General features: G+C 40.8%; 9 protein-coding genes and 1 pseudogene across 11 annotated transcripts; 4 read left to right on the top strand and 6 right to left on the bottom strand.

The window, feature by feature from the left end:
• Positions 1-30,267: 30,267 nt before the first annotated feature.
• On the bottom strand, positions 30,268-31,779 carry LOC135699711 (uncharacterized; annotated as a pseudogene).
• A 25,854-nt stretch (positions 31,780-57,633) lies between these two features.
• On the top strand, positions 57,634-70,632 carry LOC135699710 (gustatory receptor for bitter taste 66a-like). Its single transcript, XM_065219999.1, has 5 exons — positions 57,634-57,927; positions 58,021-58,170; positions 58,233-58,301; positions 58,369-58,458; positions 70,551-70,632. Exons 1-5 carry the CDS (start codon positions 57,634-57,636, stop codon positions 70,611-70,613), a joined length of 666 nt encoding a protein of 221 aa, XP_065076071.1. The 3' UTR covers positions 70,614-70,632.
• A 150-nt stretch (positions 70,633-70,782) lies between these two features.
• Positions 70,783-102,817, bottom strand: ZAP3. Of its 2 annotated transcripts, XM_065220032.1 has the most exons (8): positions 102,621-102,816; positions 102,074-102,549; positions 93,696-95,564; positions 92,117-93,021; positions 91,785-92,048; positions 91,642-91,695; positions 71,792-71,843; positions 70,783-71,607 (listed from the first exon to the last, which is right to left on the bottom strand). In XM_065220032.1, exons 2-8 carry the CDS (start codon positions 102,525-102,527, stop codon positions 71,327-71,329), a joined length of 3,879 nt encoding a protein of 1,292 aa, XP_065076104.1. In that variant the 5' UTR covers positions 102,528-102,549; positions 102,621-102,816; the 3' UTR covers positions 70,783-71,326. The 2 variants fall into 2 exon arrangements, with proteins under 2 accessions (XP_065076104.1, XP_065076105.1); XM_065220033.1 differs by lacking the exon at positions 71,792-71,843 and having other exon boundaries at positions 71,418-71,607; positions 102,621-102,817.
• A 5,690-nt stretch (positions 102,818-108,507) lies between these two features.
• Positions 108,508-109,361, top strand: LOC135699680 (pre-rRNA-processing protein TSR2 homolog). Its single transcript, XM_065219973.1, has 3 exons — positions 108,508-108,733; positions 108,797-108,935; positions 108,998-109,361. The coding sequence occupies exons 1-3, from the start codon at positions 108,599-108,601 to the stop codon at positions 109,315-109,317; spliced, it is 594 nt and encodes a 197-aa protein (XP_065076045.1). The 5' UTR covers positions 108,508-108,598; the 3' UTR covers positions 109,318-109,361.
• A 53-nt stretch (positions 109,362-109,414) lies between these two features.
• Positions 109,415-112,236, bottom strand: DZIP1. Its single transcript, XM_065219971.1, has 3 exons — positions 112,099-112,236; positions 111,283-112,033; positions 109,415-111,154 (listed from the first exon to the last, which is right to left on the bottom strand). Exons 1-3 carry the CDS (start codon positions 112,199-112,201, stop codon positions 109,438-109,440), a joined length of 2,571 nt encoding a protein of 856 aa, XP_065076043.1. The 5' UTR covers positions 112,202-112,236; the 3' UTR covers positions 109,415-109,437.
• Positions 112,237-112,452: 216 nt separating this feature from the next.
• Sld5 (DNA replication complex GINS protein Sld5) lies at positions 112,453-113,381 on the bottom strand. Its single transcript, XM_065219972.1, has 2 exons — positions 113,167-113,381; positions 112,453-113,104 (listed from the first exon to the last, which is right to left on the bottom strand). Exons 1-2 carry the CDS (start codon positions 113,266-113,268, stop codon positions 112,529-112,531), a joined length of 678 nt encoding a protein of 225 aa, XP_065076044.1. The 5' UTR covers positions 113,269-113,381; the 3' UTR covers positions 112,453-112,528.
• A 12,997-nt stretch (positions 113,382-126,378) lies between these two features.
• Positions 126,379-127,678, bottom strand: LOC135699726 (opsin-1-like). The gene has a single exon (XM_065220017.1). It carries the CDS (start codon positions 127,581-127,583, stop codon positions 126,471-126,473), a length of 1,113 nt encoding a protein of 370 aa, XP_065076089.1. The 5' UTR covers positions 127,584-127,678; the 3' UTR covers positions 126,379-126,470.
• A 779-nt stretch (positions 127,679-128,457) lies between these two features.
• Positions 128,458-129,840, top strand: LOC135699724 (opsin-1-like). The gene has a single exon (XM_065220016.1). It carries the CDS (start codon positions 128,625-128,627, stop codon positions 129,735-129,737), a length of 1,113 nt encoding a protein of 370 aa, XP_065076088.1. The 5' UTR covers positions 128,458-128,624; the 3' UTR covers positions 129,738-129,840.
• Positions 129,841-130,069: 229 nt separating this feature from the next.
• Positions 130,070-131,547, top strand: LOC135699723 (opsin-1-like). Of its 2 annotated transcripts, none has more exons than XM_065220014.1 (2): positions 130,070-130,257; positions 130,326-131,547. In XM_065220014.1, the coding sequence occupies exon 2, from the start codon at positions 130,329-130,331 to the stop codon at positions 131,442-131,444; it is 1,116 nt and encodes a 371-aa protein (XP_065076086.1). In that variant the 5' UTR covers positions 130,070-130,257; positions 130,326-130,328; the 3' UTR covers positions 131,445-131,547. The 2 variants fall into 2 exon arrangements, with proteins under 2 accessions (XP_065076086.1, XP_065076087.1); XM_065220015.1 differs by having other exon boundaries at positions 130,070-130,261.
• Positions 131,548-131,562: 15 nt separating this feature from the next.
• On the bottom strand, positions 131,563-132,129 carry LOC135699727 (uncharacterized). The gene is made up of 2 exons (XM_065220018.1): positions 131,933-132,129; positions 131,563-131,864 (listed from the first exon to the last, which is right to left on the bottom strand). Exons 1-2 carry the CDS (start codon positions 132,093-132,095, stop codon positions 131,566-131,568), a joined length of 462 nt encoding a protein of 153 aa, XP_065076090.1. The 5' UTR covers positions 132,096-132,129; the 3' UTR covers positions 131,563-131,565.
• Between the last annotated feature and the right edge of the window lie 12,050 nt (positions 132,130-144,179).

The raw sequence follows: 144,179 nt of genomic DNA, 5'->3' as shown, positions 1-144,179 counted from the left end.
TGCTATTGAAAAGATTTAGTCGATCTGAATAACTTTGCTGTTGAAGAAGGGAAGCTTCTATCTAGTCAAGATGTTAAGTAGATGCGCCACCTGGTGAGTGAATTCTTAGCAGAACTGTTTACCTTAGAATAGGTCTTATTATTCTGAACAACTTTGCATATAACCTGGGTTCGTAGCGCAACTTGATTATTTTCGAATTAGTGCCATCGAGTGTGAAAATTATGTATTACACTATCCATAGGTTTGAACAGCTTGTATTCCTGAACATATTTGAGAAAAAAAGCAACATTCTATTTGGTTAGGATCTCGTGATATAAACAAACATCGAAAAATCCCACTTCATGGTTACACTATTACAATGACCTCTACACACAAAAGATTCGCAAAAAAACAAAGTTTAATAATAATTTTAGCATAAAGTCCACTAAATTAAAAAAATATATATACATAAATATCATATCATCTGCTACTCCGATGACTCAATTGCCCGGATGAATGCTGGATCGGAGTAGCAGCACCGCAGCTAACAGTTGTGCATCCAAAGGTATGCCCCACCCAACACTACAATTGATTGGATCCCTGGTCAATGTCGAGGCCGACCACCTGGCGGTCTCTGGTAGGCATGCCCCGGCATACAGCTGCAGATCTGAAAAAGTGGGTTCATCCTGAAGGTGACAGGAGAAATCGTCCGATGGGAGGATCGTAAGAACCATCGAATGCAAATGAAACTCTTAAGATTGAGAACGGGGCACACCAGCATATCGCACAATTTCTCTAGCACCGGCCCTTTTCAAAAGCTATGCGAGGTCTGCCAAGTACATCACTCCGTCGAACATGCCATCTGCCACTGCCCACAATAGGAGGGCCCACGCATGCTATACGGCATTGCTGGAAGCAACCGGGATGCCTTGCCGGATGACCCGGCCAAAAGTGCGGCCTTCGAAGGTTTTCTTCGAGAAACCGGCCTCTTCGAAGCAATTTAGTCGGACCGAACATGAGGTGATAATTTTTCATATGAATAATTGGAGGTGAAAATGTATCAAATCTTTTCCATTTTGCATAGTTGAAGGTCAACATTTTTCATAATAATTTTTCTCTTTGGTTTCTCCGTTGCATAATTGAAGGTGAAATTTTTCCCTTTGCATAATTGTAAGTGGAATTATGCCATTTGATTTGTTTTTCCTTGGTAAGCTTACTAGCTGAGTGTGCCCGGTCTTGCTCGCGATTCAATATTAGCTTGAGTTTATACGCCGATTAAAAAAACATACTATATTGTACGTAGCCCCTCCCCCCCTCTTATCTAAGCGACTACCCCCTATTACCAACTCCTTAAACCTCCACATGCCAAATTTGGTTCCATTGGCTTGATTTGTTCTCGAGTTATGCAGAAATTTCTGTTTCATTTGTATGGGAGCCCCCCCCCCCCCCCTCACAGAAGGGGGAATATATTTTTCCTGAAAAGCAATTATTTTTCCTACATCTTTATCTTAGACGTCATAACGATTGGAAGAGACGATTTCTAGTTATGATTTGTTGAAACGCACACTTCTTTACCTAGCTAACACTTGATGGGTGAGGGGAATCCACAGGCAAAAGAGTGCACGTTTGATTTGCTCATATTGTCTACCACTGTGCAATACTGAATAGATAGAATAGTAAAAATAGAAAATCGTAAACTTCACGTATGAAGTAACAAAACACTTGGATTGAATGAAATGTTTTTTTTTTCTCTTTGGTTTAGAAATGCTCATAAGCACGCTATCCAATAAGTATCTTCCATCGGAACGGAATTCACTTCAAGTGGTTTCACAATTCCGGAATGATTTGAGATTTGGGCGTAATTGCTTTTGTAAACCAACACGTCAATCGCCGATTTCTCGCGAACATCTGTGTAAATCAGTGAAATACGGTGAATTTTTAGATAGATATGCGCAAAAAAATGTGGTTTTACAGAAGGTAGCGGCATCACGAGCTGCAGTCTACGGATCCCAGCAAGGTCTGGTATCTACCTCTGGGTATTGTGCAGAACCCGAAGAAACCGGCCAAGTTACGGCTGATCTGGGATGCCAAGGCTCGAGCTGGAGGAGTGTCTTTCAACGATATGTTGATGAAGGGTCCGGATGGTTTGGTGGCGCTGGTAGCAGTACTGTTGCGTTTCAGGCAGAGTGTAACATTAGAGCATGCCCCATTAAATTAAAATATACCCATTATTGTAATAGTTTGAAAGATAGGAGCTAGAACTAGAAATTGTTATAATATTCAAAATAAACTCGCCTATTTGAGCGCCGTCCGCTACCAAAACTGCTCGAGTAGACAACTACCACCCCTTCTCAAGGGTTGGCAAAAGTGTGTGGGAAGGAAGTTCAGTCCTCCCATTGCGAGCGAGGGAGAAGATAAATAGGCGCTCGATCGCTTGATGGGTCTCTTTTGTGAAAAACCTTTTGGATAGTACGGACGCGCGGAATAAAGTCAAGTGTTAAAAAAAAGGAAAGACGGATTTTTGCCTTCCTTTGTGTGACGCCTAGTGTGGCGAGTGAAACGGGCTGTTAACTTGGCCAGAAGAAGCTAAACCCAGTCTCGGTAGTGCGTAATTCTGGTGTCCGGACGAAGTATCCCGAAACCTGCAAGTGCCGAGCTGGCCCCAATCCCCGCCATTAGATATATGCGTTCTCGACTGCATGGGATTGGTAGTTCGCGAGTGTCCGTCGGTTGTGTGGTAGCCGAAGGTGTGAAGAATTGCCTCCTTCGTGATCCTAGTGTTGGTCCGAGAAACCAGACCAGAATCTACCGTTAGAACGGTCCACAATAGTGCGCGTGTGGATGAAATTTTGAACCTACGTCCGAAAAGTGCGCCAACAAAAAATATTAACCACGTGTGCTCACAGGATTCCTACGAGAATCCCTGCAAAAAGTGCCCCGACACCTGCGACGACGCAGAGAGCAACGAGCGACGGCGCGGGCCCAACGTAACCTCTCAATCGACAGAGTAGGCAGTCCCTGAGGGAAAAGGTAAGTTGCATGCTACTTTCTTAATGCTATAAGAGGGACATTGCCCTTGTCGGTGATATAAAGGAGATGTTTCACCAGCTCCGCATCCGGGGCGAAGACAAACAATCACAGCTTTTCCTTTTCTGCCTCGAACCAGGATCGAGTCCACAGATCTACATAATGGATGTCGCCACTTTCGGTGCGACCTGCTCGCCTACTCTGGCGCAGTTCGTGAAGAACGTTAACGCGAAGGAATTTGCCGAGACATTTCCCAGGGCGGCGAATGCAATAATTGATAACCACTACGTTGATGATTTCTTGGGCAGTGTGGACACGGAAGAGGAAGCTGTGGCGTTGATCAACGAGGTGAAATGCATCCACTCTCAAGCAGGGTTTGAAATCCGTAACTTCTGCTCCAATTCGGCCGAAGTACTGGCAAGCATCGGGGAATGCAGAACACCACAGGAAGTATCCATGAACTTGGAGAAATCGACTGACTCGGTGCGTATGCTGGGTCTGGTCTGGAGGCCAAAAGAGGACGTCTTCACCTTCGATATGAGCAGTCTCAAGGAAGAGATCAAAACGTTGATCATCAGCTCAACGGTCCCAACCAAACGGCAGGTCCTGCGCACTGTCATGTCGTTATTTGTTCCGCTGGGGCTGGTTTCGCATTTCGTCGTGCACGGGAAAATCTTAATGCCGCAGATCTGGAGATCCGGTACCGATTGGGACGAACCTATTCCGGAGGAATTGCAGGATAAGTGGCGGTGTTGGTGTGAGTACATGCAGCGCTTGGAAGAGGTGGCAGTACCACGATGCTTCTTCAAAAGAGTGAACAGCTCGGCTCTCGAGAACGTCGAGGCACATCTATTCGTAGATGCGAACGTAGTGGCTTACGCAGCAGTTTTGTATCTTCGCTTCGTGGACAACGGTTCTCCTCGATTCGCGCTGGTGGCGGCTAAAGCAAAAGTCGCTCCGCTGAAACCCCTTTCCGTGCCACGTCTGGAGCTACAAGCGGCGATGATTGGAACAAGACTACTTGACTCAGTGTTGACTTCGCTGGACATCTAGGTTAACAAGCGCTTCATTTGGTCGGATTCCTCAACTGTCCTGTGTTGGTTACGATCCGATAGCCGACGGTATCACCAATTTGTGACCTTTCGAGTGGGAGAGATACTCACATCTTCTAGCGTGGATGAGTGGCACCACGTGCCTTCCAAACTAAACATTGCTGACGCGGCCACGAAATGGAAGGACGGACCCAGCTTCGATCCGAAGAACCCTTGGTATAGTGCGCCGGAGTTTCTGTATAAGCCAAAGGAGCAGTGACCAAAGGAACCGTCTCAGAAGCAGAAGGAAACGGACATCGATTTGCGAGCTGAATTTTTGTTCCATGGAACTACGCCTCAACCGTTGATCGCCGTATCCTGATTCTCGAACTGGAATCGACTCCTGAGGACAACAGCCTACGTTCTACGAGCAGTGTGCAGATTGGGAGTAGAAATAGAGTCCAAACCGGATCTTTTGACGCAGAAGGAGTTGCGTGATGCAGAAAACTTGCTTTGGCGGCAGGTACAAGCAGAAGTGTATCCTGACGAGTACGCAATTTTGCAACGTAACCAGACGAACCCCAGCAATCCAGTATCAATTCCGAACTCCAGTCAGCTATACCGGCTGTCACCGTTCGTAGATATTCGACAGATATGAAGTACCCGAACCGGTTACCGAAGAAGCATACTGTGGTCCATCTTCTCGTGGAGGACTATCATCGGCGATTCCTTCACGGTAACGGAGAGACCGTTCACAACGAGATGCGTCAACGGTTCTACATACCAGGATTGTGAAATGTGATACGCCAGGTATCGAATCAAAGTGTGACATGTCGTGTTAGAAAGGCTGTTCCACAACCACCCATGATGGCTCCCCTACCCGAGGTGCGAGTCAAGGGACTAGTTCGTCCCTTCACGCACACTGGAGTGGACTATTTCGGACCGATACAGGTTAAGCAAGGACGCAGTTTGGTGAAGAGGTGGGTGGCGCTATTCCCGTGCCTCACGGTTCGCGCCATATACGTAGAGTTGGTGCATAGTCTGTCAACTCAGTCCTGCATCATGGCGATTAGGCGATTCGTGGCTCGTCGAGGTTCCCCGGAGTCCTTCCACAGTGACAACGGAACAAACTTTCTGGGGGCCAGCAACCTGTTGACCAAGGAGATCCAGGATATCCATGAAGACTGCGCGGTGACGTTCACCAATTCGGTGACCAGCTGGGAGTTCAACCCACCATCGACGCCCCATATGGGCGGATCGTGGGAGCGCATGGTACGCTCAATGAAGGTAGCGATAGATACTAATTATAAACATAAGTAAGTTCCACCTACGATAAAATCAGGGTTAAAACTAATGAGTTTTTTAAATCTAGGACACTACGAATACTTTGTTTCTGATAAAAAAAAGGAAGAAGAAAACGAAAATGTAAGTTTAACCTATATTTTACTAATACTAAAATTATCATGACAATACATTATAGCTTTGAAGCTGCGTGTAAGCTGCTATCAGGACGTGTTTCCTTCCCAATCCGAACACATACTATGGCTTATATCATGTAAAATGGGCTGTCTTGTAATGAGCACTCATACATAGGATTTCCAGTGAAAACTAGAGTGCTCATTGCAAGACAGCCTATATTACATGATGTAAGTCATAGTCTGTACGGGATACTAGATGCTTTACTCAATATCTTTCCTCTTCATCAATGTATTCAACTGGATGCAGTGAAAAGTACTCTAAGGATCAAGCGGTCCCTGAATTTCCTCGATGGAGATCTTATTGGACATTTAAGCATTCTAAAAGTGATTCAGATAAGTCCAATATTGATGAACGAAGATAGTATGCTAAAGCACCATTGTTTCAACCATAATTTCCAAGTTCATGATGTGACTCGCGTTGACTGGAATGCAGGAAGACTGAATATAAGTCCTGGACAAGGAATCAAAAATATCTCCAAATCCAGAACAACATGTGAAAAGGGCATACAAGCTTTTTGTAAACAAGCCTTCTTATGCCCTTTTCTCGCCACCCATATGACACCAATGCAAACCATCAACATAAGCGGGTCGATGATATTGTTGGTTTGCTTGGGCGACCCTCGGTTGGCGAGAAAAGGGCCTATAAATGATTGTTTACAAAAAGCTTGTATGCCATTTTCACATGTGGCTCTTGAAATGACAAAATGACAAGCGATCAACGAACCGAACGATAACGCTTTGTCAGAAGTGGAATTCAATAATAATATAATCTTCTTCCTTCTTTTTCATGACAAGCAGCCCGTGCGACTAGGGGCGGTAGAAGGAAATGAGCAAATTGTTGGCAAGCTGCTTCACGAAGTAAAGCCGAAGATGATACACGTGTGTTTATGGGAATTTTTTGTTATGTCTTTTCTCGATTCAGATCAAGCTATGCCCTCATCCGTGTATATTGCAACAAAGCAGGCAAGCAATATATCATTATCCTTCTACCACTCCGATCGAGCTATGTAATAGAGCGAGTAACTCATGGTCGTAGCAACCGTTTTGTCTGTATCGTTGGTTGCTTTATTGAAGTACTTCCTCAGTTATATATTATGGGTTTTCTATGTCAACCAATCCATCAACTTGTTTATTGTGTGGTGGCAAATACAATGATACTGTTTGCCCAAGGAAATCGATAAACGATCGAGATTGTTGAGGTAATATCACGTCTAGGCTATCTGAGGCCTCGAACATGGCAGTAGTCTTTATTGAAACATAAATTAACAATTATACGACAGTTAATAAACATATCGAAATGATAGATCATAAATTATATGAGACATCCATTAGAGTACACTCTAATATTCAGTCATCTCAAATTGAATGGCAACAATCATGTAGTACGCCATAGAAGCAATCGACTGAAAACGAGAAATTTTGAACAAATGTACATTAACTTGCCATAATAGATTAATTATACTTACCATGTACAACAGCGAGAAATCAATGACGTAGAATCCACTATTGTCAATTTTACAACTCCGATGCAGTAGCTCCAAACTGAAAGATGCCATCTGAAAATTTAGTGCAGTATTTATTACATGGTTGAAGATTTTGATAAATAATCCTTTTTTTTTACTTTTTCATCAAATCGCTTGTAAACTTTTGTTCTTGCCACATCGTCCACAATTCGACCAGTCTTGTCACCCTTAAATAAAGAATAAACAACATTTCTGTAAGATTCTTCCCTACTTGAATCTCGAGAGTTACCCGTTTGGTAAAGATCTCTGCACTCGCTGTTAGATAGTAGAATTGAAAGAAGTTGAACATGGACAAAAAAAGCATGTAAAAAAACGTTTCGAAACGTGGAACTCGATTGTAGCGAAGTTCAGTAACTACATAAGCAAACGCGGTAAATACTCCCGTTATAACGAGCAGAAAATTCTTCATAACCATCATTAGCAACGAAGCGTCATGCAGCTGCATGAAGTTCACAATCGTCTGATTGACCCCCTCGTGCCAAAGCGTCAACTGCTTTAGCTCGTCCACCATCTCGTAGTAGACCCGGTGCTTCTTCAATGGGTTCAACCTCCAGTAGAGGTTGTTCTGTTCGAAATCCCTCATTCGCCTATTTAACAGAGATATTCTGTGATTGATCAGACGGAAATAGTGCCCACCTAAGAATGCGGCTGCTACGAACAGATTCGTCGTGACAGCATGCAAACTGAAGTTGAAGGCACTGTAGATTGCTTCTATTAAATGCGTCATTTGACGATGTTGAATCGATTGAATGACACGAAGACTCACAGATCCGACTATCATTGTCCCATCGATGACAATTATTTTGAAGAGGAAACGTGATAAAAGCTTCCGATCGAACTCATCTTCACACTTTGTTCGCAGAGAATACCACAATCGAAGCAAAGCATTTAGTAGGATTTGAAATTTTATTGCAAACCTGAGAACTGTCAAGAATGCCACAATCGCTCCAATATATGCAGCACCGAAAGATGCCACAAGACACAATTTGAATTGTGGAAGCTCTGTTACTAATTTCAAAAAGGTAGATAAGTAGTAGAATCCTATGACAAATACGTAGAGCAGTAGGCAAATCACCGAATAGCCGTACAAGAAGATGGACAAATTGAAGCGTCTGTCAGAATTGCTATACCAGTAGGGAAATAATCCGAGCCATCGGAGATTCAGAATGAAAAAGCGAAACGTGAACTTGAACAGAAGTACTAGGCATTTCTGCATGTTTAAGATTTCGTCAATGACTGACCGGCAATGCAAATAGAAACAAACAGTCGAATGGTTCTAACGATACTGAAGGTCGAAAGCCATGGTTTATGTTTATTTTTTTTGCCAAATTATAATTGATTCGATCACCCTTACAAGTCAGAGATAGCCATCATATGCCTTGTTCGCACTTCAGCCCTTGTAACATGTTATATCAATGTATGATTGACAAGTAGAATGTCATTAATGCCATGTTCAGACTACAGAGTAGCAACATGTCATCTTTGATCTGTGATAAAAACATCCCATGTTTTGTACAAACCTAAGAGGAAGAGGAGACAATAGGGGGACTTTTATGAACCAATTTTCTGTCAAACGCGGTCGAACGAACGTATAGAAACGCGAGAATTTTTACAACAGGGAATCTATTTTCTTGTATTTTGACAGTGGACTGCGTCGCCCATAGAGAATTAGTTTTTGCACGGTCGCTTCATCGACAGAAGAAGAACACGCCACAGACAAAAAGAAACCAGTTGCCTTCTCTTCCTCTTAGGTTCAAACCTGGTCGAAAAATTGGCAAATCAAAGTTGGCACTCGTGGAGAATAGAAGAACTATGAAAGTGATGATGGTTTCAAAATTTTCCACGGGGAAGTATACGAGTGCAATCTTAAAATGCTTTTATTTTGAAAATGGAGCATTTTATTTAAATCTGGTTACTGCTACAGTGGTAGAAAAGCGGAAGTCTATGTTTACACCTAAAAATCTGAAAAGAAATTATGTTTTCTGTATTATATGTCTATTGAGTAGTCCTGAAGTTTTCTACTAACGTAGCACTAAGCAGATTTAAATAAAATGCTCCATTCACAAAATAAAAGCATTTTAAGATTGCACTCGTATACTTCCCCGTGGAAAATTTTGAAACCATCATCACTTTCATAGTTCTTCTATTCTCCACGAGAGCCAACTTTGATTTGCCAATAGAAATGAAAAAAAAAACGAAGTAGGCTGTGCTTGAAAATAGACGTTTACATTTTTCCTGCATGGTCTAACTTTAATGGTGGAAAGCTCCAACCAATATTATCTTCGGATTAAATCCCAATCAAGAATGTCAGGCTGCCTTGATGTCAACATTACGACTCCAAGCAAACATTTTGCAAATCATCCAAACAGGGTCGGTATTAATATTGTCAGTTCACAGAAATCTTAGCATTCATTAATTTTTCAGAAACAAGAAGAAGACAGAACCGCAGCTGTCATACATTCCAAACACTGAAACAAAAACATATTATTAAATTAATTGTAGACTCGGAACTTGTACAAAACTAAAGGCCGGCGCACAATAAATACGTTTTCAGGTTTTTTGACAGTTAGCCCATGCATTATCTGTCAAAAAACCCGAAAACGTATGCATTGTGCGCCGGCCTTAACCCTTTGTCTGTACCTATAAAATAAAGCAGAGTTCATTGCAAAATTCCTTCAAAACGAATATTACATTCGAAATATGTCTCAACTAAGAGGCAGGCATATCAAAAAGATTTTATACCCCGTTCACATTACAGCGTATATCACGTGATATACGATGTCTTGTAATGAACACTCACACATCTAGTTTTCACTGGAAATCCTATGTATGAGTGCTCATTGCAAGACAGCCTATATTACGTGATATAGGCTGTAATGTGAACGGAGTATTAGCATGCAAATATGTTAGAGAAAACATCGTTTTGATTAATAATCAAGATTGTGAAAATTGCCTCGGGTCATATTGACCCCTAGATACAGACAAAGGGTTATACCCAAGGGGTTGTTCACTCTACACAGTGTGCCAAAATCAAACTTGGGCACCCCCGGGCGTCGTCATTGACGCTGTTTGGCACCCATGGTTACAATTTTTATGATATTTAAAGTTACTGGCAACACTGAACTTTTTCTGCGCTTCAGTGTGCATGTGTCAAAATGTGTTATTGATGTTGCCATAATATAATCAAATTATTTTCAAAACAACCGTGAATCTCCACCAAGTCTCGCCATGGATTCTCAAAATCGTTACACCGTGACGGCAGTCGCATCCACATTTCCTCCCAGACGAAGAACAGATGACAGCGGTATCTTGACCTCACCGAGGTTTCCGGCCATGGCTAAACGAACTAGCGATGCAGCTCTCACGGCTGCGGATGCTTCCAAATCTGCTGCTGGTCCGTCATTTTTTTTTTATGAATTTTAGAGGAGACGGACCAGCAGAAGGAACAGCAGCAGCAGCAACTAAAGTAGAAGCAGCATAGGAAGCAGCCGCAGCCGTGGGAGCTGAATCGCTTATTCGTATAGCCGTGGCCGACGCTGGAAATCTCGGGCCGGTCACGACAAGCGGTGCTTGAGTTTTAATCGGAAAGTCAACCAAACAAAAACTATACCATCCGACCATTCGAACTGCTCGAATACATCCATCGCCACCGCTACTACACCACCAGCACTTCATGATGGCGTTCACCGCCAGGGCTGTGCTCGGGAACTCCACCAATCCGGAGGAGGAAATTTCCGATATCAGTGGGAACATTCGCACTTGCGACAGGTGGCAGTCCTTGATGGTGAATGCAATCAGCAGCAGATCCTCGGACGGCATACGGATGGGGTATTGAAGAAGTGGAGAATGCGATTTTTGCTGGCCTGGGAAGTGATTGTTCTTGGAGGCGTTGTAGACCTTGAAGCTGATCGAATTGTGCGGCAGGGTGTACGTTCGACTGGTTCGACAGCGATGGCGTTTCCATCTAGACCATGGCGGCACCCTCTTTGGTCTTCAGGAACTTTATTCCGACAACATGTCCATACAGGAAGGACAGATTGAACTGCTTATCGGTGTTAGCTGTGTTGTTATCGAGTCCGTAGACCATCATCACTGCGCCCTATTGCTGTGCGGGTTGAATGAAGTTGACTGGTCCGTTTCGGGTCAGCGGTGCGTCCTTCATCAGTCGGACGTGTGTTCCGGCCGGTGTTGGTTTCCAGTTCTCCGACGGATGATACTCGGGCGGTAACAAATTCGGTGCAAATCCTCCGCTGGCTCCCAGAAGGACTGGTTGACTAGTGATTGACGTTCGTTGTGCGGGGTCGGCCTTCCGCCGAAGATGGATGTTTTTGAAAACATTGAAAATCAAAACAAAAACAAGAGCTGTTAAAATACCGGGTTGCCAAACAAGGCATTATTCACAAGCAAACAAAAGTCAGTGCAATTACTTCTTCTACTTCATTGCACTGCTGATACAGCTGCGGCGCACTGAGGTACACTGAGAAAAATGTTGGCGCAAAGTAAGTGTGTAGAGTGACCACCCCTTGGTTATACCCCGTTCACATTACAGCGTATATCACGTGATATACGCTGTCTTGCAATGAGCACTCATACATCTAGTTTTCACTGGAAATCCTATGTATGAGTGCTCATTGCAAGACAGCCTATATTACGTGATATAGGCTGTAATGTGAACGGGGTATTAGGATCTATCTAGTCTAAATCAATTCTTCTGAGACATGTGCTGGCACAGGTTCGGGCATATTTGACTCTACTACAAGGGGTAAGTCACTCAGCACATTGTGCCGGAATTATATTCTACACAGCTTGGGCACATCCATCGGCACATTTTTGGCATACCTTCGGCACAATCTCGTAGGCATTAGATTGGTGTAAATAAAATGGGAGCACTGCTGGACAACTGTCATTGAAGGTGTTCAGAACATTACGTGCTGTTTGACTGTATGTTCAGGAACATCTTCTAATTGAATATACCAGAGAAACTCAGACCAGCAGTTCACTTATAGATCTAAATACGAAATGTAGGTTCTAGAGTGGACTCAAGAGGAAGAGACAGTTAATCAGACCTCATTAGTACCCTTAATTCAAATACTGCTGCAACTCACACAAAACAAACTAAAGAAGTCTATAGTCGATCTTCAACAATACTCCCCACCGGTTCCAACTCTTTCCGACCAAAAGGCTAGGTTTCTGGTCTTCCTTTGAGGGCATTATAAAACATTAAAAAACAGGACTTTTATTACCCTATGGAACACAAAACACCAACATTTCGCACACCCGCCACTTCCCGCGTCATCCTCAATCCAATTTATCCTTGCGATTTCAAACCAAAACATTCAAGGTGTCAGAAATACCGGGTTGCCGGGATGGGTATTTTACAAACAATCGCAGCTTGCTCTAATACCGGCACAATCAGCATAATTGCGGCACACTGACAAAAAAGATGACCCAAAATTCGTGTGCGAAATGACCTACCCTTTGCTCTACTATGTAATTACAACCGTATCAACTATGTCTGATTCTTAAACCTCATTTCTTGACCTTTTCGTGAGGTCTTCCGGATATCAAAGGACCCTCAAGAATTTAACCATGACATAATTTGGATGTTTGAGAGTTTAAGGAAAAATTTAACTGTTTTTCGCTGACCCGCTTAGTTGACGTCTTCGAAAGTGTTGAGCATAGCTGGATCACTCAAGGAGCGCTATCAAAACTTATCCGGTTTACCTAATTTAACTAGATTGCAGACTAGAATGCATGATGAACTTCTGGTATGTTTATAGGCATGATTGCTGGGTTGAACGGCGGCTTGATTGTCAACTCGATTATCGACTGCATCACTTCGTACTTCAAATATTTTAAAGATTTAATTTTTTTCAATCTAGATCATGCAAATCAGGGATGACACAGCTGTAACGCTATATGTAAATCCGCACGCAAACTTCATTTTTCTTCGATTTTTACTCCGAACTTTCATTTGTTTTATTGATGTCTAGTGATGCTTTGCACGTTGTTATGAGGACAAAGCTGATATGATAAGATATGCTGATGAAGGAGGAGATAATGGTGTTACCGTCAGCACTACGTACAAGGGCTTTGCGCATAGCTCACCGATGTCATCCAGGCCTGTCTACAATGAAACACATTTTGAGGCAAGGTTTGTGGTGGCCTTGTATGGACCGTGAAGTGGAAAAGTTTGTGAAGAGTTGTCCTGAATGTCAGTTGGTCACGTTGTACAGCCATCCACCGCCTATCACGATGACAGAGCTGCCGACTAATCTATGAGATTATGTGTCAATAGATTTCTCATCGGCATCTAATTTACACAACTGAAAGGCATTGGTTCTAACGGATAATTACACAGAGGCTGTCAAGAGGGTTTTTAAAAGAGTATGTATTCCCAAAACGCTGAAGGCAGATAATGGCCCACCATTCAACAGTGTGGAGCTTAAAGTTTGGCTCAAAGAAAAATGGGGATTGAAGATGATACACAGCACTCCATTGAATCAAACTGAAAATCGACTGGTTGAAAGAAGCATGCAAAGGATAAACAAAATTACGGCAATACCAAAGCTTGGAAAGCAGCACTGGAAGGAAGCCCTTGCTGACTACGCAGCTGCATACATACAATGCATGGCCTTATAATGTGACGAAGGTTCCACCAGCTGAACTAATGTTTGGGAGAGTAGTCAGAGGTTTTCTACCAGATGTCCGTACAGATATCAGACATAAGGATGATGGAGAACTTCGCTACCGAGATCAAATTGCAAAGTTTGATCGCAACACACGAGAAGACAATCGTTACCGTGCCCAGGAATCTGAGATCTGTGTTGGTCGTGTGATGCTCCAGGCCATCTTGCGACAATGTTCAAAACTTTCAAATCTGCTGAACTGACTGTTTGTACATTCAGTGAAAACCAAGATTTTCGGTTTCGGTAGTTCTCAGCTTGATTACCACCAGGTGATTGTATCTTGATGTGAGTACAATCAATTGCACCAATAGTTCGAGGAAATTTTGCAATGGCGTAAAAATCACGACTTGCTGCATGTAGCTCATCTTGCGTTTTTGGCATCCTATAAAGCGTTGGCGTACTTGAGTTAATGCAAGCGAAACACGTCGAATAATGCGGCACACCGACGAAACACAAACGCCAGCAAAATCGGCAATGGCGATCTGCATCGATCCTAATGCATAAAATCGAAGAGTGACCAATAATTGTACAAGCGGACGAATGTGTCGTGATCTATATTAATCGAATGCAATGAAATGGGAGTGTTTTTACTTTATTTAATAGCATTTTTTTGGCTTCCGAAAATACTTGCTTTATTGAAAATTGCAAGTACCACAATAAATAAAATCGCCAAATAATGATTAATAAGATGCATATTGACGCAATATTATAATATGCAATTCCACTATGCGGACTACCTACCTTGTTTCATCGACTTCTATATCAGGACGAATAATTTCCAGGACCATCGCCATGGTGTTTTTCTGAAGCCGGAATCTCATGAAGAAATCCTGATCGTCCCAGGTGTCAATGCTGATGCGAGCACGCATTTTATATTGGCGACGTGCTAATTGTAAACCATCGATTCCCTCACCATTTTCCTCATCGCTTTCCAATAATCTCCAATGCACCTGGTCCCAAACGTGTTGGTGGTGTCCATACATTATTCTAGTAGGGGAAACGCTCCTATAGTTGCGGTACGTTAGTAGCGTTAGGCTCCTATAGACCTTTTTGACGTTTAATCATCTTTCTCTATCTAGCACACATGGATGAATGGACGGTTTGTTTTCCCACTAAACTGTTTCCCTCTTGCTCGCACTCGTCCACTTTAAATGGTTCAGTAGTGTGCGCCGATTAAACGTCAAAAAGCTCTATAGTTGTGTACGGAGTCTCCATACACAACTATAGGAACCTAACGCGTCTAACGTATCGCAACTATAGGAGCGTTTACCCTAGATTATTTTTCGAGATTTATTTCGAAATATGAAGTAACCACCAAAACGGAGTACAGTGAAGAAAATCAAAAGTTGAATATCGCCGCTTAGCGCTCGCTTAACGCTCCTAAACCACCTCAAACCACCGCTTAAATTAAGCGACACTTATCTTAAACCTGGTAAATTTTAAACTCGGCTTAGCCGTTAAGCGGTAGTGAAGAAATCAGAAAAAAGTTAAGCGAGGTTTAAATTGTTGTTAAACCTCGCTTAACTTTTAAGCGGAGGTGAAGAAATCGGCCCTAAGATTGGAGATATTGTGTTAGTTGTTCAGCAGAAAAGAGATAAAGCGGATACTGTTTATAAGAACGTGTTATATAAGGTTGTGGATTTGGCCGGGGCTGGACGAGCGATAGTTATGGATACGTCAACGAACAAAACTTTCGATCGTATTGTCAAATTTCTTAAATAGTTTGTTCAGCGCACGGTAGAGGATAGTAACAAATCTGTTTTACCAGAGGAGGAAGCGGCGGAAACTGAACGAAATTAAGGAAATAGCAGAAGTGGAATCAGCAAAACAACATCACAAGGAGAATTCCGAGGAAGAGCAGCGTAGGATTCCACGGCAGATTAGACCACCAAAGCGGTACATCGATTAAGTGATTCTCGGAGATGACGGTTTCAAATAAATCAGTAATCGAAGATATACTATTTCAATTCTTTTTGTGTAATTGGAGGATGGGGTATCCATAAGATTGAAAATTTGTTTTATTTCAGTGTATATTATGAGATGGATAATGACTAGGTAGGTCATGACTTTTCATACACATTTCCTGACAGTTGGTGAAAGGTCATTTGGATTCAAGCTGCTACACGGGTAAGTTGAACATTTATTAGCTGCGTCGTGGGTGATTTGCCCATAATTAGTATCGGCGGATTTTCACATATATACAAGAAATACCACGAATATTCCAGGATATCACAATGTCGAACAACTCTGGTCCCAGCAGTAGCAAGAGGCGACTTCTGGCCAGTGTGTCGTCGTCGATACAGAGGTATGCAGGTTAGACTGATGCAAAATTTGACTTTTTCGCTCCACAGTGCTTAAATGGTTTGAAATCGGGTCCTGATTAGCCTCCCAAAGTTTCAACTCATTTTATTAGAAACAGACTTCGCACAAGCCATTTAAGATCGTTTCTATGTAAAACGAGACAGGAAAAAGTTATTAATTATTTAAGAGATTGGTAAACTTATGACATGATCAAGCAGCTGTTCTGTAGGCAACATTGTATTTTGCAGTGTGACATAGTAGCCATGATTTTTATGTCCTATTCAACGCCCCAGAAACACCAATGTTGCCTGCCGTGCAGTTGATTGAGCATGTTCATAAGACATCAGCGCATTGAACCATTGATAACTTTCGATCCTTGCATTTAATCAAAAAGTGGTTTTCAGAAAAGTTGTAGCTGGGAAAATTTCCTACAAGTACAGTTGAAAGCTTTTGAAGCAGACAGATATAGTGAATTATTAGATAGACATGAACAAAAATCTTGGTTTTACCATAGTAATTCCCATACAAACTTCAAATGGTTTGTGCCATCTCAGTTTCTCACCAAATGGGTTCAAATTTTGAGAGGTTAATCAGGTTCCGATTTGGAATCGTTTAAGTATTGTGGAGCGAAAATTTCAAATTTTGCATCACTCTAATGCAGGTCCAGCCTGGGTTGCAGCGCTGGAAACTGAACAGTACGTTCCGACTCATTGCCATGCGAGTCGTGGGTGCGTACAGAACCATCGCGTCGGAAGCAGTATGCGTTATCGCCGGAATGATCCCTATCGGCATCACCATGGCGGAGGACAGCAAGTGCTTCAGGCGGAAAGAAACCGAACGAGTACGGAAAGTTGTGAGAGTGGAGTCGTTGGCTAAGTGGAACACGGCGGAGAACGGTAGACATAGACTAATGCCGATTCTTAGGTGAACAGGAAATGCCTGCATCGGTTCGGACACGCAGTCTCGCCTCTATCTCTCCGGAGTGTGGCAACGTGGACGAAACCAGGCTCGGGGCAGTACGAAACGAGATGCCCCTCCTTAACGTGTTGAAAGGAGGCCACGTGGAATGCCGTCAACAGAGCAGTCACGCAGATTATGACATTACGGCAGCGTAAATGGAGAGAGAAGCAGCGATCTAGCAACGCCATGAACACAGAGACCCCCCCACCTCTCTTTAACAGGATTGTTGATAAAAACAGCACTGCACATGCAGCTGGCATGCTACCAGTTCATCCATCATCAAATATATTATTCATTCTCCAGCTCTTGCCACATGTCAGGGTTTTTTTTTTAAGTTTCAGACCTCATTTAAAGTTCACGAGTAAAGTGCTCACCATCGCCATCGCCATCACCATGGAGCAGAATAAGCTGTTCCGGTTGCTTTTCTTCATAACGTATTTGTATCTGAAAATGTACGGATTTTTACCGCTGACGTTCGATTTCAAATCGAACCGATTCCAGCGAAGTTTTGGTTCGCTCTGCTATTCGGTTGTGCTGATGTTGGTTTATTGTTGCGGCATGGCGTTCGTATATCTGATTCTGGTTGACATAACCAATCATGACGTCTCTTCCTTGCATATCGTGTTGAGGCGATTTCAATTTATGTTGAACTATTGTTTCTTCATGATTACGATATTCGTTGCCATAGTGACAAGAGAAAACTTGAAAAATTTGCTGAACATTTTGATTCTGTTGTCGGAAGTGGCAACGCGAAAATGCAGGGTTCAAAAGGATTACAAACTCTTAAAGCGCTATGTGCGAAAAATGTTCCTGGTGGATCTTTTACTTAAAATTGTAGTTTGTTGGTGTTTCTATCTAACTGAAATGAACGGCCTAGTTAGACTCCTGATTATGCTGAACTTTATCTTCATATGGTCGATGGCAATATTTTCGTGCGGATTTACAGCGCTATGCTACTTTGCGGCTCATTTGTATCGATTGATCAACCTCAGGGTGGACGGGGCAATACAGCAGTTGTGTGACTTTGATGCGGACAAAACCTACTGGCAGTTGTTTCCCGTTAAGAAGGCATTCGTCTGCTTGCACGTGGTAAACGAGTTGAACAAGTTGGCACATTTGCATCGGGATGTTTCATATGTTGCGAGGAAAATTACTCGCATAGTTGACTGGTCGTTGTTGATTATTTTTATATGGTACTTTTTTGTTGTCACATTTGGGGTAGGTAGAATGTAATTTAAATCTAGCGTTCAGAATCATATGGGCCTTCATCGATTTTCTCTTCGCAGCATCGCATTTAAGTGTACAAATTTTCCGAAATTATTCCAATACAGTGTAGTGAAAGGTTGTGTTAGCTAGCAATAGCAATCTCAAACGCACCGAAAAATGTTAATCTAGTCGAGAATCTAGAAGAGAATCGATCGTCGCAGTTAGGCCCTAATGATTCTTAATGCTAGACATATTGTGTCCAGCAGACTAACGGTTGTTTCTAAACAGATTTTCTACATCTACACATCCTTGGTCCAAGACATTCAAAACGGAGTAAAGCCGGATGTCATATGGTACTGCCATTCGATAGGATTCGTCTTGTTTCAACTGTTTCAGTTCTATTACGTTGTGTCCAGTGCTGCCTTGTTAGCCAAACGAGCCGAAAAAACGGGTGTCCTGCTGAATCGGTTTTATAAGGCAGACGTCGATGAACGAGTGGAACGAACGGTGAGCAGCAAATTCAAAATAATGTTCAACAATCCTGTTTTATATTTTACAATTGCAGATCAAAATGTTCTCTATCGAGCTACTTCACGAATCGCATGCACTGGAAAATTTTGGAATGTTCAAAATTGATTTTACGCTACTGTACTCGGTAAGACCCGCTGCACATGAATAAGGTGCACCTAAAATGTTCCAGTTCTGCCTGTTTGATTTTGTGGATATATTATATATCATACGATAACTTGATTACTCATTGCAGGTGGTGGGCACAATTACGACGTATCTCATTATGATGATACAGTTTCAGCTGTCTCAATAAAATTATTCTTCTTACAAAAGACGACCAAAAACTGACGGTTTCATAGAAATAATAGATAACAGGATGCATCCAATAAAGGTATATAATAAATAACATATATATTATAAATATATCCCGTTAACCTTACAGCCTAAATAACGTGATATAACTTGTCATGATTACGAATCGATACATCAAGTTGTGACTGGAAATAATATTGACGTTTGATATCAAGCTATATTATTTCAGAGTCGATGTTAACCCAAGCAACCAAAAGTTCGGATAAAAGCCTTTTTTTTTTGGCTTAGTCAACTATTCGAAGGATTATGAAGAGAATTCCATTCAGTTCACATTCGATGTTTAAGCATCTAACAAAATCCTGTTTCACTTTTAAAAAGAACTTGAAAGTTCATAAAAAAGTTCGTTTAACCGTTGGAAGGAATGCTATTCAGCCCAATAAGAAAACTTGAATGAAATCAACAATCCAAAATAGAAAAAAAATATATCTATTATTTTGCTGCTTACCACGTTCTCTTCTAATTTATTATGAGCTACTGCGTCGTCGGAAGATAAATGTTTGAAATATGGTCAAATATTTAATTTAAATGACATGTTTTTAAATTACCTACCGCAGTCTCAAACTCGAGTCCTCCTCTTTGAAACCGAGATACATACCACTGCTCAATGTGAACGAAGTGAAATATCATATGATTTTACTAGATATGTTGATTTCATTCATAAAAATGGTTTTCAGAGTAGCCAAATCTGCTTTCAAGTTCCGTAAGAACTATTTTTGAACTTCAAAGTCTCTGATTAGTTCATGTAGAACCTTAGCTGAACTTGAAAGTTGCTAAAAAGTACATACGGAACTTATTGTGAACTTTCACCGTTTGACATTTGACAGCTTGTTTTGTTTTCCGCAGACGTTTTCAGTAACCTCGAAAAGTACGAAACAATTTGACTTAATTGTTGTAAATTTACCTGTTTTGAGACTTTTTTTATTCAGAAAATCATCAAGGTATGATTGTGCAATGCAAACCTCAACGAAATTTATTAAAATAAAATATATTTTTTACTTACAGAAATGCCATTTGCCGTAGTAGAAACATTGAAAGCTCGAGGCTGTAAGGAGCTTTCGGTCGTTCCAGATCAATGGCTGCGGAAATCAAAAAGTGGACACATTTTGTTTTGGCCAAACGCAAACAGTGTCGCAGAACATTATAAATTGATCCGTGTCGAAAAAAAGCTGCTAGAAATTGACATTTCTAACGTTGCTTACAAGTTCAAGTCAAGGCTCAAGTCGAACTTCCTTCGAACTTATCCAGAACTTTACGTGTACTTTAAAGTCTGAAAGAAGTTCAACATAGATTAATTGTGAACTTTCGCGCTGCTTAAAACTACGGTTAGTACTAAGATTGAACTTTGTGTTAGAGGTTCGAAACAACTTCTTTATTCACTTTTTGTGAACTTCGCAGTTCAAATGAACGGGAACAAGAAACTTTTGTTGAACTTTCAAGGTTCCAATAAATATTGGCGGTACTTTAAAGCGCATTAAGTTCTGTTTGTACGTGTAGTGTCTAACTAAATTTGAACCAGATTTGAACTTTTGAGTTCGTTTCTCAAGTAAAATCCGAACTTTAGGTTACTTGGGAACTCTGGAGCACCACACTGAAAATGAAAACGACAATTTTTTTTTTCAAAATTATGTATTGTGTGTGGCATGATAATTTCTCAAAATGGGATTATACCATCTGTTCTCTTTTTATGGCCGTACGACCAACAATCAATACGAAACTAACGATTTTAAATTGGCTCACCACTTTAGTAGCCTATTGGTCCCAAGCAAACGATTAACGTACCCTATTCTAGTTGAAATTCTATTACTACACTATGTTTGTTTTGATTCGCTATGAAAGTTTGACAGATAACATCAGGGGTGTGTGGATTCATGCAGAACATGCAGGGGTGAGTGAAATAGCTTGGGACTGCTTGGGACCGTTGTTCTGGTACTGAGTGAGCCAAAAATAACAATGATTTTCTTCGGGACCCAGTGGTCTTAGAGTTACCTCTATGGTACGACCAACAATCAATACGAAACTAACGATTTTAAATTGGCTCACCACTTTAGTAGCCTATTGGTCCCAAGCAAACGATTAACGTACCCTATTCTAGTTGAAATTCTATTACTACACTATGTTTGTTTTGATTCGCTATGAAAGTTTGACAGATAACATCAGGGGTGTGTGGATTCATGCAGAACATGCAGGGGTGAGTGAAATAGCTTGGGACTGCTTGGGACCGTTGTTCTGGTACTGAGTGAGCCAAAAATAATAATGATTTTCTTCGGGACCCAGTGGTCTTAGAGTTACCTCTATGGTACGACTGCGCCCATTGATTTAACATACGGCGGCTCTTTATCCAGGATTCGCTCCTGAAGCCGCTGCCATAAAATACTATCTCAGTTACACACCTGTGTAGAATCCTTATGAGCGGGGTTGCAGCGCGCTTATGAGCGGCGCGCTTCGACCGTCATAAAATGGGAATTTAACATAAGCGCGACAATATCATAGACGTAACTCTAAGACTAGTAGGTCCCGAAGAAACGTGCTCAATTTTTTGGCTCAGCTCTGGTACTATCTCCGGTCCCAAGCTAATCGATTCACCCCCCGAAACATAGGAAAATCCACTAACCCCTCATTTTATCTGTCAAACTTTCATTGCGAATCAAAACAAACATTATGTAGTACTAGAATTTTGACTAGAATATGATACGTTAATCGTTTGCTTGGGACCAATAGGCTAGTCAAGTAGTGAGCCAATTTAAAATCGTTAGTTTCGTATTGATTGTTGACAATATTGCGGATCTTAAGAAAAAAAATCCGACAGACCGCTACCGTAGAGTTCTACATCACAGCTGTCAAAGCTCTATCTCCACTCACCACTATAGATACTATAGATTCCATAGATAAGCGCAGGCACAAAAAGTTGTTTTGGCAACCATGAAAAATGAATGATCTTACTGGCATCCGTGAAAAATGTTCATGCTATAGCAGAAGTATACTTCTCTCACAAAAAACACCATGATGACGTCATGCTCGTTTGGCTACACTAACTGACAGTTCGTTTGGCTACATTTGGCCTCCGCTAATCTATGGAATATATAGTATCTATACTCACCACTCACCAGTGTTTCCATTTATTAACGTCCTTTTAAGCTCTGGCTCTGAATCGTTTGGCGATTTTTTTAACTTTTGGTTAAAATTTGACAGATGGAAAGTTATCGATGAAACCTGCTATCCGAGCATGGATATTTCTGACAGACAAGAAGTTAAATTTTGACAACCGTGGGTCGAAAAACGGTCGATCAACAACGCGGGGATTTTCGAACATAGAAAATAACCTTCGAAATGTCACTTTTAACCACGAGTTAAATGGTTCACAGCCTAAACAAACCACCTTGAAGAGATGGATACAGTTCATTCAGGACGGCCAAATCGTAACTAGCATCACAGGTAGCGATAATCAATGGGCTACTTAGAGTTGGCTATAACCTATTTGCTCTGTCATCGTCATCACTGATACTACCGACTTATAAACAATAGTGCATTAGTAACAACGATGATCCCCCGATCTTGTTCGCATTACTGACGGCAAATATCACCGCCAGCAACCCCACCGGGCACCGCGTGGAGGTAAGAATCGGAGTTCAGGTGCACAGAAGTCGCAAATCGCCGGTCAGGACAGAACCCATCAGATCATATCTCGATTACTTTTACTAAAACCACTATCAGGTAGGAGAAAAATGTCCCTACCTGTGGTAGTGATAGAATGCGTGGGCGATCTACCAGTTGCGTCAAATCGACGATCAAATGCATTGTTTACTAAAGCTGATACGGCCCTTCGAAAAAATAATCGAGATATACTACACCATGTACAGTGTTGAGAGTTGGATGTGGTACAATCTCAATTCCGTCCGTTAATTCCGTCATTTTTACAAGCTTTTCAACAATGTTCTTTGGAACTGGTGCGAAGAAGATTACGCGACCCACGCGGATGCCTTTATTGTTCTTGCTTCTTCCACTCCAATTTCTGACTCGATGGAGGTTCCAACTATGAAAGGATTTGGTAAAGGAGTATCCTGTTTCTTTTGACTGTTGCGATAGATGCCGTTTCGGTTGGTTTTCAACGCAGTACTAGCAACAATCAATATGAAACTATCGATTTGAAATTGGCGCACTACTTGACTAGCCTATTGGTCCCAAGCAAATCGATTAACGTACCCCATTCTAGTCAAAATTCTAGTACTACACAATGTTTGTTTTGATTTGCTATGAAAGTTTGACAGATAAAATGAGGGGTTAGTGAAATTTCCTATGTTTCGAGGGGTGAATCGATTAGCTTGGGACCGAAGATAGTACCAGAGGTGAGCCAAAAAGTAGAGCTCATTTCTTCGGGACCTACTAGTCTTAGAGTTACCTCTATGGTATTAGCACCATTACTTGACCCAAATCGTTTGGACCAAGCATCCAATCCGGTTTACTTCTTCGGCATTGTAGTCTTGCTGCGCCCCATGGGGGGCAGAGGAGCCACCGGACATTTGTCCGAAGCTGATGAATAATATATTAAATTAACTTTGAGTTGAGAACTCTTCTACACTGTAAGAAAAGACCTACCATATATCGAATGAATCGTCATACGGTGTGTTAACAAATGCCATTTTGTTTTTGTTTTCGAATGAAACCAGCGACAAGTGAAAAGGATGCCTAGCATAAAGTGAAAATCATTTTTTAAATTAGATGATAATGGACATGAAACTTGTATGAATTAAAGATTGTTTCCGGAATGTACCAAACCAAACTAACATAATCCCAAATCTGAGAGATAAATGTATCATCGAAGGCCCATAACAAGAATCATTCATTTTCATAATGAACTGTTGGTGTATGAAAAGTGTGATTGAATATGCAAAAAGTCGACGGCGACGTATCTGACAAACATGTTGAAAAGCACGTAACTTTAATTTTTCAAATTGAATTTTGAGTTTATGTAGGCTGTTATCTTTAACGATGGGTAAACTTTAGATTAGTTTATACACCACAGTGAAGGGCATAATTGTGACGCAAAATATTGGAGTCCGAGTAACGTTCCCAGAAGAAGATGCAGGAACGGTAGCAACGAAAGTTGCTCTACAACGAAAGTTGCTCTACAACGAAAGTTGCTCTACAACGGTGCCGTCCGGATGCGGGAAGGTGTCATGGACAGTTTCCTAGAGGTAGTGCAGACGGGATCAGTGTTCAGTAATCAGGGGCGGAGGGCACAACTGGATCGAAGTCGATTGCGAACATGAATCACATCCAATGCCTCCTCCAGTAGAAAGATGTTCTCGGAGCTGTTGGGACCTTTGTAAGAACTACTTAGCTCGATGTACATAGGTGTACGGACGTAAGATCGACTCTTCTTATAATTATATAAAAATAAAGAAATGTAATACTTAAAATTTTACCTATTTTCAACAGACAATATTGCTGCAACTATCACTCAATATAAATAAGAATAGTATTTATTTAACCTATTATTTTCATTTGATTTACGTCCACCTATGCTCTCAAAAATTGAACTAATATCATCCTAGATTAGGATGATAAGCATCCAAGTTGTTGTGGTTTTAACAGAAGATGAACTGAATGACAATCATCTCAAAATCATCTGATAATAGTGTATAGGGCTTGGGTGAGGCAATGATCATTCGATCAAAGGATGATGTTTTGGTTCAGTGTACACATAATCAGGTACAAATATCCGTTTTCATTATCACAATGACGTGTGTGTAGGTAATTACATGAACTACAGCGGCAACGTGTGATATTTGCACTATTAATTTATTGCTAATTACACGATTTATTCGTCGAATTTTACGAGAACTACACTTTGTGAACTGCTAGAAGAGTTAAGAGACAATCTTGCTAACAAGCAGCACATCCAGCGAATATGAGGCACTTTCTCATACGTTGCTGGATATATCCCAAGTCCGTTCGTTAAAAAAAAAACAGAAAACTAATACGCTGCACGGAAGAATCCAACCGGAATTCTTTGAATTTTAATTCTCTCCTTCCCATGGGACTAGCTCCTGGCCAAATGCTCAAAAATAATAGATTTTGAATCGACCTTCTCCGAATTGCATGTAATTGTGTACATTTTTGAAAAAAAAACAGGCATTTTAGAAATTGTAATTCAAAATGGCGCATTTGACATTTTTCAATAAATTGTAGCCAGGGCTGTCATCTGATCGCGCAATGTTCTGATTTTCTGAAATAAACACAAAGTTTGTTTGTCTTTCACCCTGCACAAGTTTAAAGCAGCAGAGAAGAGAAGATAGACACACACACCCAGAAATAACGAAAGCTCAATGTGCAGCCATCTCTCCGACAGCTCCGACGCAAAGAGCGCCACTCAGTGTAAGGTTGAAAATGGAAAACCCAGCAAAAAGACAAAAAAATTCTTCGTTATGCCCTTCTTCATCTCCTATGCAGGGCTGATAGCAGTGTTAAGCAATAAAAATAGTGAATTAGTGACTAAAATCATTATAAAAAGTGACTAAAAAATGACCAAAATCATTTTAAAAAGTTACCAAAAAGTGACTCACCTTATCAGAAAACTTTCAGAAATAGAATTATGCAAATTGATTTGTCAGTCACCCAAAAAAATGTAGGCATCAATTTTCTATCTGTACGAATTCGTCAAAAGTTTATATTGCAAGATCTTGCACAACTAGTTTAAAAACTAACAACACTGTGTAACACGACGTCCAATAACAGAGATATTTTACCATATTTGAAATGATTATGGTCTCCTGAATTAAAGTCTAGAGTAAATCTATTCTCGAACACGTCACGCGTTTTAGATATGAACTATGATAATCTTTATGCGATCTGCGAACTTGCATCAAGAAGGTGCTCCGCGTTTGCTTGGTTACCTAATAAGAAGACATTACCTAATTATTAAAACTATTTACGAAGTGAGGAATGAAACGTCGAGATAGCGTTTTAAAATATTAAATAACATAGTTACCCAGATCTAATTCTTGAATTACAAAAAAAAAAGCAGAATTATTCTACAACAGGAGTTGCTATTCATGTGCCGAACATCTACTGTGCCGAAGATCTACTGGACCGAACAAGGCTGAATAAGTCATTAGGTCGTCTTGGGACAGGTTTTTCCGAATGTTTCTACCATAAAGTACCGTAAAACGGGGTAACATTGATAGTTTTTTAAAGTATATTCTAAATATTTTTTACAGCAATGAATGTTTTTCAAATTTTATATTTTTAAAACAAGTGCTGACGATCCAAGACTTAATGCGTTAGTAATATGTTTAACGGAAATTAAAGCATTTGCACTATTTTTTTAAGTTCTGTGACCGAACTTCAGTATTTTGATTTGGGGTTACTTTGATAGTGCTCGATGAATGTAGAAAAAAATGAGTCAAACTCAAACAATTCAGTTCTCTAAATATGAAATTTTGAATGAGTACATAATCAGAAAACATCATAACAATAAGAATACAACATTGAATTTGTGATGGCTATATCGTAAATACATTTCATAAGTGATGGTTTGAGTGCTTTTTCAAACAAGCGAAAAACACGAAATTTGTTTTTCAATATGTTTGTAAAATATGTAGCACATACTATATAAGAACTATATACGATATCAACGGAAATACCCTAAGCTACAATATTAAAGCAATGTTACTAATTTAGAAAAAGCACAACGAGTAAATTTAAGCTTTAAATTATACTATCAAAGTTACCCGCATTATCAAAGATACCCCGTTTTACGGTACCATAGTTTCATTAACCTATGATCCTAATTTCACGCATTTTTCGAAAATACAATCCAAATGTAAAATGGAAACATTTTAAATTGAGATATTACAACATCTTAAGAAAACTATTTTAATTGACTCTGCAATGCTCATTACATTATTAAAAATTCTTGCTAGGAATTGCCAGAAGAATTCTCCTGAAAATTCACTTGGAGTTCTCCACAGCATTTACTTAATATTATCCTGAAATTTTCATAGAATTATCTTAGGAATAATCTTTTTAGTTCTGCTAGGAGATCCCAAAAATTCTTCGAAATACTGATATTGCTAATGATGATTAAGATAATTAAATATGACATTTTAACCAGGTTAGCAAACAAAATCGATTACATATCAAAACCAAACGCATTTTTTTATTCTGCAAGCGCTGTAATCTCGATATTTGTGTTGCATTGGCCAGAAATAAAATAGAAGGGCAAAAGTCTAGATGAGGAGAGATGATTGATTTTTATAACTGTATTTTACTGGCAATAGTTAAATCGTTTTTCAGTCGACATAGAATTCCATACTTCTTGGCAATTTTCTTGATGACATTGTCAATGTTAGAGTTGAACTTAAGTGTGTCATCAATAATCACGCCAAGATATTTAATCTCCCGAACGCGATCAAAAGTCTCATCATCAATTACAACAGAGACGTTCTCATTTACTCGATTCCGCGAAATTACCAGTTTTACTTGTATTCAATTTCAACTGCTTATACTTCAACCATCTACTTAGAGAACGCAAATCTTCATTCAACTGTAAAACGGCATCATCTAAATCCTTAGCTGCATTGAATAACACAGTATCATCTGCGAAAAGATTAATATCGCAAAATCGTAAAACAAGTAATTAATATACATAATAAATAACAGGGGCCCTAATACACTTCCCTGGGACACTCCAAGGTTATTCCCCACGGGACTGGAAGCAGAATCATTAAAAACAGTCCGCTGAGTTCTGTCAGACAATTAGCTTTCAAACCATTTACATGCAGTACTCGTAATTCCAAAGCGCTTGATTGATCTTAACAATAAGGGCCTAGAAAAAACAGTAACAATCGTATCTTTACACTCCAAGTTATTTTTCCACTTCGCTAATACCAAATTCAACGCGGTTTCATAAGAATGACCTTCCCGATATCCCGATTGTTCTGGTATCAACAAACTATTACTATTTAAATACTCCAACAGCTGGCCTTTAACAACAAGTTCTAAAACTTTCTCTAATGTATGCAACATGTTGATGGGACGAAACTCTTCGGTTTTAATCGTTCCAGCAATTTTTTTGAATAGGGACCACTAAGGATTCCTTCCAAATTTGTGGCACATGTCCAGTTTATAATGATTCATTAATAAGGTCCAGCAAGATATGGCCAATGACAATGCTGCTGGGATTCTCCTTTGAATTATCTGAAAAAAAAAAATAACACCGGAATATCCTTAGAATACTCCTCGAAATCCACTTGAAATTTAGCTCAGAATTTTCTAAGGATATTCCTAAGAAATCCGTTGGAGGTATTGTTTAAATTCTAATTGAATATACGTTGGAATTACCGTTGAATTTTGCTCCTATTCCTTGGTATTCAACTCACAACTATGAAATTTTCACATGAAAAATTACTGTCCGAAGTACCATGGTATTACATATCTCTAGAATCTATTCTAAAATCTGTTCAAAACTGCTTTGGAAAAAAGTTCTTTTAATAGTTCTTTAAAGTAACTGTATCCAAGGGTCTTGAGATTTTTTAAAGAGAGGAAGAAGCCCCTTTTTTCTATTGGCATCGAAGTTCACGAGTTTATCCCGGTGACATCGAATTTCCGGCATTTTCCAGTTATCCCGATTTTCCGGTCACACTGATTATTTAATTTTGCAGTTGAATCTGGACTCCTACAAGGTGCGAAATCTCAAATAAAAGTGTGCTTTGATGATGCATCGTCTTGGTTTCTTCTGCGTACTTTTTCGTAAGTTAGTTTAATGAACTTCCAACTAAGAACTAAGCATAGTGTAGCACTGTTACAATTTTTATTTATTTTTTAACAAATTTTAATTGCAATGCAAGCGGGAATGGCGAAAATAGTGACTTTAGTGACTTTTTGTCGAAAATAGGGACTTTTTAGTGACCACCTTCAAAAAAGTGACAAAGTCACTAAAAAGTGACCCGCTATCAGCCCTGCCTATGCATGCAGTCGTGGTAAGCAAAGTCTGCAAAGAATTCAAAGAAGACATTAGCACTTGTTGTATTATATTCGCTCTCTGCGCCGCACGGAGTGCACCGCTCATTGTGTGGATCGCTTCTCACAGATTAGTTGGAAAAGAGTTGGCGAAAGAAATGGGAGAACCATACACTCTTTGTCGAGTATTTTGAGATACATGCACAAAGTTGCTTTGCTAAGGCTCTGATGTGCTTTCATTTGGGGAAACAAACTTTGTTCAAAAAATAAACTAACATAAAAATTACTAAATTATTTTAAAACTCTTCCCACGACCACATTACAGAATCTGTTCATGCCGCGAAACATTGCAAATTCTGCATACAGAAAGACCACCTGTTTTCATACAATTTTGTCGTTGTGCTTTTTAATTAAAAGAGACGTTTTTGTGTTATGATTTTCTTTTCAATATAGGGGAAATGGATGTCGGCCTAAATGCCCCTAATTTGGACCCATACATAAATTCAGCACTCGACTAAATTTTCAATAGCGACCGAAAATATCCATTGGTATCGTCTCAATGACGCGTTTATCTAGATAAAATTGATAAATAGCAGATTTTTAGCGATGGGTCCAATCTTAGATCCAACATAGACCACACATTAGAGCCATTTCCGTTTGTATCGCACTCGACTGAGGTGAGCTACACACTTAGAAAAATTAATGTAAATTTAGAAGCTCTGAGACTGGCATATACGAGCGTCAATTTTGACATAAAATTGAGTCATATTAGACGCGAAATTCAGCTCAATCAAACGTACTTTCGAACTTTTCAGTCTCGGAGCACTTGATTTTACATGACATGTTTGTTTACGTCTCATCCTTTATGTCAAAGATGGATTCCGTCACGTGTAAGATTAGGTATTTCTAAGTGTGTATATACGCCATCTCATTTATGCCATGTCCACACTTTGCTTACACTGAGGAGAATAGCAACTCTGCATAATGGGACTGTTATGCAAATAGCGGCAGTGCTTAGTTCGGAAAAAAACCATAAATCTAATGCTACGATCACAGTGGAGTTTCTTTCCCATTAAAAAATGGACCATTTCAGTTGTTCTTGTTACATGACACCTTTCATAAGACCTTGGTGACCTTATATTGGTAATTGTATTAGATTTATATTGAACCATAAAACCCATTTGAAAGAAGAAAGCTGCTATAAAATTCTATTAATTTTATGAAGCTACATTCAATTCGCTAGCTGTATCTGCACCAATACTACCAATTTTAGTGTGATTGCTGTAACCATCTGGAAGGTAATATACAAAATAATATTTAATCGTTTGATTCATTAATTCACCGCTTGGGGCACTTGTGTTTTGTAAAGGAAAAGTTTCTCTTTGCGGATGTTATGAGTCATAGCAATGCTATGGTACAATCAACCCTTACCGAAAACAGTAAAGTGAAGTCGATTTTGTACAGCCCGTAGAACGAAATTTGCGGCCTCCCTATCGATAGCTTGAGACTAAACGATTCAATCTGCAAATAAAGTACATTCATTCAATAAACGTTTTTCACCATCAGCCGCAAGACCAACACTTTTAGTTACGGCAACATCCTCATCGGTTTCGAAGAACTCATTCAAATGTAGCAATGTTTTGTCTCCCTGTAAAACATACAAAGCAAACGATATAATATCATTTTAAAAAAACATCATCGTATTTTTAACTCGTCTTATAGCCAGCTCGGCAGCCGACACCAGATAGATGAAGTGCATGATTTCGAAGCACAAGTACAGAATCGAGTTGAAGTATCGGTTAATGGTGATTTGAAACTCATTTCTCAGCTCCAGTACAGCCGAGACATATACAAAGTAAATCTGTAGAAGACATTTTATCAATTACAGCAGTCGCCACACAATCGATGTAAAACATACCCGCGAAACGATCACCAGAAATTGATTTAAATTGATCAAAGCCAGCGGTATTCCATAGACGTAGCATATCCCCTGAACAAACTCAGTAACCCGGAAATGCAGCCTACTAAGCACAGCCAAATGTGTCACAGCGTCCGTAAAAACCCTACGCTTCAAGTAGTCATTTGTGACGTAATCTAGCGCAGAGAGCTCGCCGACTGTGATCCGTACTTGCCAATTGATAGCCCGATACAAGTGCGCTGCCATGTACAAGCTCAACAAACACACATTAGACACCTGAGCCATCAAGAACACCACGTAGACGTTCATGGCTCTATCGAACAACGGGACCGGATCGTGGTCCACGTTGAAGTGAAAATTAATGGCGAATAGCAGGCACATCAGAATGTCCACCAAAAGCAATTTTAATAGCCCATACGCAGCCAGCTTTCTGTCGATCCAAGTGGGGATGTTGAACAGCTTGAGTTCTGCCAGAATTTCACAAACCGAATTACCCAAAGCTATCAACCGCTTGTGATAGATCCATGTCGAAATGTAGCCCGTAACGATCACGCCAAACCGAATCACAAATTCACAGTAGATCAAGTGGCGAACTATATCCAAAAGAGGATACGATATTAATGTCACGATCCAGTAGGAGCTGTAGCCAATGGCACCGATGGAACACAGGCCTCCCAGGACAGACCACAGCAATCGGAATTCACACCATTCGAAGCGAGTGGCGGCGAGTCCATGGCAACGAAATGGAAGCATTCCACAGAAGGATGCACCGTAGTAGAGGTAGGCCAATGCCAAACGAAACAGCGTCTGGCGCGAAAGGTTCATCCTGTAATACTGACGATACGAAATGGCTTCGTTTGGCAAAGTGCTCTAAATTAATTGCAACTTTGAATAAGTAATGCTACTGTCGATGGAGATTGGCAGTTGAAAATGTTCATCACTTGTCCAGTTCCATTTGAAGAGTTTGCACGGAATTAAGAACTTCTGCTTCATGATGAAAACGACTAAAGGATTTCGAATCCGAATTGCTGCCGTTTGGATTTTCAACATATTCCGGTTATACGGACTTTTGCCATTGCAGTTCTGCTGTGATTCGAAACGATTCAAGCTAAGTGGACCGTTGTGTTGCTATTCAATCCTGTTGCTAGTAGTAGTCATAATTGGTATGCCGTTCGTATTTACCGATATAATACACACGGCTAGGCATCCAACGTCAGTCGTCAGCAACATTCTCCTTTATCACCAGCATACCATGAACTACATATTTCTAATTATGACGGGAATCACTGCCCTACGAAAAAGAACTGAAATCAAGGATATTCTCAATCGATGGATAACGCTATGGAGACTCTTGTGGCGCTACCATAGAACAAAGCAAGATAACATACTTCTGACTCGAGTTTTGTTGAAAATCATTCTATTAGACGTCATTTTACTAATCTTTGTATTCAAAAATTACTATGCTTACGGTCAGTCTGCCCATTCTGGATGGTTTGCATTATGCGGATATTTGTCTATACTGGCGTTCTCCGTTTTCATTAGTGGCTATTTCGTGTTTATTTCTGCCATGGCACATTTCTACCTAATGATCAATTTAACCGTTGAAGCAATCATGCACGAGCTAGCGATGTTCGATGATGACGAATTCGAATGGGTGCCATCGAAAAAGGCCCGAGTTTGTCACTTGATAACCTATAAACTGGCAAGGCTCGCCGAGTTCCATCGGGATATTGCGCACCTTAGCAGGCGCTTCATCGACGCAGTAGGCTTCTCCTTGATGTTGTCAATCATGTGGAATTGTAGCTTTTTTGTTCACAGCGTACGTCCATTACCTTGGTAACCTACCAAAAGCTGATTGTACAAATATCCTCGAGTAGTTCTTCTACTCGTATGTTTCGTTCGTTCTAGGTGCCCGGCGTGGTCTACCGTACTGTCTGGAGAAAAATCTGCATTCCTTCGGAATGCTTACGTACCAGACAATTCAGTTTTACTACACCATCTCGGGATCGGCACTACTGAGCAGACGCGCTGAAGAAACCGGAGTTTTGGTGAATCAATTTCTGCTCTCCGAATTGGATGAACGTTTGGAAAAAACTGTATGATTATGATTCATTAGCCATGGTATTTATCAATCACACTTCGTGTTGATTTCAGATAGAAAAATGGACGACCGAACTGCTATTGAACAACTACAAGATCGAAATATACGGAATGTTTCGAGTTGACTATACCTTAATGAGGTCGGTAGGTATGTTTTTCGAATTTTCATTTGTTTATCTTAAAAATCAACTTATTTTTAAACAGGCTGCAGCAACGATGACTACGTTTCTAATTATAGCAATTCAATTTCAACTAACTGAATAGATGCTGAGCAGCTCAACTTCTATTCAATTTGCATACTGCCGTACTCTAGCGGAACTATCAACCTACACTCTTCAGACCATTCTCTAGCTGATAAATTATCATACTAAAGCTTCATGTTAGATAGCATTTTTGCAACAGTGAAATATGTTTCCTAGATTCATATAATATGATGACACTGATGATTGATATACATCAATCATGCATAAACTCAACAGCATTAAATATTAATCAACGTACCTGATGATATAAGTTCCATCATCCGCAACAGCTTTGAATTCAGCACACAGCACACCATGAACTCCAACGAACGCCACCTTCAGGCCGTACGGAAGCTCGTTTTCCGCCCTCTTCAACTGATGGGCGTTTTCCCATTTTCGTTCGACACTCGGAAAGGGCAGATAAAAAAATCCAACGCGTGGCTTGCTTTGACGATCGTTAACATCATCTTGGTCCTGACCGTCATTCCCTGGGCCTACTACCATGTGATTGTCTTCAACAACTATTCCGGTTCACAGCTAAACTATCTGCTGGTGATTGTGCAAATAATGCTGGATTACGTTTTCGAACTTTCGATTTACATAAAAATATGTTGTAATATTAACTTGCTTGAAGCAACCGCCAACAACGTACTTCAGTTATTCTTCGTATTAGTGGAAAATGTCGATCAAATTGATAGGGCCATTTTTAAGCAGATCGTGTATAAAATTTGCTTCATAAACATAACTTTTTTTATAACAACAATAGCTTACATCCCACTTGTGATAATAGCGGATAGCTTCAATTATCAGCTAGTAGTATTTTGGATTCTATATTCAATTACGCCATACAGATTACTGACCATGATAAACTTCTTCATCTGTTCAATGGCGATCGAAGCCACATTGTACGACTCCATAAATCAACGGGTAACAAAAGCTGTCAAACGATTGTGCCAGCTTGATCAAAACGAGTCATACTGGATCACTCACATGACTCAGAAGAAAGCTCTTTGCAGGACAGTAGGCCGTGAAATTATACGACTCTGCCGGTTACATCGAGTCGTCACAAAAACCGTGCACCGAACGGTGAAAATATTCGACATACCGGTACTGCTGACGATTTTGATGGGATTTTTTATAACTATTTCAGAGGTGATGTATGAAAATGTTAGATGAACAATTTCCAATAACTATTTCAAATATGCCTTTTAGATGTGTTTCATGTACACTGGAATTATGTATAATCTTAGTCTGGGTTTGTATCCCAACTACGAGAAGTACTTGATCAGCTTTCTGATCGTGGTGATCTATACAATGTTGTTATACTGCACAGCCTCTAGCTGCTATCGTCTTACTAAAATGGTGCGAAGTTAGGATTACTTTTATATGAGTCCTAAGTTTTAATTTAGTCTATTTGATTTACTAGGCCGAAAAGACTGGAATTATACTGAACGAATTCTTCCGAGCTGAGGTCGACGAAAGAGTGGATATCAGTGTAATTAAGCTACTTATTTGAGACCGCTTGCCTTATAATGACAATATTTTCGAATCATACAGATAGAAGTCTTCACGCTTGAGTTGCTGCATCATAATTACAAAATTGATATCTTTGGATTGTTTACATTGGATTTGAGACTATTTTACCAGGTAGGTTAACGAATTTAATCCAAGACATCAAAATAATCGTCTCCATTCTATTTCAGATTGTTGCTTCAATAACTCATTATCTCATTATATTGGTGCAATTTCAACTTACTAGTGGTTAGTTTCTACGTTGCAGCTACCATGAATTGTAGATTAGTATTAAATAGGGTTTAATATAAGTTATAAATAGGGATTATAAACACACGTCTATACCTCTCCATGAATTGGTAACAATGTATTAAAATTAATCAAGATGTGAAGGTACAGTCCGGATCTTGCTGTCGAGTATTAGTACAAGACACTGAAGAAGATTGCACATTGTTGACTAAATACGCGTATCTGCCAAGGATAAGTAAATAAGGTAGTGGAATTAAATGGAAATTACTATTCATCCTTTCTTGCTTTCTATTTTAAGGTTCAAATAAAATTTTCGGTTATTTCCCGTATTTTTCCGGGTTGATTTTGGTACCAGGTTAATTCTCAGTTCTACCGCCTTTTCCGGTTTAGTTTCCACCCTGCATATATACACCTCTTATACCTGTGTACATGTCGAGACCCAGCTTCGCAGGAAATTTTCCATATTCTTCTCTGAAATCCGGTAAGTTGCTTCCATCTCAACATCATTTACTTCTATCTCATCCAGACTTGAACATGCTCATTACAGCTAAAATGCCACTTTTCAAAATTATGAAACTATGAGAAGTTAGAATAATAATTTTTATATGAAAGATGCAAGAAGAGGAGGTAAATTTGCGTATGACACATAAAACATGAATAATCGATAATTATTGCGACACTTTAATTGTTAAATAGGCTATATTTATCGAACTGAAACCAAATTGTTACAGTAGTTCAGTATATGTATTTATTTCAGCTTACAAACGTTGGTTAACACTCCACTGCGGCCTAGCCAGAAGTACGGTTAACTTGGTTTGCGCTCCGCTATTTTGGAAGTTTTCTCGCTAATCGCTTCATTTGAATTATCAGTTTTTTCTCGCTTAAGTTTATGTTTCTGTGTTTGTAGTTTTTTCTGTGTATTGTGTTCGACTGATTTCGATTATCGTTGCAGTGGTAGAGCGTTTTTCGCTCCCACTAGTACGGTATGATCATTTTGTCGGAATACGACACCACTTTTCAGAAGGATCGAAAACGTACGTCTTCTCAGAAAACAGATGATGCCATCCCTGGTCATCTCATCTCCCCGAGCGGCGCCGGTGGTGTAGTGGTAAGCGTGATTATTTCGCACCCCAGCAGGCCTGGGTTCAATCCCAGTCGGCGCCGCCGGGATGTTCTGAGGCATAACATCTCTGATGACGCCTTTTTTCGGAATGGAAGTAAAGCCGTTGGTCGCCGGTTCATGAGTTGATGATGGGTCGATTGGTGATAGGTAGGGTGTGTGGCAGCTGCCTTCCTGGCGTCGGTAGCATTGGTGCTCAGCACGGAAAACAAGACCGACGGAAAATAAATTTAGGGAAAAAAAAAGAAAAGCCCCCGATCGTAAGCCTACCCAGAAGACTCGACTGGCCCATGGGTTGTCTACTTTTAGCGCAAAAAGAAACCAGACGGTTCGCCGTTTCAAGAACCCCTTGCTTCCCACGGTTGAGATACTGGAAGTCCAGAAACTGGGCTCAGTATTTTCTGCGAGGGTAAAAAGAGCTTTACCCCCACAGACTCGTTTCGGGTGACCTTTTCTGGTTTGTTACCGTTTGGGTACTTTGCCCTATGGAAAAAGCTCGAGCAGAGCGATAGCAGTGCTATAAAGAGCGAGCACTCAACCGAACGAGACAGCAATCCACTAGGGGAAACGCTCCTATAGTTGCGGTACGTTAGAAGCGTTAGGTTCCTATAGTTGTGTATGGAGTCTCCATACACAACAATAGGAACCTAACGGTTCTAACGTACCGCAACTATAGGAGCGTTTACCCTAGTATACTGCTGTTCGGTGCGCTCATGGCTGAGAACCATGATAGTTTATAATCAGTAATGATTGATCTAATGTTTGCTTAGAATTAATGATATTAGTATTCATATTGTTACTAAAACTAAACAGTGAATGAATAGTAGAGCACTAATGGCTCATTCATATACATAAAACAGATAGGAATTAGGGAACTGAATAACACAAACTCCAGTATGAACGGTCGAATTAAATACAGAAACACACCAACTGTTATACACCTACACTTAGCATACTGTTACCGGTCAATCACCTCTAACAATGGCTTTTAAGCCGATTGGATTGTACAGCTTTTGCAATACACAAAATTTAATTTATAGGAAGCTAGATTTCTACTTAATTGTTTGCCATAGGAAGGCTCAACATTACTTAAATACCCATATTTGCATTATATACCTACATAGATACCTATATTCAAACCACTTTTGTTCATTTTTGTTTAACATAAAATCTATCACCTATTTAATTCGTTACCCATCCCCATATTAAGTTGATGCAAAGCTTTGCATATAGCTAGATGTTATCGAAAACCGACAAACGGAAAAAAACATCATTGGACCAATCTAAACCGCGCTTGCGTAATTTGTCCAATGATCATGGATGTAAATAAATAAAAGAAGACGGCAAAGTTCTGCACTAAAATTATTACAACAATATATATACTAATAAACCCACCGTGTGCAAATTACGTGCACCCTTCACATCTCCGAGGGAGCGAAATGGGATACGTTTTCCCATTTCCAAAAGCCAAACGGCGAAAGAGAGAGAGAAAGAGAGTTGAGAGGGAGAGTTCGAAAAGGAGAGGATGGGATGAAAGAAATGTTGAGGATCAGCGAAGGGGAGAGTGTACAGAACTATCACCGAAGACAGACGTACGTGGAGATCGTCGCAAAAAAGTGTTTTTGGATACCTTTCTCGAAGCCATCTTGGAAGAAAATTTTACCGTTCGTACACGCGGTGAATCGGAATAATCCCACTAAGGACCGATACGTTTCGTGGAGTGTGTGGTGATTTGCACGGTGCGCGAGTGAGACTCTGGTTACACCAGCGAAGACAAGTGTCACGGTTTGGCACGTTTCTCGGTGTCATCTACACGCCATATCACGGCCTCCTCGGTCGGGAGACGGGGATCTTCAGAGCCTTGGTGACCCCAGATTTCCCGTTCTAACCCGGTAACGCCGTCGCTCGAGATTCTGCCCGCTCGTTGAGGAAAGTCGGCTATTGAAGAGCTAGAAGTCGGAAGTCAACGTGGGACAATCTTCTGATTCTCTGTGAACCGCTCTTGTCGGTCAGTCATCGGAGCCAAGTGAGAAGAGTGAAGATCGTCGTTTGCCGAAGTGAGCTAGGAGGTACAGACTGTACCACGTGAGTCACGAAAGCCCGAACTAATCCCCATCCTGGGTGCAGGTAGTTGCCGAGACCCCCACGCCATTTCGGTCGGCTACACACGGTTGTGGAGCGGAGAAGCGGACGCTAGGGAGGTGTCAGCTTGGTGAGGTCCGGCGGGTCCGCCCCCGTTTGCCAGTGCATGATGCCGATGTGCTTCTCCCCCTTCCGTGAGCATCCCACCACCGAGTAACCAGCAATAGGTATGTCGTTAGAAGAACTCTCTCTCTCTACATTTGCATGACGTCAACGGGAGCTGAACGGCCGCATCGTTCCCCTTACCCTATGTCCCCTCCTTTCCCTTCCTTCATGTATGTTTAAATAAAACAAAAAAAGATAAAATGAATGTGAACGTCTCCTTATTTCTAAATTTCTGAGCCCTAGGTGCATGAAAATCGGTTTTCAGTTATTGTTCGTTTGGTGATTGATCCACCTTGTCCCCCGACGAGTCTGCCGAGAGTACGTGGATAGCCGGCCCGAGGTTAAGAGAGCGTTGAGCTAGCCGTTTCTTTCAATACAGAAAACAACACCCACCACCCGGATCATGGAGGAGAAGGGAAATTTGGAATGGGACTAATGGATCAAGAAGGAAAGGGACATTTTGGGAAAAGGGAAATATATGGTCTGTTATCGATCCGAAGAATAGCACTAGTTCTTTTCAACGCCAACCTTTGAGAGAACAAGTTCATCAAGTTGAAGGACAAAGTGTAATAAATAGTGAACAGTAGAATACGGGTGGAAAAACAAAGCTGCCTAATCCTTTGAAACCGTAGAATCAGGTAGGACAATATTAAACGGACTCCGTTAGCATAACCTTCATCAGAACCTTTTCCTATTTCCCACGTGCCCTCCGGACCCATTGAGTTTTATCTCAAAGCCGGGTGTAAAGCCTGAGTCAGGCCACGGTGAAAGATTAGGTGACCGTGTTTGCATTTGCTGATCAGTGTCCCCTATTTGTCCCCTAGTCGCCGCAAAAGAGGCTGGTGGATAGCCCACCCCGTCTGGTCCCCGTGGCTTTAGACCAGGGACCTGGGGCATTGTAGTCTAAGAGAGAGAGAGATAACACGCAGTGAGTAACAGGTTCATCCCTTCCTCACTACATCGAGTTGGGAAAACTTCGGCTACCTGTGAGCTTGTTTGTTCCTCGGGTCATGAACTGCCAAAACTGCAAACAGTTGGGACATACGGCCTCTCACTGTGGCAGCAAGGCACGCTGTTCCATATGCGGGGAGAAGCACGAAGATGGCGCCTGCACAGTCGCTGCACCAAAATGCGTGTACTGTAAGGGAACTCCTCATGGTCCCTCGTCGTGCCCGGTGTACAAACAACGCGGGGAGAAATTACAACGCTCACTCAACGAACGTTCCCTGCAGTCTTTTACAGAAATGCTTAAGACAGTCACACCATCGACCGACTTCAAAAATCCCTTTGCTCTTTTGTCAGATGACGAGTCTGACTCTGACTTGGCTGAGGAGGAAACTCCTTTCAATTCTTCACGGAAACGAAGTCGCATCCTTTCGCTGAAAGTTGCAGATAATGAACCCCAAATCAGCTTGCCCAAATCAAGGAATGGTGGAAAAAAGGAAGTTTCAACTCCTCCTGGTTTCCGCAGAACTGACTATAACCTGAATTTTCCATCTCTCCCGGTGCCATCAAAAACCCCTGATGGCCCATTTTAAAGAACAGAAGCCCCTTCTTCATCATCATCATCCACAAGTACCACAATATTTCTGTTCTGGCAATGCATCCTTCTGTGAAGACCCTCTTAAAAGCAATTGACATTGAAGTGGCCCCTCCTTACAGCAATCATTTCCTACGATGGATAGTTTTCCAAACGAGGTCGGGGGTTTTATCAACCGGTGGAAACTAACGATTTTATATTGGCTCACTACTTGACTAGCCTTTTGGTCCCAAGCAAATCGATTAACGTACCCCATTCTAGTCGAAATTCTAAAATTACACTATGTTTGTTTTGATTCGCTATGAAAGTTTGACAGATAAAATGAGGGGTTAGTGGATTTTGCTATGTTTCGAGGGGTGAATCGATTAGCTTGGGACCGAAGAGAATACCAGAACTGAGCCAAAAAGTTGAGTACGTTTCTTCGGGACCTTCTGGTCTTAGAGTTACCTCTATGATTTTATCACTGTTCTACAGTGGAATTGTCGAAGTTTTATTCCTAAATTAGACTCATTTAAGTTTTTAGTTCACAATACTGACTGTGAAACTTGGCTCTCTTCAGATAACGATCTTCCTTTTTTATGATTTTAACATTATTCCACTAGATCGTGAGAATTCGCGTGGTCCAGGTATTGAAATTGTCGCATGTCAGGCTATTATTAAAGGTAAGAGCCTTTGTATTGCTTCTGTTTATATTCCTCCTAGAGTCGTTGTTAATCGAAAACAACTTTCAGATATCTGTTCGGTACTTCCTGCTCCACGCTTGATTATGGGATATTTTAATTCCCACGGTACAGGCTGGGGGGGAACTGTATGATGACAACCGTTCTACCAACAATCAATACGAAACTAACGATTTCAAATTGGCTCACCACTTTAGTAGCCTATTGGTCCCAAGCAAACGATTAACGTACCCTATTCTAGTTGAAATTCTATTACTACACTATGTTTGTTTTGATTCGCTATGAAAGTTTGACAGATAACATCAGGGGTGTGTGGATTCATGCAGAACATGCAGGGGTGAGTGAAATAGCTTGGGACTGCTTGGGACCGTTGTTCTGGTACTGAGTGAGCCAAAAATAATAATGATTTTCTTCGGGACCCAGTGGTCTTAGAGTTACCTCTATGGAGTTCCCAACAAACAATGTGTGATGATTAAATGCTGAATAAGCTATTTTTTAGCTGAAGAAGCAAATTTTTGCTTGAATAAGCTCTTATTTTGCTTCCAATGTTTGTTGGGTTACCTCTATGGTTCTACCAACAATCAATACGAAACTAACGATTTTAAATTGGCTCACTACTTGACTAGCCTATTGGTCCCAAGCAAATCGATTAACGTATCCCATTCTACTATAAATTCCAGTACTACACTATGTTTGTTTTGATTTGCTATGAAAGTTTGACAGATAAAATGAGGGGTGATTTGATTTTCCTATGTTTCGAGGGGTGAATCGATTAGCTTGGGACCGAAGATAGTACCAGAGCTGAGCCAAAAAGTTGAGCACGTTTCTTCCAGACCTACTAGTCTGACTAACCTCTATGGTTCTACTTTGATATATGACATCTGCGACAGCTTCAAGATCCCTACGGTAGTGATCACTTGCCGATCAAAGTTTCAGTCATGGTTGGTATACACAGTTTTGGTCACGAACTACTCATTTGCTAATAACTTTGCAAACAGTTGACGGAACATAGTTCTTTTTGAAGCAGTAGATAGAATAGAGTGTAAGCTTGTTATAGATATGTTGAAAAAAGTAGATTGTAATGCTAGTAGTAAACTGTATTTGTTTTTGCGTTGCAAAAATGAGATGAGAAATGCTCATTAAAGCCCGATTCAAAGTAAATTTGGACGCATTCAAGTGATCATAACTCAAGAATTATACCCCGTTCACATTACAGCGTATATCACGTGATATACGCTGTCTTGCAATGAGCACTCATACATCTAGTTTTCACTGGAAATTCTATGCATGAGTACTCATTGCAAGACAGCCTATATTACGTGATATAGGCTGTTATGTAAACGGGGTATTAAACAACATACACGGTTGATCAAAACCTCAAACAAAAGGGAATTTATTCAGCTTTCAAACGATAGATAACAAGTTATTACATTTCACCGTTTCGAACGAACTGTTGCACTTTACTTATGATCGATGCCATCATGATCTGCACAGTTGCTGGTGACACTGTACCGGTGAACTTATTCCACTTTAAACGCATTTGTTATGCATTTGTGACTTCTTCACCGCATCCTCGAGGTTTTCGCTTGACAATTGCCCAATATTTTTCGATCGGTCTAAACTCAGGGCAATTCGGAGGATTAATCTCTTTGGTGACGAAATTAACATTGTTTGAAGCATACCATTCTAGTACCTCCTTAGAGTAGTGGCAGCTGGCTATATCCGGCCATACGAAATGTTGGTCTTGTGTTGCTTCGCTTTTTCACACACTCTTTAATGTAAACCTTCGACGTCATTGTGTGATATGTGATGAAAACCTTGGTTTTAAGGTCGCAACTGCAGATTCCTTGCCAAAACACTAATTTCCGAGCAAACTTATCAGCAAAAACAAATTTATAACTGGAAGGGACATCCCCACGATCAGTTGCCAGGTAAAATTTTCGTTCGGGGATTTGTTTATAATCCATTTTGACATATGTTTCGTCATCCATTAAAATACAGCCATCAAATTTCGTCAAAACTCGTTCGTATAGTAATCGTGCTCGCTTTTTGGTCACTAAATTTTCTTTTCGGATGTTTACTGCCACAAAAAGACTTAAATCCTTCTCTTGAAAAGATGTTACGCACTGTGGAAAAGTTGGAATCGTATTTCTTTGCCAAATCACGTATGGAGACACCTGGGTTGCTTTTCACGTACCTTAACACCTTTCTCCTCAGCTCTTTGTCCCTAGTGCCACTTTTATGATAGATGCGCTGTGGTCTATCCACAGTCAGAGTATCCTTGTAACGTTTGATTACAAGACTCACCGTTGACTTTGGGAATTTTAACACTTTTGTTATTTTTTAAGGCAGACAACGAAGGGTTCGCTAGATGTTTGTGCACAATTAATTTTCTTTTCTCAAGTTCCATGATGCGTAATTTCGGGATGCGTCGATCAATCGAGGAAAACTTTTCACCAATTTCTTCGTTAATGAAACATCAACAAATGCCTGTCAAACGTTTTTTGTTCCAACCACCAGGGGCGCGGTGGTGTATTAAACCGTGCGTCCAGATTTACTTTGAATCGAGCTTTACACATCTCGGACTTTCAGTGTTAAATTGATTAGTGTTGATTCAAATGTTAAGCTTTACCTAATCTTCGCATATCTATAGTAAACTATGAGCCTAATCTATCAATTACTTTAAAGAAAAATAAATGTCAACATCTGAGAGAAAAGTTATTACCAAATGAGCAGTTGGTGAGTACAACTGTGCATGTCAAGCATGGTTTCAGTTGCCAGTGGGTCCAATCAGTTGGAACCCGTTAACGTCACGTACGATCTTACCCGTAATATAGATTGGACAAAGTTCAAAAATGTGATGCTCTAACGTCGGTAGAAGGGCTTCCACCATTGGAGGAATATAACTTCTTCTCCAATCTGATCTTGGACAGCGCACTTCAAGCTCGAACTCGGTTGGTTCCAGGAACGTCTTTCCGTAGGAAACCTCCTTCCCCTTGGTGGGACCAGCAATGCCCTGAGGTTTATCGTAAAAAGTCCGACGCATTTAAGTTTTTCCGGAAACGTGGAACACCCGCACATTTCGAAGCGTACTCGGCTCTTGAACGCGAACTCAAGAGCCTCATTAAAGCCAAGAAACGCGCATACTGGCAGCAATTCGTGGACAGATTATCTCGCGAAACGTTATTAAGAACAGCTGTAGATTCATCTAAGTTACCGGCCGCGAATGGAAAATCCACGCTCCTCTCAACAAGATTCGAAACAGCTTGCTTCGAATATTTCCTCCAGCACTTAAATTTTACAAAATTATCGTTATCGTTAACATGGTCTAAGACATTAATCACTAAGGTCTCATGATCGGTTATTTTCAAATCAGGATCCATAGCTGAACAAATGGAATCAAAATTGGAATAAACGTTGTCAATTAAAGTTCTACTGTGCCTGGAAATACGCGTATAGTCATTTACCGTTTGCTTTACATTAACAAAAAACTCAGCTAAACGCTTCAAATGATTCGAATTATGGTTATCACGCCAATTAATATTAAAATCACCAGCCAATATATTTAATTTACTAGAATCAAGGAATGTCTATTGGGCTATTCAGTTAGGTATCGAATTCTCCACGGAGAAAACTGAGTGGTTTTTTTTTAGGAAGCATAGCCCAGCACAACCGAAGCTTCAACTTTTGGGTAAACTCATTCTATGTCTTTCAAATATCTGGGGGTCTGGTTCGATTCCAAATGCACCTGGAGATACCACATTGAGTATCTGAAGCGGGAATGCCAACAAAGGATAAATTTTCTCCGAACAATTACCGGAACGTGTGATGTCTCGCCTCATGTCCAATCACTATTCGCTAACCTCGAGATGACCACGAGTAATCGGTTCAAATCCTTTAATTTTAGTTTTAAGATAATAATCATGTATAACGAAAATGATAACTTGGGTCTGTTAAATTTATTCGATTGAGCCTGTACAAATAAAGTGATTTAAAAAAATATATTCACGGTACTCTTTCAATGTTTGTATATTTTTATACATGCAGTGTGCTCCATATTGTGGAAGAGAAAATTATGTCCAGCGTAATTTACGAAGGACGTACCTATAATAGAAATTGTTTTTGTACTGATTCTAATCTTTCTTCGTGCGTGATTAAAAAAGGAGGCCATACAATGCTACAATAATCCAAAATTTACCTCACAAAGGCTATATAGTAGAATGCTTTCGGCTACGTGGGACTATTCCACAGCAGCAGACAATTCTGTATAAGCAAGTCACTTTTTTGCCTGTAGATTTGAAGAAATTCTGATCCATTCGTGTATGAGTTAGGTAAAGAAGTGTGCGTTCAATTTTCATACTGCGGTACTCTAACGGAACTATCTACCTACCCTCTTCTAATACCATTCTCCAGCTAATAAATTATCACACTAAAGCTTCATTAGATAGCATTTTCAGTGTTCACTCGGCTGTCGACAAAAGCAGACCACTCTCGATGTGTGCTACGCGATCGTCTGTTTACTCGGCAGCAACCATTGTGTGGTCCTCCTCATTGTTCTTCATCAGCAGTTCTTTCGGTCGATGCGTCGTCGACTTTGAAAAGCAACCGTTTCGTGATGAGTGGTGCTGACCACATTTTGCGTCCATTGCTGCAATGGACGCGCTCTGACCCTCGTTGGCGTACAACAATTTGCCATACAATGAAACTACTGAAAGCGGCTCCAGTTCTGATGGAGGAGGCTTTTTGGATAGCGGAAGATAAAGTGTTTATTGTGTTGTACCTTTTGACTATAGCTTTAAGATGTATTGTATAGTGACCAAGAATCCTCGGCTCTGTTAAGTTAATTCGGTTGAGCCTTATCAAATAAATTAATAAAAAAAAAAAATAGATAGCATTTCCAACCTCGTTTCCAAGCAACTCTGAATCGTTAACTTCGCGTACAATGCAACATAAAAAACACTTGGATTTTTTTTTTAATTTATCATTTTTTTTACTCAAATTAACCAGATTTTTTTACCGTTTATTTGTCTCCTAAATAATTATTTTTTCCTACAACTTTGTTCCAGACTTCATTTTGATTTGAAGTTACGTTTTCGAGTTAGGTATATCTTTTTTTTTTGCAACTGTGAAATATGTCTCCAAGATTCATATAATATGATGATCTTTAGGCATGATTGATGTATATCAATCATCAGTGTCATCATATTATATGAATGTTGGAAACACAACAGCATTAAATATTAATCAACGTACCTGATGATATAAGCTCCATCATCCGCAACAGCTTCGAATTCAGCACACAGCACACCATGAACTCCAACGAACGCCACCTTCAGGCAGTACGGAAGCTCGTTTTCCGCCCTCTTCAGCTGATGGGCGTTTTCCCATTTTCTTTCGACACTCGGAAAGGGCAGATCAAAAAATCCAACGCGTGGCTTGCTTTGACGATCGTTAACATCATCTTGGTCCTGACCGTCTTTCCCTGGACCTACTACCAAGTGATTAACAGCTATCCCGGTTCACAGCTAAGCTATCTGCTGGTGATTATGCAAATGACGCTGAATTACATTTTCGAACTTTGGATTTACATAAAAATATGTTGTAATATTAAATTGCTTGAAGCAACCACCAACAACGTACTCCAATTATTCTTCGTATTAGTGAAAAACGTCGATCAAATTGATGGGGCCGTTTTTAAGGAGATCGTGTATAAAATTAGCTTCATAAACATAATTTTTTTGTTTGCACAATAGCTTACATCCCATTGGTGATAATAGCAGATAGCTTCAATTATCAGCAAGCAGTATTCTGGATTATATATTCATTTACGCCATACCGATTACTGACCATGATAAACTTCTTCATCTGTTCAATGGCGATCGAAGCCACATTGTACGACTCCATAAATCAACGGGCAACAAAAGCTGTCAAACGATTGTGCCAGCTCGATCAAAACGAGTCATACTGGATCACTCACATGACTCAGAAGAAAGCTCTTTGCAGGACAGTAGGCCGTGAAATTATACGACTCTGCCGGTTACATCGAGTCGTCACAAAAACCGTGCACCGAACGGTGAAATTATTCGACTTACCGGTACTGCTAACAATTTTGATGGGATTTTGTATAATTATTTCAGAGGTGATGTATGAAAATGTCAGATGAACAATTTCCAAAAACTAATAATATGCCTTTTAGATGTATTTCATGTACACTGGAATTATGTATAATCTTAGTCTGGGTTTGTATCCCAACTACGAGAAGTACTTGATCGGCTTTTTGGACGTGATGATCTTTACAACGTTGTTGTACTGCACAGCCTCTAGCTGCTATCGTCTTACTAAAAAGGTGTGAAGTTAGGATTACTTTTATATGAGTCCTAAGTTTTAATTTAGTCTATTTGATTTACTAGGCCGAAAAGACTGGAATTATACTGAACGAATTCTTCCGAGCTGAGGTCGACGAACGAGTGGATATCAGTGTAATTAAGCTACTTATTTCAGACCGCTTGCCTTATAATGACAATATTTTCGAATCATACAGATAGAAGTCTTCACGCTTGAGTTGCTGCATCATAATTACAAAATTGATATCTTTGGATTGTTTACATTGGATTTGAGACTATTTTACCAGGTAGGTTAACGAATTTAATCCAAGACATCAAAATAATCGTCTCCATTCATTTCAGATTGTTGCTTCGATAACTCATTATCTCATTATATTGGTGCAATTTCAACTTACTAATGGTTAGTTTCTACTATCATGAATTTTAGATTAGTTATAAATAGGGTTTAATAACACACGTCTATACCTCTCCATCCATTGGTAACAATGTATTAAAATTAATCAAGATTACCTTCACAGTCCGGATCTTGCTGTCGAGTATTAGTACAAGACACTGAAGAAGATTGCACATTGTAGATGAAATACGCGTATCTGCCAAGGATAAGCAAATAAGGTAGTGGAATTAAATGGAAATTACTAATCATCATTTCTTGCTTAGTTTTTTAAGGTTCAAATCAAATTTCCGATTATTTCCCGTATTTTTCCCGGTTGATTTCGGTTCCAGGTTAATTCTCAGTTCTCCCGCCTTTCCCGGTTCAGTGGCCACCCTGCATATATACAGCTCGTGTACCTGTGTGCATGTCGAGACCCAGCTTCGTAGGAAATTTCCCGTATTTCCCCAGCTTTCTTCTCTGAAATCGTGTAAGTTACTTCCATCTCAGCCAGGCTTGAACATGATGATGATGATGATGATGGTCCCACCTCTTACCCCTACAAAGGTTTGAGCTGGACGAGTTATCTTTAAGATTATTAAATATAAACATTTTAACCAGGTTTGCAAACAAAATCGAGCTGGTTACAATTACAGATATAAATGTCCTGTTAAATATGCTACAGGCATCAACCAAAAACATTCAACATGCTCATTACAGCTAAAATGCTACTTTTCGAAATTATGAAACTATGAGACATTATAATAATAATTTTCATATAATAAAACAGCAAAAAAGGTTATCTTCCATTTAATTCCACTTAATTAATTTGGTATCCATGACAGATACGTTTTTCGACTACAATAAGCAGTCTTCATCAGTTTCATTCCCACTAAAGAACTTATCAAAATATAACCCCCTTATAAGTTCTTTAGTGGGAATGACACTGATAAAGACTGCACATTGTAGTCGAAATACGTATCTGTCATGGATACCAAATTAATTAAGTGGAATTAAATGGAAGATAACCTTTTTTGCTGTTTTATTTGAGCATTCCGCTAACAACCCAATGTCATTACTTAATTTTTATATGAAAGATGCAAGAAGACCTTGTGACCTTCTGAAAGCAAAATTGACTGGTTCTATGTGTCAGTCATACACAAACTTTACCTCCTCTTCTAGTATCTTACATGTACACATTATTATTACAATATCCAATAATTTCATAATTTAGCAAAGTATTATTTTAGCTGTAATGAGCATGTTTAGGCCTGATCTCAACATCATTGGATATGGAAATTAAACAATTTAAACATTTTTTTTTTTTTCAAATTAGCTTTAGCCCATAATCTGTGCCGAACGATTTAGCTGTGCCAAAAGCTGTACCTCAGTTGCTATCCATCTCTCGAACCGATCAGTCGCTTTATCACCAGACACTATATTCATATAGGTAACTCTAAGACCACTGGGTCCCGAAGAAAATCATTATTATTTTTGGGTCACTCAGTACCAGAACAACGGTCCCAAGCAGTCCCAAGCTATTTCACTCACCCCTGCATGTTCTGCATGAATCCACACACCCCTGATGTTATCTGTCAAACTTTCATAGCGAATCAAAACAAACATAGTGTAGTAATAGAATTTCAACTAGAATAGGGTACGTTAATCGTTTGCTTGGGACCAATAGGCTACTAAAGTGGTGAGCCAATTTAAAATCGTTAGTTTCGTATTGATTGTTGCTATATTCGAGATTCTTTTGTGCGGCGTGCGAGCGTTTGCTTTTTACTTTACTATGAAAGTATTACGAGAAAACTGTGTCGTATTAGACACATCGATCCTTCCCAAGCGACCGTGTATTTCGGTCATAAAAACATTCTTGGACAATGAGCTGCAGCTAGATATGTCGCTTGTGATAAGTATCCAGCCTCACAACGTAAAGAACGTCGTGTACCTGGGTATGCGAGACAAGGACGCGGCCGACACCATTGCTTCAGCCCATCATTTGAAGCATTCCCCCCTATTCTGCGAGTCACGTGACTCTCTCAAACCGGTGAGGTGACAATAGTCACCTCGTGTGAGGTGACTCTCCATATGATTTGCATGGAGAGTCACCTCACACGAGGTGACAATTGTCACCTCACCGGTGAGAGAGAGTCACGTGACTCGCAGAATAGGGGGGATTGTATTGAAAGTGAGGGGAAAAAGTTTCCATTACCCATCTACGTCGAGAGCAGTGCTGTTGACGTACGGATTCACGATCTCCCGTCGGATATGGATAATGTGGTTATCGTTGACCATATGCGCCAGTATGGTGAGATAATTGCAATCAGAAGTTAAGTTTCGAGAAGCTACTTTCCAGGCTTCATTAATGGAGTTTGCGTCGTAAGGATGAAGCTTAATCATCCGATTCCCTCTTACATTACTGTGGACGACGAAGTGACTTTGGTGTCATACAAAAACCAAGTCAAAACTTGCCGTAACTGTGACCGAAAATCTCACCCGAAACAACGTTGCTCCGAAGTGGCAACAGAGGTAGCAGCAGCAAAAAACAGAATTCTCAATCGGAGATGGAAAAAAATAACACCAGCAGCGATAAAAATCACAGCAACAGTAACATCAACAACAACACGAAGACCAACGGCAATAGCAAGCTGCGGGCGCAGCTAAAGATAAGCAGTGGCCTTCTCTTCCTAAACCGGCAACTGATGCAGATCTACACATAAACAATAGAGCAGTGATGAACAAGCGACAAAGGTCCGTCGAATCGGAAACAACAATCAACCATACGAAAAAAGTTAACACGAACGAACCAACTTCCAGTGATAGTGATTGCAGCCTGACCACCGTGAGTTATATTTGTCCCTACACGCAGCGACCATACAAGATCCCATCGTTTGAGTGGATTGAAGATGAACAGCAGAAACGTGCTTTGATCGAGGATTACAAGCAGAAAGTGGATGCTTTGTACCTAGCGCAGCAAAATGAACGAGACAAAAATATTTGAATTGTTTTTTTTTATGATACTTGGCTCCGTTGAGTCTTTCTAGACATATGAGCCTTACAAATAAACAGATTGAAAAAAAAGCTGTACCTACGCTGTGCCTAATGAACCGAAATCTGTCAATCAAGGCGTCATTATCCCATGAGTTTGGCAACCCTGAATTCATAACGACTTTTGTGCTTGTTTACACGGCCAACTCCAATAACTCAGCGACTGAATTCAATTGACTCAGAGCTATGAGCTAATTGTGACCTTCTCGGTGGAAAAATACTCAGAAAAAAGCCTTCCTCAGGAGAAATTTAATTATGGTAGAATTAACATCCCCCGAGGAAGACGTTAGGCAGTTAAAAAAAAACTACGGTTTGAACTCGCCAGAGTTCATAGTTGAATCTCCAATTATTTTATTTTATTTAATGCTGATGCACCATATTTTCGACATGATTGTAGCATAGAGGTAACTCTAAGACCACTGGGTCCCGAAGAAAATCATTATTATTTTTGGCTCACTCAGTACCAGAACAACGGTCCCAAGCAGTCCCAAGCTATTTCACTCACCCCTGCATGTTCTGCATGAATCCACACACCCCTGATGTTATCTGTCAAACTTTCATAGCGAATCAAAACAAACATAGTGTAGTAATAGAATTTCAACTAGAATAGGGTACGTTAATCGTTTGCTTGGGACCAATAGGCTACTAAAGTGGTGAGCCAATTTAAAATCGTTAGTTTCGTCAACAATCAATACAATCCACAGGAAAAGTTCGCTAAAACTCACAATGACTCGCAAACTTTTTCTTTTGTGTGCTTCATAAAACCTCGCAAAATTTTCCAACGCTACGAACAGGTGAGAGCTAGATTTCAGTAGAGAGCAATAGAACGAAAATATATTATAAATTTAAAAACATATAGGGGAATTTACGTATTCTCGGCAACCTAAGCAGCGACCTTCTTTCTATAGCCTTTTTCTCTATGGAACGCACACATATGCAGTATTGGTTTGTTTACAATCTTTTGCTGCCAGCTGCTCTAACAATTTCAGTCGAAAGAATTGTCAAACACTGTTTTGAAACGCTTTTACGCTTTTACTCTTCTCTAGTGAGAGCGAGTATTGTCGGCAACCAGTTTTTCTTCGGCAACCGTTCCATTTGAACTGCATGTAAATCTGCTGTTCTATTATCGGCAACTCGAAATCAGCTACAATTTGTAGTGCGTGTCTTTCATTTCAAGAAAACCCTGCTAGATTGCTTTTTTTCAGTGGTAAAAATATAGTCAAATTGAAGCTGAAAGCATAAAGAATCGTTTGCATGCATTCAGCTAAGTATTTTCGTAAGAAAATCCAGTGAAAATAGTGTTTCAATTTGGGTTGCCGAAAATAGTCTGTCATGCCGAAGCCGTCATTTCCCCTAAATGAAAATACAGGGAAGATCTCAGCAAGTTTTATTAATGTTGTACTCTTACTGTCCTGCTGCCAGGCATGGAAAATCATTTGCATTCATTTGCTTCTAACTTTTTTTTTGTCAACAGCATTCCGCAAAATAATGTATAGAGCTTTTGTAGGTTTTGTTATTAGCTACAACTTTTGCTCATAACTCAAATCCCTTTCTCTTATGCATGACGAGTCAGAGCGAACAGAATCCACTACTGTTTTTCAGTGAAAGTATTTTACATTCAATGAAAAACAGTTACAAGTTCTGTCCGCTCTAGTTCGTGATGCATAAGAGATACAGATTTGAATTATGAGCAAAAGTTGTAGCTAATAACAAAACCTGAAGGGTGATACGGTCAAAATTTGGTCAATATCAACTTGACGTATTTCTTTCAATTTTGCATTTAAAAAACCTGAACACCCCTCATTTTGAAGGTGTGTGTGTGTATAATGTTGCTCCTATTTTGATTTTGGAATTCACTCTTCAGTTGTCAAAATGCCGTCCAAGCAAGAAGAGCAGCGTATCAAAATTTTGCTCGCGCATCGCGAAAATCCGAGCTACTCGCACGCAAAGTTGGCAAAATCGCTAAAAGTTGCCAAATCAACCGTTACAAATGTAATTAAAGTGTTTGGGGAACGTTTGTCGACAGCCAGGAAGTCTGGATCGGGGGGAAATCGAAAACCGGAAGCCGCTGAGACGACAAAGAGAGTTGCCGGTAGTTTCAAGCGAAACCCTAACCTCTCTCTCCGAGATGCCGCAAATAAGCTAGGTGTATCGTCTACAACCGTGCATCGAGCCAAAAAACGAGCCGGACTATCGACTTACAAGAAGGTAGTGACTCCAAATCGCGATGATAAACAAAATACGACGGCCAAAGCGCGATCCCGGAGGCTGTACACGACGATGCTGACGAAGTTTGACTGCGTGGTAATGGACGACGAAACCTACGTCAAAGCCGACTACAAGCAGCTTCCGGGACAGGAGTTTTATACGGCAAAAGGAAGGGGAAAGGTAGCAGATGTTTTCAAGCACATGAAACTGTCAAAGTTCGCAAAGAAATATCTGGTTTGGCAAGCCATCTGTACCTGTGGCTTGAAAAGCAGCATTTTCATAGCTTCCGGGACTGTCAACCAAGAAATTTACGTGAAAGAGTGTTTGAATAAACGTCTGCTGCCTTTCCTGAAGAAACACGGTTGTTCCGTACTGTTTTGGCCGGATTTGACATCTTGCCATTACGATTAAAAGGCCATGGAGTGGTACGCCGCCAACAACGTGCAGGTGGTTCCCAAGGACAAGAACCCTCCCAACACGCCAGAGCTCCGCCCAATTGAGAAATACTGGGCTATTGTCAAGCGGAACCTAAAGAAGACCAAAAAAACTGCTAAGGGCGAGCAGCAGTTCAAGGCAAACTGGCTTTCTGCGGCGAAGAAGGTGGACAAGGTGGCTGTACAAAATCTGATGGCAGGAGTCAAGCGTAAGGCCCGGCAATTCGGATTTGGAAAAGCGGAAGCCTAACTGAATATTTTTCCTGAATTTTATACTAATTGAACTTGAAAAAGAAATTTAATTTGATTTTTTAAATAAACGATTTCACCGATTTACACGCGTTTTCCCTTGACCAAATTTTGACCGTATCACCCTTTACAAAAGCTCTATACATTATTTTGCGGAATGCTGTTGATAAAAAAAAGTTAGAAGCAAATGAATGTAAATTAATGTATGAAATGAATGCAAATGATTTTCCATGCCTGCCTGCTGCACTACAGGCACTTCCAAGACTTTTCCGGGTTATTGCAAAACTAGTTCAAAAATTCTTCAGGCAAATCATGATCACAAAAATGGAACTTTAAGGTACCAAACATCAAACGTCTAAAACCAGAAAAAAAGCACTAGGACGACTCTCTTGCCGAATGAACCAATTGACAAATCTATGTTGGAACTTGGCCATACCCACTCGTGCCCAACCTTTGACAATAGCGCACTCGACATTTGATTTCTCACCAAAATACAGTACGAAAGCGGCTCTTCGAAATGATGTCTAAGACAAAGTTGTAGAAACCGAATCAGGTAAATATATAAACACTAAACAGGAACGATCTCACCAAATGAAAGATGGTTTGCCCGTGAAGCAAAAACTCGGAAGACTGTTTCATCTCTTAGTTCTAGCTCAACACTTCAAACCATTCCATTAGATCTTCAAAGAAACTCTTGCACAATCTGCCTCCAATCCAAGCAGAATCATCGGGCCATCGGGTTCGCGAGAAAATGGCCTTACAAGGTTTGTTTACAAAATGGAGTTAAGGCCATTTCAATTATTGGTCGACTTTCTAGAGATCATCGAGAGAAGCCATTGTTTACAAAAGCTTTTACTCCCTAATTCCAGCTCTATCTAGAATTTTTCGCGAAGAAACGAAGGGAAACGTTACTTATTTAGTGATGTCTTGCTGCATACTATGATGTCCTACTTGGAAGCATTTGTGATGCTAGACGAGAAGAGCCGGCGCGGAAGAAGCGGGAGAATACTATTCATGGCACAGTACAATCCATCCAGCGCGTAGCCATGTTGATCCAATCCGTGTCCGTCCGCCAAACGTCTTCAATATGATGCTGTATTTCCCCTGCAATAGAACCGGCAGCGTTAAAGGAAACGGTAGACGGTCACCTGCCGAAGACTCCGAGGTGATTCGGTCTGGACAATGGTTCGCCAGACGGGATCGGAAGTCAACTGTCCATAGATTTTTTTTTTCAATTTTGTTTTCAGTATCTGAAGTAAACAAAGCAGTAACCATAGTTATGAGTAGGATTGGCAAAACTCAGCAATGCTGCCGTTTTATATAATATTGTGTTTGTGTCATACTAGTCAACTAGTAGTAGGGCACAACGTGCCAAAAAAGTATGCGTGCTGTATTTCGGCACAGTGTGCGAAGTTGATTACCCCTTGCTTTAACCCCTGGTGCCAATTACTGGAGTACAATTACCAAAACTGGTACAGTTACCGTAAATGGATAAAATGTATGTATACGTGGAAACCTCGGTGAAAACTCATCCATGTTGCGTTACGTTGCGTTTGAAACAGAGTAATCCGTAGATTGCATACTGGCACTCGGTGAAAACTAATCCGTGTAGACGAAAAATGAGCATTGGGGATATTGACCTATGGAAAGTACGGAGCATCCGAAAGAACTAGACGAACGAAAATGATGACGAAGCTTATTAAAAAAAAACAAAGCAAATGAATGCCACCATTTCTGCGGGCAGAGAACACCCGGAAGAGTTTCTTTATTATTACTGTTCAAGTCGCTGAAGAAGAATTAATCAATGATAAGTAATGGTCATTATCAGTATGACCATGCCGTAGTAGCAACTTTACCTATCCCAAAACGAACAATACGTGTTATATTCAGTTTCTCGGCGCAACGTGTCTGTCCATCAACGTCACCAACAAAAACGTATTTTAAAATATTCCATTAGCGTACACAGACCGGAGATAAAGGGTGGGTCGATAATTATTGCGACACTTTAATTGGTTAGTTAAATAGTTATCGAAATGAAACCAAATTGTTACAGTAGTTCAGTAGATGTATTTATTTCAGCTTACATACGTCGGTTAAATTTTAGGATGAGTTTGAGTAAAATGCTCGACATTTGCGTTTGACGCCCTCCATCAGACAGTCGTTTCCGGTACGTTTTTCTCAGTTTTTCCCACTTCCTCATCATTTCCTTTTCGTCCTTCGCCTCTCTTTTAGTCTTCCGAAAAAGTTTCGATCGGACACTCCGATGGGTTCATTTTTTTGGTGGCTTCATGTCTTTCGGCAAAAAAATCCACAGAATTAGCCGCATACCACTCCTACACGGTTTTGGAGTAGTGACATGAAGCCAAATCGGGCCAAAACAAGCACTCACAAGTGCATATGGCCTGTCAAATCAGGTACTTCGAATCGAATTTCGATAGCTCTTCCGTTTGAAACGGTCATCCACAGTAAACTTGTTCTTTCCCGTGAAATTATTCATCAGTGTTCATCGTGTATATACATTCCTAAGGCGCAACGCGACAAGCCAGGATTTTGCATGTGGATGAGCAAAATTCTTTCGCGAACGGTTTGCTGATTTTCTTTCATCTCAACCGTAATCCGGTTAATTTCGGTCAAATATAAAAAAAATATACGCAAGTTTGAAAGTGCTCGACATTTGCGTTTGACGCCCTCCATCAGACAGTCGTTTCCGGTACGTTTTTCTCAGTTTTTCCCACTTCTTCATCATTTCCTTTTCGTCCTTCGCCTCTCTTTTAGTCTTCCGAAAAAGTTTCGATCGGACACTCCGATGGGTTCATTTTTTTCATGGGTTCATGTCTTTCGGCAACAAAAATCCACAGAATTAGCCGCATACCACTCCTACACGGTTTTGGAGTATTGACATGAAGCCAAATCGGGTCAAAACAAGCACTCTCAAGTGCATATGGCCTGCCAAATCAGGTACTTCGAATCGAATTTCGATAGCTCTTCCGTTTGAAACGGTCATCCACAGTAAACTTGTTCTTTCCCGTGAAATTATTCATCAGTGTTCATCGTGTATATACATTCCCAAGGCGCAACGCGACAAGCCAGGATTTTGCATGTGGGTGAACAAAATTCTTTCGCGAACGGTTTGCTCATTTTCTTTCATCTCAATCGTAATTCGGTTAATTTGGGTCAAGTAGGAAAAAATATACGCAAGTTTGAAAGTGTCGTAATAACTATCGACTCACCCTTTAATTGATGGGGTTAGAAGGAAAAGGGTGTAAGTGACTTTGATCGATTCCCTTCATCGACTTTCTCTTTCGTTAATAATTCAGCTGCAAACACATTCCTTAATTCGTGTGCCATTCTGGATGCTAGATGAGAACCTCCAGAAATAGCGCAAAATCTGTTTATAAAGCTGTGGCTATCAAAAGAGAAGGAAGAGAATCGATCAATCGATTGATATCCTGAGAAAAAAAACTTATATTAAAATGATAACAATCGATCTTCCGTTTAGTACAGTTGTGCTCATTCCCATTTTTCCAATGGCTGTATCTTTGTTCGATGGTCAATTTAGTGTATTTCCCAATCATGTCGGCCATACCTTCGTAATGCTAAAATAAATTCATGCTGAAGTTGTGCTGAGGTCACAGCTACTGCAGTTCCATGGGTTCAAAAATCTGTAAATCATTCCCTTTCAAGAAAGTTGCGAACGCCCCTGTCGACATTTATTATTCATCAAACGGAACGCTTCCTGAATTGATACGCACCTCAATGCGTACGTCCACGGTCTTCACAGTTCGTCGAAAATATCGAGATGCACACCAACCGTAAAACTACGCTCTACCTAAAAAACCTAGTGTTCCGACCCCTTCAGTTGCTGGGCTTGCTACCGCTATCCTTCGACACCAAGCGCAAGCGATTCTACCGATCCAGATGGAACCTACTGCTAACCATTCTGCAAGCTTCATTCGTCAACCTGATCATCCCCATCATATCCTACCTTCTGGTCAATATGGAAATCTTCATATTATCTAACCTATCGTTCATATTGATGGCGTTAGAGATGTTTTTAAACTATTTAATGCTAACTTTGTCGTATGCAATAATACTGGTTAACCGTAAAGACATAGAGAACATTTATAATAGCTTCGCTAAAATTTACTTCACCATATGTAGCACTTCCAGTGGGAATGATGGAAAATTTCTCAAAAGATACCTTCGTAAAGTCATTCTGGCTGATTACATACTTTTTCCCGTAGCATTCGGAATATTTTTACTGTCCATTGGGTCGGAACCAATTTTTTTGGCCTCTTGGATTGCAAACAGTTATTCCATTATGCTAATGATAATGATTAGCAATCTGTACCAGGCAACGGTTATCCTGTGTTCGACGCTCTATTTTAACATTAACCAACGGGTAATCGAAGCAGTGCAAACGCTGTGTAATTTTGACGATAATGAAAACTACTGGAATCGGAATGTTCAACGAAAGTCGAAAATTTGCACCAAAGTGTCTAGGGAGATTGACCAGCTGTGCTACCTGCATCGAATCACTACCCAAGCAGCTCAACGAATAACACGTATTCTAAGTGTGTCACTAATGTTGACTACATTATTTCATTTCGTTGTTGTGATAACAGAGGTAACTTTAGTCGTAAAATATATACCGATTGTCAACTATCCCTGACGAGAGGGTGATCTGTAGTTTCAAAACTAAATTTAATTTTTGTTCAAGGTTTACTACAACTACATCAGTTTGGTGAGCGGCCTGCGAGCGGGACACTATGACTTGTATGTGCAGAGCTTGGCTTCACTGGGCTTCATCATTATGTGCATTGTGCAGTTCTACCATTCTATATCGTTCAGTGGTCACATGACCAAGCGGGTATGTTTAACATTGTTCAATGCATTCTACGTGTGTAATACTATGGTCAATAAACTTTCCAGGCGGAAGCAACCGCGATATTCTTGAACGAATTTTTTCTCTCCGATGTCGATCAGTGTGTTGAAAGAAGTGTAAGTTACAAATGATCATTTAATTTACCAAGTAAACTATTCTAATGAAGCATTACTTAAATAACAGATTGAAATATTCACCCTCGAGATGTTGCACCATGACTACCGACTCCGGATGTTCGACTGTTTTACGATGGATGGCACGCTTGCCTACGCGGTAATAACCAGCGCCGTTACTGATCTATACATGGGTTGAATCAGTGCATTTTGTACATTGAAGATGGAAAACTAATGCCAAGCTCTATCTACGTGGTTCTCTGTGCAATATCAGTAGTTCTGATCCACTACGCAGCGTCAAGTACGAATTGAATGGTCTGTCAAATCTGAAAAGATGGCGGAGGTTGATTAAGGTGAAGATCTATTGAAACCTTATTTATGATGGATCTCATTATCACAAATATCAGCTCCCACAAAACACACTATTTTGAAACTGCTTCCCAACGTTTGCTGCAGTGTAGTAAACATGGAGATACAATTTCATGCATGAAGTCGCTGTAGTTTCCAAGATTTGTGCTATTATAGAAGTGATAGTGCTAGTCAGTCATAATGTCAGCCATTTGTGAACTCTGTCATATATGCATGCCCTTCAAAACAATCGTGCTAAATTAGCCATAAACTTTGAAATGTTGAATCAAGCGCACATTGCTGAAGCTACACCTTTGCTGACGCATTATATTGACAGTTAAAATAGCTATTTATGAAGATCGAATTTTGCAACGAGTTGCATACAAATAATGTTGCTCTCAAAAAAAAGGACTGGATGATGAAAAGTATTACTTTTAGACACTGTTATTTTAGTTATGAAAAGTACGCCATTCAAAACAGTGTCGAAAAGTGACACTTTTCAGTAGTGAGTGCTAAAACAAATATTATTCATCTCACTTCTAGAGGGATTACTAAAAAAAACAGATAGTGTCAGAAGACACATCTTTGAATTTCAAAAAGTTACGTCAAAGACACATATACCCAAAATCGATTGTACATCATTTCCCGGAATGGTGCGGTAAGTAAGGTGGGGCATCATGGCTTCATGTTATGATGTAAGAGTTATAATTGTTTTCTACTTCAAATATTTTAGCCTGTGCATAATCCATAATTCAATTTGTTGTGATAGGGTATATGTCTCTAACTTCGGTCTAATATCTTATTTAATGATTAGGCTGCAAACGATATATACTGTCAACATTCAAGTTCAGATATTCTTATTATTTGAATAATAATAACGCACGACGGAAAATTGTAAAACTCACCATTTTAACATGAAAATTTACCAGGTACGCGGATGCAATGTCGGTCTACTGTAGTCATATTGGATCTATAAATGGATGCAACGATGATGACCCTCGATCTACAAAGGTTCGGCATGTGAAATCGCGCTTCTTTTTCACTACTTATCTTTCATATGTAAACACATTGTATCGTGCAAGAACTGATGAGGAAGAAAGAGACAGTGTTTTCTCTCCGGTTGATCCAGATAACATGAACCACGATGCTTTTTGGTTTTTGATTTTGATTTTGCGAGACAGAAGGGGGTCTTATGAAGGTCAAATCTCAAGTCTCAAGGCCACATCCCAGAACGTGAGTGGATCATGGTGATCACGTCAAACTATAATGTCTCAAATGAACGACATGCAGATTTTGCACTATTTCTGTTACATAGTTTCATAAAGGAGGTTCTCATCTAGCATCCAGAATGGCACACGAATTAAGGAATGTGTTTGCAGCTGATCTATTAACGAAAGAGAAAGTCTATGAAAAGAATCGACCAAAGTCAATTACACCCGTTTCCCTCTAACCCCCTCTATTCTAAACTACACAATAATTTAATTTTGGCTAGTAGTTAAATTCCATCAAACTTTTGGTCCGCTACATCACAACTGGTATCACTAGTGTACATCTTTCAAAATTTAAAGATACAGACAAGCCCTGGAACCTGGTTGCAGTTAAGCAATCCTCAAGGTTATGCCAATGCCCAGGAATAACATAAACCACGATGCTTTTAGTATCAAAATAAAACCCAAGTAGATCATCTCACTACCAAGTCTGTCAAGATATAGTTCTAGAGCAACAATAGAAAAGGTCCCATCAGCATTTGTAAACTAACCGTTCTAAAGCCCTTTTATCGGAAATCGAAGGCCACCCACACGAACCAACAACTTTCCCCTACGCGATGGTGATGTTGGTTTACATCACGTTGCGAGGAAAGGGCATAGGAACATTTGGTTTAGAAATGCTGATGGGCCCTTTTCTATTGTTACTCTAGAGTTTTTCGAAGGGCCTAATCAGAATTGTAATGAACGGCCCATGAGATTCACTCAAAATTTAGTGGTTTTTAACTCAAAATCGCCAAAACGTAGGTAACTTATAGTCTGAGTAAAATTGTCCTTCCTTTTCCTCAAAAATCTTCTCGAATATGATGAATATCGACTATAGATACTGTCCTTGCAATCGCGGGAAATGGACTGTAACGAAAGAGTTTCGGTTTCAGTGGAATAAAATTTCTTCGGACGAAATCAAAAGAACGCGTGTTAATGATTCAACAGACAATTTTACTCTGAACTAATAATCGGTTACATGTGTGGATGTGTATAAAAAAAATGTATGATGGTTTCTGTATTCTTCGTAGGTTGTCTTAATGCCAGAGGGGCGTTAAAGTACCAACATCCTCCGGGGCGTTGAAATTGGCAATTTCAATACATCAGCTACACAGGATTGTCGTCCTCTTCGTTGTCTAGTGGCAATAGACAGACCTTCTTAACGGCTCTCCTAGTGGTGCAGTGTCCGGTTCGCAAACTCACAACGCGTGTGTGCCCATCCTTGCCCGGATGCAATTCGATTATGCGGGCGAGAGCCCACTTCAGCGGCGGTGCATTTTCATCAACGATAACGACCATCGCTCCAACCTTGAATTCGGTGACTTTCATATCTCGCTGGCGTTTCTGTAGTTCGTGTAGGTAATCGTTCATCCACATTTTCCAGAACTTCTGTTTCATGTCCTGTAAAAACTGCAAACGGGACAATCTGCCTTTAGGAATGTGGGCGTACAAGGGTTCCGGTATAGCTTGGAATTCCCTCCCTATTATGAAGTGAGCCGGTGTGATAGCAGTCAGATCATTCGGATCATCAGAAGCAGGTGTGAGAGGGCGGGAGTTCAAAATAGCTTCTACCTGGGTAAGGACGGAAGACAGCGCCTCGAACGTCAATCGATGTTCAGCGAGAACCAACTTCAAGTGCGATTTCACTGATTTAACTCCCGCCTCCCAGATCCCACCGAAATGTGGGCTACGTGGAGGAATGAACGACCATTCGATGCCCCTTGGTACACAGTATTCATTCACAGCACGCGTGTGCTGCTCACTGCGGAATAATTCGGCTAGGCGATTCATTTCATTTTTAGCGCCTTCGAAATTAGTCGCGTTATCGGAGTATAATTTCTGTACGAGGCCACGACGACTAACAAAGCGCTGGAGCGCAGCCATGAAGGATTCCGAACTTAGGTCCGAAACCGCTTCAAGATGGAGAGCCCGAGTTGCCATGCAAACAAATAAACAAACGTAACCCTTAGTGGTCGTCGGGTTCCTTGCAGTTGCACTTAATCGAAGGTTGAAGGGTCCCGCAAAATCCAATCCCGTGTGTGAGAATACTGGAGAAGGCTGGACGCGGTAATCCGGAAGCTCTCCCATCAGTTGAGTTGATTTCTTTGGCCTCATCCGAAAGCATGGTATGCAGTGGTGTACCACCTGCCGGATGACGTTCTTCGCCTTGAGTGGCCAATACTGTTGCCGGACGACCCCAAGAAGACTGCGCTGACCGAGATGCATATTGGCGCGATGTAGATGACGTATCAGCGTGACGGTGAGCGGATGTTTCTTGGGAAGTAGTGCTGGATGTCGGTGTTCGTACGGTACAGTTGCGTTCTTTAAACGTCCTCCAACACGCAGTACTCCGTCGTTCGCATCGATGAATGGATTCAAATTTTGAAACGTAATTCTGCATTCTTTATTACCTTTAATCGCTTGTAGCTCCACGTGAAAAGCTTCGATTTGAACCATTCGGATGATCAAAACTGCTGCTCGATGCATTTCCGAAACTGTGGGAAATCCTCTAGTAAGCTGCTTTCGACCGCTTTTAATGTAGTCGCAAAACCGAATCACATATGCCATCGACCGTTGAATTATAGTATACCGACTGATTCTGTCGAATGTCGGTAGCCTGGACGGCCCGCGTGCCGTTACAAGTACTGTTCTCCGAAGTTCTGGTATTTCATCTTGCGATAGCGGTAGTGGTTGCTCGAGATACGGTTGTGCGCTATGGAACCTAGGTGGACCATGCCACCAAAGCTTGCATCCTGGAAGATCCGATGGCGACACGCCACGAGATATCAGATCAGCAGGATTTTCTTTCGAAGGTATGTACTGCCAAATAAAACCTTCAGTCAGCTGCTGGATTTGCCTGACTCGGTTTCCAACAAATACAGTCAGTGAGTCCGAAGATTTCTGTAGCCAACGAAGGACTATCTGTGAATCCGACCATAATGCGACAGAACTGAAAACGGTCTCGATAGCCGCCAACAGCTTCACAGTGAGTTGAGACAGCAACAGGGCTGCTAGTAGTTCTGCTTTGGGCGTTGTAATTTCTTTCTGTTTGTTCTTCTTTCTTGAGAGAATCCTTGACTTGCTGCACACTATATTCATCATCACTGTTCCATCGTTTCGTACTGTGCGAGCATACAGACTGGCGCCGTATGCCAAGTCTGATGCATCCGCAAATCCGCAGAGTTCGTAACTACAGGCTTCGTCGCAATGAATCCATCTTGCAATCTTCACGTTGTTCAAGCTGGATAGTTGTTCACGATAGTCCGTCCACAACTTCGCAAATGCATACGGAACCGGTTGGTCCCACTCCATGTTTAAAGCCCAAAGCTCGCGCATAATCAACTTCGCAGCGGTGATTGCAGGTCCCAAAAACCCCAACGGGTCGAAGATTTTAGCGATCTGACTGAGAATCATTCGCTTGGTCAGCAGAGTGTCTGACTCAGGGTAGACCGCAACACAAAATGTGAAACTGTCTTCTTTAGGGTTCCAGGAAATGCCCAAAGTCTTCATTATCGCATTGACGGTGGGATCCGTTATGTCCACACAGCTCTCTCGCTGCTCCTCGGAAACAGTAGCCAGCAGTATCTCTGAATTCGAACAGAATTTATGCACTTCGAAGCCTCCTCGCCCTAACAAGCCGATAATTTGATTCTTGAGTTCCATCGCCTCCGTCAACGTATTGGCACCTGTAAGTACGTCGTCAATGTAGAAGGATTTTCTGACCGCCTTGGCAGCGAGCGGGTACTCTTTCCCCTCGTCTTCAGCGAGCTGGCGAAGCGCCATTGTTGCCAAGAACGGTGATGAAGCAATTCCGTACGTAACGGTTCGTAGATTGTAGACACGAATCGTCTCGCTTGGATCTTCGCGCCAGAACATACTTTGGTAACGGATATCATCGTCGTGCATTCTCACCTGCCGATACATTTTCGGGGCGTCTGCAGTGAAGACGAATTTGTACGAACGAAAGTCCAGCAAAATCGAAATTATATCATTCTGCACTGTTGGACCCACCATTTGGGTCTGGTTGATGCTAATTCCAGTGTCGGTCGGTGCTAAACCATCGAACACAACGCGAAGTCGAGTGGTTGTGCTAGTTGGTTTCAAAACGTAATGATGAGGCAAATAGTACACAGATTGAGGATCGACGGTGTCAGCAGCTTCGTCCACTGACATGTGACCAAGCATCTCGTATTCTCTCAGGAAGGAAATGTACTGCGCCTTTACCTCCGGTTTGCTGTCCAATCGCTTCTCTAGAGCGAGGAATCGTTTTTCTGCCAGGATCCTGGAATCGCCCAACTGGTCTTTCAACTCGTTGAATGGTAGTCGGACGACGTACCTTCCATCGTCGGTACGCTTGTGTGTTTCACGAAAGTGATCCATACAAAGTTCGTCAGATGCCGTGGTCTTCTCATCCATGTCACCACACGATTCAATCTACCAGAATCTTCGCACTATTTCGTTGAGATTTTCTTCAGCAGTAACGAAGAACGATTGCAGTTTCTCTGGCACCTTGCTTGGGATCGGACCGCTCAACACCCAGCCGAATTGGGTATCTTGAAGAACTGCAATAGTGTGTGGAATCTTCATGCGATCTGTCTTCAACATTTCGAAAAATACTTCAGCTCCCAGCAGCATGTCCACTCGATCAGGGATACTGAAATTCGGGTCGGCTAGTTGAATGTCTGTCGGTAGCGCAAGATCGGTGCAATCTACTTTCGTCAAAGGTAGTTGTCCTGTAATCCTGGGTACAATGAAGAATTCAAGACACACCGAAAAATCACTTATACGAGATTTGATTTTCGTATAAATCTTCCGTCGAACCTTCGTGTGAATATCATTCAGACCGGTAATTGAAACGTTAGCGGGCTCCTTGTTCAACGACAATAATGTTGCGAAGTGTTCCGAAATGAAATTCGAGTGGGAACCAGAATCCAAGAGAACCCGACAAGGGTACACGTCACCCTTTCTTTAAACGAGGACTACCGCTGTAGATAGCAGAACTTGCTTCCCTGATGCCTTTGGTTGAACACAAAACGTGGATTGTTCTACTGCACCGTTGGATTCGGTCTCTTGTTCATCCGGTTGCGATGTTGCAGATTTCTTGTCGGGTTTTGATTGCGAACTTCCACCTGGAGAATCATCTGATTTCTTCTGCTGACTATCTGCTGGATGCAACGTGGTGTGATGACGTTTGTTGCATTTTTTACATGAATGCTTCGATGAACAGTCTGTCGTGCGATGTCCCTTCTGCAGGCAGTTGAAGCATGCACCAGCCCGTCGGAGTATATCATACCGATCGGACAAGCTCGCCTTCTTGAAGGTTTCACATTTCCACAGTTCGTGACTCGCAGAACAATGCGGACATGCATTGGCTGTGGTGACTAAGGAACTTGCACGTACCTTTGATTCTACAGGTTTTCGCAGCAGGAGTCTCGTTGATGGCTTGATGGATGGTTTAGAGAAAGGACGGATCTTCTCGAGTACTCGGCACCTTTCGCGCAGAAAGTCCAACGTCAATTCGTAGCTGGGTAGTGTATCCGAAACTTGTTTGAGCTCCCAAGCCTTGCGAGTTTCGATGTCGAGCTTGAGGGCGATGCGGTTCACTAACATTCTTTCGCCGAGTCCAAAAACAGGTAGTCCCAGATTTTTCAAGGCGTCCACGTTCTTCGTACATGTATCCAGCAGTTTCCGCATATCAGTTGCGTTTTCGTCAATGACCTGTGGTAAGTCGAACAACGAATCAATATGCTTATCGATTATAAGCCGACGATCTTCGAAACGTTCAGTCAGTGTCGCCCAAGCGCGTCGTAATCGTTGTTATTAATGATCTCCTGATCAATGATTCCCGCAGCCCTTGCAGTCAACGAGTTCCGGAGGTGATACAGTTTTATTGCAGGGGACTCCGAGTTGTAGCGGGACATGATTGTCGTAAACATTGATTTAAACGCGTACCAATTCTCGTACGATCCATCAAACGATGGCAGCGGCACCTTCAACGGTGGCAGCTGGGACACGTTCACAGTTGGTGGAGCGGGGATCCCAACCGACGGTTCCTCCTTTTTCAAGGAAGTTTCCAACAATTTAGTAAGGACAATATACAACTCACCGTAAAGCTGCTCAAATTCGATACAAGCTGTCTCCAGCCCATCACGATCTTCATCGCTGATGTTAAGGCCGTGAGCTCGTTGCTGTTGGACGTTGTAGTCAGCATTTACACTTTCCACAACCTTTAGCTGAAGCTGCAAAAATTGTTTGCACTCCAGGCTCTGATTGTAGTCGTCGGTGTCAGTTTCCATCGCTGATCTCACTCGCTCCAGCTTCCTACGTAATGCACTCAGCTGATTTTGTAGCACTCTATATTCAGCAGCCATCTTCTTCTTCGCCTCTTTTTCCTTTTTTCTTTTTCTTCTGTTCACTGATCGGCACTGGTTCACCGTTCTGGTTGTTTTCTTTCACTGGCGTAACACTTTCATCGGCGGAATTTTCATCACCAGTGTTTTTATCTTTCGCACTTCTCGTCACGATCGGTGTACGTACCATGCTCATCGTGCTTATTCATTTCCGCACCAATAATGCGGTAACAATTCGTCACTGAATACCGCCCTGAATCTTCAACATTTGCGTTCCACTTGGGGGGGCAGCTCGTTACTTGTGAAAAACACTATGCCTTTTTCACTCTTCGCTGTTAGCGGCCATTTTTTATCACCACAAGCACGATAGCATGTTCGACGTTGTGATGTTTTCACCAATCGAATACAATCCGTATGATTGTCAACTTCTGCGAAATAGCACTTAATTAGCAATCGATTATTCGTTTTTTCAAAGAATATGCAGCTAGCATTAGCACTAGCGCATTCAAGAGCTGCAAACACTCGACCCGACGGCAACTGCGTAATTCGCCTCCAGTAATGGCGTCATTTTTCTTCGGCTGCGTGAGCCTCTACTGCACGCCGGTTCGAAGGACCACTAATGTCCTTGCAATCGCGGGAAATGGACTGTAACGAAAGAGTTTCGGTTTCAGTGGAATAAAATTTCTTCGGACGAAATCAAAAGAACGCGTGTTAATGATTCAACAGACAATTTTACTCTGAACTAATAATCGGTTACATGTGTGGATGTGTATAAAAAAAATGTATGATGGTTTCTGTATTCTTCGTAGGTTGTCTTAATGCCAGAGGTTCGTTAAAGTACCAACAGATACTATAGATTTCATAGATAAGCGGAGGCAAAGTATAATGTAGCCAAACGAACTGTCAGTTAGTGTAACCAAACGAGCATGACGTCATCATGGTGTTGTTTGAGGGAGAAGTATTGTAAAATTATGAGCACAAAACGCTTTCTACACTCCACATTCCGATTTATTTCGCGGACAACGGAAGAAGGGAAGATAAAGTAAACCATTCCTCGACTCATTGTTGCAAAGATTTGCTTTGCACTTCATTTTGAACTTACGCACGAAACAAAACAAAACTGCACAACGAAGAGCTCTAAGATGGCATGAACTTTTTTCACGAATGCCACTAAGATCATTTGTTTTTCAAGGTTGCCAAAACAACTTTTTGTGCCTCCGCTTATCTATGGAATCTATAGTATCTATAATATCGACAACAAATTTACTCAGTCTAGGAGTATACTAATAGGCTGAGTGAAACCTCTCTCGATTTTCAGCATATACGAAAAGTTTTTTTTTTCTGGAAAATCAACGAACATTTCTACAGCAACAATTGAAATAGGCGGAACAACCAAACGTAAACAATGGCTTCAAACGCAAATTCCTCGAGAATCAAAGCACATCCAGCAATCTAACACCATCATCTGATAGAGCAAACTTTCTTTGTCGAATGGCGTTGTTAGTTTGCGTAGGAGTGTTTTGATTCTCGAGAATTTTCTGTTTAAAGCCATTGTTTACGTTTGGTTGTTCCGCCTATTTCAATTGTTGGTCTAGATTTTACTCAGTCAGTAGATTCTTCTCATATTTGATATTTCTATCTGCAATCATGCTATTTCTAAGCACTCAAATTTGAGCAGGATCCACTCATTTCGGTGAAAAGTATAGCTACCCAAAATTGAGTAAACAAAGTTGGAACTGCGGCCAATACATGAACTATTTTTATCCACCAAATTGTAGTCCTAGTTAATCCAAGAAACTTCACTGAGGACGTCAACTTAATTGGATGCAATTCCAGAGCGTTAGTATTTTGTTCCTGCTATAGGTTTAATTTCTGGCTCTATGCTAAATTTTGAGATTTATTGTATACCTTATGCGTGATAATGTTTGCACCATTGAGAAATGTCAAAATTTAAAAAATTCTCAAAAATTTCGTTTTCGATTTTTTCTAATTATTTAAAGGGGGATGTTTCTCAGAGTCTTAAACTATGTTAATCATCGATCGAGTTTCCACTTGCTGCAAATACGGCTTCCACACGCTTCCGGAATGCACGGCAGGTTCTAATAATGTAGTCTGGATCCATTTCTCTCCAGATACGGGTCAATGTTTGTCTGAGGCTTGCTGTACTCGGGTGGTGTTTAGAAAAGGCCTAGGCCTTCATGACGCGCCATATTGAGTAATCCAGCGGATTAAGATCGGGGCTGGATGGCGACCACATATCCTTCGCCCAGAACGGAAGATGTTCCTGCAACCACTTCTGAGCGCGGTTCGAGGTGTGGCACGAAGCCCCATCTTGTTGAAATACACAGTTTGGCTTCGGATCGTACTGTTCTTTGATCCACGGAAGAACATACTTACTAAAAATCCTGATGTAGACCTCCGTGTTGACCTTGTCGCCTTCTGGAATGAACACCGGGTCCATTTTTTGCCATCGGAAGCCACCAATACAAACACCATAACGCTAGCAGGATGCTTGGTCAGATACACGTTCTTGTGCTCGTCGGCCACGTCTTTTACCGGAAGAGAACTAATATACCGGTCGGTTCTGGAATTTGAGGAAGTTCAAGATTTTCTTGTATCGTTCTACTCGTAGCTCCCGGATGCGGTTGGTAATCATGTGAGTTTTTTTTTCCCGTGCCCTCGACTTCGCCCCGCAATCTTCCTTTACGATCTTCCGTGCCGTAAAGTCACTGATCCCGTGTTCCTTTTCCATTTTCCTTATTGAACGCACTGGATTCACCCGAATCTTCCTTTTGATAGCAGCGATAACCCTCGGACAACCTGTGGCCACCTTTGCGGATAGTTGTCTTTTCTTTTCTCGGTCTAAAACCCTTTTGACGGTCCACCGGGACACTCCCACGGCGATTGAAATGTCTTTTTGCGACATTTGCGCGTGGGAAAAATCACGAATACGCTGCCACTTCTTCATGGTGCAACTGTCAAACTAATAGCGAATTCGTTTATTATCGGTGTTGGAACCAGGTCCAACCCAGTGCGAAACCGAACTTTTTGTCAGTGCGAACCTCAACCTGAGCTAGGTTTTGAAAACAAACGAGCAAACTGACGTTTGTCAGAAAACAAGCAGACCCAATCTTGATACCCGATCCAGGTTGGAACTGAATAATAAACGAATTCGCTATAAGTAAATCATTTTCTTTTATACACAGCCTACTACGGTATGAGCTATAGGTTACGTGCATGCAAAGAAAACCAAGGCATTGTATGCACAGGTGAAACATGAACCTTATTTGTACGATGGTGCAAACATTATCACGCATACGGTACAATCGTCAAAATAGCGTCGAAATAACAAATTACAAAAAGTGGAATTACTCAGTGAGTGTGTAAAATTTTCCTCAAAAATCGGTTCGAATATGAGGAAATCGATGAAGATTTTCCTCAATCTATGAGTACCTATTAGACTGATGCAAATTTTGAAATTTTCGCTCCACAATGCTCATACGGTTTAAAATCGGATTCTGAGTAGCCTTTCAAAATTTGAACTCATTCGATAAGAAACTGACTTGGCACAAACCATTTGAAGTTTATATGGAAATTACTATGGGAAAACCAAATGTATTGTTCATATCCATCTAATAATTTACCATAACGATCTGGTTTAAAAATGATAACTGAGCTCGTAGCAAATTTTCTCAGCTACAACTTTGTTCAAGACCACTTTTCGATCAAATGTAAAGAACAAAAATTATTAATGATTCAAGTCACTGATGTCTTATGATTATGCTCAATCAACTGTTCAGCAGGCAACATTGGTGTTTCTGGCGCTTGGAATAGAGCACAAAAATCATGGCTACTATGTCACACTGCAAGATACAGTGTTGCTCACAAAACAGCAGCTTGATCATGCCATAAGATTATCAATCTCTTAAACAATTAATAACTATTTTATTTGACGTTTGGCTCTACAACTATATTCTGCTAAGTTATAGCTGAGAAAATTTTCCATAAGTATAGCTTTTGAATTTTTGAACAGTGCAATATGGAAAAAGGTAAGAAGACAATGAACAAAAAGTTTGGATTTCCCATAGTAATTTTCATATAAACTTCAAATGGTTTGTGCCAAGTCAGTTTCTTATCAAAGGAGTTCAAATATTGGGAGACTAATCAGGACCCGATTTGGAACCGTTTGATCACTGTGGAGCGAAAATTTCAAAATTTGCATCAGTCTAGTCTATACATGAATTCCCCATATCACAACTCTAAACGAACTCTAAACAAACACCCGCTCTGTTATCTATTTTCAGGCTGCCGCAACAATGACGAGCTACCTAGTAATGCTGATACAATTCGGATTGGTGAATCACTAAGCTACTCTATCAGGTAGATACGTTTTTGGTTCATCACAGACGCCTTGCCTTAGAAAATAAAAGATTTTGCATGCTAAAACAGTTTCATTCAATGTATCGCTTCATCTGTGTTGGAAATATTTGCTAAATATAAAGTTTGAGGATTTCGGACCATAAACAGCACCATACCTTTGATAATACCAGTACTATAATTACCATAAAATGTTATGTTTTCCTACATCCTGCGGGTAGGAAAAGTTTGCTCGATCGTCTCTCCCTGTTGCGTCTACCATCAGAACATTCCATTTACGCTTATAGAGTATGACTGTTGTAGTAGTAGATCTTGAACTTTTTTGAAGAACTTTCATTGTTTTTTTATCTACAATGTTGTAGTAGAGATGGATGTCTAAATTTTCAATAGTACTCCAAAGTGTGTCTTGTAATTTGAATATGATACAGTTAATCCGGGATTACTTCACATTTGCCCTAATCTAGATGGATAATCTCATACTCTCGGAAATCTCGTGCGTATCAATGAATTTTGCCCTCTAGTCTTATTCGAAAAGGAATCATAACGGTTTCTAGATAGTTCAATTGCCCTCCAAAGCTGTCCTAGTAAGAAAAACCACGAGTGATGCTTCTCTATACTCTACTCACCTAGCGAAGCCAATGCGCGATCGCTTCCGGACCAGAGCGCGTACAACCTCGGCTTAGGGTCCGTCGTGTGTTGCATCTCAGTCTCGGCGCACTCGTGCAATGTACTTGGTTTTTGTGAGTGCTCTGCTGCCTCCAGTTGGATCCATCATGCGGGACCAATCAGTAACGCCAACCACGAACCCCATCTCACGCATCTTGTGCTGTGCCTTGCGCTCTTCGATGTCTGCCCAGCGTACGCGCTTCTTTCCGGATGATGACCCGCTCGGCCTGGCATCGTCCAGGTCGTCTCCCTCCTGCTGCAGGAAGTCCTCTATCGTCGGCGGACGGCGTGGCGGTTTGCTGATACCATCCAAGCGGGCTGCCACAAACAAGACAAGATGGAATTAGATACCTTCGGGAAGGGGACAGGGCAACTTGCCGCGAAACAGAGTAAGGGAGTGTTTGTGTGTGTGTATGGTGTAGAGAATTTTGGATCAATTCCTAGAGCTTGAAAGACAGAGAGCAACATCTAGAAATATATGGTGACATGGAATAATACCAACCTAGGTTCTGCTCGCTTGCTTCGGCGTCCCATTTACTGGTGAAAAATCCAAGCTAGACATTTTCCAATATTCATACGTTAGAAACGGTCAACGGCGTTGTTTGAGTTGATGGAATATTATACTAAGTTGTGATATTTGTGTTTATAGAAATTAGACATCACAGTGCCACGCAAAACGTAACCACGTTCTAGCTGGAAGTCATTTTGGCCGCTTTATTCTAGCGCTATTGGTAGGGGAAATGGCTCTAATGTTGGCCTATGGATAAGATTGGGCCCATCGATAGAAATCTCCTGTTCTTCATTTTTTCTTAGAACAATACGTCATCTTGGCAATACAAATGGATATTTTGGTGGCTAGTGAAATATTGTCAAACAAATGCTTTCCATCGAAATGTATGGATGGGCCCAATATTAGGGACACACATTATGATTGACTTACATAACAGACTTCTTATACTATACAGACTATATAGCTGATAATATGTAATATGGGGTATCTTGCAATAACACATTTACAGTGGAAATCAAATGCATGACTTTTGATATCTTAAGATAGCCCATATAACGTGATATCAGCTATAGTCTGAGCGTTGTATTAGAAGAATTCTAAAAAGGTAAGAGTTGTGTCTGATGCTGTCTTCAGATGGGTCACAGGAATTCAGACTAGGTACTGTAGAAAATAATTGCTTGAATGTTATCGATTCTAGGCCATTCCAGCGTCTTTAAGACCATTTTGCCGTTTTTTATGGCCGAATTCAGGGTAGTTTTAGCACCGACAAACCGACATGACACATAATTCTGACTTATGCTCGAAAATCGTAAACGGCCGATATAAATATGCAGTGATCCGAACTGTCAAAACCATAGGATTTTTTTATCTAGATAAAAATAATTTGTCCAGAATAGATCAGACACGAAACAGTTAATAACTTATGCATGCGGGTTCATGGTTTAGCTAAATATTTTCCGCGAACACGGAGCCAGGTGTCAGTAGTGTGCTTTGGTCAGAAATTCTATTGTTTTTGCTATGGTCATCCATGTCGGTTTGTCGGTGGTTTTAGGGCAATTTTGACGGTAATAAGCTTTTTTTTTTGAGATATAACTTTGTTTTTATCAATCGTTTTTGGGCTATTTTATCATTCAACTTAAGGTGTTTCAAAAGACAGTATCATTCCACGACGTTTTAAAAGCCATTTCAGCGTTTTTTTTTTGCCATACTAAAGCCATTTAGAGATGGTTTATAAGGTTACTGCCCCCTGAGGCAGCATGGGGCTTTGTTCAACAAAATGTTCAACAAGTCTCCTGCGAATCGTTCTCAAACTGACCGACAAACCTAATTCCTGTCAAAAGCTCGCTGCTAATTTAAAAGAATCAATATTCGAGAGCTATGACCATTGTCACTCACGGATCTAAGAGCATTGAAAACAAAAGTTTTTGATTTTCTGATGATATTGGCGATTTTTCATTGAGATTTTCCCTGTTCATTGCGCCTTGCAACGATTTGCCTTTCCACAATGTACTACACGTCCCATATTTCCCCACAGGTTTCTATCAAATCCAAAGTACAAGTAAATGTAAATTAGCATCGATCAAGTTGCACAATATCGTAGGTGGTACGAATTCAAAACTATTAAGAGCAAGACGGATATCTATTACTGGACAGATAGTAAATAGGAAATAAATAATCACTATCTCCCCGATAAAGACATATCTCTCTCCAACAGTTAAGGATTGTTCTGGCAACGTCCTTGCAACTGGTAGGGATAGGAAAGGTATGTTAGTCCAACATTTACATTTACATTTACAAGACATTTACATGCCCCAAGTGCGCTAGGTTGCCTAGCACTCAATACGCGCACGTTATACGCATAAATGTCCCATGTTCTATGCAATCCTTATGCACCGTGGGACCATTATGCGTATAACGGCAGTATACGACCCATAACTACAGCCTAGTGATTGGCTAGGTCAGCTAGCAGCAGCTCCAAGTGCGCTAGGTTGCCTAGCACTCAATACACGACCCATAACTACTGTCTAGTGATTGGCTAGGTCACCTAGAACAAGTAAATGTAAATGGTTATTTATGTAGCTTACGGCGTCCTTGCAATAGGTAAATACCTTATGTCCAAAAGTGTTTCTATGAGCTAAACGATTTTTGATTTGACGTACGTATTAGGCGGCATAATTTGTCGATCAGCTGGTGTTGTAAAACCACACATTAGTACAAGTGCTTTTCAAGTAGTGTCGCTTTGTTGTTTATTTAATTCAGTGCCAACACTTCAAAGAGGGGTAATTGCATTTGTAAACAATGGCTTTAGACGTCGATTTCTCGCAAATAAAAGCTCACTTATGAAAATTAATTACACCGTCAGGTAGAGGAATGTTTCCTCTACCAGCTAGCATTTTAATTTGGAGGAGTGAGCTTTTATTTGCGAGAAATCGACGGTAAAGCCATTGTTTACAAAAGCAATTATGCCCCTTTGAAATGTGGGCACTGAATTGACGGATATAGAAAGGTTTTCGTGTTTAACTTACAGGTGGTCTTATTGTTTTGTCCGTCACTGTTTGTTCCAGAGAATTCGTGAAAAGATTAAGGGTCTCCAGGAATATTGGAAAATATTATGGATATTCTGAGATTTGGTCAAATAAAGAGTGCTATAACAGTGAAACTTCGAAATTGGGGAACAGTGCATTAGTTATAGGGCATATCTACAAGTTTAGCGATCTTAGTAGAAATTCAGTTTGTGTAAGCTATGAAAAAATCGTATGAGTTCAAGTTTTCTTTATTAATGGCCGGGCGGGGCCCTCCGGAGTAAGAAACTTCTTAGAATAAGGAAGCAAATTTCCAGGAATTCGTAGAACTTCCGACAAATTCAGGAAACGTTAAGCTCAGAGAGTTTCGGATAAGTTCAATAGATTGGAAAGAAGTTCAGCAAGCTTTAAGTTTAATTAAAAAAAAAACTTTGAAGAAGTACAGGAATGGTGATGAACTAGCCCAAAAGTGGCTTAAAATAACGCTGATAACGTATTTAAAAAAGAACGCATAGGAACCTTCGTAGAAGTTTTAGAGCATTCTGTTGATATTCACTAATTCCCAATAATAATATGTGACGAACCTGAACGAAGCTGAAAGTGACTCTAATAAAGAATGATGAAAATGGATGAAAAACCTGGAATCTGAAAATGAGGAAAATTGACGAAAATTTTACTCAGTCTAGGAGTAGTACAAATAGACTGAAAGAATCCAATCTTGACTTAACACATAGTTCCAGCACTTTTTGCGATTATGAGTCAAATGAACTCAAATTAGGGTTGATCTCATTGGTCGTGCAGATTGAATAGTTTTTATTGTGAAAACCGTCAACTGGTTCAAAGATTAAAATTACGTCCCTTATATATTCTTTCAGAATGACACATTGATCAGAAAGTATTCAACCCAACAAACAATTCACAGTCACAAATAAGCATACACATTGAATAAATGCTGTATAACAGTGTACAACGCTGAATAAAACAGGATGTCGAATTATGTGCTGAAAAAAGCTCATTGAGATCGATAGATGCACCTTTATTCCGCCGTTTGCTCTGATATGATTAATTTACTTATTAAAAGCTTTATAAACGTTGACTGTCTTCCTGATTCAGAACCAGAAGTTTGATCTTATAACAGACTGAATAAGTGTAATTTGCACATACATTGTCGCTTTAATTCGACTGTTTTCAATTGCTTTAATACAATGCTTTATTAGACGTCTTATAAATGTTTTCTAGCTCCATTATTAGATTTCACTGCATTGCTTTATAATATTGCTGTATAAAGGTGAATACAGTCAGAAAAATAGCTCTGGTACCACTATGCGTCCATGTTTTGGTTGAGTGCTTTGTAAATGCTTTATAAACGACGTATTAGATTCATTATTCCACAACGCTGCCCAATAAACAATTCAGAGTCACAAATAAGCATATAGATTGAATAAATGCTTTATAACAGTGTACAATGCTGAATAAAACGGGTTGTCAAATTATGTGCTCAGAAAACCTCATTGAGATCGATGATGCGCCTTTATTCCGCTGATTGCTCTGATTTGATTAATATACTTATTAAAATCTATACAAACGATGACTGTCTTCATGATTTAACAGCAGAAGTTTGATCTAATATCATACTGGATAAGTGTGTTTCCATTGATTTAATAACATGCTTTATTATACGTCTAATAATTGTTTTCTAGCTGCATTACTAGGTTCCACTGCATTGCTTTACAATATTGCTGTATAAAGGTGATTACAGTCAGCATAGTAGCTCTTATACCACTATGCGTCCATGTTGTAATCACATGATTTGTAAATGCTTTATAAACGACGTATTAGATTCATTATTCGACAACACTGCTTCAGGCTAACTTCAAAACGAAATAGGTAGCATAGTGGTTACCGTTTCCGCTTTCCAAGTAGAAGGTCGCGAGTTCAATCCCAGCCTCAACCCTTTTATGTTTTATTTATTTTCTACGCCTAATTAATTTAAATCGTAATCATAAATCGTATCACTCACGACAACCAATTTATAGATCTATCGAAAAGAATAGCATCCTTCCCATCGAAATTAGAGAGATGGAGAGGTAACGTTGGTCTAATGTTAAACACCTATGAATAAATTAATCATTCTTACATCTCCTTGAATTAGCTAGAGTTACGGCTGGAAGTGCTGATCGAGGGGGGCGACACATCTAAATCTCAAGTTTAGATGCTCAACAAATCTCACACTATCGAATCAATCTTCGAAAAATCTTCTTTCATTTGTCGCATCTACTTGCATCGCGCATCATCTTTTTGCAGGAAATCTTCAGAATAGTCATCAATCTTCTTTCTATCTACTCAGTGTGCGCGCAGCTAGCCACAGCAAAACACAATCTTTTCTGAATCGTAAATAGAGTCGTCCCCTCGGTGCTGATAGGTTTTCAGATTCAAGCTTTTATTGTTTATTTAGCTGCCCATATGATGTATTCTAGGATAGCTCAGATGGCAAGGCAAGCGGCTGGTGATCGGCAGGTCATGGTTCGAATCCCATATAACGACATGTGTGTGTATGTATGTATGTAATAAATTATCTAGATCTGTGTGCTTCGACAGAAATAATGACACAACAATCACTAACGAGAACAAAAACCCCTGCTCTGTGCCGTTCTTATTTTCGGATTAATTATCCCGTAGTTGAATAATCATTTAATAAATGTATAATAGTGTCTAATTAAACATTATTTCACATGAGAATTAAGCACCTTTATACCATCGCTGTTTAAGGAAGTATTTTGATGTCTAATAAACGCTGAATAATCAAAAATTTGATCGAATAAGCTCTGTTACTACAACTCTTGTAAGTCGAATAAAAGCTTCTCGACATACCTTATTCAACACCAAATATTTCGATGTGGTTGACTAAATTCTCCAGATTTGTGTGAACAAAGCCTGAACAGAAGTTATTATTAAAAATAGTACAAGTGGAATAAAATCGTCAAGAAGTCGTTTCTTCAATAGGCAATTGTTTGTTGGGAATGATCTCCAGCTAATTAAAGAATGAAATTCTGCGGATATTAAGGTCGATCAAGTATTGATTCAAAACAAAAAGAAAATTGCTTACATTATTGATAATCAACATGGTGAAGACAGAACATGAAATATGATGTCAAAATATTAAATTCAATAGTAAAAATCTTCACACGTCTGCTTAAAATTCGAAAAGCCTTCGGATGTCTTCTTCTGTTTCCGCATATCTTCAAGCAGCTCAATAACACATCTGCAAATTGAAGACATGCCTTCAAGTCTGGTATCCCTGCTCAAGAGAATCAACCTTTTTATGAGACGTTTGCGTATAGCAAAGACATAAATAAAAGATGAAGACCCATTATCAGATAGCTCCGGTATTTAATTCCTACATTCTCTGAAGAGGCAACTCTTGATCTGTGGGGTGTTGGGAGCAAGCCTCCCCTTTTTTTGAACGAGTGATCATAATCACTACGACCAATACTTTGATCTTTTGTGACATGTCCGTGTCCTTTGTTTAGTGCATGTCGTAGTACCTCATAACTATGGAAAAGTAATGAGGTATTCGTTTTCGATTCAGTTACATCATACATACTTGCTCTTTCCCGCAATTGTGAAGTTCCGCATCATTTGAAGCGTTCCAGGACCTTTCCAAAGCTGCGCCTTCTAATGAATCAAAATAGGTCTTACACGAATCCTCATTCAATTGCGATGTTCGGTATCATTTAAAAAATTCGGGAACCTCTCCAAATATGCGGCTTCTTGTTTCCAATCTTAAAACCGAGGCTCATAACCGTTAACAAGGAGAGCTTAGAGTCAGAGTTCGATGTGCTAGATCTTATACCAGTAACGCACCACGGAAAGCTGATCTACCAGCGTTACTGGGCAAGCCTCCTCTTATTTACGCCAAAACGGAAATTGTTGATCCATTGTCATTTTTTTTTGCTGTTTAGATAAAATTCTGAATAAATAGTGTTTTAAGGCTGGAATGATAAAACTTCACCAACATCTTTCAGGCCAATAAGCTTATCGTCTATTTTGCTAAAAATAATGGAAAAAACAATAGATGAACACATAAAGTCATCATATCTAGTTACAAATCCTCTGAGCAAATATCAGTTTGCATAGCAGGAAAGGTAAGTCATCAGTAACAGCACTCCATACGGTTGTTACAAAACTAGAAAGATCTTTTGAAGCAAAAGAAATTTCACTTGCTGCATTCCTTGACATTGAATGTGCATTCGATAATTCATCTCACGATTCAATGACTACAGCTAGGATGAAACGTGGTTTCGATCAAAGCATTGTAAATTGGATCAATGAAATGTTATCAAAAAGAGAAATATCAGCAAACCTTGGAAGCTCACTCATCTGTGTAAGAGCAACCAAAGGATGCCCGCAAGGAGGCGTGTTATCACCTCTATGGTGGTCTTTAATAGTTGATGATCTTCTCAAAAATTTAATAGCCCAAGGCTTCGAAATAATTGGCTTCGCAGATGATATAGTAATAATTGTACGTGGCAAATATGATTGTATTATCGCTAACAGAATGCAAATTGCTTTAAATTTTGTCTCATCGTGGTGTCATAGGGAAGGATTAAACATAAATCCTTCTAAAACTATTATTGTGCCATTTACGCGAAGGAAGAAATTTAACATAACATTTAACATTTAACATAAGATTGAAAGGCACACTTTTGGAACTTTCTAATGCTGACAAATATCTTGGAGTAATCCTCGATAGCAAACTTAATTGGAATATGCACCTAGAGCAGGCAATAAACAAAGCTACTAATGCTCTATGGATATGCTAAAGAACACTTGGTAAACAGTGGGGACTGAAATCATCATCGGTAGGCAGCAAAAAGCAGTTCAGTTCGGTGTTAGCTCGCTCTCTCGAGTTGTTTGAAAAGTTCGTGGCGATATTGTTCGCGCTCTCTCTTTCGCGGTTTGTCGTGCGTGTGTGTGTGCCCCGTAATGGGGAAGCATCGGTCGCGAAGCCCGGCGAAGGTCCAGAACTCCGGTGAAGGAAGCTCCGGTGTGCCTACCTCGAACAGGTTTGCTGTTCTCCCCATGGATGGGAATATCCAGCCGGCTGTGTTGGAAAAACGCAGCAAGAAAAGGAAGAAGAACCGAGGCCAGTCTGATGGCACGATTGGTCGAGAGGATGCCTCTGCGACGAACGGAGATTTCGGTGACGCTGCCGATAAAGAAAATACTGCTGACATGAGCGCGGTGGTGAAAAATGCCCATCTCAACGAGCTCATCGCGGATCTGGCGTCGCTGGGCGTCAATGCCGAATTCAATTTGGGCAGAGTGGTGCTCCGTACCAAAGCGGAGTATGACTTGGTCATCGCCCACCTGAGGACTTCCAAGGTGGAATTCTTCACCCACGACATCCCCGGTGAAAAACCGTTCAAGGTCGTCATCAGGGGCCTACCAAATTTCGACCCGAAGTTTATCGAACATGAAATCAGGGACAGGTACAAGCTGGCCCCACACAGCAAAAAAATAATTTTGATATCACATCAAAGTGGATGCACTACAATCATGTCGAAAATTTCATGTAATTTTGATGACCACATAAATAAACAAATGCAGTAAAAGCAGCGTAATGTCAGTTCATGCATAATGATAATTTTGTTCTTTTTAGCAAGTAATATTACACCATATTTTCGACATGATTGTAGTGCATCCACTTTGACGTGATATCAAAATTATTTTTTTGCTGTGCAAGTGCCGTGTACCGAATGACAAGAAGAGACGAGAATGTGAAGGCGTACCCAGATAGCCTTTTCCTGGTACACTTCCAGAAGGGAACGGTGACGCTCAATGCACTGAAAGCCATCCGGTCCATCAATTCCATCATCGTTCGCTGGGAGCCATACCGTGGCGGCCATCGCGATGTGACTCAGTGCCAGCGGTGTCTGAACTTCGGACACCTCCGAATGTGCTGCGGATGAAGCTGTGGCGTCTAAATGCGCCAACTGTGGTGGTGTTCACCAAGGATCCAACAAGCAGTGCCCTAAACGCGAGGATTTCAAGCGCAACCGAAATCAAGCGTCCACCAACAATCAACCAGCACGAAAGAAGGATAAGGCCCCGGCTTTCAGGACGGAGGACTTTCCGCCTCTTCATGGACAAGCGAATCCCAGGGTGCGATCCGCGCCCCCTCAAGAAACGTCTGGATCTTCTGCTGGACAAAGCTCTCCATCCCCCTGGATTCTGGAGGAAACCAACAGCTCAAACAAATAATCCCGATCTGTTCTCAGCAGATGAACTTATGGAGATTTTTATCAACATGACCGGTGCTCTACGTAAGTGCCGCAATAAGCCCGAACAGATCCAAGTGCTCGGTAAGTTCATCATCCAATATGGTGTCTAAACCGCTAACCATCGCTACCTGGAACGCTTGCTCTGTAAGAGCTAAACAGATTGAGCTTGCCGACTTCCTCCGCAAGCATAGCATCGACGTGGGTCTTCTAACGGAAACCCACATAAAGTCCGGTGACAGCTTCTGGTTGCCTGACCACAACATTATCCGGCTTGATCGCACCAGCTCCAGGGGTGGTGGTGTAGCGGTCATCGTCAGAAAGGGAATCAAGTTTTGCACTCTGCCCCACATCCGCACTTCTATCATCGAGGCCCTTGGTGTGGAGGTGGAAACACCAACTGGAAACGTCCGGTTTATAGCAGTTTACTGCCCACGTCAGTGTACCACAAGCAACGGCCTAGACATCCAATTCAAGAACGACCTGACCGCCATCACTCGTACTAGCTCCCGATTCATCGTTGGGGGCGACCTGAACGCCCGCCATGAAGCTTGGCGGAACTACCAGCGGAACCGGAACGGATGTCTATTGTTCGACCACGCACAACATGGACTGTACACTGTGCAATTTCCGGACGAACCAACTTTCATCTCTCCGACGGGAAATCGCTCCACGCTGGACTTCTTCCTGTCGAACATCGTACTATCCAAGCCGGAGGCGCACAACGATCTCAGCTCCGACCACCAACCGGTGGTGACTGAAGTCGGTGTCAACGTGGTTCCTGCTAGAAGCTGCCTGCGTAAAGACTACCACCATGTCAACTGGGTGCAGTAAGGTCGAATGGTGGATAGCAACATCGATGAAAATCCACTGCTCGACACCGTAGATGACATCGACCGGGCGTCGGAAGGACTCCAACAGGCCATATCCGATCAGTCCGCATCGTGCTCTCTTGCCGTGCGGATCTATTTGCTTTTTGCTGAAGGAAGTGTTACTACTACCTAAAGCTACAACAAATTTAAACAGCACTTTTCAGTGCTCAACCTGTAAAAATTTTCTACCTTGTTCAACTCTTATTCCTCTTCGATCCTTGTTTGGACCCTACCCGAGGTAATCCTTCTTGGATATCGATTTGGAAAATTCCTCTTCGATCCTTCAGATTCTTATAGTAATCTGCTTGGAAGTCGATTTGGATAAAAATTTACTGCCGCCATGGCGCCTAAACGCAAAAGAAAGGGGCAAACTCTTGACCCCCCTTCTGATGAAATTAATTTGAGTAATCAATTTGATTTGCTCACGGATGATGAGAATGATCCATCATCCAAGAAAAATTCTAGTAAACTTTCCCGGCTTAATGCCAAGAAGGAAAAGATTCCCCCTATTGTGATAACCACTACCGATTTCCATGCTCTTCGCATGGAACTTTTGAATTTCGTGAAAGTTAAGTTTTCACTACAAATTGGACGTCGGGGTGAATGCCGTGTATTGGCTGAAACCTTGGACGGATTTAAATGTCTTCTCAAGTATCTTACTGAGAAGAAGCACAAATTTTTTACTTACGACACCAAAACTGAATGTGTGTTCAAGGTTGTCATGAAAGGACTGCCCAGTGGTGAATCCCTGGATCAGATCAAAGATGAACTGGCAAAATTACTTGGAGTTGTGCCACTCCAAGTAATCAAAATGAAAATGAAATCCCGTCCTGGCGATTCGCGCAACGGGATTTCTAATGATTTTTATTTAGTTCACTTCAAGTCTAGTGAACTAAACAACCTTAAGGCCTTAGAAAAAGCTAGCCTTATGCTCCATGTCCGAGTGAAGTGGGAACACTTCAGGAAGACTGGAGGAAATTTCCAAAACCTCACCCAGTGCCGTAAGTGCCAGGGATGGGGTCACGGAACTAAAAATTGCTACATGCCAGCTAAATGCATGAATTGTGGTGATTCCTCTCACGCAAAGGACGACTGTCCTGTGAAGGAAGATCCTAAGAAATTTAAATGTTCAAATTGTGGTGAAAACCACAAATCCAATTTTTGGGAATGTAAGACTCGCAAAGCGATCCTACAATCTCGTTCTAACCGTCAGGTAGGAAACGCTCCACGTTTCCGACCAGGTACAAATTCCTCTACTGTTAACAACGGTCAGCGAGGAACAAATTCTACATTCGTACCAGTAGGTACAAATATCTCCCCTGCTTCAAATGTTTCATCTGTACCTACTCCCCTCGCTGCTAACAATGTTCAGCGAGTTAATGGAGCTACCTATGCTGCTATTGCAGCGGGTAGAAATCAAAATACTAACCAACTTACTAATGGAAATTTTGACAATTTTGACTTAGGAAGCATTACTGCCCCCAAAATGGAATTTTTACAGAATTCATTAATTGACATGATTTCTGATATGCTTAAATCTAACTCCATGTTTGATGCTATTCAAACTGGAGTAAAATTTGCAAATAATATTGTCATGACTTTAAAATTCAGTAATGGATTTTAAAGCATTAAATATTGTAAATTGGAATGCTCGATCTCTTAAAGATAATGAAGACGAGCTATTTAACTTTTTAAGAGTTCATAACGTGCATATTGCCGTTATAACTGAAACGTTCCTTAAACCTGCCCATAAGGTTAAGAAGGACGCAAATTACTTGATTTATAGAAATGATCGTCTTGATGGACCCTGTGGTGGCGTTGCCATCATTATTCATAGACGAATCAAACATAAAATTCTTTCTTCATTTGAAACCAAAGTTTTTGAAACTTTGGGGGTTTCTGTTGAAACAAAATTTGGACAGCTTACGTTTATAGCTGCCTATTTGCCATTCCAATGCGTAGGCCAGCAAAAGAATTTTCTCAAGGGTGACCTCCAGAAACTTACCCGTCATAGGTCTAAATTCTTCATTATTGGTGATTTTAATGCAAAACACCGCTCATGGAATAATGCTCAAAGCAATTCCAATGGTAATATTCTATTTGATGATTGTTCTGCAGGTTATTACACTATTCAATATCCAAACAGCCCAACATGCTTTTCTTCTGCAAGAAATCCCTCCACTATTGATTTGGTCTTAACTGATTCATGTCAACTTTGTAGCCAATTGGTTACCCATGCTGACTTCGGTTCTGATCACCTTCCAGTAACTTTTGAAATATCCCAAGAAATAATTTGTAATCCCAACAGCTCTACTTTCAATTACCATAGAGCTGATTGGGAGCAGTATCGAACATTTATGGAATATAACTTCGATCCAAACATTCCTTTGCAAACCAAGGATGAAATTAATTATGCTCTTGAATCTCTGACTACTTCTATAGTTGAAGCAAGAGCTGCCTCAGTACCAAAATGCGAGGTTAAATTCGATTCAATTATAATAGACGATGATCTTCAGCTCTTGATCCGTCTTAAAAATGTCCGTAGGAGACAATATCAAAGAACACGCGATCCTGCCATGAAAGTTATCTGGCGGGATTTGCAAAAACAAATTAAAAAGCGATTCTCTGCCCTGAGGAACAAAACTTTTGAAAATAATATTTCTAAATTAGACCCGAGTTCCAAACCCTTTTGGAAACTCACAAAAATTTTGAAAAAACCTCAAAAGCCTATTCCAGCGCTTAAAGAAGGTGGTAAAATTTTGATCACAAATTTGGAAAAAGCTCAGAAACTTGCTAAGCAATTCGAGAGTTCCCATAATTTCAGTTTGGGTCTTACTAGTCCTATTGAGAATCAGGTTGCTCGGGATTTTCTGAATATTTTCTCTCGGGAAAATATTTTTGATGATTCCTGGGGGACTGATTTGGACGAAGTAAGGTCTATAACTAAAAAATTTCAAAATATGAAAGCTCCAGGTGATGATGGAATTTTCTATATCCTCATCAAAAAACTCCCAGAGAGTACCTTGTCTTTCCTGGTAAAATTATTTAACAGATGTTTCCATTTGGCATACTTTCCTGATAAATGGAAAAATGCAAAAGTTGTTCCAATTTTGAAGCCGGATAAAAATCCAGCTGAAGCTTCTAGCTACCGTCCAATAAGTTTGCTTTCTTCAATAAGTAAACTTTTTGAAAAGATAATTTTGAATAGAATGATGCTTCACATCAATACGAACTCAATTTTTGCAGATGAGCAGTTTGGATTTCGCCATGGGCATTCAACTACTCATCAACTCTTAAGAGTTAACAATTTAATTCGTTCAAACAAATCTGAAGGCCACTCAACTGGAGTTGCTCTTCTAGACATAGAAAAAGCATTCGACAGTGTTTGGCATGAAGGTTTGATTGCTAAATTGAAAAAGTTTAATTTTCCACTTTATATTATGAAATTAGTTCAAAATTATTTAACTGACAGAACTCTTCAAGTAAATTATCAAAATTCCAAATCTAATCGACTACCTGTTAGGGCAGGAGTTCCTCAGGGTAGCATTCTTGGGCCTATATTGTATAACATTTTCACTTCGGACCTCCCTGATTTGCCTCAGGGTTGCCACAAATCTTTGTTCGCTGATGACACAGGCATTTCCGCTAAAGGAAGAAGTCTTCGTGTTATTTGCAGCAGACTTCAGAAAAGTTTAGATATTTTCTCTTCTTATTTACAAAAATGGAAGATTTCTCCCAACGCTTCCAAAACTCAACTTATAATATTTCCACATAAGCCCAGGGCTTCCTTTTTGAAACCTAGTAGTAGTCACATAGTCACTATGAACGGAGTTCCAATTTCCTGGTCAAACCAAGTGAAATATCTTGGATTAATACTTGACCAAAAATTAACTTTTAAAGATCACATTGAGGGCATTCAAGCCAAATGTAACAAATATATAAAATGTTTGTATCCTCTTATAAACAGGAAGTCCAAACTTTGCCTGACGAATAAACTTCTAATATTTAAACAAGTTTTTAGACCGGCCATGCTTTACGCTGTGCCAATATGGTCTAGTTGCTGCACTACCAGGAAAAAAGCACTTCAAAGGATTCAGAACAAAATTCTGAAAATGATTTTGAAGTTGCCTCCCTGGTACAGTACTACCGAAGTACATAGAATTTCGAATGTTGAGACTTTAGCACAAATGTCCAACAAAATAATTAATAATTTCAGGCAAAAATCGTTGCAATCCTCAATTGCAACGATTAATTCCCTTTATACTTAGATAAGATTTAGTTTTAGTTTTTAGTTTTAAGGTATCAATTGTTATACTGACATGCAGGTTAAAAAACCTGTTTAAAATACTGAATTGCCAAGACATGAACAATGTAAAAACACTTAGATATATATCATAACAATTAAGGCTGGTACGTTACTGCAGTAACTGGAGCACCTAGGTTAAAATGAAATGTAATTTATTTTAAATTTGGAACAAATAAAGAGTTAAAAAAAAAAAAAAAAAAAAAAAGGCCATATTCGAGGCTGACGAGGCGTGTGTTCGGCAAGTTCCTGTGAGGGGTAAGTTTGTTGCTATTGATTCCCACACCCAATTACTTATTCGGTTGAGAAATGTTCGTAGACGCCAGTTCTGGGCAAAAAACGTGAAGTGGCCGATCTGAACAGGCAGATTGCTTCCAGAATGTACTCACTCCGAAATGAAAGTTTCGGGCGTGTTGTCCAGAATCTGGACGACCGCTCCAGACCATTCTGGAAGGTAGCCAAGGTCCTGAAAAATCATCCCAAACCCGTTCCACCTCTCAAAGTCGAAAATGATGACGATCGGCTTTTAATTACCCCACAGGAGAAAGCAAATGCGGTCGGCAAGCATGTCGCTTCATCGCATTTGCTTGGCTCGACTATCCAAAGTCCGCTCGATGATCAGGTTGCGCAATGCGTTCAAAACCTAGATGTCTCCCCTTGTGTCGTGCCTCCGGCGGATATGATTACAGTACAACAAATTTGCTCAGCGCTGAAATGCACCAAGAACATGAATTCTCCCGGGTTTGACGGTATATTTAATTTGATCTTGAAGAGACTCAGCATGAAAGTGCAGTCTCTTCTAACCGCTATCTTCAACAGATGTTTGGAACTGCACTACTTTCCAAGCATCTGGAAAATAGCAAAAATCATACCAATCCGCAAACCCGGTAAGGATCCAACATTGTCTTCAAGCTACAGACCAATCAGCCTCCTTTCAGCGCTGAGCAAATTGTTCGAGAAACTCATTCTCAATCGTTTGCTCAAGTTTGTCGAGGAAAATAACATTCTCCTTCCGGAACAGTTTGGGTTCAGAAAGGGGCACTCCACCAATCACCAGCTAGTGCGGGTGATGAATGACATCCGAAGTAACAAAGCTGTATCCAAGTCCACAGCCATGGCCTTGTTAGACGTTGAGAAAGCGTTTGACAATGTTTGGCATGATGGACTTGTGTACAAGCTTTGTAACTTCAACTTTCCTTTACATCTTATTAAAATCACCTCCAGCAAAGGTCGTTTAAGGTATCGTTGAATGGTTGTCTTTCAGACACGTTTTCCATCCCAGCAGGAGTCCCGCAAGGTAGTCTGCTGGGCCCCTTGCTTTACAGCATTTATACTTCCGACATTCCTCCCCTCGGTGACGGTTGCGTGTTCTTCCTGTTCGCAGATGATACCGCAATAGCCGTCAAAGGAAGGATGCCTCGCGAAATAACGAACAAACTTCAACGATGCCTTAACGCCTTTGCTGATTATGCCACCACGTGGAAAATCAAAATCAATGCCTCCAAAACACAAGCGATCATGTTCCTCCATCGGCAATCGCCCAAACTGAAACCGGCTCCATCTTGTACTGTAATCATGGATGGCACAAGGGTTGAGTGGTCTGCCGAAGTAACCTATCTCGGGATGTTGTTCGATGAAAAGCTCCTCTTCCGTTCGCATGTAGAGAAAACAGTAGTCAAGTGTTCTGCCTTGGTTAGGTGTCTGTATCCGCTGATTTGCCGCAGATCCCGCCTCTCAAGGGTGAACAAACTGGCCGTCTACAAACAAATCGTAGCACCTGCGATCCTCTACGCAGCTCCGGTGTGGGAATCATGTTCACAGACTCACAGGAACAAAATCCAGGTCGCTCAGAATAGAGTGCTGAGGATGGTTCTTGATCGTCCTTTCGACACTAGAATAACAAATTTACATGAAGAGGCAGGCATTGCCAAAATAGATTCCAAAATTAACGAAATTAAGACTAAATTTGCACAAAAATGTAATTTATCAGAACATGCTTTGATAAGCAATTTGTATATAGTAGATTAGGTGTATATAGTAGTTGTAGGTTAGTTGTAGTTGTAAATAGTAGTTATAAGTAGACTCCTTTTTCCCATTCAAATCATACCAATCCCACCAAGGTGGTCATACTTTAAAATAGGCCTGATAGGACTAGGAACTGTAATTAATAATAATTGAAATTTCACAAGAACTAAAGTTGAAAAGACGCATCTGTGTCACTTGATAAGTTATACATGTAAACCACACAAATTCAAGAAATATAGATCATTTAAATTCAAAGTCAAAAGGGACTGAAACCGAAAATGATGCATTGGATTCACTCGGCAATTGTGAAATCCAGGATTACTTATGGTGCATTGGTCTGGTGGCCAAAAACAAAAGAGAGTGTTGCTCAGAGAAAGTAAGAAAACTCCAAGGGTTAGCAACTCTCTCAATAACAGGTGCAATGAGAAGTACACCATCGAAGGCATTGGATGCTTTGCTTTATATGCTACCATTGCATCAATTTGTACAATTAGTAGCCGAAAAGTGTGCTCTAAGAATTACAAGGTCAGTGAAACTCTTTGAAGGAGACCTTAGAGGACATCTTAGGATTCTAAAAACTGGTAGTATCAACTCTCTAATAAGGAACAACGAAGCTTGGATGGAGAAAAATACAATTTCAATCGACTTTTTCAAGTAGTTGACCCTGGGCGTTCATGGCAATTTGGTGGCCCAGTTCTTCGTCCAGGATCGATTATTTTTTATACAGATGGTTCAAGATTGAACAATCAAGTGGGCCCAGGGATAGAAATATCGGTTCCTATGGGCAGATGGCCAACTGTGTTCCAAGCTGAAATCCAAGCAAATTATCGTGTTCCATTATATGTTTGCGTAGAAACTATAGGAGTTCAAATATATGCTTCATGTCCGACAGTCAAGCTGCTCTAAATGCTTTAAAGTCGGCGACATGTACATCAAAAATTGTCTTGTCATAATCAAGTCAACTTATATTGGGTTCCTGGTCATTGCGGGATTGAGGGAAATGAAAGAGCTGATGCAATAGCAAGACTCGGATCTTCTCATAAGTTCATCGGGCCAGAGCCCTTTTGTGGCTTATCGGCTGCATCTCTTAGAATGGAGCTAAAAGCGTGGGAATCTTCAAAAGTGGAGGAAAACTGGACGAACACTTCAATTGCTAGGCAGTCGAAGCGATTCATTAATCCAAACATTTCTGTGACCCACAAAATCCTGGAACTTTTTAAGAAAGATCTTAGGATATATGCAGGTCTTATAACAGGTCATTGTCCGAGCCGTTATCACTTGAAGCTGATTGGAAAACTTCAAGATGATGTATGTCGCTTCTGTGGCATAGAAAAGGAAGACTCGGAACATTTGCTATGCTAAGTTTTTCGACAAGGGGCTGATAGACATTTGGAGAACAACTCCCAGTACGGCAGTGCACTTTATTCGAAGTATAATGCCGTGCTGGGATAATGCTATTAGTCAAACGATGGCGATCACTCCTAATAATAGTGATACGGCATCTTGATATAACTAAAGAAAAAAATGGGGAATATATCACAATAGATCAGAATAATGGTCGCAGTGATGAAACTACCCGACAAGGAAAAAAATCAAGCAGACTTATGTCGTTTTCGTTTTTGTGGTGTAGCTACACCGGTGCTACACTGCCGTACACTGGAATAATTTAGGGAGTAGATATAGGATGCACCTTTGAAATGATGTTGAGCTGTCAAAGACTCCCGCTTATCCCTAAAGCAGGGTTTAGACCGAGGGGGTGACACATCTAAATCTCAATTTTAGATACTGAAAAAATCTCACACTAGCGAATCAATCTTCGAAAAATCTACTTGCATCGCGCATCATCTTTTTACAGGAAATCTTCAGAATCGTCATCAATCTTCTTTCTATCTATTCAGCGTGCGAGCAGCTAGCCACAGCACAGTACAACCTTTCCTGCAGCGTTGATAGAGTCGTCAACCTCGGTTTAGACAGGGCAAGTCAATTGATCAAGTCAGTTGAATTCAACTGACTTGAACGCGAATTGAACGTGTAAACCATGCCATTCAACTGACTTGATAAACTCACTTGAATTGAAAAAAAAAGTTGAACCAGGCTCAACTTCTCAAGCCAATTGAATTCAACTGACTTGATCAATTGACTTGCCCTGTCTAAACCCAGCTTTAGGCTTATCCCTGCTTACACTACATACCGGTTCTACACCGCAAAAACGAAAACGACATTATTTCTACAGACCATCAGGAATCAATTTTGACAAATCAGTGCCAACATTTCAAAGGGGCGTAATTGCATTTGTAAACAATGGCTTTAGTCGTCGATTTCTCGCGAATGAAAGCTCACTCATAAAAATGAATGACACCAGCTAGCATTGGTAATTTTGTGGGGTGGGCTTTTATTCGCGAGAAATTGGGTTATTTAACTTCGAAAAATATATCGATTTTTATACATCATCTGATAGAGCTGAGCACAACGATATTTGTATCGATCCCGTAGACATTCATCTCCATTTTTGAATCAATATTTAAATTTTTGATCGTTGACACTAAATCTATTCGTTGACAGCTCGCTCCCATACAAAGTCCCACCAAGGGGCGCTAAGATGGTGATTTTTGCTAATGTAATCGTACTTATTTAAAATAGTTCCAGTGTACCAAAATTGATGTAATTTTGGATTTCGGTTCCATTTTTAATGCAGATAGCGAATATGTTGAAATACTCGAAAATCATACGGTCAACAACAGAAAGATTTTCAGAAAATTGTTTCCCTTAGCTGTAGCATTTTAAAGAGAAAATCGATTAGTAGAATCGATCATCGCAGTTAGGCCCTTGCTCACTGTCGTTAGTTTATTTTCGAATAGTAAAATTTAAGTGAAGATTCACCAAATGGAACACAGCCTAAGCGCCGGTAGCGCCGAGGGACAATTTTAAACGGAAAATGTATCGACACTAGCGCCAAATCGGTAGAAAGTTGACAATTTATAGAGGAAAACAGGAGATGTTAGCGCCACGTAATGACGACGTTCCCACGTACCCTTTCACAAGTTTCTGACGGAAGTTGGACGTCTGTTCTCGGTGGTAACAGCAGCAGAAGTCGTAACGTGACATGGCTTCAAGAAACGGAGTTTCCAACAAGTAGTCCGAACAACACTGGCCGAAGGCAAAGCACCTAGCGATGATCCTTCTCCTCTAGCTTTGACCTACTCCCGAAGATGTGTTGCAGTCCACTTTCCTCGGTTCCCCCGGATGGAACAGAGAGGATAATAAAAACCACAACACCTCTAAGCAATCCAATGGAATCAACTCACTTGATCGATATTGACACCATTCAACCCATCTCATTAAACCTCTTACCACCCATTTTGACATCGAAGACTCAAACAATCAAATATCACACTAAAGTGTTTTAGAATATTGGCCAGGATTTTCAAAAAAATACTGCAGACTATCTGTCAATCGATTTACATAAATTGGTTGGCGTTTCAGAAAATTATTACACTAAAAGTCATAGAAATAGTTTGCACTTCGCATAGCATCCGTCACTGGTTTTTTTTTCAACTATATTTATATAATAATATAATAGATTTGCACTGTAGAAAAAGATGCACTTCAAATTAAGATTTTCTTTTTTAACAATTATTTGCCAACACAAAAAGATGCAGTTAATGTGAATATCCAAGCAAAAGAACAAGAGCAACTACGACCAGTGTCGTAGAATAGAGCAAATACTAAGCAACTGAGCGAAAACTTCCAGTGTCCGGCAGGAATCAACAACTAGGAGCGCTGCTATTCCGCTGCGGAAGAAAAGAGAAAACGACATGACCAATAGCTAACATCTCACCTCTGGACCATCGATATTAGAATCGTCTTCCACATCTTGCGGTGCCTCCTTGGCCTAGCGGTGAGGTGGCAAGAAAAAGTGCATTGATTTATAAATTCTAGCAAATGATCTGTGGAGCGGAAAACAAGAATAAAGGATCATACTTCCTCTTCCACCGGTGCTTGATCGACGACGGCGGTCTGCCCCAGCAGGTGTTCATCGTCCTCTTCCGTGCAGAGATCCATATCGGTAGGCTGCGGTGGTTCGGTCTCTTCCGGATTGAACAGCGAACTGGCATTGATTTGTGCATGATCGTTCGGACATAAGGCCCATCGATTGGCATACGCTCGAATGTCGTCAACGGTACGTTTGTGAATGTTCTGTTCGATGCACATGTCCAGCTCGGTTTGTAGCGTGCAGGTATAGACCTAAGGAAGTGATCGATTACATGAGATCATTGTGCGTTTTTTTTTTGTAAACCACCCGCACAACTTACCTTGAATCCATTGCTCCGGCCAAAATTGTGGAATTCATTATAGTGCTCCAGCCGTTCGTTCACACAATCGACGATAATAAAGTTGTACAGCCTCTCGGTGATGGCGCGTTTAAATGCCTTAATTAGATTCTTCATGTACTCCTCCTCCATGTCGGCGTCGAACTCGTACTCGGACTTTGTAATCAGGACCGGGCGCCCCGTCACCGGATCAGGTTCACGTTCCTCCTTCTCCACCAGGAAGTAATCGTCGATACTCAGAACCCGCGGAGCTTGCCCGCCATGCTTCATCTCACAATCCTTGATCATGCGAGCAAGGTACGATTTGCCACTGCCAGGAATTCCCCGCATTATGAAGCAAATCCTCTGCGATCTCCTAAACCGACCCGGCGGCAGCAGCAAATCATCGATATTTACGATTGGACCTGGAGTCAAATAGTAAGGAGACTTGCTATCTTCACTCTCTTCAGATCCACGTTTCATGTCCAGGTCATAGTCACTCGGACGCTGAACAACTGGTCCACTATTGCCGACAAATGCCGGTGGAATGAGTTGCCTATCATCGATATCGCCATGGTCACTGCTATTGAAAGGTTCGTCCTGCTGTTCCCGCAGTTTCTGCTTCCGGATAGAGGAAGCTCGCTTGCCACGTTTCGTGCTGGGACGATTCGGGCGATTATCATTCATCAGGATGAATTTGCTTGGATAGTTAGGATTACTCTCGTCAGGATGTGGGTTGTCATGCATAGCAGCTAAGCGGCTGGTTGAATTAACGGTATAATTTGGCGGCGGCCGATCGGGCATGAACGGGGGCACCTCAATTGCTCCCAACGATGGTGGTGCGTGGTTGTAGTCGAATCGCTGTGGCGCCGGCGGCGGCGGCTGCTGGAAGTCATCGTTTGAGAAACCTGAAAGTACATACGTGTTCCATCACGACGAGATCGCTGAATTTTAACCGCTACGCTAATAGTAGCAAAATGAGCAAAGAAAAAAAATGGTCATGCGAGGCTTTCCGGAAAATGTCCTAAACAATTCTTAATCCGCTTCTTTCCACAGATGATCCACATTTTGTCGGTCCGTCTCATGATTCAACTGGGCCACTATTGAAAAACAATTAATTTTAAACGAATTCCAAAAAAACGAAAACTCATCTGGGAAGGAAAGGGTTAAGCGACAAAATGCTTGTTGAATCACAAGGCCGATGCGATAGTGAGATTTTAGAAACTGAATTTACATCTCGCAGACTGGGCTTAACGCTTATTTGATTTTATTGAAACGATTTCCTCTTAATATAGAACGGCAGCAATTGGCATGCTCATATTCTACCAATCGATTACATCATAACTCTTAGAGTCAAAGTAGAACAGAGAATTTTAGTACAATCGACATGCAACAAAAAATGATGCATGAGTACTGTAAAGTTCGTCGCGTTTATAATAATTACAATCTCAAATATTTTTTTTTCGTTCTGGAATAACAAGAACTCAATCAATTTTCGAAACGCTTGGAGCGTTTCATGTGGCAAACTTTTTCTTTTTACCGGTAGCCGCATGATTATAATTTGTACCAATAGGAAACCTACGTCCTCTGCCCCCACGAGCTCCACTGTGGAAGGGTTGTCGTTCGTCTCGATCGCCACGGTTATTGTCACTACGCCAATCGTTCCTATCACCCATCCCTCGCAGATCGACATCCTTTGCACCACTCGGACCACTGCGCCAGTCGTTCCTATCATCCACCCTGGAGTCGACATCTTTCGCAACTGGACCACTGCTGCTGTGGCCGTAATCGAAAACCCGCGGCGTCCCGTTGGAATAGTCAATCACTTGCTTCGGGCGGAAGTAGTCATCATCGTTTGCAAATGGATTTACTCGTTTTTGACCTGGTTCCTCTTTGAGGGGCTTTGGCATTCCTCCCTGCCAACGGCTGCCGCCACCACCGCTGTTGGCATTTCTATTATCTCCGAACCTAGACGGCTGATTTTTGGAGGCGGCTATTTCACGTTCCTTGTCCTTCTTCTCCTTGAGCATTTTGATGGCTAGCTCCATCTTGAACTTACGCTCCTCGAATACTTCGATGTGCTCGAAACGGTCGTAAATATTTTCATACTCCTCTTCCTCCATCCATTCCGGCTTAGGAACCGCACATGGTGTACCGAGCTCAGGATCAATTTGCAGCTCGTTCTGATGACCGTCGTAGTAGTCCATATTTTCATCCGGTGGAGGACAATTCAAACCGTTAAACGGTTCATCCTTTATCGGAGGGGGATTTCTGAAATCATTTCTAATTGGTTCCCGATCTAAATTGGGTTCCTGTTTGATATCACGGTTATCTCCAACCCACTGACGTTGCTGACGGGGTTGACGTTGCCGACCGGTAGAGGAAGAGCTGCTCAGGGCTGGAGAAGGCTGATCCGACCGGATGGGCCTCGCTACGGGTTGAGATCCAAATTGAGGTGGAGGTCGGCTAAGATCAATGTCCAGTAGAGGAGGTGGAACACTTGCGTCGAAGCCGAAACCACTGCCACGATTTGGTGGAGGACCTTGGTGGTACTCATTGCAATTGCGCTTTGTCGGTGGTTGACCTCGATTGAAATCATCGAAATCGCGACTGCGGTCATCCATTGAAACAACCGACCGACGATCGTCATGGAAGGACGTACGGCTTCGATCATCCGATAAGGGAGTGTGAGCTCCGGGGTCCCGCATTTTGACTTGATTGATCGAGGCTTGACCAGAATTGCCATTTTGGTTTGCATTGATGACGGCTCCAGCTGCACTCTGGATTTGCTGTAACAGTTCATGACTGCCGAGACTTGCCAAATTCACGCCTTGACCATTGCTAGATCCAGAAATTACGTTCAACAATGCACTCACTTTGGGATCCTTCAACAACGATGCCAAAGCGTTAACCGGATTAGCATTAGGTAGCTTCGCAATGTCTTGTTTCTCATTCAGCTCCTGCACATTGGGTTTTTCTTCATTTTCATCATCAAGATTAATGACTTCCATCACTTCATCGTCGTTTTGTTTCACCGACTTATCCTCGTTGATTAAATCCAAACCAGGGATTCCACCTCCGATAGCGCCGCCTCCACCCAGCGCATTCTTAAACAATCCGACATCCATTCCGGGTTCTTCCTCCGGTGGTGGCGGTGGCGGCGGTTGGTTATATTGGTAGCCCCCTAGAGAGGATGCTTGCGCAGATGCTGCCTGTTCCGCCAGTCTCTTGTTACGCAACTGCTCACGCCTTTCCAGTAGCTTTTTCCGACATTCAACAAACTTTTTTTCGTATTCCCGGTAGGCATTCTTGTCCGGGTGGTTAGCATTCTTGCGCTTCCAGTTGTTGAACTCTTCCTCCCACTTGCGGAACTGCTCGTCGAAGGCGAGCTCTTCGGCCGTTTTCTGATTCTGTTCGGAATCATCCGCCTCCGGTGGTGGAGGAGCGGGAGCTGGAAAAAAAAGAGCAAAGATAGAAAATCAGTTAAGAGTTTATTCAATAATGGTGGTAAGGCCCAACCGGTATTATATGCTCGGATATAATCCCGATCAAGAATGTCCGTCTGGTTGAATGTCGACATCAGAATTAATGAACACGACTCTAGGCAAATATTTGGCAGATCATTCAAACAGGGTCGGTATTAAAAGTTAATCAGAGTTGAGGCTTACTACTATAAAAGAACGATTTGTCTTAGGGACCGTTCATAAACTACGTAGACTGTTTTTGGGATGTTTTAAACCACTATACAATTTTTTGTACATTTTTGTAGACATTCACCAAATTCCCCCTAATCCAATATATCTAGATAGAGCTGGAATTAGGGCCTAACAGCTTTTGTAAACAATGGCTTCTATCGATGATTTCTAGAAATTCAAGGCTCGCCCACGCAAACCAACATCCTCATAGGGTAGGGAAAAACTTCCACTATCCGATGGTTATGTTGGTCTGCGTGGGCGTGCCTTGAGTTCCCAGAAAAAATCATCGGTAGAAGTCATTGTTTACAAAAGCTGTTTCGCCCTAAGTCCAGCTCTATCTAGATGTAGAGATTCGCGGAAGCGGCCATTTTGAGCCAATCGAGCAGCGAGAACTGTCAAAATGTGAGCCAAACGAGCATTCTGATTAGAAAATATTTAGAGGATTTCTTATTAAGTTGAAATATATTGTAATAGGGGGGGAATAAATTCAAACTAAAAGCAAATATGTATTATAGCAGTAAAATGCGTATGATATAAGAGAGTTTTATGCATAATTAACAATTCAGTGTCAACATTTCAAAGGGGCGTAATTGTATTTGTAAACAATGACTTAAGCCGTCGATTTCTCGTGAATCAAACTTACTCATGAAGATTAATGACACAAGCAGGTAGATGAATGTTTCTTTACCAACTAGCTCTGTTTATTTGGAGGGATGGACTTTTATTTGCGAGAATTTGTAAAGCCATTGTTTACAAAAGCAATTACGCCCCTTTGAAATGTTGGCTCTGAATTATATAATACATTGTGAATGGATATTTTTTATAAATTTTTCAGATCGGAAAATATTGCTGATTGCATCTGTAACAGGACATTCAAACAGTGTGATAAAATGCACGATTCCGTCAAAACTCACTCACGTCAATCTACGAAAAATCTTTTTACATCTCTTGCATCTAAACCCATCTACCCGCATCGCTCTTCCACCTTTTTGCAGGAAATCTTCAAAATAATAATCAATCTTGTTTCTATCTATTAAGCGGAGTGCATCTCACAACAGCAAAGCAACATAAAAATCCTGCATCTTAGATAGAGTCGCCCGCCTCGGCAAAAATAGTCCACCAGTTCTTTGAGAGTTCAAACGAACTCATACCGTAGACAACGATAACGTCACGCACAAAGATGGAACATTTTGCTCCGCGGTAAGTGTTGGCAACTTTTGTAAACAAAACATATCACGTTGTCAAATCGTCTGATAATATTTCCGCGAATCTCTGTACATAGAATTACTATTTGAAACAAATTTGTATACACTCAAAGAATAAATCACATATCCAATGGAAAATATTCATTAGAATTTCACATAACTGTCATGTGATATCATAATTGGGAATTGCACCACAAAATCACATGAACTTTATGTATCAAATGAAATTTAAGTGATTTATCATATAGAGCTCATGTGATCAAGCATGGGAAAATTCATTCACTCGCGCGAGTGCCACAGAATCAAATTAGCCATCCTCACCTACAAACAGATTGCCGAACGAGTGTAAATTCTTCCAACCAAGTGACTCTGCAGGTCGACTCAGAACTGACAGCAGTAGAAGGAAAGAAGGATAAATTGAAAGGCAGCCGAAAAATTTTCTCTACCGAGGGAAAATCAGATTGAATGCGTTCGATCCGAATGCTAACGATTTAAATAGCCGAGTCAGATAGTTTTTAGCTCACTGATTTAAATCAGTTGAATTGGCCACAGCAGTTTTACGGTATTTCCTTGACGCTTATGTTTATGTGTTACAGTGTAACTGTTTTCTCCATATTAACAGCAATTTGAATGTGTCAATGTATGTTTAAAGCTAGAAAATAAAAAGTGATTCTTTCTGCAAAATTCTCAGCATGGCAAAAATAAAAAAGAGAAATCATCCACTTCATTGTGTATCTTAGTTTACGCATTTAACGGTTGATTTGAATATTATCAGTTCCGCGAACTACTCGCCGCAGCGCTGGCATCGGATCACTTTGACGTTTCTATACATTCTATAGAACTTTTATGCAATATTGTTTGCGAGTTAGCGAGCAATCTTGTTTTCCGCGAGAAGCCAGAGAGATCTCGTTACTGAGGTCCTATGTTTTGGGATACTATGCTTTCAAGAAAAACTTTTTCAAAGTGTTACGTCTGTTTGTCTGTGCTAATACACTCAGAATCATTCATGTTACGCTCAGCTGTCTGTTTTGCTCAATTCTAGATAGAGCTGGAATAAGGGCGTAACAGCTTTTGTAAACAATGGCTTCTCTCGATGATTTCTAGGAATTCAATGCACGCACACGCAAACCAAAATTACCGTCGGGTAGGGGAAGTCTTACCCTACCTGATGGTTATGTTGATTAGTGTGGGCGAGTTTTAACTTTCAAGGCATCATCGAAAGAAGTCATTGTTTACAAATGCTGTTACGCCCTAATTCCAGCTCTATCTTGAATTCTGCGTTCATCGAAGAAAATAGAAGCAATGCGAATACGAACGAAATCAGTGCGGCTCGCATAAGCTGCTGTTCGTTTCTGATGTTGTATGCGTGTGAGTGAGTAGTAAATGCAAAATGAATCGATTTTTCCCATGCTTGCATGTGATCACATGAATGTTATGTGAAGTTCAGTTAGATATAATTGGTTTTGTTAATGGAAAACATATTATGCGCATTCCCAATGGAAACTACATGAAAACTTTTTTAGGTGTAGGCAACTAAATTGACATTTCAGAAAAAAATACACACTGAAAAAATAAACACAAATTTTCGTCAAATTTAAAAAAAAATGCTAAAAACTTCAATAACAAAAAGCACAATTCTAGATAGAGCTGGAATTAGGGCGTAACAGCTTTTGTAAACAATGATTTGTCTCGATGTTTTCTAGAAACTCACGACACGCCCACTCAAATCAACGTCACCATCGGGTAGGGGAAGACTTCTTCTTCCCGTTGGTTATTCCTTAATGCTTCTATCAATTTAATTCGTTTAAATTGACCGCAAATTTTTCGAGTCGAGTCGAGTATTAGTACAAGACACTGAAGAAGTCTGCACATTGTAGACGAAATACGCGTATCTGTCAAGGATAAGCAAATAAGGTAATGGAATTAAATGGAAATTACTAATCTTTCTCTCTCTCTTTATGTTTTTGATGCTATCATCTGCTCTTGTCCGTCTGCTTATAACACGATTTTCCGTCCCTTTCCACCATGTCCGGCGGGCCGTATATAAATAAGGCCCAAGGGATATTCAACTCTGCACATCCCAATCTGTGCCGGCTACTTTATCTGTGCCGAAAGCTAGGTCAAGCGTTTTGCTGACCCTGCCGAAGTGTGGCAATCAAGCTATCAGTCTCAGTAACCCATGAGTTTGGCAACCCTGCACTTATGACTTTTGAGATTGTGTGTTTACATTTTCAAGTCAAGGACGAAAAAAAGTCGTGATAATATTCAACGAGCTGGTTGCCGGTGATCCGCTTCAATGAAGTGGCACTCGAAGATTAGCCCCTAGAAGGAGAAGGCTGACTCATGGCAGAAGCTGTCCATCCAGGAGAAGACAGTTCTCTACCGTGTGTCATTCTGGCAGACGTTTGCCAAAACCAAGTACCCAACCGGCAGTGGAAGCAGTGATGCCACATATACAGATTTTTTTCAATATTTTGATACTGATATCTGTATATACAGATTACAGATTTTTGAAAAATATACAGATTTTTTAAATAAAGAAGATATGTTTCATATTATTTTTTTATAATTATTAATTTTGATAAATAATCGTTTCTTACTTTTGAGCAGCTTGAATTCAATCTATGAGCATCAAATTCAAAACGATTTTTTTCACTAAATAAAATATGATTGTATTATCTTCGAATGGGCTGGGAATCTTTTGAATGGACTTCTGATGATCAGATGTTCTGAGTTATCTTTGGAAGGGATGTTAGTTAGTTTCCCTTTCTTTTTATTTAATTGACCGCGTCTCATGGTGACAGATACAATATTTTTATATGTACGGGTAAACAAGTCATTTTAGTAAACCCAGGATATTTTCCGTTGGAAGCAGATTTGTCTCTCACTACTACCACAGACAAACAGACGTAACTCTTTGAAAAACTTGTTCTTGAAAACATAGTATCTCAAAACATATAACCTCAGTAACGACATCTCTCTGGCTTCTCGCGGAAAACAAGCTTGCTCGCTAACTCGTAAACAATATTGCATAAAAGTTCTATAGAATGTATAGAAACGTCAAAGTGATCTGATGCCAGCGCTGCGGCGAGTAGTTCGCGGAACTGATAATATTCAAATCAACCGTTAAATGCATGAACGAAGATACACAATGAAGAGTTACGTCTGTTTGTCTGTGCTACTACTGAAACTTGATGTTTTGTATTTTTTTAATTGTAGAAAAGGTACAAATCACTTAAAAAATCAAGATTATAGGATTTCTAGATAAAAAAAGGGAAATTCTTTAGAAAGCAAATTTAAGTCATTTTTCAAGATTGAACATTGAACAAACTCCTTCTGAACTATGAATAAATTTAATGAAGATTTAGGTACATTCACAATGAGACCATTATAAATAAATCACAGTACCCGTAGCAAATCCACAAAACCGTTCGTTTTTGGCACGGGGTTCGATTTTAGCACCATGCCAAAATCGAACGGATTTTGAAAATAATGTACTTTTATGCCATGTGATTACAATTTTTAATAAAATAATAATTATTAATACCGTCTATGTAATAAAGATGACCCACAATGGTCCATAATCATCGAAATCATAAATTAAATTTAAAAATAAAACCGCACGATTTTGGCACGGTTCGATTTTGGCAACACTATATTTTCGAACTTGTTGCCAAAATACAGATTTTTTTTACAGATATTTGTCAGCCAGATACACACGGCAAATGAAAACGACCCAAATTTGAGTTTAGTTCACTCATAATCGCCAAAAGTGCAGGAACTCAGCGATGAGTAAAATTTGTTTTTTTTTTTTTTTTTTTTTCTTTATTTTTGTGATTTTTAGCCGTAGGCTAGTTCATCACATGAGTAAAATTTGTTATGTGTACGGATCAATTAAAGTGACATTTTCTCTTTCATTCGCTTGCAAAAATGCCGCTCATTTTTCGGTGATTTGACGCGACTGCTTTTAGGTTAACAAAATTCCGTTACCGCTTTCCCGCCTACGGTTATCGAAAGAAAATTCCTTGACCTCTCTCAAGATACTCCAGCGGTAGTTTTTTTTTTAAATACAAAGTTCCCACTTGTACGAAGTTTTCAAATACAATTACATGTTTCCTGAATTTCTACGAAATTTTCTGAACCTCTATGAAGTTCCTCGGATTCCTACAAAATTTATTTCATTTCTACAGTGTCCCTTGAAGTTGCATCTATGTTATTCCTAATCTTGTATGTTGTCCTCTAGTTTAAAATTGAGATTAGGGTCCTGAAGCATGGTCAATATCGGTGTCTTTTCTTGATGTTATTGCTAAGGCACTCGGTTTTGACTGACGCACCTTTGGAGGATGCTCTAACTCTTCGCGGGACCTTTCAATTAGAATCGGTGGTTCCTTGCGATGAAAACAAGAATGACAACTGAATCAAAACCGAATACTCTTGATCATTTCTCAATAATAATGGAGTAACAGGAAATGCACCAAACTAAGCACACGGGATGTACTGCAATAGATCAAAAATTACTGATCGCAGTGGTTTTTTGTCCCGAACAGAAGAAAAAAGAGTAGAAGCGGTAGTCACTATCATATACAATCTGACATTTCTTTAATATCACGTATTTCGTTGCACGAAATCTCATTGTCTGAAAGCACTAGGTTGGTAGAAATCTTTTGGATTTATTAAATTTGGTTACGAAATTTCTCATGAACCGTCTAGCAGCCTTATCGTCTCTTTTCGAAACAAAACCCCATCGTCAAGCGTCCCGAATTGGTTTTCTTTTGATTGTTGTTATTTGCAACTAAACCTGGACTCCTGCAAGTCCGATAACGGTAACAAAAGTGCGCATTGACGCTGTATCGCATTGGTGTCTTCTGCGCACTTATTCAACCAAGAAATAAGTGCGCCGAAGCCATAAAAACGATTTAACGTACCTATACGAGCACTTTTATTAGCGCTTCCGCACTTACAATAATTATTCTCCCAGATTTTCTCAGGAAATGTCCGTCTTCCCTTTCAAAGCAAATCCATTTTACTCCCAACTATTGCAAAGATACCCAATAACATACCATTGGCAGCGATGCTATCGGGGTGAGGTTCCGGCGGTGGAGGAGGTGCTACGCTGGTCGGCATAGGCGGAGCCATGACAGCAGCAGTAGGAATTACAGCTTGAACAGCAACGGTCGGCGGCATTACCGGTACCGGGACTGGCTGAGTAGCCACGGCGACCGGCGGAGGAACATTGGTGGCAATACCCATATGTTGTAAGGGCATCGGAGCCGGCACTGCCGGCAGCGGTTTACCCATTTGACGAGCGTACTGCTCGCCGTACTGGGCATGCCATTGGGCGTATTGCTGCTGATATTGCTGCCACTGTTGCCATTGGGCGTATTGCTCCGGTGTCATAGTAGAATATCCTGCAGGACTAGCAGCAACAGCGGCTGGCCCCATCGTCGGTGGCGGAGCCGCCGTTGAGTATCCTGCATAGCCCGGTTGTACTTGCCAACTGTTTGGCCAAGACATTACTCTTTTCCGACCGTGGAATCTACGAGAAAGACGGTCAACGCAAAATGTGCAAATGAGTGAACAGGGCAGAAGAAAAATTACAATTCTTACCTTTAATTACACCTTTTCGAGAAAAATTTTACCGCAAAAAACTCAACTATACACAGAAGAGCAGTTACAACCACTTTTTTCGTTGAAATAACTAAGATTTTGCACAATATTTTTCACTTTTTTCACTCGAAAGCACCGCTCTCAAACATTATCCATTTTGTTTTACAGCGCACACTGACAGCGGGCTTCATGAAAATGTTTCGCACTTCAAAGTGCCGTCAAACTGGGGAGAGGACAGGGTGGTTCCGAAAAGTAAATTTTGGTTTGAAGTCCTATTCGATGCAAATTTAAATATTATCCAAACATAATTTGAAAACACCAACAAATGAACATTTCAAATGGTCCTATCTGCTTTGATCGATTCTCTTCATCGACTTTCTCTTTTCATAACCACTGATATGCAAACAGATTTCGCGCTAATTCTACCACATAGTTTGATAAAGGAGGTTCTTATCTAGCGTCCAAAACGTCAAATACAACAGGGAAAGGTTTTGCAGCTGAGTTATTAACGAAAGAGAAAGTCGATGAAGAGAATCGATCAAAGCTGATAGGACCATTTGAAATGTTCATATGTTAATATCAGCCTGTATTAGAGCAACCGTAACGGTCGTTGTCATTCGCGCGACTATTTTAACAGCGCACAGCGCTCTCATTTTAGTTTAGTCACTCTTCTCCACACCGGTCGCTGCTATCGCGGTTATCAATTTACTCGCCGTAGTCCGTACCGGTAGTGAGTATTTTGACATTTCTACGAACAGCAACCTTTCTCCCGCGCTGCTATCGCGCTGCTAAATTTGGTATCGCGCTTCTCATCGAGAAGCCGACTGCTATTTTAGTTACTCGTATCCCGCATAAACGTGAACCATCACATGACCTTACCGATAATGGTTATAAATTATTTATAATCCCTGCTAAACTTCAACTGAAATGGTTATGGAACTTTACATGAACGTTTGTGTGATAAAGTTTTAACCTTATGTATTATGGTTTTTTGGAAGCGGACCTTACAAATAATGGGTTGTTAAGAACCATTACCATTCCAAATTCTTGTTTTCTCCATACATTTTCGGAAAGAGAACTATATTAGAACGTTTTTACTTATGGTTTGAGAACATTAATGGTTATGGTTATGGTAGTCAGTAAGGTTCATTAATGGTTTTGTATTATCACTCAACTTTACGTGAAATATATCGTGAATTGGTAATCAGTAATTTACAGGCAACCAATTCGCGATATATTCCACATAAAGTTGATGGATGTTACAAAACCATTCATGGACCTTACTGGTTACCATAACCATTACCATTAATGTTCTCAAACCATAAGTTAAAAGGTTTTAGTATAGTTTTCTTTCCGAAAATGTATGGAGAAAACAAGAATTTTGAATGGTAATGGTTCTTAACAACCCATTATTTGTAAGGTCCACTTCCAAAAAACTATAATGCTTAAGGTTAAAACTTTATCATTAAACGTTCATGTAAAGTTCCATAACCATTTCAGTTGAAGTTTAGCAAGGATTATAAACAATTTTAACCATTTAAGGTAAGGTAAATTTAAGGTTCACGCTTATGCGGGATGGCAACCCCCGATACGGTAGCTGCGCTATGATGAGGGCTGCTAAAATGAGTTTAGCAGCGTACCGTTACGGTTGCTCTTAGCGATAAGCTATACAACTCGGATTAACTCTTAATACCGTCCCTGTTGGCATGAACTACAAGATATTTGCTTAATGTCGCATTGATTAACTCTGATGTCGACATCAAAGCAGCCGGATATTTTTGATCAGGTTTTAATGCGAGGATAATACCGGCACGATCTTACCACCATTATCACGGTGTTTCGTGAAAACCCATTTATGGATAAAAATACCCATTTTCAAACCATGTATGCAGCTGTCAAATAATGAGGGAATTTTGAAATCATAAAATGGGTGAAAAAATACCCATTTAAAGAATCAGTTCACAGTTAAATAATAGGTATATTTTTTACCCACTAATGGGTGAAAAAACACTTCGAAATTTTATCATCTCACTTCTGTAACACGCAGAAAAATGGATTTTTGTTTCAGGGCCTAATGTATTTTGTTATTGATTCAAACATATTGTATCACTATTTCAATGAAACATATTTTTGAATCAATAAAATGGTTTTTAGAATCAACAAACAGATTATTGACTCTACAACCGGTTTGTTGATTCAAAAATATTTTCTTTGGATTAACTGAATAATATATTTGAATCAATACCAAAAATATATTAGGCCATGAGCCAAAAATATATCCATTTGTATTTAAAAATCATTTAATCAATAACAAAATACTAGGGGTATCACACTCTAAACTTTGAATTTCTCTTATAAAGTTCTAATTGATATCTTAGATACCTATAAATACTTAAAAATTCTTAAGAAATACTTATTACTAGATTGCTAGACAAATTTGTGTTGTTTGTTTACTCAATGTTGTTAGGGATTTTATGTATTAGGTTGGATTTTGTGCATTGCGAGCGTTAAAGTATTTAGTGAATATATCATACAAAAGAAGAGATTTACAACCTCAGAGGAAAGGTGAACTATGGTCTTTTATTCTGACATAAGAAAATTAAAAAAAAAACATATGCTTTCCAGCTGCACCGATTCTCAACCTGAAGTATCCGTCTCCCTTATTTAAGTAGCTATATTAGAGATAGTATTTGAGCAAACACACTTTTCCTGAACAAGTTTCATTATAATATTCACTCTTTTCCCTATTTGGATCGGAACGGATTTGTCATAAGTATTTTGGATTTTTTTTTTTTCGATCAAAATAAGGGTAGATAGATAATACATAAATAGATAGAAATAGATAAGTGATTAATTTTAATCAATTGAGCAAATTTAGCAAATTAGGCAAACATGTGAAAGAAGACCGTGAGCCAAATGTAAACCATGACTTTTTTTAAATATATATGTATGTATGTTTTTAATTTTGTCAAAGCTCGGTTGCATTAGCTTCACAATGCTGAAGTTCAATTTTAGATTAACAGAGTTTTCTTAAACCTAACGTTAGTGGAACGAGAACCGATTACTCGTGGCATACTCGAGGTTGGGGTAACAATTGGGTAAACAGGTGAAAGTTCTCGGGGTTTCACTGAAGTCCCCATACAGGTCTGCATAGTTGACGTCGTGCCGTTTCCAAATTAACTCTGGCATCGTCCTTATGTCCTCTCCCATTTGTGATGTAACTTCAGACTTCAAGAGCGCAATGGTTAGGCTACTTGAAAATGCCAGTACGTCCAGCACAATTTTCATCTTTACATGAAAATCCTCGGGAAATCACCAAAGCTCCGTTGAATGATGACTGCAAATAAAATATTTAATATAAAATGAGTAACAACAATAGCAATTAAATTATATTCAAATCAAATCAGAGCTGGTTGTCTATATAACAGGTAGCTAACTGCACGTTCGTGTGGTTCTGAACATGGCGATGAGTGTGCAAAATATTACGTAATTCCGTCCTCCCTATTCGCACGCGCCAGAGGATCGAAGGCGAATGCCACTTCGACTTGTTTCGTCAACTTACTACTCTCTGACGACTGTGCTGGGGAAGCAGCATATGCATGTAGGTAATTGGTGGATTTGTTAGTTAATTCGACGCTTTTGGACAATGCTGGATATTTACCAGTTTTTCAATAGTTTATTGTTGAAAATCAACATTCGAAAGAATTGTTATCGATGCGTAGCCATATTTCTGATCGATTGATGATAAAATTATTGAAATTGGACCAGGGGCAGCTGAGTTATTAACGTTCAAAATCTTTCTTAATTTGTTACATGTTCCATTTTTGGTTTTCACGAAGTGTACCCCCATATAGAAATCAAAGACGTAGTCCTACGTCAAAACCATAAAAAGCGCCTAACCACCAATTCGGGGTATAATCCCAACTTTATGTTGTACCATAGAAGTAACTCTAAGACTAGAAGGTCCCGAAATAATGTGCTCAACTTTTTGGCTCAGCTCTGGTACTCTCTTCGGCCCCAAGCTAATCGATTCACCCCTCGAAAATCCACTAACCCCCAGGGTGTTACCCCTTGATACATACATACATATCAGCAAAAGTAAATGCCGAGGTAATCGGCTGTTGGAGATTTTACTAGATTAGAGCTAGATTAAGTGTGCAGCAATATAGTATTTTTGACAATGGATTTTGTTTCAGTGTTATGTCCAATCACTTGTTCGTTAGACTCGCACTTGTTTCGAATTGGGCTCTTAGGCTGCAATTTATGTGAGTGTGGCAGTGGCTATCACGAGGGGGCGTCACATCAAATCTCAATTCTAAATTATCAAAAAATCCCACACTAGCGCAAGAAGTGTGAAAGAATTACCGACATAAATCTTTATTTTTGTATAAAGAACTTTGAAGAAGTTTCATGAACTACTGGTCGGGATGTTATCAACTTATTTTTTCTATAAATGTGGTAAATGTACACTCAAACGATTTTCAAATCTAAATAGATTAAAAGTTACGCTAAATCGTAACTCTCCTTACCGACGTATAGCTTGGTATAAAGCGAGATAATACCATAGAGGTAACTCTAAGACCACTGGGTCCCGAAGAAAATCATTATTATTTTTGGCTCACTCAGTACCAGAACAACGGTCCCAAGCAGTCCCAAGCTATTTCACTCACCCCTGCATGTTCTGCATGAATCCACACACCCCTGATGTTATCTGTCAAACTTTCATAGTGAATCAAAACAAACATAGTGTAGTAATAGAATTTCAACTAGAATAGGGTACGTTAATCGTTTGCTTGGGACCAATAGGCTACTAAAGTGGTGAGCCAATTTAAAATCGTTAGTTTCGTATTGATTGTTGATAATACTAACTTAGTATAAAACTGGTTTATACATTGGATAGTATAAAATTGAGGTATTCCTCATATGTATATTATGCGATTATTCGCCAGATTATTTTTCAGTTTCATGTGGTTTGTTATGATTGAAAAACATAAACAAAAAGCTGGAGAGAGCGAACCGTAACCATTGGAGATACGTTTTTATTTTACACAGATCATCCGATTCAGTATTTTTCGCTTCATTGATTTTGTGGCGACGGCAATTCGGTTCCCTCCCGTATGATCGTAGCTGGTGGATGTCGATAGAAGTCCAAAAATACCTGATAATAATTAAACATTTTGAATCATACTCACCACCGTACCACAGAATATTCCCACCTTTCTCGATTCCCTCACCGGAACTCTTTTTTGTTCTCGATATCCCCATGATCAGCGGCAAAAGCATGGAATCCCACAGCGACAGTGATTCACTCCAAAGCAATGATGAATGACCAATGTTATATAAAAAAAAACTCGTATCTAATACCTTCGATGATATTCTGCTGTGGATAGCCAAACATCAGCATCTAAAATTATGTTGCTGCATTTAATTAATGTTTTATAAACACCTACTGCAGTGTTTTTTCACTTGAAGCTCAGATGGCAAACAATATTTGTTTGAGGCGGTTTATGTCGATTATTGACAAGAGCTAAACAGAGAAACAAATTTTTATGCATAATCATGAACTATGACATGTTATTCATACTCATGCATAAAACAAACTTTAAACTTTTTAATCAAAGCTATGAATAAACAAAGCTAAATAAAATAAAGATTAAATTTTAATCTATTTTAGATTAGTAATATTTTTTAGTGTAGATTTAAATAATTTACCAAATTTTGTTCTTTACAACGGCTATTCCGAAAGGGGATCTTTTGTAGCCGCCATATTTTCTAACCATTATTTTCTAAGCAATTCATCCGACAGATTGTTCATCGGGTCAGGCAACAAACGTCACTAACGTCATAGTGCACTGACGGTCTGATGGTGTTGATAACCAAAAAAATGTGTTCCAAAAGTGTTTAGTGTTGCGTTCTTCAGTCCGTTTTCGTCAGTAAAAATAAATCAATTTCCTTCACATTTAAAATAAGACGACACAATGGCAAGCAGTTCCCAAATTCCGCTGGCGCAGTTGCAACCTGCCTTTAAAGAAATCGTCGAAAGTGTCTTCAATCGCTGGACGGCCCTCCGACTGGCTGTGGAACATGGAATGGGTGGACAGCTGGGATTAAATGTAAATTTCTAGTATAAATTATGTGTGATTAGTTAATTTTTCTATTATTTTCACCAATTACAGACTGCAATAGAAATGATCAATTATGTTACCTGTTACTGCACGGAAAACAAAAAAGTAGATGCTTACGACCTGAGAGAGGTGATGGAGGAAATTATGGATCAGGAATTTCAAACTATCTGCGAAGATGAATCCGTCAATGGTTAGAGTTTTGGAATACATTGCAAGTTGTTTGAAGAAATTATTATCCTTCTTTCTCTGCAGAAATCAGCAACATCCTTATTAAATATCTCAATTTACTGAAGGAAAACAAAGAGGATCAAGTGCGAACGGAATTGACCCGTATGGGTCCGTGCGAAATTTGGATCAAATCCGGGAATCGGATAAAGATGCAGATGATGGACGATAGCAGCGGCACCGAGGATGAGGATATGGATGATCAGGACATGGACGTCGAACCAGTACCGATGGCGAGATCGGCTGGAATGAATGCCTCCCCCAGTACCGAAGGTTCAACAACGGAGTTCCACGAAGAGGATGTTGATCCGGGATGGACTCAGATTCGTGGCAGGAGGAGAAGGTAAAACAACGGATAGGTGAAAATAAAGCGAGGCTGTTAACATTCAAATTGTTCGGTGAGTAAGTATTTTCGGATGACAGCCATGAATTTATTTCAGTCACTATTGCTACCTACGATAAAATGGTTATTTTTCGTCATCAAAGCTACTAATGTTCCAATCGGAATCCTCTTCAACTTTAGAAACCTGGATCACGGTAGAGGACAACGACGGTGCGCCGATTTGCTTCGTCATGCTCAGATCAGGTTCTGCTATAGCTAACTTCTCAACATTTCCACTGTTGTTATCGCGATCTAAATTGAACAGCACTCGTTTTTTGGGAATCGGCTTTGGTTGCAGTGGAACAGCTTCCAAGATATCACTCAAATCGGAATCGTTTTCCATCGCCGCCGCACGTCTGCTGCTACTTTCCACAGTTATCACATCCGGAGGAGTCGACAGTCGTTTCACGGGAGTGTCCAATAGCCGTTCCAAATGTCGTTCGTATTCCGACATGGACGGTCTTGGAGATGTTCTCACCGAAGCGACGGGGCTTCTCGATAGAGCTTCTGTCATAGGGTTGATCTCCGCTTGAATTGTGAGGATATCATCACTCGATAGTTTCACTTCCGGGACGCTGAACGAAGATTTTGCCTTAAACATATTTGCGTACGGATTGATTTGCTTTGGAACAGTGAGATAATCTTCCGTTGTTATTCTCAATTTGGATGGAAGTATATCGATGACTGGGTTCCGTTCGGACCCTTGGAAGCTTGATCGCAGCTTTGGAACAGGCTGAGCTTGAGATTCACGCTTTTTGATAACCGGTTGTTCATCCGATTTCAAATGGGCTTTGGCTTTCGTCGCTTCTCCCATTCGACTTTTAGCTATCTGATCTACTTTCGCCATCAGTTGATTCCTTGTTATGAAGAAACCTCGATTCTTCTTTTTGCTAACATCTCTTCGTTCTGCCAATGCTTCGGTTGCGACATTGAGATCATCCTTAGAAAGTGTTTTCGTTTTCGAATCGATCCCCAACAGTTTCAAGCGACTTTTGAATGTATGCAAAATCTGCTTCTTCGGTGAAATCAACGGTTTCTCTGCGGAAACGGAGGCTTCTTTTGGTTCTTCGACCCGTGGGATATTGGCCCGAGCCAGCAATTTTGCCTTGGCTGCTTCCAGAGCACGAATTTCTTCGTCGCTTTCGGATTGCTCTTCCGGAGCAGACTCGTCGTGCGTTATGGGTTCATCGATTTCAGATTCTTCATCTTGTTTGGTGAAAGGTGTTGGAAGTGATGCCTTAAAATCAATTTTTGGTACTGGGATTTGCAGTAACGAGCTTTCGCTAGCTACTCTACCTCTACTAGCTTCATTTCTTTCCATGCTAACTGCTTCAACTGTTGCCTTCTGCCGTTCCATCATTCGTTCAATCTGCCGGAACTTCTCCTCGTAGACCGATTCGATATTCTCAACCGTCTCCCTAACCTGCCTCTGACTGTTCTCGTACATCTGCTCCAGTTCCCGGTAACGCATCTTCCAAATGTTCTCGTCGTCTTCCTTTCGTTCAATGGCTGCGCTCGGTATTGAAGCTGCATGGACCGCTGCCGTTATTCGATCACGCTTTTCCAATTCCTGGATGGCTTCCGTAAGACTCTGCCGAACCTTGTCGATTTCGTTGTTAAACTTGTGACGTTCGGCTCTTTTCCAACTTTCAAACTGCTCGTTCTGCTCGCGAACGATCGCTTCGAGTTCGGACTTGGAGATGTAGTCGAGCAACGGCGTTGGGGCTGGTGACTGTGGTAATTGTACCGGTGGAAGCGGCGGACGCGTCGGGGACGGCGAGAAGCGTGGAATCGGGGATAGTCTGGGAAATAGGCAACATGGAATGGGATCAACTTCAGTGAGGAATAAGATGAGAATTAACTTAATCATCTCATCTTAGAGAAGTTTTTTTTTTATATATCTTAAAACAATAGCCAGGGAACTACCTACCTCGGTGGCGTCTCCGATTTACTTCGTATGTTCGTTTGCACCTCCTTCTCGTTGACATCCTTGGCATCTTCCAGATTGCTTTGAATCCCAACGCTGTGCCACTCGACAGGTTTCGATTTCCGTTCTCTATCCTTCACCCGTTCATCGCTGCACCCGTGACACCGGTGGTGGTCCCGACTGCGTTGATCCATCAAATCTTTTTCCGCTGCGTTCAATCGTTCCTTCAGTTGCTTCACCTCCAGCTCCAGCTTGATCGTATTTATTAAATTTGAATCCGTTTCGGAAAGTTTTCGGCCTGCAGACTGTTTGGAATCACTCGAACCCACCATTTTCTCCGCGTGCTTCCGCGCCATGTGGGCATTCAGTAGTTCCAGACTGATGAAATTCTTCGTACACTTGGAACACGGATAGACCACCTGCTGAGCATGGGTGTTTTCGACTCTCTGCAGCTTCCGATGAAGAGACACAATTTCTTCGTTTTTCTTTCGACAAATTTTCTCCAATCTGTTGTTTTCCTTCTGGACGTCCTGTGCTGTATTCCTAATTTCCACAACGGTTTCGTCTAGGAACTGCTTGCAGAATAGTAGATATTGGATGCTAAATTGAGCCAGGATAAAGTACTTTCCTATCGCCGGATCGAGGATTCGATTGTTCAGTACCGTTCCGATGGGTACCTCCGAGATGTGGGGAATGAACTCGTCCAGCTTTTCGTAGTCTTTATCGCCAACGATAGCGTATGGGTCAATGGAAGCTGCAATTCAATATTGAACACATTATTGCGTAATCCCGTTTCGACTTATCTGTAAAGATGCTCACCGATAAACCTCCAATCGATGCAGTGACCAACCGACAGTTCCCTTATGGCGAAACCAGCTTCACGAGCAATCTTTGGAAAGTTGTGATTCCATTTATGCGCCATAGCGCTCCGCTGGTTTGATTACACAATTGATTTTTTGCGCCTCGAATGCCTTATTAATAATTTAAGCAAAATCCTTACCGCGGACGATTGTTATTGTTTGTGTTTACCTGTGCCCATATTAAAGTTTTACAATCAACGCTAAACGAACAAACAGCGTGCGCCCAAACATCCCGTTGCTATGGTAGCTAGCAGACTGCAACCACTTTCAAGGGCGAAAGCGCAGTACTAGAACTGTCACGTGTTTATGTGTAACGGTAACACTCAGACTCATACCGATTTCATGGATTTCTCACAATAAGCTCTTATTCAAATAAACAAATAAACAAATTAAATTAATTCAACTATTCCCTCCATCACTAACGGTTCCACGTCCCTATACTTAAACATATGGATCGACCCTGCGGCGATGTTGATCGTTTCATGATCGGCACTAATCGAAAATTCTGCCACACTCTCCTTGGCCCGTATGAAGACGTGGCCGTCGATGTTCGGTACAACCCTGCGGACATGTTCATCATCCTGGTGATTCTGAGGCATATGGCGCACCGCCAGCTGATTGAAATGGCTCTCCATACTTTTATAAAAATCCGTTGCAAACTGGAACTCCCCTGCCGACAGCCTCTTGTCACCCTCCGGCCGTTTGGATTCTTCTTCCAGAATGTGAAAAGTGTACTCCTCTATTTTTTGCAACCGACACCGATGATAACTTGCCAGGACGTACCTTATCCGTTCCACTTCCATCCGATGAGCGATGTACAGCATATCGTTCTTATTCGTACTGGCCAAATTATCCTCCATGTGCACAAGTTGACTCATGACCATGTCCACGATGGCCTCTTCGTACGGCAGCAGCTGCACGGCAAACTTCTCATTCATCCATGCACGTTGGAGATTTTCCAGCAACTGCATCAGAATCGATGTTGGTAAAAAGTAAACCACTCTACCCTAAACGTATTGCAACGTACCTGCTGTGCAGTCATCGGGATTTCTTCCTCGTCCTCCTCATCTTGGGAAGGGTTCAGATTTTCAGCTTCTTCTGTGGCCATATCATCGATCACTCGATCCATTTATAGCTTGTCTCACGATTTAATTTCGATAACACACTAATTGTACCTCTGTGCAGAAAGGTTCACGAAACGTAAAATTAATAATAAAACTTATCTAAAATTTCCACAAAACTGGTCAGCTGCCGAAGACGCTAAACGTAAACAAAATCCGCTGTTTTCGCGCTGAGTCGCTGGCGCAAACGACGCTGCTGTCACTTTTGGCGTGAATTAAAATGAACTTGAATGAATCCGTCTGTGCCTCATCGGCTAAAAATACGGCCCATGGGGCGATGTCAACACGGTGAAAGAGAACGACCCAAATTTGAGTTTAGTTCACTCATAATCGCCAAAAGTGCAGGAACTCAGCGATGAGTAAATTTGTCTCATGGTTTCCTGTGGAAAACCTAAAAAATCTACCGGAAAATGAGGAAATTGACGAAAATTTTATTCAGTCTCGGAGTAGTACCAATAGACTGAGTGAATCGAATCTTTACTTTTCTCAAATTCGGGAATTTTTCCCTGGAAAATCCTGCAAAAACCTGGGAAAACATGAGACAAATTTTACTCATCGCTGAGTTCCTGCACTTTTGGCGATTATGAGTGAACTAAACTCAAATTTGGGTCGTTCTCATTCGCCGTGAATTATACAAGGTCTGGAACAACAGGCAGCTTCTTGGTGTTAGAAGCAAAACTGCTGAGCAAGCGAATGACGATGTCACGGCAGCACAACATTCCATACTGCGAATGGCAGACGTGTCGTCACAGAAAACAGCTGTTTAATGTAAAAAGATAAACATTGCGATGAAATACGAACACCACTAAACATTTTCATGGCAAGATGGACCAACCATGGTCTTAGCCATCATCAGACACCAGCAAAAAAAAAAAACATTTTCATATTTAACTATCCCAATAAGCCGGTTGGGCCACCCTAATAAACAAATACCATAAACGAACAATATCCCAAACAGTCGAACTTTTTCACAAATGGTTTGGATGATACACATCGTTAAGCAAAATAACCATAACAAATTTATTAGGGCAGTTCTTGTATAATTGACATCGCACCTGGGGTGGGTCTACTTTACTACTGAATACATCCAAAATATTTGTTGATGTTGATGAAGAGCGAAAACAGAAAAAGTCCCCAACCACCTTGTCCAGTTCAATTTGAAACTAGAACAGAAACGCACCCCTCGCAATACTGAGTAGCAGAACTGCAAATCTGGTGCAAAATGGTGCTCGAATAATGAAACTGCATCTGCCCGAGTATTCTGTTTTATTTCTGAGCGGGTTTGAAACACGAATGGAACTCTGTTTCAAATTTCTTTGGATGTATTTATAGATGTTTCTAGTAAATTTTCAGAGCACTTCGTAGTAGTTGAGAGGATTTAAAAGAAATTTACGAAGAGGCGAAAAATCGGCGGACTTCACAGAGAACAGTAAACTTCATGGAACTTGTATTTTCAAAAAAGTTTCAGGGAGTATGATTTAAGTTCAGGTAATTTCTTAGAAGTGAGAGGTATTTCATTAAAAGATCGACGAACATCATAGAAGTTCTGTGAATTACATAGAACTTCAAGGAAAGCACTCGCTTCTTTTACATCAAACCGAGCATCAAACAGATATTTTCTCCTATGCTACCAGGCTGCTCAGACATTCCAACGATCTTGAGGTGTTCCATGGAGTCTTCTTGATACTTTTTCAAGACTTCAGGTAGATCAAATATTATTGTAAACACCTTTAACTATCCACCAATTCAAATCACGTTTATTATATGTTCTCTCATGATACCAGGTGACTCAGAAATTATTCCGAAGACCATCAGAGATCCCCATGATAACCTTGGGTTACTTTTTAAGACTTCAGTTTGATCAGGTATCTTTCTGAAAATATCCAACTATCCAAATCACATCATTTTCTCAGTACCTCCGAAATTATTCCAAAGACCTTCATGTGTTTTAAGATTTCCAATATAGTCCTCTAGATACTTTTTCGAGACTTCGGGTTGGTCGGGTACTATTCTGAAGATCTAAAACTGTCCAACAATTCAATATTATCTCATGATACCAGGTGACTCAGAAAATATTTCAAACACCTTCAGGTGATAAGAGATCTCCAAAAACTTCTTATGATATATTTTCAAGTCTTCAAGTGTCCAACAATTTAAATCACGTCTCTCAGATGTTTAACCCTAATACCAGGTTGCTCAGAAAGTATTCCAAAGGTCATCAGGTGATCAGCGATTTTCATTAAATCCTCAGGTTATTTGTTTTAAACCTTCAGGCTAAATAAGTACCTTCAAGAAACTTCTTGAGCTATTATTTCAATACATCAGGATGATCAAGTATTATTCAAAAGATCTTCATCTGTCCAACAATTCAAATCACGTTATTCAGATATTCAACCATGACACCAGGATGATCAGAAATTATTAAAAAAGTATCTCCATGATCTCCATGACATCCTGAGGATATTTTTATTTATTTTTTCAAAACATGAGGATGATCAAGTAGCTTCTGAATATGAATTTGATGAAAATGTCAAAGCAACTCTAGGGACCCTTTCAAGGAAACTCAGAGGTGTATTCCAAGGGAAGACTTGTTAGAAAAACTTTAAATTAAATCTGAGGATTCGTTTCAAGTTAGTCCTGTTGAAACATAAGGAGAATTTCTTTCAAGTTAGTCCTGTTGAAACGTAAGGAAAATTCCAAGGTAAAGGGTGGAACGGTCAAAAATTGGTCAATCATGATTAAGTGCAAACTGATTATGTTATTGTATAAATGATCAAACTTTATTTCTTTTTGAAGTTCAATGACTATCCAGCTTTCCATGCTCGGTAATGGCAGCCTGTTTGTTTGAATAATTGTATCCTTCACTGTGCTTTTTGACACTATCTGGAGGTTCGGACTTTGACCCCTCCCTTTCCCTCTCCCAGGAACAGAAGAAAATGGAACAACATACGCCCTCCAGCTAGTGTCAAAAAGCACAGTGAAGGATAAAATTATTCATACAAACAGGCCGCCATTACCGAGCATGGAAAGCTGGATACAATACAGGAAAATTATTTGATTAGGCTTCCGATTTTCCTAATGCGAACTATCGGACTTTACGTTTTACACCTTCCATCAGATTTTGTAACGCTGTTGTATCAGCCTTATTTGATGCTGAACGTCAATTTGCTTTGAGCTGTTTTCTGAGTTTTCTTGAGGTTCCGCTTAACGATTGCCCAATATTTTTCAATTGGGTGCAGCTCCGGCGAGTTTGGAGGGTTGTTGTCCTTGGGTACGACTTGCACGTTGTTGGCGATATACCGTTCCTGAGCCAAAACAGCACGGAACAACTGTGTTTTTTTTTTCAAAAAAGGCAACAAACATGTCTTTTCATAAATATCTTGGTTAACACACATACCTACAAAATGAGGGGTGTTCTGAGTAGGATTCAAATGAAATTTCCAACAGAATTTATTCTGATGAGAATTCCAAGGTAATTCCAAAGATAGTTCTGACTAAGGAATTTGTAAAGAGAACTCCAAGGTACTTGTGAGTAGAATTACTAGAGAAGAATTCAATGCAAATTTTGAGGATGATTCCAAGGGAATTCTAAGCAAATTTTTAAAAAATCTAACAGATTTTTTAGGTAAATTTCAAAGGAATACTTAGGAGAGTTTCAAGGCTATTCCTGTAATCATTTCTAGAAAAATTAATGAAGAGTTTCTACGGAATTCGGAGGAGAATTCCAAGGAATTTTTCAAGACTGCTCTTAAAGGGTGTCCACGATGAAATTGCCACACTATGAAATTGCTCTAACTTTTTAACCGTTGGGTAGAATTTAATGAAAATTTGGGTGGATTTAGTTCATAGTGCATTATTTACATCCTGCATTAAAGTCCTGTGATCAAAACTCGCGGAAATGGAGTCGAAAGAACAGCTCGTGCGTGATAAAATCTTGCGCATTCATCACGAGAACAAGGATCTCTCGCATCGTTCCATCGCTAAAACGTTGGGAATCGCGAATTCCACGATGTCGCGAGTGATTAAGCGGTTCGAGGAACGGTTGACCACCGATCGGAAGCCCAGAAGTGAAGGAAAAAGTATTGCGTACAACACCAAAAATCACAACCGCGTAGTTGGGACCTTCAACCGAAATCCGAACGCCTCCGTTAGGGATGTGGCTAAGAAGCTGCACCTAAGCCGAAGTTTTGTCCAGAAGGCCAAAACTAAGGCTGGGCTTCGAACGTTCAAGGTACAAAAGGCCCCTAATCGCGACGAGAAGCAGAACAAGTCCGCCAAAACCCGTGCCAGGAAGTTGTACCTCAACATGCTGACGAAAGTTGAATGCTGCATCATGGACGACGAAACATATGTGAAGGCCGACTTCAAACAGATCCCCGGCAACCTGTTTTTCACGGCCAAGGATAAGTTCAGCGTTCCGGAGCATGTCCGCACTCAGAAGATGTCCAAATTTGCGAAGAAATTCCTGGTTTGGCAAGCCATCTGCACGTGCGGGAAGCGGAGTGCACCTTTCGTGACCCAGGACACGATGAACCGAGGGGCAATTCACTGCTCTCGAGAATGAATCGAAAATACGTAAATGAAAAAAAAATACACAAAAATTCATCATTAATCGTCATTACTCAAAAAAATGCAAAAAATACAAAATTCGGAAAAAAAATACACAATTATTCGACGAATAATAAAAATACACGATAATTCGTCATTTGCGCGAAAAATTCGAAAATATGTTCAATCAAAATGCTGAATTCGAACAAAATGCGTAAATCTATTATTTTGTATTTTAATCCGAGCTCGAATCACAAAATAATGCATTAATGAGTAGAATTTCACCCATTTCTAAGAAAGGTGTCTTAAATCATTTATTAAATAAAAAAAACATTAATAAGTGGTTGTGACCCACAAATAAGTAACGATTATTCATTAATGCGTAACAGCCTTGGTAACAGATGCTTATTAATGCGTAATGAGCGAGAATGAGTTTATAGGATAAGTCTCTATTCTTCAAATTGGGTTAGATTCTACTCATTAGTGGGTATTTTAAAGTAACCGTGTGTTTTGCATTTGTCAAACAAAACGTCAACATTGTGAGTTTGATCCTCGGTTCGAGTGGCAAACATAAACACTGAAATGACAGAATGCGCTTATAACAGCTTATAACTGATTTTCAATACATTAATGCATAAAAATACACTTTTATTTTTCTAATACACAGAAAATTACATATATTCAAAAAGTGCAAAATAATACATTATTACACAAAATACAAGTTTATTCGATAAAAAATACTTCAATTCGTTCATCAATACGTTGGCCTGATTCGAAAATACACAAGTGAATCGCCCCTCGCGATGAACGGACAGGTGTACATAAAAGAGTGCCTCCAGAAGCGGCTGCTTCCTCTCCTGAAGGCCCACAACGTCCCAACAATCTTCTGGCCGGATTTGGCCTCATGCCACTACTCCAAGGACGTGCTGAAGTGGTATGCGGACAATAAGGTCAATTTCGTGCCGAAAATGTTCAACCCTCCCAACACTCCGGAGCTCCGCCCCATCGAGAAGTACTGGGCGATTATGACGCAGCACCTTCTTAAACGACCTAAGGTAGTGAAGACAGTCGAGGAACTGAAGAAAGTATGGGTTTACATGCAAAAAACGGTTGATTCACAGGTTGTGCAGAATCTTATGGCCGGGGTTAAGGCCAAGGTGCGGGCATTTGCGTATGGACTGTAAATAAAATACGAGTAAAATGGTAAAATGAAGTTTAATAGTTATTTCTCAATCCCTGAAAATTTGATGGCAATCGGATGAAAACTCGAATTTTGCGAATCAATTTTGTGTGTGGCAATTTCATCGTGGACACCCTTTATAGGCTAAAGAAAATGTTTATATGTAACAAATTTTGAAAAAAAAAGTCATTGTGTTAGACTCTAAACAAATGTCGAAGTTCACAATTTTTAAAATTCTTGATAGGGGGCTGTCCATACACAACGTGGTCGCTTTAGGGTAATTGGGAAATGTCAACGGTCCATACAAATAAATATACACTGGAGTCGCTTTTTACGCGGTTTTTTTTTCGCGGTTTTTTTTACACGGTTTTTTTTTACACGGTTATTTTTACACGGTTTTCCACGATTTACACGGTACGTTTTTAACGATTTCTCGACAACGATACAACATATCGACTTGATTCCAATAACATTATCCGTTTCAAGCTATAGGTAATCGAATGGCATACTTTTAAAAAAATCACAATTTTTGGTGTAAATACAGAAAATTTTAAAATATGTCTATATGGACCATAGCATGCTATAATAACGAATGGCATCAAAATCCGATTTATAAAAAATATTTAAGAATGTAAAAAATCAAAATCTCGGTAGTTTTTTTTAACGCGTTTTTTTTTACGCGGCACGTATCCCCCGCGTAAAAAGCGACTCCAGTGTATATAGATGATTGTCCACGCAGGGGTCTAAAACCTCTCAACTGCTGTCCACGTCCTATTAGTACGGACTACGGAGTGTTAAAACGTTTTCTTGCTCCGAGATTTTCAACAATTTCCCTAGATCTCATTTTAATCAAGTTCAAGATTTCTAAAACAGTTTCATATATCATACAAGATTACATTGCAGATTATGCATTGTTATGAAACGTTTTATGAAATATTACAAATATTGTATGCAACCGTCCACCAAGATTTCTGGCAAGTTGTTAATTTACGTATTAAGAAATACAAGTTTTCTCGCATGGGTCTTTACATCACCAGTAAAATTCAGATTTTTTTTTCTGTGAATCTATACCACTTTACAATTCGGTTTAAATATCAGGAGGCGGATTGATTTTTTTTTTGTCGCTAGCCAGTATGGCACTATTTTTGCCTTGATTTGTTTTCCGTGCTGAGCACCAATGTTACCGACGCCAGGGAGGCAGCTCCCACACCTGAACCCTACCTATCGACCCATCAACTCATGAACCGGGGACCAAGGCGTGATCAGAGATTTTATGCCTCAGAACATCCCGGTGGCGCCAACTGGGATTGAACCCAGGCCTGCTGGGGTGAAGTTATGGCACTACCCAACAAACAATTTTAGCTGCAGATTAGCTTAAACAACCAAAATTTGCCTTATGTAGCTAATTTTTGCCTTTATAAGCTAAGCTGCAGCTAAAATTGTTTGTTGGGTAGTGCTCTAGTATTTGGCCCTAGGGCCTAACTGAAATTTTAAACACATTTTCATGGTTTTATATGCGTACATATAAAGGGTGATACGGTCAAAATTTGGTCAATATCAACTTGACGTATTTCTTTCAATTTTGCATTTAAAAAACCTGAACACCCGTCATTTTGAAGGTGTGTGTGTGTAGAATGTTGCTCCTATTTTGATTTTGGAATTCACTCTTCAGTTGTCAAAATGCCGTCCAAGCAAGAAGAGCAGCGTATCAAAATGTTGCTCGCGCATCGCAAAAATCCGAGCTACTCGCACGCAAAGTTGGCAAAATCGCTAAAAGTTGCCAAATCAACCGTTACAAATGTAATTAAAGTGTTTGGGGAACGTTTGTTGACAGCCAGGAAGTCTGGATCGGGGGGAAATCGAAAACCGGAAGCCGCTGAGACGACAAAGAGAGTTGCCGGTAGTTTCAAGCGAAACCCTAACCTCTCTCTCCGAGATGCCGCAAATAAGCTGTGTGTATCGTCTACAACCGTGCATCGAGCCAAAAAACGAGCCGGACTATCGACTTACAAGAAGGTAGTGACTCCAAATCGCGATGATAAACAAAATACGACGGCCAAAGCGCGATCCCTGAGGCTGTACACGACGATGCTGACGAAGTTTGACTGCGTGGTAATGGACGACGAAACCTACGTCAAAGCCGACTACAAGCAGCTTCCGGGACAGGAGTTTTATACGGCAAAAGGAAGGGGAAAGGTAGCAGATGTTTTCAAGCACATGAAACTGTCAAAGTTCGCAAAGAAATATCTGGTTTGGCAAGCCATCTGTACCTGTGGCTTGAAAAGCAGCATTTTCATAGCTTCCGGGACTGTCAACCAAGAAATTTACGTGAAAGAGTGTTTGAATAAACGTCTGCTGCCTTTCCTGAAGAAACACGGTTGTTCCGTACTGTTTTGGCCGGATTTGGCATCTTGCCATTACGGTAAAAAGGCCATGGAGTGGTACGCCGCCAACAACGTGCAGGTGGTTCCCAAGGACAAGAACCCTCCCAACACGCCAGAGCTCCGCCCAATTGAGAAATACTGGGCTATTGTCAAGCGGAACCTAAAGAAGACCAAAAAAACTGCTAAGGGCGAGCAGCAGTTCAAGGCAAACTGGCTTTCTGCGGCGAAGAAGGTGGACAAGGTGGCTGTACAAAATCTGATGGCAGGGGTCAAGCGTAAGGCCCGGCAATTCGGATTTGGAAAAGCGGAAGCCTAACTGAATATTTTTCCTGAATTTTATACTAATTGAACTTGAAAAAGAAATTTAATTTGATTTTTTAAATAAACGATTTCACCGATTTACACGCGTTTTCCCTTGACCAAATTTTGACCGTATCACCCTTTATGGCAAAATCGATGTTCCATCCTTGAATCGAAATAAATAATAAATTAGGTAAAGAATAAATGAAATTGAAAATTAAGATAGGGCCAGTTAGAAAACCACTAGGGCAAAAAATTGGCTCACTTACCCTAGTTTGATTATGAAGTTATTGTGATGACTGAGACATGGCTCCACGACCATTTATTTATACAGTTCGCAACTGTTTGGGAAAGCCTTTGCTGTATACATTTTGAATTTTCTCGATGGATCATGGATCAATATGCTGAGTTCAGTTAATTTTTTAAAGCTGAAAAACCACTTACCCTGTTTACAGTAATGGAAAATATATCTAAAAATCACCATGACTCACGAACTTTTCCCTTGACGAATTTTAAACATTTCCAACGCTACTAGAGAAATTGTCATTGCAGGGCAGATTTCTTGAGACATGGACATTTTTGTGTATGTTCCCTGTTCACAACAAAAAACGACAAAAGGAATGTCCAGAATTACCAAGCAACATATTCCAAAGCAGGTTCAATGTGTCATTTTCATATTAATATGAATAGCCATCCACTTCATCATTCTCTGACTGAGTCTGAATGATAGGGGAGTAAACATGTCACTGACAGCAGAGCAGTCAGTCAGTAGCTCAGTCAACGCGTTTATTGTTCCGTGATGGTACCCAATCCTTGTTTTGAATGACTGAGCGTACATTTTATATGGAAAAAAAATGCCTCAATTGCATGCTGTCTGAGCGAAGACAAGCGGTTTGACCAACCGGTGGAAACTAACGATTTTAAATTGGCTCACTGCTTGACTAGCCTATTGGTCCCAAGCAAATCGATTAACGTACCCCATTCTAGTCGAAATTCTAGTACTATACTATGTTTGTTTTGATTCGCTATGAAAATTTGACAGATAAAATGAGGGGGTCGTGGATTTTCCTATGTTTCGAGGGGTGCATCGATTAGTTTGGGAATCGATGCTATTCGAATATTTGTGTTAGTTTTTAATCTTGAAAGCAAGCACCAAGCACGGAATATTGGTTTGGTCACATTTAATAAGCCCTGAATGTAAAAAAAAAAAAACAACTCCCCTAACCTTGAAGATTTGATTTTTCTTAATCCAGAATCCAGAGAACTTTTGTAAACATGTGATATCAAATAGAAAAATCAATATCTAAGAATTTTTATTTATTTTACCTAGATTTTCCTTATGTGGTATTCTTCTTTGGTATTCCTTTACAGTTTGCTCCAAAATACTCTAGAAAATATCTCCAGAAGGCTCTTTGATTCACTCTACAGTTCTCTTAAAATTCTTATTTAGATTTGCTGTATTATCTAGGATTTCCCAAAGAATTCTGCTGAAATAACTCTGTTCATTATTCACTAAATACATCTTGAAATTCCCATGGAATTATCCTCGGAATTCCCTCTGAATACCACTCAGAATTCTCTAAAGGGTGTCCACGATGAAATTGCCACACACAAAATTGATTCGCAAAATTCGAGTTTTCATCCGATTGCCATCAAATTTTCAGGGATTGAGAAATAACTATTAAACTTCATTTTACCATTTTACTCGTATTTTATTTACAGTCCATACGCAAATGCCCGCACCTTGGCCTTAACCCCGGCCATAAGATTCTGCACAACCTGTGAATCAACCGTTTTTTGCATGTAAACCCATACTTTCTTCAGTTCCTCGACTGTCTTCACTACCTTAGGTCGTTTAAGAAGGTGCTGCGTCATAATCGCCCAGTACTTCTCGATGGGGCGGAGCTCCGGAGTGTTGGGAGGGTTGAACATTTTCGGCACGAAATTGACCTTATTGTCCGCATACCACTTCAGCACGTCCTTGGAGTAGTGGCATGAGGCCAAATCCGGCCAGAAGATTGTTGGGACGTTGTGGGCCTTCAGGAGAGGAAGCAGCCGCTTCTGGAGGCACTCTTTTATGTACACCTGTCCGTTCATCGTGTCCTGGGTCACGAAAGGTGCACTCCGCTTCCCGCACGTGCAGATGGCTTGCCAAACCAGGAATTTCTTCGCAAATTTGGACATCTTCTGAGTGCGGACATGCTCCGGAACGCTGAACTTATCCTTGGCCGTGAAAAACAGGTTGCCGGGGATCTGTTTGAAGTCGGCCTTCACATATGTTTCGTCGTCCATGATGCAGCATTCAACTTTCGTCAGCATGTTGAGGTACAACTTCCTGGCACGGGTTTTGGCGGACTTGTTCTGCTTCTCGTCGCGATTAGGGGCCTTTTGTACCTTGAACGTTCGAAGCCCAGCCTTAGTTTTGGCCTTCTGGACAAAACTTCGGCTTAGGTGCAGCTTCTTAGCCACATCCCTAACGGAGGCGTTCGGATTTCGGTTGAAGGCCCCAACTACGCGGTTGTGATTTTTGGTGTTGTACGCAATACTTTTTCCTTCACTTCTGGGCTTCCGATCGGTGGTCAACCGTTCCTCGAACCGCTTAATCACTCGCGACATCGTGGAATTCGCGATTCCCAACGTTTTAGCGATGGAACGATGCGAGAGATCCTTGTTCTCGTGATGAATGCGCAAGATTTTATCACGCACGAGCTGTTCTTTCGACTCCATTTCCGCGAGTTTTGATCACAGGACTTTAAAACTTGCAGGATGTAAATAATGCACTATGAACTAAATCCACCCAAATTTTCATTAAATTCTACCCAACGGTTAAAAAGTTAGAGCAATTTCATAGTGTGGCAATTTCATCGTGGACACCCTTTATTAAGAAAAAAAAAACAATGGGACTTGAAAAATTTCAATGATCTTAGATCTAAACAAAACAAAACTCATTATCGGATTTGGACAATTTTCAAGGCTCTGGAACTTCAGGTTTCAAACAATTTGAAGAATACCTGTAAAATTTTGAGGAAAATTTAAAAAGAATTTAAGTGTTGAATTAAAAAAAAATGCCGAAGTGAATTCCTACAAAAAAATTAATTAAAAAAAGCTACAAAAATCTTGGAAAAATTGTAAGGAGTTCTAACCAGAATCCCAACATAATTTTGAGCCCGAGTAACACCCTTCAGTCAGACACAGTTGCAGCAACTTGATTGCGACTGAAATAAGTCACATTGAAGAAACCATAACCGTTTGGCAACAAGTGTGCTACTCGGAAGATGAAGTTCTCAGGAATTCGGAGACAAGGCATTTCTCGTGCGAGTGAAAAATGAAGTTCTGAACTGAATTCCTATACTTTTACTATATGTTTAGTATTAGTTCTGCGGGAAGTCAACGATTTACATAGTTGAAGATGCTAAATTCAAACAACAGACTAGAGTGGTAATTTTTATACGATAGATGAGGAGATGAAAGTTTAGAGTTGATAGTTCCGTTAGAGAGTACGGCAGTGTGAAATGGTATATATATAGAGAGTAGAAAGCGAGCTAGGACAACTTGTATGAATGAAGGTACAAATCGGTTAGATCATCTCTCTTTACCAAACTCCCCCGTTGGAGAGGGATGGTGAGGGGTATACCCCCGCCACCACCGGTAAAGAGAGATGATCATGTACCGACGATGTGTTTGAAACAGTTCTATCGATTTTTATCGCACCAAAGGTACAGTAGCAGCACCTACCCTAACCGTGTCCCCTCGAGATCGTCAAGTCGACGATGACAGGAGCACATACCGTGGTAGAGGTAACAATAGCTGCACCTACGACTGGATGCCTTCCTTCAGATAACAACTTGAGTGCGGTAAAAATCAATAGAACTGTTTCAAACATATCGTCGGTACATGAGCGTGTCGGTGATCATTTCTTTTTGCCAGTGGTGGCGGGGGTTTGGTATACCCCTCACCATCCCTCTCCAACGGGGTAGTTTGGTAAAGAGAGATGATCAAACCGATTTGTACCTTCATTCATAAAAGTTGTTCTTGGTCGCTTTCTACTCTCTATATATATACAATTTCACACTGCCGTACTCTAACGGGCAACTATCAACTCTGAACTTACATCTCCTCATCTATCGTATAAAAATTACCACTCTAGTCTGTTATTTGAAATTAGCATCTTCAACTATGAATTCCTATGTTATTCTAAGAATAATAATAAGGGAGTTGTGCGGAAAATTTTAAGGAAAATTCCAAGAAAATTCTGATGATAATTGTATGGCCATCTTGAGGAGAACAGAAGGTTTATTTTAATAAGAAAGCCTAAGAGAATTCTTATGATCATTCAAAGAGAAATATAAACAGAATTTAAGGGAACAAGTTCAAGTAAATTCTAAGAAAAAATAAAAATAAATTCCTACAACAAAATTTGTAATGGGTTTCTCAGCAGAATTTCCAGGGATTTCTGAAGAGTCTTCCGAAGGATTTCTCAAGAGATTTCCAAAATATTTTTGCAAATATCTTCAAAATCTTCATCAGTCCTCTTTTCATCTACTTAGCGTGCGCGTATCTTACCCCCCTTAGTTTTAGCTTTTAAGAAAAGAAACATTTTTAAAAATTCATCACTAAATCAAACGCACGCAATTTTGAACTGCTCAAATCAATTTTCTCCATTACCCAGGACTTGTTTTCTATACCGATTCAAACCACCAACATTGATTTTAAATGCTGCATACTTTATTATATAAAGCTTCCTATACAGTTTTGTTACTCAACATAATACCATGCGTGATCATTTGTCTATCTAGATCTAGGCCTTTTCTTCGGAAGCCTGAGTAGCTCCTGAAGCGACCGACTGAGCATCGCTTGAGGGTTCTTCCTGGCAGGATAACGATGGGAAGGTCTTGTACAGGGCAGCGCGGTACTTAGGATGGCTGATCCCGTAGACAATCGGGTTGTAGACGGCGTTGGCCTTGGCGAATAGCGATCCCCAAATGGTGGCCAATGGGCTGATCGGGGCGGATTCGAAGACACCGGTGAAGTTGATCACCAGGTACGGAGTCCATGCCATGAACCACAGTGAGATCGTGACCAGGGCAACCTTGGCCAGCTTGATTTCAGCGCTGGTCTGATTAGCCTCCGAGGATCGCAGGGAAGCGACGTTCATCTTCTTGGCCTGCTCACGCATGTTCTTCTCGTGTTCGGATACTGCCTTCAGAATGAAGTAGTACGAATAGATGATGGTCAACAGAGGCAGGAAGTACACGAAGACGGCGTAGACCAGGATATACGAGCGGCTGACCCAGTCCTTTGTCAGATAGTCAGTTCCACAAGCGGTCATGTTGCCTTCTGGGACATAACGGTTCCATCCGAAGAATGGAGCCAAAGTCCAGAAAAGAGAGAAGGCCCAGATCGCCACGATGCGGAGCAAGGCACCGTTGTTGGTCATAGGCTTGCCAGACAAACCTTTCACGATGACATTGTATCGGTCGAATGCAATCATAGTCATGGTCCAAATCGAGACACAGCCGAACAGTGATCCCAGACAGGCATAAATCTCACAGGCGAGTGCACTGAAGTACCAGGTCTCGTGATAGCAGTTCACAACCATTGGCGGTCCCATCGTAAACATCATAAAGAAATCCGAGAAGGCTAGATTGACCACTAGCAGGTTGGATGGGGTTCGGAGCCCTTTGGTGCTCGAGAAAATGTACATCACGCAACCGTTTCCAGCCACTGAAACTACTGCCAGCACGAAGATGGCGAATCCTAGCAGCGAGTGCCACAGTGGGTTCATAGGTGGGAACTGGTTCCAGTGTGGATGAACCATGTGCAAGATTTCCGGCAGCACTTTGTCGACAACGGTTATGTTGCCGCCACCCGCCTGCCAGGCCTCGTAATGTGGTTCCACGAAGGCTGCCATAATTAATTTACTGTACTCTTCTTTCTCTCTGATCTGAAGAAAATCGCTTTTTTAGGAGACGAACTACTTCAGATTTTCACGCACACGGTTGAACACCAAAATGGAACTCGCATTTGCTAGACGCCACTTAGGGTATTTATACTACCACTTTAATTGGATTTTAAAATTTCACCTGACCGCACTTCTCTAATTTGAAAGAAACATGTTGCCTAAAATATACGAGAAGCTTAAAGTCTTACCCTTTCGTTTTGTTCCTTCGTAATGCATTAGCATTTTATTTTCGGTAAAGGGCAAGCAAAACCACTACCGTAAGGATTCCGGTTTTCGTTTTTACACGTAAAACAAATTTCTCTTGCATCCAATGCAAGGATGGATTTATTACATCCTCTTCACATGTTTCATACCACAAACGAAATTACGGTTTTGCAAGTTTTTCCAGAATGCATATTTTTGAATAAAACCTTCACGAGATGATTTTCTAGTCATTTGAGAAAACAAACTTAGTTAAAAAAAATACAAAATTATTCAACAAACCTTCCGGCAACTACATTACAGAATCTTTTCATGTCGCGAAACGTTTCAAATTCTGCATACTTTTCATGTAAATCTGAAATAGAATCTTACATTTCCCGGTTGCGTGTATGATTAATATTCAGGCTTGCTTGCTTCAAAACTTGGACGAAAACTGCTTCCAAACGGTCGCAATGCCTTTCAAAAGTGTCTAAATTACCGTAAAAATGCAGGCCCACTGCTCGATTTTGTTATAAAAAGAGTGTCCATGTTTGGCTTATTAAAAACATGTTGTCCTAGGTTTGTAATTCGATTATAGTACATTTGTATAAAAACCGAAACTTTGGCTCAAACAATTCGAGTTGTTATTTGGTGACTGACCAGCAACCATTCTGTGAATAACAAGTCTGAAAGTCTGAAGTAGTTCGTCTAACCAACGATTTTCTTCAGTCTTGAAATTGTGATCAAAGTTTGGAACGCGTTTTCTCGAGAAAATTTCATCAAGTCGAAAAATATCTTTAAACAGTAGAGATGGCAGCTTTCGTGGAACCACATTACGAGGCCTGGCAGGCGGGTGGCGGCAACATAACCGTTGTCGACAAAGTGCTGCCGGAAATCTTGCACATGGTTCATCCACACTGGAATCAGTTCCCACCGATGAACCCACTGTGGCACTCGCTGCTAGGATTCGCCATCTTCGTGCTGGCAGTAGTTTCCGTGGCTGGAAACGGTTGCGTGATGTACATTTTCTCGAGCACCAAAGGGCTCCGAACCCCATCCAACCTGCTAGTGGTCAATCTAGCCTTCTCGGATTTCTTTATGATGTTTACGATGGGACCGCCAATGGTTGTGAACTGCTATCACGAGACCTGGTACTTCAGTGCACTCGCCTGTGAGATTTATGCCTGTCTGGGATCACTGTTCGGCTGTGTCTCGATTTGGACCATGACTATGATTGCATTCGACCGATACAATGTCATCGTGAAGGGTCTGTCTGGCAAGCCTATGACCAACAACGGTGCCCTGCTCCGCATCGTGGCGATCTGGGCCTTCTCTCTTTTCTGGACTTTGGCTCCATTCTTCGGATGGAACCGTTATGTCCCAGAAGGCAACATGACCGCTTGTGGAACTGACTATCTGACCAAGGACTGGGTCAGCCGCTCGTATATCCTGGTCTACGCCGTCTTCGTGTACTTCCTGCCTCTGTTGACCATCATCTATTCGTACTACTTCATTCTGAAGGCAGTATCCGAACACGAGAAGAACATGCGTGAGCAGGCCAAGAAGATGAACGTCGCTTCCCTGCGATCCTCGGAGGCTAATCAAACCAGCGCTGAAATCAAGTTGGCCAAGGTTGCCCTGGTCACGATCTCACTGTGGTTCATGGCATGGACTCCGTACCTGGTGATCAACTTCACCGGTGTCTTCGAATCCGCCCCGATCAGCCCATTGGCCACCATCTGGGGATCGCTATTCGCCAAGGCCAACGCCGTCTACAACCCGATTGTCTACGGGATCAGCCATCCTAAGTACCGCGCTGCCTTGTACAAGACCTTCCCATCGTTATCCTGCCAGGATGAACCCTCAAGCGATGCTCAGTCGGTCGCTTCAGGAGCTACTCAGGCATCCGAAGAAAAGGCCTAAATAAACATGACATTTTATGATGACGGACCAAAATGCCAAACAAGAAAGCTAAATAGTTCAATAAAGTTACCAAATTTTTGAAGCAAGCAAACAAGATGAAAAACTATGTGTACTTATTCTATCTTTATCGCCTACACTTTACGGCGGTAGACAATCGATTTTCCCATCGTTTGCGTAATCATACCGTTTACTTTGTGTCAATGTCTTATAATTAAATATTCTTCTTGGTCGCCACAGCAAAAGAAAACATGCAAAGAAAAGACATTTTAAACTTTTAACAATCCCTTAATTCAATTTAGTCGCTTGGAACGTATAAATACCGCCTGTATGCATTGGAATTGTCGAGTTACTTTGGGTTTTCCAACCGCAACCTACAGTACGCCTAGTGCCATTAAGTCTGAAGTAGTTCGTCCCCGAGCGATTTTCTTCAGCTTAACATCACAAGTTTGTAGACGCATTTGAAAACATAGCAATTAGTGCTTTGCATTTGTTGTAAGGTACTGTTTAGAGAGAAAAAAATGTAAGTATTGATATAACCTCAAAATGTATTTTGTTTCAACCAGGCATTTCACTTTTCCCACAATTTAGAAAATGGCAGCCTTCGTGGAACCACATTTTGACGCCTGGCAGGCTGGTGGTAGCAACATATCCGTCGTAGACAAGGTCGCGCCGGAAATGTTGCACATGATCCACCCTCACTGGAACCAGTTCCCACCGATGAACCCACTGTGGCATTCAATCCTTGGATTCGCCATCTTCGTGCTGGGAGTCGTCTCTATGCTTGGTAATGGTTGCGTGATCTACATCTTTACCGGCACCCGAAGCCTCCGCACCCCATCCAACTTGCTAGTGGTCAATCTAGCCTTCTCGGATTTCTTTATGATGTTTACGATGGGACCGCCTATGGTGATCAACTGCTGGCATGAGACCTGGGTCTTTGGACCATTCGCTTGCGAACTCTATGCCATGTTTGGATCACTGTTTGGCTGTGCCTCGATTTGGACCATGACTATGATTGCATTCGACCGATACAATGTCATCGTGAAGGGTCTGTCTGGAAAGCCTATGACCAACAATGGCGCCCTGTTGCGCATCATGGCGATCTGGGCCTTTGCTCTGTTCTGGACTTTGGCTCCATTCTTCGGATGGAACCGATATGTCCCAGAAGGTAACATGACTGCCTGCGGTACTGATTACCTCACCACCACCTGGTTGAACCGCTCGTACATCATCATCTACGCCATCTTCGTCTACTGGACTCCTCTGCTCACGATCATCTACTCGTACTACTTCATTCTGAAGGCAGTATCCGAACACGAGAAGAACATGCGGGAACAGGCCAAGAAGATGAACGTCGCTTCCCTGCGATCCTCGGAAGCTAACCAAACCAGCGCTGAAATCAAGCTGGCTAAGGTTGCTCTGGTTACGATCTCGCTGTGGTTCATGGCATGGACTCCGTATCTGGTCATCAACTTCACCGGTATCTTCAAGGCCGCTCCGATCAGCCCACTGGCCACCATCTGGGGATCGTTGTTTGCCAAGGCCAACGCCGTCTACAATCCAATTGTCTACGGTATCAGCCATCCGAAGTACCGCGCTGTTCTGCACCAGAAGTTCCCATCGCTATCCTGCCAGGACAAGCCGATGGTTGATGATAGCCAGTCAACTGCATCTGGAGCGACAACCGCCACCGAGGAGAAGGCTTAAGTACAAAAGCGACACAGAACTTACACGGTGATATTTTTGGCAAACGATGTTGACTCTTTATTAGATAATTTAGCAAAATATAGAAAGCAAGTTATGAAATGAATTTCAAAATCCAAATTCTTTATCCGAACTGTTGATCCAATTGCTCGCTGATGGGCTTTGTGAAATTGGTATTTCTTCTCCGAGAAGCATTGGTTCGCGACCTATAACTCCAAAACGTCATCATATCATCAGTCTTGTTCAGATTGTACTGAGGTTCATTATTGATATCCTTCGCCATGTAATAGTCCGGTCGTTTCTTCAGGGGCATCCTTTCGACCTCTTGGCTGTGAATCGTTTCATACTGTTCCTGCGCTTGTTTCATTACAGTTTGGGTGGCCTTTTTCCGGAACTGCTCCCGTAAGAAGTCCCGTCTCAGTTCTAGGAATGGAAATCCGAAATTACCTTCACCTTCTACCGATTACCAAACGTGAATGGTAAATACTTACTCGGCTTATTATCATATCTCCGGTAGAGGTAATTATCTTCGTATTCCGTCGGAGGAATCTCGCATTCCTCTTCATCCGGCTCGTCCTCGTCCTTACGGAAAGGATAATTTTGGGAGAAACAATTTTTCCTTGAAGTTTGAATGTTTCCTGCAACGGGCATCATTTTGGTGCGTTCGCCTCCGACCGATGCAATCGAATAAACAATCATTCGGAAACTGCTCTCAGCGGGGTCGAAAGCGGAATCAAACGAACGACGGTTGCTTGGGCAACGAACATGACAATCGTAAGAGCCAGGAGGATGTGATTCCAGTTGTGTTTTTTTGTTTGATCGATGCGATAAGTTTTCCTTTGGTGACGGCGAAGGATAAAGGAATGAAGTGTACCTATATGAATAAATAGTTTGACCAGGTTCATGTGGATTTAAAATAGCACTCTTCATCGGTGTGTTTAGATATTCGCGAAAGTATTGTTTTATGCGTAGAACAAAGGGTTAATTAGTAATTTTGTTCGTTTTTGTAGCTGTAACCGAAAATTTATTGGATTTTAAACATCGCACAGAATTTATTTTAAATTATCTCAAAAAGTCTCTTATAATCATCTCAGCATTTCTTCAAAGTTCATATTATAGTTTTCTGGTATGATTTCTCTATAAGACACAAGAAATTCTTGTCAGAAAACTTTTTTCATTAGGAATCTCCTGAAAATTCTCTTGCTATTCTCGTTAGAATTCCATAAGCATTCTCACAAAGTTCGCACGAAATTATTTCATTTAGATTTTGCGGTTTCTTGGAATGGTCTTTTGGATTGAGTTCTCTCTTCACCTAGAATTTTACTCACAATCTCCATAAAATTGTCCGCAGAAAACCCTAAAGGCCCACGCACATTAGATCCGGATCGGACGCGTTGCGGCAAAGTGACAGCTAAATCTATTGTCTAACTGTCAAATTTACGTCAACGCAACGCAAACGGATCTAATGTGGGTGGCCCTTAAGTATTCTCCTAAATACCAGCAATTCCACACCAAATGACAAATCGATCAGATGCGGTCTTCTCAGATTTGCATGAAACTTCGCACAATTGTTTGTCATTCACATTTTTTCCCTGATTTTTGCTTAAATTGTAAGAGGAAGAGGAAGCAACAGGGGGACTTTTATGAACCAATTTTCTGTCAAACGTGAACAGCGCGTGATTGGTAGGGCGAACGTATAAAAACACGAGAATTTTTACTACAGGGAATCTATTTTCTTGTACTTCGACAGTCGACTGCGTCGCCCATAATAAAATAGTTTTTGCACGGTCGTTTCCGCGACCGTCACAGACAAAAAGAAGCTAGTTGTCTCCGCTTGTTGTAAGGTTGGCCATTTTGAATCTTGACAAACATGACAACATGATCTATTTATTAGAAATTATATTGGTAATTAAAAAATCAAAAAAAGTTTTAAAACTTAAACAACAAAAAATGTTCTTTTCACAAGTCTTTTCAACTTTTTTTATCAAAAAGTGTTAGGAAAATGCTCGGGGCCTCGCTTAGCTCAGTCAGTAAAGCCGCAGCTATAAAGCAGCAAGACCATGCTGGAGGCGGCTGGGATCGATTCTCGGTCCGTTCTAGGATTTTTTCAGGTTGGAAAATTTCTCGACTTCCCTGGACAAAATACTAAAGCTGGGGTTAGACTAGGTAAGTCAAATGATCAACTCAGTTGAATTCAATTGGCTTGAAAAGTTGAGCCTGGTTCAGCTTTTTTCAATTCAAGTGAGTTGATCAAGTCAGTTGAATGGCATGGTTTACACGTTCAATTCGCGTTCAAGTCAGTTGAATTCAACTGACTTGATCAATTGACTTGACCTGTCTAAACCCAGCTTAATGCAAAAATGGTACAGGCTTACAATCCTGTCAATCAATAACTGAGCAAGTGCCTGAAGAACACAAAGTTGAGAGCCGGCTTTAAGTTCTCAGCAAGCAACATTGGTGTTTATGGCATGTGGAATAGAGCAAAACAATCATGGCTATTATGTCACACTGCACAATGCAGTGTTTCGCACAAAACAGCTGCTTAATCATGCCATAAGATTATCAATCTCTTAAATAATTAATAACTATTTAATTTGACGTTTGACTAAAGAATTATCATTCCATAAGGATGTAGGTAGCTGAGAAAATTCAGAGAAAATAATAGGTATAGAACTTTTCAGCAGAGCATTATGGAAAAAGGCTAGAACACAATGAATAAAAAGTTTGGTTTTCCCATAGTAATTTCCATACAAACTTCAAATGTTTCTTACCAAATGAGTTCAAATTTTGGAAGGCTGATCAAGACCCGCTTTGAATCCGTTTGAGCCCATTTTTTCCCCTTATTTAACGTCGGTCTCTGTTCCGCAATCTAGTGCCAATCACTGACGGACATCTATTGCCATCCATTGACGGCAATCAAATGTGCAGGAAGGCAGCTTTCACACCTGCGTAGGATATCGCACCCATTCAATTCAACACACATGGGCCGGGACCAACGGCTTCACTTCCCTTCCGAAGAAAGACGTGACCAGTGAATTTTATGCCTCAGAAAAATCCCACCGACCTCGGCTGGCATTGAACCCAGACCTATTTTGGCGAGAAAGCAGTCCCGCTTACCACTACACCACTGGCGCCGGCCGTTTGAGCCCTGTGGGGTGAACATTTCAAATTTTGCATCACTCTATTGTCCATAAAAAACAATTGAGCATACTTTAACTATTTTGTTTGTATTACTTCTGCGTAAAGTTAACGATTTTACATAGTTGCAAGATGCTAAGTTTCAAATAACAAACTTAAAGTGGTTATCTCCTCATCTATCGTATAAAATTACCACAGACTTAAACTGTTATTTGAAACTTAGCATCTTCGACTAATTCAGCATAGCTTCAGGCAAATCGATGGAGATCGAGTGGGATTTTTTTAAATCCTCAAAATGCCATAGGAATTTTTCCACAGAATACCTTAGAAATTATCATCAGATCCTGGAATCCTACTTTAAACTACGTTGAGTTCTCCCCGGAGTCCTTTAGATTTTTCTTCAGAAGCCAATTTTTTTTATCTGGAATTTCAGAAGTTTGCGCTGAAACGCCAAATCAGTTAAAAACGACTTTAATTGTGTAAAAATGAACAGAAAACACTAAGAGTAATCGAAACGCATGAGTAATATCAGCACATTAAAACGATAAAATGGTTAAAAATACACCGACTCCGGTCCAACTTTCAATGTCAAATTGGACTTAAGAATGAAAAAAATTGCCTAACATCGTAAAAACGCTGAAAAGGCTTTTGGAAACGACAAAATTTGACAAAACAAAAAAAATAGCCTAATAGCCTATAATTTACTAAATGAATTTAAGAATGACCTACAAAAGGTTTTAAAACATCAAAACTTCACTAAAATCATTAAAAAATACTGATAACTCGTAACTCGGCAATGTACTTCTCTAACTTCGGGTAAGCCGCGAGTATTCGGCCCAACTCCTACTAGACATAAAGGGTGTCCACGATGAAATTGCCACACTATGAAATTGCTCTAACTTTTTAACCGTTGGGTAGAATTTAATGAAAATTTGGGTGGATTTAGTTCATAGTGCATTATTTACATCCTGCAAGTTTTAAAGTCCTGTGATCAAAACTCACGGAAATGGAGTCGAAAGAACAGCTCGTGCGTGATAAAATCTTGCGCATTCATCACGAGAACAATGATCTCTCGCATCGTTCCATCGCTAAAACGTTGGGAATCGCGAATTCCACGGTGTCGCGAGTGATTAAGCGGTTCGAGGAACGGTAGACCACCGATCGGAAGCCCAGAAGTGAAGGAAAAAGTATTCCGTACAACACCAAAAATCACAACCGCGTAGTTGGGGCCTTCAACCGAAATCCGAACGCCTCCGTTAGGGATGTGGCTAAGAAGCTGCACCTAAGCCGAAGTTTTGTCCAGAAGGCCAAAACTAAGGCTGGGCTTCGAACGTTCAAGGTACAAAAGGCCCCTAATCGCGACGAGAAGCAGAACAAGTCCGCCAAAACCCGTGCCAGGAAGTTGTACCTCAACATGCTGACGAAAGTTGAATACTGCATCATGGACGACGAAACATATGTGAAGGCCGACTTCAAACAGATCCCCGGCAACCTGTTTTTCACGGCCAAGGATAAGTTCAGCGTTCCGGAGCATGTCCGCACTCAGAAGATGTCCAAATTTGCGAAGAAATTCCTGGTTTGGCAAGCCATCTGCACGTGCGGGAAGCGGAGTGCACCTTTCGTGACCCAGGACACGATGAACGGACAGGTGTACATAAAATAGTGCCTCCAGAAGCGGCTGCTTTCTCTCCTGAAGGCCCACAACGTCCCAACAATCTTCTGGCCGGATTTGGCCTCATGCCACTACTCCAAGGACGTGCTGAAGTGGTATGCGGACAATAAGGTCAATTTCGTACCGAAAATGTTCAACCCTCTCAACACTCCGGAGCAGCACCTTCTTAAACGACCTAAGGTAGTGAAGACAGTCGAGGAACTGAAGAAAGTATGGGTTTACATGCAAAAAAACGGTTGATTCACAGGTTGTGCAGAATCTTATGGCCGGGGTTAAGGCCAAGGTGCGGGCATTTGCGTATGGACTGTAAATAAAATACGAGTAAAATGGTAAAATGAAGTTTAATAGTTATTTCTCAATCCCTGAAAATTTGATGGCAATCGGATGAAAACTCGAATTTTGCGAATCAATTTTGTGTGTGGCAATTTCATCGTGGACACCCTTTAGAATTAAGTGAATTTTGTTACAAAGAAAAATGAACTATCGGCTCCGTAAAGCCAACGCGATTGAGCCTTTCAAATAAACGAACTAGTTAAAAAAATACTGTTAACCCTTATCTTCAAAACGACAACTCTTATAAGCTCTTAAAACGTCTAAATAGTCCTAAAAACCGCCGAAAATGCCTGAGGATGCCTGAGAATAGTCCTGAAATCAAATGATAGAACAGCCCTGAAGGTACCAAAAGCTCCTTAAAAACGCCAAAATATTCCAAATCCATTGAAAAACGACGACAAGTTGATGCGATCTACGTGGACTTCAGTAAGGCGTTCGATAGGGTTCCACATGTGCTTGCAGTGGATAAAATGAGTTGTATGGGATTACCTAATTAGGCCACGAAGTGGCTACAGTCTTACTTAACTGACCGCTCAGCCTATGTGAGCATTAACGGTGTTAATTCGCCTAGTTTCGAGATACCCTCTGGTGTTCCCCAAGGTAGCCATTTGGGGTCTTTTATTTTCATCCTGTTCGTGAACGATCTGTGTAGTCGACTGTGTTCTTCGAAACTTATGTTCACCGATGACTTAAAGATCTTTCATACAATTAAGTCAAGACTTGACTGTTGCGCACTATTGATTCCCTTTTGCGCTGGTGTACATTGAACGGTATGCAGGTTAATGTCACAAAATGCTGCGCAATATCTTTTAGCCGTTCACGCGAGCCCTTACGACATGACTATAGGATAGGACTCAGTAGTTTGCTCTTCGTTTCTTCAGTTAAGGATTTGGGTGTTAGGGGAATTTACGTATTCTCGTCAATCTAAGCAGCGTCTGCACTTGTACTAGCATTTTCTCAGCGTCACGCACATATATGATGTGTCTGTTTGTTTACATTCATCTGCTGCTTGCTTCTCTATCCATTCCAATCGACAGAATTTTTCAAAACGTTTTGAAAGCGTTTTTACAACGCTCCAAACTTCTCAGGTGAGTGTGACTATTGTCGGCAGTCTCTTTTTCTTCGGCAACCTTCCCATTAGAACTGCGTGTTAACCAGCTGTTCTATTATCGGCAACTCGAAATCAACCTCATTTTGTAGTGCGTATGCTTTATTTGAAGAAAAATGTAGCATTACTGGATTGCTCGATCGTTCAAATATAATCAGATTGAAGCTGAAAGGCTAAACAATCGTTTGGACACATTCAGGGAAGTGCGTTGATGGGAAAACATAGTGAAATTAACGTTTAAATTTTGGTTGCCGAAAACAGTCAATGGGTGCCGAAGCCAACATTTACCCTATCATCGACTCTAAAGTCAGATTCAATGAGCACATCTCCATGATAACTGCTAAAGCATTCGCCACATTAGGTTTCTTGAAACGAAACACAAACGCATTCCAGGACATCTACGCGCTGAAATCACTATACTGTGCTCTCGTCCGCAGTCTTCTAGAGTATGCTGTTGTTGTGTGGGCACCCTTTCACGCTATTCAAGCTAACAGAATCGAAGCCATTCAGCGAAACTTCGTAAGATACGCTTTACGTGTTCTGCTCTGGAACGATTCGGTAAATTTGCCGCCTTACGAAGAACGGTGCAGGCTGATTGACCTGGACACGTTGGCAGCAATGGGTCGCGACCCGTAGATTGATAAACGCTACTCTATACCGTTAGAAAGGTTTCTTCTGGAAAAAAATATGATTTATTTATTTTTTTCATTAATTTTAACTAAGTCATGGTTCATTAATAAATTGACCACACATTTTCGGTTATTACAGTTGTCCTTTTTCTGCTTCTTATTTTCAATCTGTCTCTGTTTCGCATGCCAGTACCAATCATCGGCACCAGGGAGGTAAAACCACGCCTAGCTCCTAAATATCGAACCCATCACGACAAGTGCTGGAACCCAAGGCTTTACATCCTTTCCAAAGGAAAACGTGGCTAGCGATTTCCAATCCAAAAATGATCCTGATTTTATTAACAGTCGAGTCGTTAAGTAAACATTCATACGGAATTTTTGCCGGGGAATACTTAGCAGTGCAAAAACATTGCATCCACACGTTAAAAACTGTTTCTAGGAATAATGCTATTTAATAGCTTCAAAATACTTTGAATCACGTGTCACACCTTCCCAAGCAGTATAACAACAGCGCAATTGCCTAATTCCTTAACTAAAACATAATCGCTTCAGTCATACCTACGACTTCTGGGTGTGTAGACTACAAAATCCCAAAAAACAATGCTACCTAATTGGTTAAATAACCCTTCTAACGATGACGTCAATGCAGTTTACAACCTACTTACAAACTTACATACAATATGTATGGAACAAATAATACAAATTGTAAGCTCATTTCCGTCCCGCTAAATAGGTTGTCGCCTTGCCGGAGCCGTTACTCATTGGAGACCATGCGCATCCACCAAAACTATGGACGTCACGATGGAAATCGTCTTTACTGAATTACATAGTTGGTACCTACTGCATTAATCCCTTTTCCTACATAACAGCTTGTTGCTTCTGTCTGCTCCCACTTGATACCCGCTTGGAAAGTGCAGTACACAGCTAAACCGTAATTTGAATTATTATCCCCGATTTTGGCAGTCAAATGGAAACCACTCATGAAGCGAACTTAAATCGCGAGAATTATTTTCTTCCACAACACTAATCAGTTATAATGTAACCCCCATTGCAGACGGTTTGGCGGGAAATTTTCCCTCCGAAATGATTCCAATCACCCATTCACTCATATTACTCATAATCGCAGGTCAGTCCTGGCTTCGTTTGGTTTCCCATCCATATGGGACGGACATGCCATTACGAACAATTATCATTCTGTTTTCACCTGCCTATGGGTATACAAACCGAATTTAGCGTAATAGGCTTAGACGATGGAGAACAGGTGTAATGAAGGCTTGTCGGACCGAATAAGTTCAGGGTACTGCTTGATCCGCAGAGAATTAATATCCATTGGAGGGATTTGTAATTTTTCGTGGTATTACGTAATTGCTATTATCACCCCTTTTTCCTATTTTTTTAACATTCGATTTCCCATACAAAAAAAGAATGTTATTTTTTATGGTAAAGTGTAAGCGTAAATTTCGAAGTTAAATTGGAATTTGCAAGTAGCAAGGGCGCGCCCCATACCAAAAACTTAAAAAGGAGGACATTTCATTTGAGGTTTGTAGATTAAGGAGGACAATGATTCCCTTTCATAACATTAAAGGAGGACAATGAGTTTTTATCAAACGTTTAATAATATGTGCGCTATCACAAAATTCATGATTTGCATAGGTTCAATTGAGATTGCTCATAATTTGTAGTCGTTACCAATTCAATTTATCTTCTCGTTATACTTCTGAAAAATGCATCAAACTAGCCTTCATAATTCATTTCTGATACTTGGAAATGTTCTAGTCTAGCTGATTTGCATGCTTTACAGTCTTAAAACCATCCCAACTTTTATCATGTTCAAAAATCAAGATACATGTCATCGCTGATTGTAACCAACATGGAACATCTTAGCAACCTGTTAATTTTACCATTGATTCAGCATAGAACTCTAAGGCCGCTGCCATAGCGGGAGCGAAGAGGCGCGCTTAGCGTTCTATTCAAAAAAAAAGGTTCCTATTATTGCCTCTCCGCTCTAAGTATAATAGCGGCCTAAACAAATCAAGCGTAACTATTCAAATCAACGTATCTGCTTTTGTAAACAATCTCTTCAATTGACGATTTGTCTTAACTGCTAACTCACCCACGCAAACGAACACCATCATCATGTAGGAGACACTTTCGCCTACTAGCTGGTGTTGTTAGTTTCTGTGAGTGAGCTTGCAATTGCCACAAATCGCCGATTGAAGTGATTGTTTACAAAATCAGATAAATCGATTTGAATAGTTATGCTTGAAATACCTAAAATCCCAAAGAACCAGAACGTCAAAATCGAGCACAATGTTGGATTCAATCTGTGTGGCTGTGTTCCATTTGGTGATTTTCAACTTAAATTTTACAGATAGAAAATTTCCAAATAAACCTGCTATTGTACCAGACTTATTTGGGGCAGACCAGGAATCAATTTTGACAAACACATCGAAAATCACACGATCAATGACAGAGAGATTTTCGAACATTATAATTTATTTTCGAACTGTCAAATTTATGTGAAAATTCAGAAAAATGGAACACAGCCCAAGAATGTGTTCCATTTGATGAATTTTCACTGACACTTCGAAAATAAATTATAATGTTCGAAAATCCTTCTGTTGATGATCGTCTGATTTTCGGGAAATTGTTTGTCAAAACTGATTCCTGGTTTGTCTGAAATAAGTCTGGTAGAATAGCAGAATAATTAAAAATTTCCACCTGTCAAATATAAGTTAAAATTCACCAAAGTTAAAAATCACCAAAATCGCAGCCGAAATGTAGGGGGTTGACAGCTGTAGTATACTCCTAGTCCCACCATCGAATGGCATTTGCTAGATAAGATGAGGTTGCGACAAATACTGCGAAAAAACATGCTGGTAGTAGCCCACAATGCACACCGAAACGAATCATTTCCACGACTTGGAGTCTCCGGTAAAGTTTCTCATCATAATAAGGACCATCTATTGACATTAACAAATAGCTCAAAACTCTTCCGCAAAGATGGCACCACAATCTAACTTCTTTCTCTGACGTTTTAGAGACTTGATGCATTGTGCAAAGTTGTTTGCCTGGACAAAATAAACAACTCTTTTGAAGACGTAAAATTTCCACAACTTTTCGCAAGACATCAAGTCTCTAAAACGTCAGAGAAAGAAGTAAGAATGTGGCACCATCTTTGCGGAAGAGTTTTGAACTATTTTTTCATGTCAATAGATGGTCCTTATTATGATGAGAAACTTTACCGGAGACTCCAAGTCGTGGAAATGATTCGTTTCGGTGTGCATTGTGGGCTACTACCAGCATGTTTTCTCGCAGGGTGCTTGGGATGACGATACTTCCGTTTTTCACTACCAAACCAGCCGATATATAGAGGGCTGATGCCATCTGCTGATATCTTCTCAATTGCTTTGGCCATTCACCTGAAGTCAAGGTCGACTCTACTTTGGAGAGTGTCTCATCGCAAGCCGTTGCTTCTAGGATTTCTTTCTCCGTCAGGAACCCTGATACGTTGATTTCTATCCTAGCTATTTCCCACGGACTGGAATCATCATCAAATGGCGCAATCCCGATATAAAGGCGAGAGGGAGGATCAGCGATATTATCGTGGCCCTTAACGTGCTCGACCACGTAACTGTAAGGAATGAGTCGTAATGCCCATCCATCGGCTCTTGTGAGTACCCTACCGTGGCACACACAACTTACCCAGTCTAATGTTCGATCGCAAATGAGGCAGCATGGCCTCACACTAATTTATCCATATAAATTTATTTTCATTATTTCATATTAAATGTGCTGATATATTTCATTGCTCCATTACATAAACTTATATTTCATTTTCATTTTTCATTTTGCAGCGTTTAGTGGGGCAATGGGAGCGCAAGTCAATCCAAAGCCGAGGATAAAGGAAGGGTGATGGCTGAATAGTCTATACGGACCACTTGAACGCCATGGGAAGGGATTGGAGAGGTCGGTTATTGGGGGGTTTTGAGGAAATGACACATAGTACAGGAGAACATCGACGCGACTCTCCGACGGCAGCAGGCAGGATTCCGTGCCGGAAGATCTTGTGTGGACCATATTGTCACGCTCCGCATCATCCTGGAGCAGGTCAATGAATTCCAAGAGTCCCTTTATTTGGTATTCATTGACTACGAAAAAGCTTTCGACCGTCTGAATCACGAGAATCTGTGGGGCGCCCTGAGACGCAAGGGAGTCCCGGATAAAATCGTCAACCTCATCGAAGCGCAGTATGAGGCTTTCACGTGCAGAGTTCTGCATAACGGAGCCTTGTCCGACCCTATCCGGGTAGTCGCTGGTGTGAGACAAGGATGTATACTATCACCGCTACTGTTTCTCATCGTAATCGACGAGATCATGGTAGGTGCAATTGACCGTGTACCGAACCGTGGGCTGCTTTGGCAGCCTATCACCATGGAGCATCTCAACGACTTCGATTTGGCTGATGATGTTGCTCTACTAGCACAACGGCGCTCTGATATGCAGAGTAAGCTCAATGACCTAGCCGAACGCTCCTCTGCGGCGGGTCTCACCATCAACGTCAACAAGACCAAATCGTTGGATATCAACACGGGCAACCCTTCCAACTTTACGGTAGCGGGGCAAGCAGTGGAGAAGGTCGAAAGTTTCCAATATCTTGGCAGCCAAATAGCGTCGGACGGCGGGACCAAGAGCGACATAAGTGCACGAATCAAGAAGGCTAGGGCTGCCTTTGCGAGTTTACGAAACGTATGGAGATCCAACCAGGTAAGTCAACGCACCAAAATCCGAATTTTCAACTCGAACGTGAAATCTGTGTTGTTATACGCCAGCGAGACGTGGTGTGTATCAGCGGAGCACACTCAAAAGCTGCAGGTCTTCATCAACCGATGCCTGCGGTATATAATTCGTGCCTGGTGGCCTCACAACTGGATCTCGAATGCCGAGCTCCATCGTCGATGTCATCAGAAGCCGATAGCAAACAGAAATTCGAGAGCGAAAGTGGAGGTGGGTCGGCCACACACTTCGACGGGGCGGAAACGAAATCTGCAAGCAAGCGCTGGATTGGAATCCAGCAGGACATCGCAGCAGAGGCAGACCCAGGGGCTCATGGCGGCGGAGCCTCAATAAGGAAATTAAGCAAGTCGATAGAAATCTGACCTGGGCCCAGGTCAAGGCAAAAGCGAGCAGCCGCCCAGGATGGAAGTCTTTCACGTTGGCCCTTTGCACCGCTGGTGGTGCACAGGACCCTTAAGTAAGTAAGTAACACATAGTACTAGCCTTGTGCTGCAAAATGTAAAGAAACCAAAAATCCATCTCCCACCCATTCATCCTTTCACATATATACCAAATTGATATTTTAAAGCAACCATCAAAATAAACAGACAATATATGAAAAGGCTAGTTGCCAGTTGCTTTAAAGGCTAGTTGCCTCCCTAAGCGGACCCCCCGCATCCTAACTATTTTGTTAATCTGTTTAATGTTATTAGGCTGCCTAAATTTTCTTATTTAAGTTCGTTCGATGATTATGATATCTCATTAGCCTAATTTAATAAGTAATTGAAATCTCTAATCCACCTTTTTTTTCTTTAATATAGATATTTTTAGCCATATGGCTAGGTTATCTCTTCGTCTAATCTACCTAATCAATTATAACCCATGCATTTTTTAAGTACCTGCACTTGTGTATGTAATCTACCCTTTATCTAAGGGGCTACCCCCTATGACAGACAGACAGACAGACAGACAGACAGACAGACAGACAGACAGACAGACAGACAGACAGACAGACAGACAGACAGACAGACAGACAGACAGACAGACAGACAGACAGACAGACAAACAGACAGACAGACAGA

This window comes from Ochlerotatus camptorhynchus, unplaced genomic scaffold (assembly GCF_037179485.1).
Source record: "Ochlerotatus camptorhynchus isolate MF236.1 unplaced genomic scaffold, CSIRO-AGI_Acam_v1.1 ptg000114l, whole genome shotgun sequence".
NCBI lineage: Eukaryota > Metazoa > Arthropoda > Insecta > Diptera > Culicidae > Ochlerotatus > Ochlerotatus camptorhynchus.
The sequence above is the reverse complement of the archived record's forward strand: the minus strand, read 5'-3'. Positions and strand labels throughout refer to the sequence as shown.

Excerpts from the sequence above, each read along its gene's own strand:
- LOC135699724 (XM_065220016.1), top strand. The coding sequence starts at position 128,625 with ATGGCAGCTTTCGTGGAACCACATTACGAGGCCTGGCAGGCGGGTGGC.
- LOC135699680 (XM_065219973.1), top strand. The coding sequence starts at position 108,599 with ATGGCAAGCAGTTCCCAAATTCCGCTGGCGCAGTTGCAACCTGCCTTT. Across the intron at positions 108,734-108,796 it reads GTGGACAGCTGGGATTAAAT|ACTGCAATAGAAATGATCAA; the intron begins GTAAATTTCTAG and ends CACCAATTACAG. Across the intron at positions 108,936-108,997 it reads CGAAGATGAATCCGTCAATG|AAATCAGCAACATCCTTATT; the intron begins GTTAGAGTTTTG and ends CTTTCTCTGCAG.
- DZIP1 (XM_065219971.1), bottom strand. The coding sequence starts at position 112,201 with ATGGCGCATAAATGGAATCACAACTTTCCAAAGATTGCTCGTGAAGCT. Across the intron at positions 112,034-112,098 it reads CATCGATTGGAGGTTTATCG|CTTCCATTGACCCATACGCT; the intron begins GTGAGCATCTTT and ends ATTGAATTGCAG. Across the intron at positions 111,155-111,282 it reads AAATCGGAGACGCCACCGAG|ACTATCCCCGATTCCACGCT; the intron begins GTAGGTAGTTCC and ends CCTATTTCCCAG.
- LOC135699726 (XM_065220017.1), bottom strand. The coding sequence starts at position 127,583 with ATGGCAGCCTTCGTGGAACCACATTACGAGGCCTGGCAGGCGGGTGGC.
- LOC135699710 (XM_065219999.1), top strand. The coding sequence starts at position 57,634 with ATGATTAGCAATCTGTACCAGGCAACGGTTATCCTGTGTTCGACGCTC. Across the intron at positions 58,171-58,232 it reads GTGGTCACATGACCAAGCGG|GCGGAAGCAACCGCGATATT; the intron begins GTATGTTTAACA and ends TAAACTTTCCAG. Across the intron at positions 58,302-58,368 it reads ATCAGTGTGTTGAAAGAAGT|ATTGAAATATTCACCCTCGA; the intron begins GTAAGTTACAAA and ends CTTAAATAACAG.
- LOC135699727 (XM_065220018.1), bottom strand. The coding sequence starts at position 132,095 with ATGATGCCCGTTGCAGGAAACATTCAAACTTCAAGGAAAAATTGTTTC. Across the intron at positions 131,865-131,932 it reads GAGATATGATAATAAGCCGA|AACTGAGACGGGACTTCTTA; the intron begins GTAAGTATTTAC and ends TTCCATTCCTAG.
- Sld5 (XM_065219972.1), bottom strand. The coding sequence starts at position 113,268 with ATGGATCGAGTGATCGATGATATGGCCACAGAAGAAGCTGAAAATCTG. Across the intron at positions 113,105-113,166 it reads TCCCGATGACTGCACAGCAG|TTGCTGGAAAATCTCCAACG; the intron begins GTACGTTGCAAT and ends ATTCTGATGCAG.
- LOC135699723 (XM_065220014.1), top strand. The coding sequence starts at position 130,329 with ATGGCAGCCTTCGTGGAACCACATTTTGACGCCTGGCAGGCTGGTGGT.
- ZAP3 (XM_065220032.1), bottom strand. The coding sequence starts at position 102,527 with ATGTCTTGGCCAAACAGTTGGCAAGTACAACCGGGCTATGCAGGATAC. Across the intron at positions 92,049-92,116 it reads GCCGGAGCAATGGATTCAAG|GTCTATACCTGCACGCTACA; the intron begins GTAAGTTGTGCG and ends TCACTTCCTTAG. Across the intron at positions 91,696-91,784 it reads AAGCACCGGTGGAAGAGGAA|GCCAAGGAGGCACCGCAAGA; the intron begins GTATGATCCTTT and ends CCTCACCGCTAG.